Source organism: Apodemus sylvaticus, chromosome 12, assembly GCF_947179515.1.
Source record: "Apodemus sylvaticus chromosome 12, mApoSyl1.1, whole genome shotgun sequence".
NCBI lineage: Eukaryota > Metazoa > Chordata > Mammalia > Rodentia > Muridae > Apodemus > Apodemus sylvaticus.
This window is the reverse complement of record NC_067483.1, coordinates 73,693,017-73,802,300: the sequence shown is the minus strand read 5'-3', so window position 1 is coordinate 73,802,300 and position 109,284 is coordinate 73,693,017. Positions and strand designations below refer to the sequence as shown.

The 109,284-nt window shown below is 44.1% G+C and overlaps 1 protein-coding gene and 1 pseudogene across 1 annotated transcript; both read right to left on the bottom strand.

The window, feature by feature from the left end:
* Nucleotides 1-14,510: 14,510 nt before the first annotated feature.
* LOC127697378 (60S ribosomal protein L19-like) lies at nt 14,511-15,303 on the bottom strand (annotated as a pseudogene).
* A 32,846-nt stretch (nt 15,304-48,149) lies between these two features.
* Ildr2 (immunoglobulin like domain containing receptor 2) lies at nt 48,150-107,630 on the bottom strand. Its single transcript, XM_052199933.1, has 11 exons — nt 107,388-107,630; nt 107,111-107,306; nt 86,671-87,003; nt 85,373-85,492; nt 67,726-67,782; nt 64,726-64,872; nt 63,531-63,707; nt 55,811-55,924; nt 51,802-52,018; nt 50,187-50,883; nt 48,150-49,411 (listed from the first exon to the last, which is right to left on the bottom strand). Exons 1-11 carry the CDS (start codon nt 107,628-107,630, stop codon nt 49,376-49,378), a joined length of 2,337 nt encoding a protein of 778 aa, XP_052055893.1. The 3' UTR covers nt 48,150-49,375.
* Nucleotides 107,631-109,284: the final 1,654 nt, after the last annotated feature.

Here is a 109,284-nt window from a genome sequence, read left to right as displayed (position 1 = left end):
ATTTGCATTTCTCAACCATCTCTAACAGCTTGCAATAGCAGCTATTAAAAGGATTAGTGTAAATCTTGCTTTTTCAAATGATCTGCATAACCATAATATCTATTTAATAGTTAAAACTTGGATACATTGTGTTGTAACAAAATTAACCTAAAATTTTGTATAAATATACAGATTCATACCAATAAAAACCTTAAACCGGTATCAATATACAGTAATCCAGATCAATGTAAACAAAAATAATCTCATTTGAGAAAAACAATAGCTCTAAGTTGAATAGAAGATTCAACAATCTACCTTTTATTCTATTATTTCTATATGATAATTCTCTATCCCCCCTTTTCTTTTCAACCCCCTTCCTTTTATCTAAGAAAGAAAGAAGGACAGAGAAAAATAAAGGAAAGCTAGAAATCCCTGGGTCTAAGCTCCCGATTTTGTTTCCTCCCTGTCCAAGACCATAATTATTTGTAATCATCCCCTAAAATGGCAACATATCTATAACTCATAAAGTGAGCAAAACCGCCCATCTTAACTTAAGGGACTGGGACAATAGTCTTCTTATAATTGCTTCCTGCTGATGTTGGACATAGGATTCCTTTTGGGAGACTCAGGAAAATTAGAAAAATGGTCAATCTTAAGAAAGCCAGCTGTAGCATTTGTTTTCCAATCTATATGCTGAGAAAGTTCAGGGCTTAACACAAGTCCTCACTGGATCAGTCTGGTTCTGGATCAAGTGAGCTGGCTCTTTGAAGTTGTTCTGAAAGCAAGTCTTTAAAGGAAACAGCATTGCTGTAATCTGAAGTAGGGTCAGGCAGAAAGCTGGAGCAGCAAGTCTCCGCATCTCAGCATCCCCAGCAGTGAGTCTTGTTAGGGTTGCATTTTGGTTTTGGTTTTTCGAGACACGGTTTCTCTGTGTAGCCCTGGCTGTCCTGGAACTCAGTCTGCAGACCAGGCTGGCCTTGAACTCAGAAATCCACCTGCCTCTGCCTCCCAAGTGCTGGGATTAAAGGCGTGTATCATCACCACCCGGCTAGGGTTGCATTCTTGGCCTTCCATTCTGCCACATACAAACTTTTGCAAGCAATATATAGTTCTATAAGGGCATTTGTACAGATGCAGTGCTTACAGGTCAGTTAAAGATGATTTTCTGCTCCTTGTTTGAACAGCCTTAAGCTAGTTTGGATTGTAACCAGCATTGCAGTAAATCTCCATCTACGCCATATAAAAGGGTGGCAAAGATTTGTTGGCCATGTATAGCTGAAGTTATGGCTGGAGACATTTCTACATCCCAGTCGGTTCCCGATTTGTTCCTTTTAAGGGACCAACCAGCGTGCACATTGACTGTCCTGGACCATTTGATTTTCTTCTTGTCTGTAGTCAGGGTCTTCAAGAGGTCTTGCCCTGTCATGTCTGATTTTTGTCAATTTGGAAAGAACACATAGCTTTTCTTTTTCTGTGGAAATATAGATATAACCTCTCCCCCAGCCTAACAAAATTCCTGTTCTCCATTCTGAGGTCAGGACATCTTTAAAATAAATAGGCTGCTTTAGTTCAGCAGCTTTTGCCATAATCCAGTGTCTCTCAGCAGCTCTAATTCTGTTTGCTAGCATTCAAAAATTTAATGTTAACAAGGTACTATATAATCTGTCTGGGGGTCTTTGTTATCCCTTTTTGCTTGTTAAGCCTCTCTTTTAAAGTACTATTAGATTTTGCTACAATTGCTTGTCCTGTAGGAATATGTGGTATGCCTATGATATGTTGTATACCACAATATGTTAAAAAAAAAACACTTCATTTTATTAGAGACATATGCTAGAACATTGCCAGTCTTAATTTGTACAGGTAACCCCATAATGGCAAATGTGTAATTTCAGAATCCCCATTTTTCAGACATTAAAGCAGTTTCCCACTGAAATCCTGAATATATGTCTACAGTATAGCATATATATTTCAGTTTACCAAACTCTGTAAAAGGAAACACAGCCATTTGCCAAATTTCATTTCCTTGGGTGCCTTAGGGTTACTCCCTGTAGGTAATGTAAAGGTTTGGTTATATGTAGAACAAATAGGTCATGTCTTTACAATTTCCTTGGCTTGTTGGCAAGTGATAGAAAATTCTTTTTTTAAACCAGTTAACATAGTTTTTTTAATTAAATTCTGTAGTCTCTAGCATACTTCCTATCAATAGCTGAACAATTTTATCATTACCTTGTTGTAGAAGATCTGGTAGACCTATTTGGGATGTGATATGTGTTCCATAATGGATGATTTCTATTTCTGATCATTTGTTTAGCTGAATAAACAATGAAGTCAATTTGGAATCATCCTGAATAAGTTCATCAATTTCTATATGCAAAACAACTCTGCCTATTGAGGGCCATTTATTATATTAAGAGAGTCTTAAAAATCTAATAACACCATAAAATTGCCTATAACTCTGATTTTTAGACTGCATTATAAGGACTCTCAACCACTTTACTAATATTTTCTCACTTATATACCACCTTTTCCAATTTATGTGCATCAGTACAAAATGTAGGAGTTCCAGAAATTGGTGTCCCTTTTATTAAATGAGGGAGAATGTGATTAGTTCTTTTTATAACTGAAGTCACTTGCTTGGGGGGTATTTGTTGTTAATTGCCCCCCCTCCAGATTACTGCAAGCTCTTTGCCAGTGTTCATCTTGTGCCCATAATGAGGCAATCACTACATTGGTAAAAGGTACCTCAATCTCAGCTCGATTTATTCCTGCTAATCGACAAAGCTTTGTTTTTCCTTTTAGAATCCGTTCAGAGACTTTTTTCTGTATAAGACTTCAAATTTTTTAACTCATTCTCTTTGTGAGCTAAAAAATGTCTCTTATAAGATATAATCTTCCCTCTGCATAAGAATTCCTGTGGAAGAATGAGTTAAAGGCAAAATAACTAAAGTCAGGCCATCTTTGGGTCAATACGATCTACATGGACAGTGTGTGATTTCTTCTCTATTAGACCCAGTTCCTTTCCAGCTACAGCTAAAAATCTTCTTGGACTATTTAATTCTTTATTACCTTGAAGGTTTGAAATAAATTACTCATCCCTTGAGTGGACCAAAGCCAGTTAATATCACCCAATAATTTTTAAAAATCACTAAGAGTATAATTAACAGATTCTCCTCTTTGTATTTTTTCAGTATCAATTTGTAATCCCCACTAAGGTAATTTTTTTCTTCATTAAACATTTGTTCTAAGGTATCTCTATTTGAATCATCCAGCAAAATATCATCCATAATTATGGATTAAAGAAATTGTCTACAAATTATTTCCAATGGCAGTTGTATAAAATATTGGCATAAGGTAGGGCTATTCAATATTCCTTGTGGCAGGATTTTCCACTGGAACCTTTTGGTTAGTTAGCATCGAGTGGTTTAATATGCTCACTGTGAAAGCATATCTCTCTATCTTGTTCTTGTAAAGGAATTGTGAAAAGGCAACCCTTCAGATCAATCACTATGATAGGCCATTCCTTAAGTAACAAGGAAAGCAAAGGGATTCCAGACAGCAAGGAACCCATTGGCTGAATAATTTTATTGACTGTTCTCAGATCTGTTAGGATCCTCCATTTGCCAGATTTCTTTTTAATGACAAATACAGGAGAGTCACGAGGGCTGATGAACTCTTCTGTGTCGACCCTCTGGGACTGGCTGTTCTAGTGCCTGTACTTTCCCTTTGTCATAGACCTGTTCAATCCAAACAGGTTGGTCAGTTAGCCGCCTTAGTGGTAAGGCTGTTGATGTTTTGTTGGCAGTGGCTCCTGCAATCAAGACTGAAGACTTAGTCTCTGCTGTATTATGTCTATGGCTAGCCTGGACTGTCTGCAACTGTCCCCGATAACATCTTTTTTGTTTTAATAAGAAATATCTCCTACTTTAAGTTGGAGGTATGCTAATCTGTATTTCCCCTTGTTGCAATAGATCTCTTCCCCATATGTCCATGGCTATATCTGCCACATATAGCCTTAACCTTCTTCCTATTTGACATCATGGTCCTATACATTTAATCCATTTAAGACTTCATTGTACCTGAGACAATGTCTCAGTCTCTAGGAGCTGTGTGGATACTATTTGAAGCAGCCAAGATGGATTCTGGGAATCTTGTGTAGGAACGTACATTGCCCCAGTATCCACTAATTCTTCAATCTCAATTCCATTTACTCTAATTTAAACTTTGGTCTCTTTTCATTTATAATAGCCTCCAAAATATCTGTTCCTCAGTATCCTTAGAACCTCTTGTTTTATTGTTAGGAGCTACTCAATTTCTGTTAAGTGGTTTACTTGAGTTTTGAGCAGCTCTCTTTATCCTATCAGACCTTGAATTTTGTAATTATTTTTCAGAAATATCTTTCCTTAGTGGACAGGTTCATAGTTAGTTTTCCAAAATTAAGGAAATGTCTTGTATATTTTTGGACGACCTACATTCATGAGCTGTATGCCTGTTCCTTTTACATTTCACAGGAAAAATTCTCCTAGAATTATTACCACTGTTGAGGGATTTATCCTTAGGAATCATTGGGTTACCTCATACTTAGGGAGTGACTTGATATTTCACAGCCACAGCAACCAGCATCGTGTTTTCCTTTATCTTCTGTAAGTGTTTGCCCAGCCATAAATGGATTGTGATCATTTGCTTCTGTGTCCACAGCAGTTTTAATCCATTCGTAAAGAGGTGCGGATCTTGCTCTTAATGGCCTAACAGCCTTTTCGCATTCATCACTAGCATTTTCAAAAGCTAAAGATGCAATTAGGATTCCTCTAGCAGCTGGATCTGCTATTGCTCTGTTTAGAGCTATGGTTAGACTTTGTAAAAAGCCCCTGAAAGGTTCGTTTGAACCCTGGGTTATCTTTGTAAATGATTCTGCTCTCCCCTGTTGTTCAACCGTGTCCCAAGCACTTAAAGCTACTGTGTGACTTTGTTCCAGGGCGGCATCATCAGGGGCAATCTGGACTCCTTACTCAGCATCGGGGCCTTCACCAGCACTGATCTTGACGGTATCAACACCTCTAGTCCTATTGCGTTACTCCATGATGGACGCCTCACCTTTCCACCATGTCAGCCAGTGTAACTGAGGACCAGGCTCTCTCCGATGGCTGTCGTCAAATCTCTCCAGTCTTCTGGAGTCATGCGATTCAATGTGGCCCAGTTATTAAGTGTCTGACATGTGATGAATGTGCGCTATAGCTCATTAACCCTTTTAAATCCTGTGCCTCTATAGGTTGCCATTTGAATCCTTGATAACCCTATGAGAAACTAGCATTGAAAGCCAGCCTCCGCGCTGTGTTTGGTTGGGGCTGTGTCTCAACATGCATGGATTTCTTCGTCTTCTTCCAATTCCCTTATTAGGGCTGGGGAAATTAACAGAAATGCCCTTTCAATGTCTCGTTGCAAGACACCACCACTGTGTGTTTTGGCCTTCCTTCCTCTGCCCCTATCTTAGTATATACTTTAATTTTACTTATAATCTTTTGTAAGTGTTCTTTTAAGACCTCTCCAATTTTTACTATTTTCCTTTTCTTGTATATTTATTATCTTAATCTCCCCCTCAGTTTTGCTTATACATTTCTCTAAAGTCTCTAATGTTCATTTTCCTCTCTTTATTATTTTACTGTCCTCCTCCATTTTGTTTACAAATGTGTCTAATTTTTCTCTAACATTTACCTTCATATTTCTCCCTTTTCCTTTTCCTGTCTCTCAAACATCTGAACAGTCTTTATATTCTGATTTATAATTTTCCAGCTTTCTCCCCTCTGATGTTTTGACATTGTTTTCATTCTGTTTCATAAAATATTTAATCCTTTTTCTAAGGCTTGTGAATTTTTTAAGGCCCTGTTTTTTGAAAAGACACAGCAAACTAAAGTGCTTATTAGGATACAAGTGAAGCTTAACAATGCAATAATTATAACTGGCAAGGTGTTAGTTTCCTCTAGATCCATCTCTGTTAAACTGTTCAAAATAGTATTACTTCAAGTCCAAAAGGTGTTTATCATCTTTATGTGTCTAATTCTTTTCAAAATAACAACTCACCCTATTAGCTGATACAGTGTTTTCTGTGCCTTTGTTTTTCTCTGGTGTTCAACTCAGGACACCACAGTGGTTTCTGATTCTTCTAGTCGTTGGGAGGAGCTGATTGTGGAGAAAGAAAAGAAAAAAAAGCCTGTGACTTTTGTACTCCTGAGATGGTTTTGTCTTCTGTCTCCTATGCGTGACCTGTGATGGCCTTTTCTCTATTACAAAAATGGTGTAAGCTCCTCCAAGCGTCAGGAGTGGCTGGCTCAGGGTGTGGACCTGAACTGCAACCTCCCCCTTGCCTACCAATTCAAGGCTTCATTCAGCCTCCTCAGTGTGGCCGGCTGGAAGAGTGGGGCTTGGCTGCCGGGCGTCTCACCTATGTGGAGACATGGGAAGGAGAGCGAGCGAGGCACCAAGCTCTAGATGACCAGATCAGATCTCTGTACCAGTGAGAAACTAGCATTGAAAGCCAGCCTCTGCGCTGCATTTTGGGGCTGTGTCCCAACATGCATTTGCACTTTGTGCTGGGAGGGAGCCTCCCGGAAGCTCTCTGTAGTGTAGACTCCGATGCTATGGGACCATGCCACCTTTGGGAGTACCACATCTCCCCGGTTGCTGTACTAGGCGGCCGCGTCTGTTTTTTTGTCCTGCAGTAGCTTCTAAGCTGTGTTTTGCGGGGAGAACTTTGCCTCTCTACCCAGTAACTTGTCTCAGATAGTTTGGTTCTATGCCGCACATAAGGTGTGCCAAAATGTACTTGAACCAATTTAAACTTATCCCTGTCAGGCTTACAAATGAATGAAACTGAGACTGTGGTTATTTTACTTGGCTTTGATAATAACTGAGGGGTGACGCCTGATCTACTTTTCTAACTGCTGGCCTGGCTGCCTCCCCAGCAGTGTACCCCAGATACTTGCTCTTTCTCCTGGCCATGTGCTCATGGTCCATGGCCTCTCATGGTGGCTTCCTCCTCTCTCCAGTATCCTCCTCTCCATCTCTGCAACCCCCAACCAGGTAAACTCAAAACCTGCCTACCTCCAATCCCTCCAGTAATTGGCTGTAGCCATTTCTATTCAGCAAATAGTTTTAAATTAAGGAACAAGGTTTGCACAACAAAAGCTGGTAAACCTGAGAATTCACTTGTAGGTAATTAGACCTTCCGGTACAAAATTTAGCATTACAATACCTAGCAACAGGCCAAGCCTCAACTATTCCACCTCTCTGTCTAGCTTGTTTTCTCTTCAACCTGTCTTTGTAAAAACTTGCCCAGTAAAACTGTCTCTTTCTCTCTGTGCTGCTCTCTCTTAAGTAGCTTTTCTTCTGGTGAGAGTGGGGCAGATCCTATTCTGTCAAATCTTTCTCTGATTCATCACTTTGTCTGCCACTCTCTAGACATCACTTTCAAACTGAGTGCTTCCTTCTACAAACTAACTTCACCTTCACTGTTTGGGATTAAAGGTGGGTGCTAAGTTAGGGCTGAGCCACACCACAACAAGAAACAGATTTTTGTCCCCCACTAAATGACACAACCTTGAAGTTCATAATGTGATCAAATATATTGCAATACCACATCCTAACTATTGAAACATTGTTAAGTTGTTTCTCTTAGGCTAAGTCACATCCTAACTATTGTAAGGAGTATTCTCTCTCTCTCTCTCTCTCTCTCTCTCTCTCTCTCTCTCTCTCTCTCTCTCAGCACTCTATTCCATCAGCTCTTTTGACTTAATGCCCAGATTGTTAGACTATATGCTATTTCTATATTTAAGCTTTTGCAGAATTTCCAACTTCTCATGTGACTACACCATTTTTACAATTACGCCAAAAGACCAAGATTCCAGTTTTTCCACATCCCCACCAACACTTGCCTTGTATTTGCTGTTGATAGACATGTGAGCTAGTCCAGCTCTGGAGTCTAACAACGATTATCCTTTCTCTAAGAAAGGCTGCTTGGTTTCCTCAGGCCTTGTTAGGAGCCATTGACCCCTTTACAGTCCCTGGTGCAGGAGAAACACTAGCTTCCTACTTCTCCACACATTGTCACCAAATGTGTGGGCTGTTTCCATTTCAGACATTAGCATCTCTGCTATGCCCGAGAACTCCGACCAATCAGTAATGTTATTTCCTTGTCAAATTTACTATGATGTTAGCTGTCATTTGAAAGACTTACATAGTATGCTGCAGCACCCGTGGTACACACACATGTCAACTAAACATATGATGTCTATACATAAGGTTACATAGTGTAATTTAGTGGCTCATAGTCAGTATAAATGCCTGGTAAATGTCAAATACATTAGAGGATTCTGTATAATGTTCTTTTCCTTCTAACTGTATCAAACAATAGAGTCTAATATAGTTGAAAGTTATAGACTTGAGTTATATTGGACTCTAGTAAAATTTATGGTTTACAAGTTGAGAGACATACCAACAATAAGAAATAAGGTCAGAGGAGGGGTTGTTCTGGTTTCGTCTGGGGTTTTGTTTGGGTTTGCATCTTGGACCTTATTGGCACTCTGGTGATGTCTTTGAAGTCATTCTAAGAATAATGTTTTTAAATGCCTACACACATATGTTTACACTTAGCACAGTTTGTTGAAACACAGTTCTGTCTGCAGGCCCTTTAGAAGCCATGTGCCTTCCAGAGCTCGCAGACACTTTCCCTGCATTACTTAGGCTTCTTGCCAGCATCCCATGTGGCTTGGCTAGGAGCAGGGAGGGGATGAAGAAAGGACAGACACACGTACAGTAAAGCCTGGGTCACGATGGATTGCCACACTTTTGAAGGATAGAAGTCCAAAATCAAGAGCCTAGTAAATTTGGTTTCTATGAGAGCTCTGTTCCCTGCTTGTAGATTTATCTTCTTCTTGTGCCCTAGCCTTTCCTCCTTGAGTTCTCAAGAGGAGAGAGAGTGTGTGTGTGTGTGTGTGTGCGCGCGCGCGCGCGCTCGCACGGGCAATGATTACTCTTTAAGGACACTGTGCTGGTTGAATTTTTGTCAACTTACAATGAATCTAAACATATCTAAGAAGAGGAGACTCCATTGAAAAATGCCTCCATCAGATTGCCTAGGGGCCTCTCTGTACTTGGTTAATGATTGAGGTCCCAGCCTGGGACAGTTGTGGAAAGTGCTGCTCCTGGGCAGGTGCTTCTAAGGGATATAAGAAAGCAGACTGAGAAAACCACGAGGAGCAAGCCAATCAGCAGCATTCCCCCCTCCCCGGCTTCTGCTTCAGCTCCTGTAGGAGACACAGGTCTTCGTGCTCACAGATAAGCAGGAACACAACCTGTAATGTCAAACACACTGGGTTGTTCCTCCAAGGGAAGGCTGTGAAACCTGTTGTGCATCCAGAAGGCCGGGAGCAGGCATGTGTACTAGCCAGGTGACCTGTGCCTTCCTCTGTGGCTAGAGACTCTTCCAACACCAGACCTTCCCCAGACGCTTTCTATAAATTTGTTTTTCTCAGTGAATCTGGGGATCCTGCCTTCATGGATCTTACAAAGAGTTTCAGTGTAGTCATGTCTGAAATGTATTTAGTTTACTTTGTTCCTCAAAAAGATGTATGCATGTTTTGTTGTGAACACGGGATTGAGTCAATTATCAGCAGAATATGTTTTTACCAAATTTGTGCCATGCTTAAATGTGCCTAAAATAAATTAGGGGGTCAAACTTTCCTGCCACCCAAGTGTAATGAATCAGTTGAGAATGGATAGATGTCTCCAAAGTTGTGAGACAAAATCATAGTTGGCTTTTAAGTACTTAGTGTTTGGGGCAGTATCCTAAAGCTGATTAGACTGTAAGACCCTTCTTTGCAAGTCACTCTCAAACACAGCCTTCTGCCCTGCTTCTCACTATGTGAGCCTGGACGCTAACATCTCCTTGGTCCTACCTGGTAGTAAAAACACCACCATCTGCAATGAAGCTGAGCAGATGGCTTCAAGGGCTCCTGGTAAAGGTGAAGTCGTTCCTGGATGTGACAATGAATGATATTTATGAGGCCTTTTAAAAAACCTGTTTCAAGTGTGTGTTATTAAACTGCACCTGTTGGAAAAGAGCCCTTCCCTGCCTCTACAACCTTTGCAGCGAGCTAAAATTGGAATTTGGAGGAAGTGGGAAACATTATGAGCACTGCTCACCACATGATTGGGAGCTACAAAGTGCTACGCATGCTCTGTGTGGTGATGGTCACTCATTCGGAAGACGTTTGGCACAGCGACAGGGGGTTGGGGGATGTCCCCAGCTTTCAAACAGGCATGGGGGAATGCTCGTGATGTAGGGAGACTCTGCTGGAAGCAGAATGAGCTTCTAAAATCACCTCCCCAGAGAAGGAAAAAAAAGGCCCTTGTTGGCCCAGAAAGATGAATTGCTATCTGGTGTTCCCAAGGAAAACCTGACCTTGGGGAAGGAACATGGTAAGTGAGTTTTACAAGATTTGGTCAAGGCTCATTGGCCAAAATCAGGGAGGCAGTCTGCTGCCTGGAGTCACAGTTGTGGTTACCCTGAGCATTACCATCCACCTGCTCCTGAGTTTACTGGTGGTTTACTGTGTCCTTGGGTGCTAGGACACCCCCCCCCCCCCAGAACAAGAATCAGTCTTACATCTCGTATTGTCTTACTGCCTAATTTATTTTTTTAAATTGGGTTGCTTCTATAAAGATGTCCTTTCGTGGTCTGTTGCTTTCCTCCTGTTGTTCTGCCCATGTTGTTTTGTCAGAGTTCTGGAATGCAGAGAAGGGAAAAGAGCATAGTGTTAAAGGACAAACTCCAGGGATATTTTAGCTGAGGTTTGAGTTCAACTCTTCCTATGCTCACTGTTACAAAAAGAAAAACCTGTCCTGAGGCGGGAGTTAAGGGGTTAACAGGTATTTCCTGAAAGGACAAAGACAAGCTGTTTCCTGGTCCATAGTCCAGCCTATTGATGAACAGGAGACTTCAGGCACACAGCTCCAACCGGGCTAGCTGCTGTCTATCCGGCGGTCACCAGGGGGCGATGCTTCCTCACCTTTGCTCCAGGATGTTCAGCCGCTAGTCAGAATCATAGATGGAGTCAGATGGCTCCAATGGCCACCAGGAGTCTCACCTGAGACTCTAGGAAGCCCTGGCCTTTGGACTAACACACCAGGCAATTCAAAGATGAGGTGGTTTGTTCTGTTTTGTTTTGTTTTGTTTTTCAGGTCTCTTCAAAAGTAACATTTCTGAACTTTAATTCAAAACTGAACTCTACAGGAAGATATCGAACAATTATTCATATTTGGGAAATTCAGCTGAGTGATGAAGACAGGGGAAGTCTTACATATATTGTCCCTCATGATGGTGGGAAATAACAGAAGCCTTTGAGAGGGCTCCTTCTCACCAGGCCCATGAATAATGATAGCATGGACTGAATGCCTAACCAAAGCCAGGGCTATACATTGCCCCCATCACCCCATACTGCAGCACACTTCTGTCCGAGTCATACCTTAGATGAGAAAATTGATGCTCCAAAAAGTTTAGTTGCCCAGGATTGCAGAACAACTGACAGAAATAAGGTGAGGAAACCAGTCTGAATGACATGTTGACATTTTAACCAAGTCAGCAATATTTCATCTCTGCCAAGAAGTACACTGAATACAGTTACTCCACGGGGACAGGATTCCTACACACATCAAAACTGGGAGTGAAGTCCTTTGTATATGATAGAGTCATATTCACATGTAACTAGTACACATCCACCTAATAAACTTTAAATCTGGATTCTTTGTAAGGCATAATATAATAAAAATACTATGTTTTCCTACTATATTGTTTAGGGAACTAAAAAAGAGAGAGAGAAAGAGACTGTCTCTACTTTTTACATGCAGATTTTTGGCATTCCTCCCCTACCCCGTGTGTATGTGTGTGTGTGTGTGTGTGTGTGTGTGTGTGTGTGTGTGGTTGTTAGAAAAAGAAGAGCCCCCATAAACTCATGTGTTTAAATGCTTAGTTCTTAGAGAATGGCACTACTTGGATGGGATTAGGAGATGTGGTCTTGTTGGAGTAGGTGTGTTATGGGGGGATGCTGGGGGCGTGCAGTTTGAGGTTCCAAGGACCCAAGCCAGGCCCAGAGTCGCTCTCTTCCTGCAGATCTGCAGATCATGATGTAGAACTCTCAGCCACCTCTCTAGCACCATGTCGGCCTGCATGCTACCATGCATGGTCCCCACCATGATGACAATGGACTAACCCTCTGAAACTGTCAGCAAGCCCTGGTTAAATGTTTTCCTTTGTAAGATTCGGTGTGGTCATGGTGTCTCTTCACAATAGAGCTCTGACCTAGATTCTCTGTGTGAGTGAGTGTAAATGTGTGTATGTGTATCTGTGTGTGTGTTGGTGTGTGACTGTGTATGAGTGTGTCTGTGTGTGTCTGTGTGTGTGTGTCTGTGTGTGTGTCAGTGTGTGAGTGTGTATGAGTGTGTGAATGTGTGTCTGTGTGTATGCATGTCTGTGTGTGTCTGTGTGTGTCAGTGTATGAGTGTGTGTCTGTGTGTATCTGTGAGTTTGTATGCATGTGTGTCAGTGTGTATGAGTGTATGTCTGTGTGTGTCTCTGTGTGTGTGTGTGTGTGTTCCTTCATGCTTGTGTGGTTGCAGAAAGTATATTTAGAGCTCAGAGGTTAGTCTCGGATGTTTTACCTCAGGACCTGCCCACACTGTTTTTAAAAACAGATTCTCAGTGAGACCCAAAGCTGGCCAATCAGGCTCTGCTGCCTGGCTACTGGGCTCTGGGATCCTTGTCTCTGCTTCGCCAGTGCTGGAATTACACGCGTGTTCCGCCATTTATATGAGTTCTGGAGATCCCACTCAGGCCGTCCTTACTCGGCCAGCCCTTCATATGCCAAACCATCTTCCCAGCACAATTTAAAATTAATTTTTCAGGTCGGCACAAAAAGCAATAGACTTTATTGTGGCGTTTTTCATACATACATGTCATTCTCTTTGGCTTTCCGTTGCTCCTCTCCACCATTGCCTTCTGGGTGTCTGTTCCCTGCCTGACCCCAGCTCACTCTGTGTGGTCCTCCACAATGTGTCTCCTTCTGCCATCTTAACACGTGTATTCATTTACCGTCCCCACCTTAGAGTTCTTCCTCCTGTCTCTGACCCCCTTTCTAGTGTGGCAACTTATGTGCATGGATACAAAGGCAAACACATGTAATTGTAAACTGAGGTTCTGAGTCTAAGATTGAGCATGTGGTGCCTGTCTCTGAGTCTGCCGTATTTCACTATACCTAAGGATTTCTTGTTCCATCCCTCTCCCTGGAAATGTCACGATTTCGTTTTTCTTTATAGTGAGTAAAACTCCATTGTGTGCGTGGACCACATTTTCTTCATTCATCTATCGATGGATATCAAGGCGGATTCAATTTCCTGGCTATTGTGAACAGTGCGGCAGTGAGCACGAAGGTACAAGCATTTCTGTGATATATTGACTCCGCCCTTCTGGCATATACACCAGGGTAGTACAGCCGTGTCACGGGGTGGGTCTGTTTCCAGTTTTCTTGAGCAACCACAATTTCCATGCCGGCTACATAGTGCCCATTCCCATCATCAGTGAAGGGGGTTCCTTCCCCCCTACATCCTCGCCAGCATGTGTAGCCAGCTGTTTTGGTTTGGTTTGGTTCGGTTTGATTTATGATAGCCATTCTGACTGGAGCAAGAGGGAATCACAGCAGTTTTAATTGTATTTCCCTGATCACTAATCCTGATGTTGAACCCTTTTTAAAGTATGTAATTGGCCTTTTGAAAGTACCTAATCTTTTCAGGACTGCTCATCACCCGTCTAATGACTGACTGACTTGGGGGTGGGGGAGCTACTTGGGAATTTTGCAGTTCTTTCTCTAGGGGGACACTAATTCCCTTTGGACATGTAGTTGGCCAAGACCCCATCTGCAAACGTTTAGCCTTGATGAACACTGCTGCAGGCTGTCCTCACTCTCCTGATTGGTTCACGGTGCTGAACCTTTTTAATTTCATAACATGCTGTTTATCAGTGTTTGGGTTTGGAGTTCTCTCCTATGCTGATATGTTGAGCCATTTCACTGTGTTTTCCTGCAGCACAGCGACTCTCTACCAGATTCCTAACGCTACGACTCTTTAATACAGTGCCTCGTGTTGTGAGGACCCTGAACCATAACATTATTTCAGTGCTAATTCGTAGCTGTAATTCTGCGTCTGCAAGGAATTGTAATGTAAACATCTGATAGGCGACCCCTGTGAAGCCCCCAACGGGGTCTCGACCCCCAGGTTGAGAACCATTGCTTAGCAGCTTCAAAATTCCAGAGTTTTGGGTCATTGTTCCATTTTTAATAGATTTTGGGAGGCTGAGATATGGGTCTTTCACTCTTCTATAACCCAAATCCTGTTTTCCCAGCATCATTTATTTTAAGACTTATTTTATTTTAATGACTGATCCGTGTGAGGTCACAGCCAGTCCACGACGTACAGACACGAGGGAAGCTTTATTTCTTGGTCTCTTTCTCCTTGGACAGTCTTGATGATCTCCTCCTTCTTGGCCTGGAGGCGCTCCTCCTGGCGCTTCCGAGCTTCCTTGGTCTTAGACCTGCGAGCCTCAGCCTGGTCAGCCAGCAGCTTCCTGCGGGCCTTGTCTGGGGTCAGCTTGTGAACGTGCTCGATGAGAAGCCCCTGGTATTTTAATACACTCCCTCTGGCCCTCAGGCACAGGCTGTGATACATGTGGCGGTCAATCTTTTTAGATTCTCGGTATCTCCTGAGAAGCCGGAGCAGGATCCTCATCCTTCTCATCCAGGTCACCTTCTCGGGCAGCCGAGCATTGGCGGTGCCCTTCCTCTTCCCTATGCCCACATGCCTGCCCTGCCTGCCCTTCCGTCGGGACAAGGTGTTTTTCCAGCAGCGAACCCTTTGATCAGCTTCCTGATCTGCTGACGGGAGTTGGCATTGGCGATTTCATTGGTCTCACTGGGGTCCAACTAGACGTTCTTCTTCTTCTTCTTCTTCCTTCTTCTTCTTCTTCTTCTTCTTCTTCTTCCTTCTTCCTTTCTTTCTCTGGATTTGGTTTTTTTTCGAGACAGGGTTTCTCTGTGTAGCCCTGGCTGTCCTGGAACTCACTCTGTAGACCAGGCTGCCCTCGAACTCAGAAATCCGCCTGCCTCTGACTCCCAGAGTGCTGGGATTACAGGCGTGCGCCACCATCGCCCGGCCCAACTAGACCTTCTTATTCCCACAGCGGAGGATACTAGAGACAAGCCTCTTCTGTACCCTGAACGTACTCATGGCTGCGGACACAGCAGTAAAAGGTCCAGCATCATTTATTCGATGGGTTATCTTTCCTTAAACATGTTTTTCTTTTTTTTTAAAGGTCAAAAAAACAGACTTGTCAAGGCTGAAGAAATGGCTTGGTGATTAAGAGTGGTCAGAGGATCTGGGTTTGATTCCCAGCACCCACATGGTAGCTCGTAATCATCTGTAACCCCTGATCCAGGGGATCTGATGCCTTCTGGCCTCCAAGGGCACCAAGCATGCGCAGGAGGCATGCGCACGTCTCGGTGAAACACTCATACACAGAAAGGTAAGTTTAAAAAGCGGGTTTTTAGAGCCCCGTGGGCTTACTGCCGAGTGCTCTGTTCCGCTCTGTTGTTTTGCGTGGTTTTGTGCCACTGCCGTGATGGTTTTGTCACTGTGGCTCTGTAATATCATTTGAGAGCAGATATAACCTCTCCAGTATTGTTCTTTCTGCTAAGGACTGCCTTTGCTGCTTTGGGTACTTTAAATATTAGGATTGTTTTCTCTAACTCTGTGAAGAGTGTAAATGGGAAAGGAGCTTTGATAAATTTTAACATGCCTTTACAATAAAAAGCCTCGAAGAAACTAAGAAGAGAGGAAACCTACTTCACCAAAAGAAAGGCTACGTAGAACAAAACTACAGCCAGTGGGGGCACTGAGCTCGGGGAAGGGAGAATATTTCCTTTCAAGTCTAGGAGGAGATAAGGGTGCCCACAGCCTTTAGTCTTCCTCAACCAAAGAAACAAGGTGTCTTCACCGACCAAAGAGACAAGAGAAATGAAAATCTGAGATATAAATAAGAAAGAAGCCAACTTATTCCTATTTTTTTTAAATCTCAAGTTGGTTGATCTGTGGAAGGAGGCCCCACCCCCACCCCACCCCCAGTATGCATGTCCACCTGGGCCCAGGGGCTGTTTGTCACCCAGGAAAACTGTCAATGCAACCCAGGAAATCTGTAGATGGTAACATGCTTTTGCAATGTCAAAATGTTAGACACTCTTGCTAATTCAAAACCTGATCAAATGTTCACATTGAAACCAAGCCCAATATGCAGATGTGTCCATTTCTTCTTGACTTTAAATGCTGCGCAGAAATCTCATAGTTGCTATAGGAAGAAAAGTGGTGGCAGGTGTTTCTAATCCCATCTTCTGAGAGGCAGAAGCAGGCAGATCTCTACATTGGAGGCCAGCCTGGTCTACAGAGCAAGACATGGCTATGGGCAAAAACAGGCTCTCCAATGAACAGCAGGATCAGAACTTCAAGGTGCAAAGACACTCACTGCATATGTCATGTATGTTCTGTGACATGGTGATTCTTTGAGTCAGAAGCTGTTTGTTGTTTCCTAGCTGGGTCAGTCACGAGTCACAATGACTTTGCTAACCTAGTACTTATTTATAATCTGCATTGGTTTTTAAGTAGTTTGTCTCTGATTTTTCCAAAAGAGAACACTAAGGGAAAGGGAGAGATAAGCCACAGTCTGACAAATTAAAAGCCTGGTTTTGGAACATCTACAATATGCCTGTGCAGCAACCATGTTACACTCTCTCACCAGCCATAATTGCAAGCACTGGACCTCCACAGTGATGGTTCAGGCTCCCGTTGCCATGGTGATTGTTCTGCAGTCTAAAACACCCCCACCCATGCTGCTCCTCCGTTGCCAGTTGCCAGTTCTTGAATCTGAGCTTTTATTATGTCATCAGGACCTAGTACTGAACCTGATGAATTATAGGTGGTGAATGTACTGAATAAACACCTCTACTAGAGCAGTCTGCCCTTCCTGCCTCTGGGCTTCACCCTGTGGGTCGGCACACCTTCTTGTCTTTTTTTTTTAAACTGGACTTTTTAAATTACAGAAGGAAATGCACAATCATTTTAGAAAATGCAAGCAATAAAAATGCCCACAAAGTTAAAAGTAACTATTTCTCTCCCCACTAAAATCAGCACTTAATGGATTAATGATTTAAGCATAAAATACTTTAAATCACAAGAATTTATCCTCTGTGGTGAAGTTGTTCTAAGTTAAGAACAAAATCAGAGCCATAAAAATATAATCAATATATTTGTTCATCTAGTCTTTCAAAAGCTGCGTGGGAAAATGTGACAGAGTCAGAAGACTAATGACAACTGGAATGTTGGATCTGTAGAATGTAGTAGAATGGCATAGGTCGAACCTCTTCAGTCCACAAAGAGCCCTTACAAGTCACTGTGAAAAGGATGTTCAATCTAGGAGGAGAATGGTCCAAGGCCTCTGTTGGAGAAAAAGGAACATGATCTCCCTCATGATTCATAAAATAAAACTGTGATCAAAATGATTTCTTCCTTGCTTCTCAGATTGACAAACACAGCTGTAAGAGATCCCCCAATGCTACAAAGCTGACGAGAAAAGCAAATGCTCTCACAGATTGCTGGGACATAGGTATTGGTGTGACCACTCTGGAAAATTTGGCAGTGTGTGTCAAGAGTTTAAAATGCATGTCTCCTTCTACAGAAGTTTACCCTGTAGATCTAGCTGGGTATGATTGGTCAAAATATATTCACAAGAATGTTCATGCTTCACTGCTTTTGAAAAGGTGAAACACTGGGAACACCCAGCATCCTTTAGCAGGGGACAAGTTGTCTAGCAGAAAGTTCAGATTGTGGACTCATGATGTCTCTATGGGGACACCACACGAGTTGTTAATTCTCCAGAGGCAAAGGAATCAGCTCCAGTATAGTGACGAGGAAGAGATAAACAGATGTATGTCTGAGGTGGCTGTGTGCATTGCACGAGCCTCTGAAATGAACAACAGGAAGCAGTTATCAGACACAGAAGCTGGTATAGAGAAGAAAACAGCCTTGATGACCACTTTGGGTCTTTCATTCATTAGTATCTTATACACGCTTCCATCTGAGCATTTCAGAATCAGCCGGCAGAGGTTTCCTTCCCTCTACTGCAATAGCCAGAGATATTCTTTGCATTCATCTTTTTTCTCTGTGTATATAATAGAGATGCAAATTTGTATCTTTGACTATGCATAATTATAATTTTCATTGCTACAAAATGGAACTATCTATAGTTCTGGAAATTGCTTTTCCTGGTTTACACCATTCATATCTCTCCATATAAAGACATCATAAAAAGACATACTAAGAAGATGCTGTAACTTATTCACCTTTCTTCTGTTCTTTCTAAATTTTTACCTCTTCAATAAATTCTGCAATAACTGCATTTTGCATAATTTATTTGTGTATTTATATTTCAACCCATGCCAGTGTTAGGTTAATTCCCAATGTGGAACTCTAGTTAAAAACATGGATAATGCAACCCAAGGAGAGCAAGTCAAACCACATAAATCATCAAAATCTTCAACATCTTACATCTTTTAACCTCGCATCACATAACTTAGGTTACATTGAAAACACGGATTGAGTAGCTTAAGTTTCCACACTGCCAGCCATTCATCCTTGACAAGGGCAGAAAAGAAAGGAAGATGTTGGACTATATAAGATAACCTCACTTCCTTTTGAAACGACATTTAAATTGATGTTATTGGTGCCTGTGATGATTTGAATAGAAACAACCTCTATAGTCTCACATGTTTGAATACTTGGTCTCCAGTTAGTGGAACTATTTGGGAAGGATTAGGAAGTGTGACCTTGTTGGAAGAGGTGTGTTACTGGGAATTAACTTTGACGTTTCAAATCCCCATGCACCCCCCCCATGCTATCTGAGGATCAGGATGTAGCTCCTCCTCTAGCGTCATGCCTTCCTGCTGCCACCGCACTTCCCACCACTATCATCATGGGCTAACCTTCTAAAGCTGAAAGCAAGCCCCCAATTAAACGTTTTCCTCTATAAGTTGCTTTGGCCTTGGTGTTTCTTCACACCAATAGAACGGTTACTAAATCAATGCCTTACTTGTATCTGTAATATCTTCCTGTACAAGCAAACATGTTCACCATAAAAAAAGAGGTTCACCTGACTCTCTTCAAAAATCAAGACAGCTGGTCAGAGGGTGCATGCAGCATGATAGAGGGCCCATGTCCTCAGAGAAGGAGAGGAAAATGGGGTGCAAGGTGTAGGGAGTAGGTCCAGATTCCTCACTTCTCATTTGGGGGACATTTGTTTCTACGGTCTCCAAAAAAACATTCCTGCTGAGATTGAGTTCCAGTTGTATGAAATATCAGTTGACAACCTTGAAGTGAAAGTTTCTGGATATGTCAGTTGATACAGACTCTCATGGTGTTTTGCTGTGACTAACTCACATGTTGTTTTGCTAAGGCAAGACCCATGGGGGGCGGAGGGCATGGGATGATTGGAACTCAATGGACAGTAATGGGGTAGAGATTTCCAGGATGCGGACTGGTAGAATTTCAAATCCTGAGCTTGGGGGAGCTCAGGAATTGGTGGGGCTTCCTGTTGAGGTATTGATAGGGTTCTGTGGGAAGTTCAGAGATTGGTGGGTTTTCCTGTTCAGGAATTGATGGGTTTTTCTTTTCAGGGGTTGGTGGCTGTTGTTCAGGTGTTTCACCTAAAATTAGCATAATCTGGAAAGGGTCCTGTTGAGGATCTGGAGATGACCTTTGTGATCATTACAGAGGCTAGAAATGCTGTTATGTTATGACCATTGAGGAGGTCTGGGGAAAGGGCCTGGTCATTTTCCCCGCATTAAAGGTTTACAAAGTTTACAAAGGAAGTCCTTGATGGGGAAGCCTTCCCTGCTACTTAATAGATGTGAATAGCCAATAGGTTATCACCTTGGATTTAAGGTTGACACCATTAGAGTTTGGGATTTTAGGGTTTGAAGAGGTTTTGCTCTTTTCTTAAGATGGGAATCTCACTACACAACCAGATCTTAGAAGTCCTGATTTCAAGTGATCCTCCTGCCTCAGCCTTTCTAGTAGCTTTGACGACAAGTATACCCTACCATGGTGATCTTATAAGACAGGAAAAGAGATGTTTGAAACAGATATAGACGGGGGAAAATATCTGAAAATAAAGGCAGAGCTTAATGTGTCTACCAGCGAAGGACTGCTGGAGGTTGCCAACAGCCACCAGAAGCTTCGAGATGTGGCACAGAATCTTCCCGAAAACCTCCAAGAAGAGCCAAAAGCCAAAAACAGCTTGATCTTGGGCTTCTGATCTCCCAGGCTGCGGACATAGCAAGTTTCTGTTGTTTTAAGTTACCTAATTTGTGGTAATTATTGGCTATGGCAGCCCCAGTGAGCCAATCTAGTAGGGAAGACCTGGAAGACATAACTCTGGCCCTCTGCTCAACCTCCGCTCAATGCCAACAGCAAAGAAGACTGAAGAAGCAGCCTGAGGAGAAAGGCACACAGTGTTCCGGAGCAGGGCACCAGCACCATGATGAAATAAAAATCACTGTCAGTGATGATTAAACAAGCTGACACCAGGAAGCACAGTAGGCTTCGCTGATGGCCTGCTGTGATGACTTGCTAAAGGTGCAGACCCTGAAATCTAAAGCCAGTTCCTTTGCCATGGACTTTTGCTATGTCACAATGGCAAAGAGCACAAAGATGTTACCACACCAAGTGTGTGCTCATTCTCTTCACAGAATAGCAGGCTGGGGTACGTTTACAGACCTGTTTACTTCCACAGCATCAAAGGGTGAAACACTGTGAGCTGACACTAACCCTCATGGGTTTTCCACTGGCTACTGTGTAGCTGTTTGAATTACAGATGTGAATCATATCCCCGCCCCCCCCCCAAAAAAAACTGTTTTCCTGAGTGCCTACACGTAGCTTCTGGGAACCTGCCCTGAGTTGGTTCTGATTGGTAAATAAAGATGCCGACAGCCTACAGCTGAAGAGGACGATAGAGGTGAGATTTTTAGGATTTCCTGGACTTGGAACTGGGAGTGGAGAGAGAAGGAGGAGAGGACACATGTCATGCCTGAGAAGAGTGCAGGACAGAGAGGCATGGCTACTCTGTGAAGGAGCCAGGAGAGGGCGGCCCAGACTGCCTTAGAGCAGCCAAGATAGAACGTAGAATTTAGTAAGTAGTGACTCAGAATTATTGGCAGGAAGTAGATTCTAACAGCAGTGAAGGTTAAGCAGTGGCCCAGTTATTGTACTGTCTAAGGCATATTAAAATATAATAGCTGTGTGTGTGTGTGTGTGTGTGTGTGTGTGTGTGTGTGTCTGTCTGTCTGTCTGTCTTTCAGTCTTTCATTCGGGTACATAAACCTTTGGGGGGGTAGCATCCCGATGCCAGGATTTATTATTTGGATAATTATTACTACACTACTGTAATATTTTCTCCTTCCAGAAATATTTCAGTCAGTCAAGAATGCCACCCTACTGATGATTTCTCCATTCTGTGCTAGCTCCAGAATAAAGGCTCTGTTTTCAGATCACCTGTCCTGAAGAACTCAGCACACCACAGGGATCGCACCCCATCTTCATGGCTAGACATACGACCTGAAGCATCCGGCACCAGCGAGGGTGCAAACTGATGGCCACACTACGCAAGGCATGCAGAGTCGGGCTGCAGCCGAGCACCCCACCTGGAAGCCAACCGATGCTACAAGTTCAGAGTCACTTCCTCTGCACATGCGCAGTCAGCTCCACCAAATACCAGGCTTGCGACTCGGTCAATCTTCTGGGTGATGGAGTCTAAGGAGGGCTGCTTTCTCTGCCCTAGTGTTTAATAGTTTTTTGTTTAGAGCAGTTTTGGGAGTTCCCTCTTTTGTTTGTATACATGTAACACCCACACTGCCACCCTGTCCCGGCAGAGCAGCACATTCGTTGCAATGAGAACCTACAATCCATAGTCCACCATCTACATTGGTGGACACTCATTCTTCACATTTAATTCTGTGGATCTGGGCAAATGTATAATGATAATATCTACCATTATCTTACAAAATGCTTTCTGTGCCCTGAAAGTCCTTTGTATCTGCCCATTCATCTCTCCTTCTAGACTGACTCCTGGCAATTACTGATACAAACGTCTCCGACGTTTGCCTTTTTCTAGAATGTTGTGTTAAGTCTGGCTCTTACTGTATGTAGCTTCCAGACTGGCTTCTTTTTTTTTTTTTTTTGTACATCATCAATGTGCCCTCCATGTCATGATCACTTAAGCACCAAACAGTCAATCCCATGGTCTAAATGCACTGTGCTTTACCCATTTACCTGCTGACTGCATCCCGGATGCCTCCAGGTTTTGGCAATTATGAATAAAGTTGCTATAAACATCCATGTGCAGATTTTTGTGTGGATATGTTTTCATCTCATTTGGGTAAATACCAAGGAATGTGATTGCTGGATCATATGGTAAAAGTATGTTTAGTTTCGTAAGAAACAGCCAAACCATCTTCCAAAGTGGCTATACTATCACACATTTCTAAAGTGATTTAATCGTATGTACCAAGAAGTACATACTACATGCTTTGAGGAACTCCAGAAAACCTCTCTGCTCGGCCAATTCTTCCCTCTCATCAGGCGAGGCCTCTCCTGTGCCTCCTGTGCATAGGCCTTTGAATTCTTGTCAAAATGAATGCCTCGTTTGGTTGGTAATTATTTTCATGGTCATCAGTTATGTATATCCTGAATAGAAATAAACGGTGTAAGAGTATTTCAAAGCAGACAGAGCAAAGACTACTAGAAGAAGAAACAGTGTATGTAGCTGGCCTAGATACTACTTCTCCCAGGGGTATCAGCTGGAACCATGGGGAGAGCCCCGTGTAGTCTAGAAGGAGAGACAGGCTGTGGAGAGATGACTCAGTGGACGATATGCTTCCTGCGCAAGCATGCAGAGCGAGTTCAGATCCCTAGCAACTGTGAAAAGCCAGGCATGGATGTAGGCACTCACAGCACAGTCCTGGGGGGACAAGCAATCCCAGACCGGTGGATTCTGGAGGCTCCTTGTCCAACAAGTGCAGGGGAAATGATGAATCTCAGGCTCAGTGAGAGACTTCGTCTCAAAAAACAAGATTAAGAAGTGACAGGGGACAACTTAACATCAACTTCTAGCTGCCAAACACACCCACAAAGGGAAGTGTACCCCTCAGGCACACACATGCACATGAAGATAGCACACATACACATGTGTATGCCTGCACATACACAGGTGTGCGCCTGCACACACACACACACACACACACACACACACACATACACACACACACACACACACACACAGCAGGGAGGGAGAGGGAGTTGGAGGTAGAGACAGTCACTGAACTAGAACCCGGGATTTGAAGGTGAAGAGAAATAGACATGTCCTTGAGAAGCGCATCACCCAGGCGTGTGCAAACACGATTCAATATAACACGGTAAGTACTATAATTACAAAACCACTTTTCCTTGATTCTCAAATAGTCTGTCTAGTTGTCACTTATCGTGTCAAGTCGTGTGTGGCAGTCTTTGATGCAGAACAAAACCAGTTTACTATAAAGAGGCATTGATGCTCAGAGGATGCTCAGGGGTGGCTCTGACAGGCTTAGTCTGAAAGGCCTGGGACGTGTTCACACAAGAGGTCAAGCTGGGATTCAGCACCATATGAGACAGAAGAATTCTTTTTTCTTTCCAATTTACTCTCAGAGCTGAGGCCCCCTACAATGAAAGCCAAATTAGTAAGAGAAAAATAAGCCCGGTATAGTGGTCATTAATCTCAGCCCTGGAAAAGTAGAGATGGGCAGATCTTTGCAAGCCTGAGACCAACCTGGTTTACACAGCAAGCTGCAAGCTAGACAAGACTATATAGTGAGACCCTGTCTGAGGGGTGATTCTTAATATGTTTGTATGACCATGGGAACCTTCAAAAAATAAGAAGTCCTGAGGAAACAAATTGTGTGCCTTTTTATGTTCGGATTTGATGAGAAGTAGACAGTTGAGAAATATGATTGGAAAATGAGATGGTATAGTCTGACTGACAAACTGACAGTTTCCAGAAAATCATCACATGACACAGTTGAGTCTCCAAAGAAACCAGAAATTTCCACTTCAGTTTCTGGTTGTGTCATGAGATGCAAGCTAACGTAGTGTTTTGCTGAGGCAAGACCTGTGGGAGAACACATGATGTTTAGAGAGAATATAAACAGGACTCAGTGGACAGTGACTGCTTGCATAGCTAGCTTTGCAATGCTTTGTTGGTCTCACGTCTTCTCTGATCCTCACTTCATCTGGGAGGCAGGGCAGAAAACTTCTGATGTCCTGGAATGGTTCTGGTCATCCCCACTGACTCGTGCCTCTTTGGAAGAGGCCTGGCTGTTTCTTCAGGATCCTGCCACCACTGCTGATTCTTGTTTGGTATCCTCACACTACTGAACTGGATGGCTGGTATCCTGGCAAACAGAGATCGGAATTGCCCCAAGGAACTACTTCTGAACAGGTCCACCTCCCCTTATCTTTTTGCCCCTTCCTTTGAATGGTGGACTAGAACTAGGATCAAATCATTTGCTAACCCTTATTAAAGTAGGTTTTGAAATATCTAAGCCTACTGTGAGGCCACAAAGAGAGGCAGGGAAAGAGGTGAAAGAATAGATCTTTATTTGGTAGGATATGGATTATTCTAATTTATGATCACTCACATTAAAATTCCTAAGTTCTTCCTTTTTAAAAAAATTATAATTAAGTGTGTGTGTGTGTGTGCATGTGTGCACACACACGCATGCGTGATTATAGTCGCCCACAAAGGCAAGGCCAGAAGAGGACATTGGACTCCTGGAGTTAGAGTTATAGATGGCTGCAAGCTGCCCAACTTGGATGTAGAGAACTGAACTGGGGACCTCAACAGAAGCAGTGCCTATTCTTAGCCACAGAGCCTTCTCTCCAGCCCCATAATTCCCAAGTTACTTCTAAGTCTATTTTTTAAAATTGCCTACTTCCCATTTTCTCCTTTCTCTGTTCTGCCTTCATAACAATTAAACCTGATGTTAATTGTATTTTGTAAAGGGAAGGAATCTTTTATAACGCAGGCATAGAACTGCTACAATAATGTTCTTTAGTGAGGAAGACCAATCAGGCGAAATTCTCGCTCTGACTTTTTAAGTTCAATACTCTAACCTCTACAGGAAGAGAAGACAGTTGAGGGAGAAGAGGAAAAGCACACTGGCCAGCAAAGGATGCACTGATGGCTTGCGCTGAGCATTTAGTTTATCTTGGGACTAAAAGAAGGTCCGATTCTGCATATCTGGCAGTGCCCTAAATGTTCAGAAAACATCCACAGTGGAATAAACTGCTCCCTTCCCTTCCTCTTAGACTAAAGCCCTGGCCATGGCCCACATTAACCTGGAGTTATTTGATGTTCTGGGACAATCATGAAAGATGACTGAGACCTTTATCTCCATGCCTGCAACTGTAAACAAGTTTGAAATGTTTTCTTAGTCATACAATGACAAGCAAGAAGGTTGCCCAGCCAGGAAAGCCTGGCGGTGAAGCAAACCTCTGACACTCACCACCGCTGCTGGCTGGTTCCTCTCATCCTCCTCATCCTGCCTCGTCCTTCCTTTGCCCTCAATGGCGCTGGCCCAATTTGCTTTTCATAGTCAAGGCCTGATTTCTCAAAATGTCACCGAGCTGACTTACAAAAGGGAAACAGTTTTAGAAACCTTTGTGATCAGTTTCCAGAACACGGAAACCTACATCTCTCCAGCACAAAGACCAGGAGCAGCAAGAGTTTTTATTTGGCTGTCTTCTGCCCTGGTTCCCTGCAGAGCTGCCCAGATTCATCAGTCACAGACAACACACCTGTGTCACCAAACACAGTCACTGGCTCACACCGGCATACTGGTATCGCATGCTTATAATTTGGGTCACTTCGATGTGAAGAGTCTCTTTATTGGTGACAGTGAAAACTTTGGAAGAATAATAATTTTTCTTCTGACAAACACAAAATTTCTGTGTTCCTTCTCTTCTCCTGTGGCTATGCATGTATCTCTTTCTGAGACTGAGACAGGTTTGTATATCTCTAGAACTGGGAGGATGAAACAGGAAAAGTGGTAATTGCAGACCAGCCTAGGCTACTTGGGAGCCAGCCTAGGCTATGTAGTGAGAACCATCCCCTCAAAAAAACATTTCTGGTCTTGGAATCATTTCCAGTACTCCACAACTCAAAAGAAAAAGAAATCAGCAACATGAACATAGACTTGTGTATAAGAGAAAATGTTTTTGTATATGTGTGACTGTGTGAAATGGTGGGTGTGTATCTGGATGTGTTTGTGTTGTCAGGGTGTGTGGTGTGTGGTCATGTGTAGAAGTGAGTAACCTATGTGAATATGTGTACGTGAACATGTCCAAGTTCATGAACACACGTGTGTCTAAGGGTGAGTCTATAAGTATATGTAAGTGTGTAAATGTTAGTGTGTGTATGAGTGTGTGAGTGTACTTGAGTGTATGGGGTACATGAGCATTCTGTAATTCTGTGCAAATGAGTAAACATATATTAGTATATGAGAGTGAGTGTGTAAGTGTGAGCATGTGAGTGTGAGAGATTGTGTGGTATTTGTGTGATTGTGTTCACATGTGAGTAAAAATGTGTATATGGTTGAATCTGAGTGTGAGATTTTGTATGGGTGTGTGAGCAATTGATTGTAAAAGCACATGCAAGTATGAGTTTGTCTAAGTTTGAGAATGTGTGAGGGTGTCTGTGTGTGAGTGTGTATGAAAGTTTGTTTGAGTCTGAAAGAGTGTGAGTCAGAGATGGTGACTGTATGAGTGTGAGTGTGTATACATGTGTGTTTGAACTTGTGAGTGTGTAAATGTGTGAGCTTGCATGCATTTAAGTGTGTAAATGTGAGAGCTTGTATGTATTTGGGTACGTATATATAAGTGAGTGTGCATGAGTGATTTGGGGTATGTGGATGTATCTGAGTGTGTGGGTGTGTGTAATTGAGATTGTGAGTACAAGTTCAGTGGGTGTGAGTTGCAAATATGTGGGCTTGTGGAAGTGTGTGTTGAGTAAGTTTGTAATGTGAAACCAGAATAATGTGAGTGTGTAAGTGAGCAAGTGTGGTGTTTTACATGTGTGAGTGGGTGCATGGATGTAGGTATGTGATTAAGTGTGTGTGATTGTGGGTCAGTGCCAAGATTATGTGCATGTGCGTGAGTGTCAGTGTGTGACTGAACGTGAATACCTGAGAGACTATAAACTGTGAGAGCAGTTTGTGTCTGGGGAAATGTATAGGTGTGCCAAACAGTGGATGTGCTTGAACGTAAAAGTGTGAGTGTGCTTATGTGTGTAAGTCAGAGCTGAGTTAAAGTGCATGTCTGTCTGGACGTGCAGGAGTGTGCAAGTGTGTGAATGTAGGCAAGTTATGGTGATAGTGTGAACACATGAAAGTGAACATGGGCATATAAGTGTATATTTGTGTGACATTGTGTGTGTGTGTGAATGTGAATGTGTGAGCATATTTATCAGTGCAGATGTGAGCACATAGACAGGTGTCTTTGTGTGAGCCTGGGAAATCAAGTATGAGTCCGAATGTGTACAAGTGTGTAAGAAACTGTAAGCATGTGAGTTTGAATGTTTGAGTGTATGAAACAATGAGTTTATGTGAGTGTGTTAGCAAGTAAGTGTGTGTGTGATTGTGAATCTGATAGTGTATCTGATTGGATGTATGCATATATGTGTTCAAGTGTCTAGAGAACTTTAGTGGGTGGGTGTGTATGGTATGGAATGTGTCAGGGTGTGCCGTGTGTCCGAGTGTGTGTAAGTGTGAGAATGTGGGAATATATATGGGGAAATGTGCATCTGTGTTAGAGTTTATTGTATGTGTCCAAACGTGTCTGTATATGAATGTGCCAATGTGCTTTTTGACAACTTGTGAATGTGTGTGAGAGTGTGTGTCTAAATGTGTAAGAGTGTATGCACACACATTAGGGTGTATGTCTGTGACTGTGTGAATGCGTGACCATGTGTGTTCAGGTTAGCATGTGTGTCCAGGGCATGAGCATACGTGTGCATGAGGAGGCTGAAGGCTGGTATCCTGGGGTGCTCTCTGCTTTAGGTGAGAGGCAGGATCCCCACTGAAGCTCACAGACAAGACTAAAGCAGCCATCTGCTTCTTCTTCTCCTCATTGTTTGTAAGCGTCTATGGCTAGTTTTATGACTAGTTTATGCAATCCCTCTCCTCCTGCGCCTAGTTTTCTGCACTTCAGAAAACTCCACCACAGTCTCACTAGTCACTCGAGGCAGAGACCTCAGAATCACAGGTTTTTTTTCTCTTCCTTTCCCTCTCCAACAATTTAAGAAATCAGCCAGCCTACTTGTTCTACTGCCAAAATGCTCATATCCCCCCCAGCATCTCCTCCTCTACCGCTAGCGCCTCAGCCCGTGATCTCAGGCAGCAGGTCTGCCCTCCTTCTCTCCTGGCTTCCTGCAATCTGTTCTCCATACAGGAGCTTTGTGAAGCACGGGGCCACGGCAGTCATCCCTTTGAATGCTTCCAGCGGCTTCTAGCTTCATAAATGACAAACGTCTCATGGATTTAATTATAGGAAGAGCTATATTGTCGTAACAAAGGCCTCAAAGTACTGGAGTTTAAATAAGATAATTTATTTCTCACCTAACAGCCCAGCCTGGTGTTCTATTTTTATTTCTGTTGCTATGATAAAATACCGTGACAACAAGCGGCCTAAGGGAGGAAAGGGTATATTTGGCTTACAGTTCTAAGTTACAGTCCATCGTTTTTTTGGGGGGGAGGTTCAAGGCAGAGTCAAGCAGCTAGTCGCAGCACATGCGCAGTCAAGAGCAGAGAGTACGCAGGCGCAGAGAGCGCAGGCGTCCTTGTTACTTTGCTCACTTGCTGCTAGCATATTCTAGTCATTTACATGTTTGATTTATTTTTATTTAAGTGTAAGGGTGTTTCCCTGCATGTATGTCTGTGCAACGTGTGCATGTAATACCCACAGGAGAGGATATCAGATTCTCTGCAATTGCCATTATAGACAGTTGTGAGCTGCTGTGTGGGTGTTAGGAATCAAACCCAGGACATCTGCAAGAGCAGCACATGCTCGTAGCCTCTGAGCCATCTCTCCGGCTCAATTTCCCTTGCTTTTAGGCAGCTCAGGACCCATCCCATGCAATAGTGCTGCCCACTGTGGGCGGGGTTCTCCATCTAATCTAGACAATCCTCAAGTGAGGCTCTCCTCTCAGATGGTTCTAAGTTGTGGCGTGTTGACAGTTAGAATAAACCATCACACGTGGCAGAATAATTCTGCATTGTAATTAGGGAGTGAGGTTCCTCCCATCTTGACTGCCATTCCTCTGACTAGCCCACTGTCTTTATCTGAATGCTGTTATTCGAGACAGCAGTAAGACAGGAAGTTAAACACAACTGCCCTTCAATAAACTGAGGCTCTTCTGACACACATCTTTCCTGCTCACATTCCTCTAGTAATAGCTTTTGTCATGTGCTTTCACCCCGCTGCAAGGAACTCTGGGAAATTCAGTATTTAAGTGCCCAAATAAGTCCTTTACCAAGGAAAGAGAAGAATTGATTTGGGGAGACTGGCCAGCCGTCATCACCATGGTACCAACAGGGCCCAGTTACCTTGACCCTGAAATCCCCCTGGCAGCTCTTATGTCCTTCCTCGTTCACTGACTCTGAGGCATAGTGGCTGCCTCCCTTCCACTTCTAATACACCCTAAAGTCATGCTTACTGCAAGCATCTGCCTGCTCTCTCCCTGGAGGGTTGCCCGGGGATCCTTAACAATCTCCATTTCTTTTTCCTTTGGGTAACAGCTTGAAAATGCCCCCTCCTCAAAGAGGTCTTCTCCAGCCCACCTACGAATGCCATCCTATTTCTTGTGAACCAATGTCTTTATTGTCACCTCACTTTATTTACTGGATTTTGTATGAAACCATCTATGGGGGCTGAGGTCTGTGTGGGCAGGATTTATTTGTCTAATTCTTCTTCACGGCTGTAACCTGAGTGCCAAGAACATTCCACAGGCATGGTGACTGCCCAACAAATACTTGTTAAGACAAGTTACACAAAAGGATTCGAACCAGTATATCCCCATCTGCCTTTGAACTATTTTTTCATAGATCAAAATAATCTCTCTTCAGATTGGATTCTGGCTCTACCCACCGCCCGTGGACCAGCAGGCTCTTCATGTCTCTCACTCGTCAGCAGCTCTGCTCTGGGTCAAAAGGCATGCACGGCTCTATGTTTCTTTAATGGATGCTTCATTTACTGTGTCAGCCTTTCACACGAGTGTCTATAACCACTGTATCTGTGTACATGACTGGATTTAGTACCGGGTGGTTAAGGAACAAAGGATCAGGAGATGTAGATGCTAACTCCAGTTCTTCTTCTCAGTTACATATATATATATATATATGTGTGTGTGTGTGTGTGTGTGTGTGTGTGTGTGTGTGTGTGTATGAGCACCATTCTCCCACTCCCACCTGTGGTCTTGATTTTTCTCATCTGTAAAACAGAGGCGGCCAATGTCTCAGCTTGGATCAGATGGCAATACATATGAATAGTCTATGGAACAAACTTAAAATCCTGTTGAAATAGAAGGTAGAGCCAGACAGAGCCAGGAGCAGTTGGGCAGATACAGGGAGCATCCTCGGAAGCCCATCGCTGCACAGTGGAGCATCCTGGTTCCCTCCCCTGTTTGGATGCGGAGTAGAGATGCCTCCTCAAAGAAGCTGTGAATGAAAAAACCCTTTAGTGCTAAATGAGAAGCTAGAAGCCTCCCTAAGAGGGGGGACTGTTTAAATGCTGTTACAATCAGTTTAACCCAAGCGTTTCATCCTGGCAGTCTCTCAGAAATCCCTGAGAGTGTAGCATTCACAGCAAACAAACCCTTAAACATCTCTTCATATGCCTCTCAAAAATCACAGGCATAAATGCTGTTGATGCATCAAAGCACCCTATTTTCATCTCCCAAATTCCCTAATCTAGGCCTCACCCTCTCCTCTCCTGTACTCTGATGTTTGAGTCAGATGTCAGACCGGAGGCCTCGGAATGACCTGTTGACCCACCATGCCGTCTTACACCATGCACAGGGGGAGGTGATGGCTGCTCCTCAGCCTTATCACCCAGGTTTGCTGCCTTTTACCTGAGAAAGAAAATAAGTCTCAGAGACAACAGAGAAGAGCAGTCTCCATGTCTGCCTGAGACTGGATTTTTGTTGTGTGTCTCCTCTGTCTGGGCATGGCATCGTCCACGCCCTTCTGAGTTGTCCAACCCTGATGTCTTGAGTGCATAGATAGCTTCTACTGTCTTGTGGTTCTCTTGAGATTGGGGATTTAGGGCTAGTAGTTACAAATCTAGATGTTGATTAAAGCATTCACACACACACACACACACACATACACACACAGAGAGAGAGAGAGACAGAGAGAGACAGAGAGACAGAGAGACAGAGAGACAGAGACAGAGAGAGAATGAATGAGCAAGCTGCCTTTTTATCTCCAAATCAGTTCCACCAAGACTCTCCACAGCCATAAATTCTCAGTTGGGGTGAGTGACCAAGGCTGGCTGCTGATGTGCTGCCTCGGGCATTGCCCTGCTATTACAGAACCTCTTGCTTACAAGATCCCGGTAAAAAAAAAAAAAAAAAACTAAGACCCACATCCTGCCCTCTTATGTCACCGAGGACACAAACTCTCTTGGCAAGTCCCTTTGAAACCTTTTTGTAAACTCTGCCTAGCATATAGCTAGGCTGAAGAGCCTGAGTGTCTGCCATCCTCTGTGGTGGCTGAGATGACCTAGTGAGAAAAGTTTCTGGGCGATCAGCCTCCCTGAGTGTGGTTCTGCCAGCCTTTTTAGGATTAGGCTTCTGGGATCTTAGGAAACATCTTCATTTGGGCTTGGTTAAGCTAGTGTGTGAGAATTCATTGTGTGCCATATACCATCATAGTATAAAATGATTAGCTTTAATTGTGAAGTTGCCATAATCTAGAATCATCTGTGAAGGGGGTCTTAAGGAGCACTGAGCGTAGTAAGTTGGCCTGTGCACATGCCTTCCAGGATTTTTCTTAACTTGGGTTGAATGATATGGGAAGATTTGCCATGAGGGTAGATAGCACCATTTCACAGTCTAGGCCATGTGCTAACTGTACCAGAGTAAAATATGGGCTGATGAGCAGGTGTGTGTGCACTCAGAACTCTCTGCTCCCAAGTGAAGGTGAGATGTGAGATGTTTTAAGTCCTCACTGCCTTGATGTCTCTGCTGTGACAGAGTGTCACCTGGAGTTGTCTGCTAAAACAAACTCTTTCTCCCTGCGGAAAAAAAGCTTCTTCTTAGCATATTTTTCTCTTTATAACAGCAACAGAAATGAAACTAAAACAAAAATAAGATTACTTTTAGAAGAGTAAATATATAAATGCAAAGAGAGTTTTTAATGTGTGTGTTGAACTTGGTGACAGAATACACACTCATGTGAAAACATGATGCCAAAACTTTTAGCTGAACCTGGTGGGACAGGACACTCAAGCTGAACAGTTCAAAGATGGCACAGAAGGAATCTGAAGTAAAGGACAACACACACACAGACACACACACATATACACATACACACACATACATACATACACACATATATGCATATACACATACATACACACACACATACATATACACACAGACACACAAAGATACACACATATACTCACATATACACACATACACACACATACACACATACATACACACACATAGACACACACAGATACACACATACACTCACATTCACACACATATACACACATACATACACACACACATACACACACACAGACACACACATTCACATACACACACATACACACACATACCCTATGCAATGTATTTATGTGCTATAAAAGCCATCATGGTACAACTACAACACAGCAAAGGCTTGGAAGAGAAGAAAAATGGATGTAGAAACTGTTGCTAAGCAGCAAGCCCAGGTCACAGAGAACCTGTGTGCACCCTGACTGTGCCAGACAAGCTGCAGAGGTCCAGACCGTGACAAATCAGACTTAAGTCTTTGTCAGAAAATGTTCTGTCAATCAAGCCACTGGTTATTTGAGTTTTCTGTTTTCTATGTAGAAAACATTTTCACATGTTGAATGTCATTGGTGAGTGAAGTAAAGATATGACACGGTTGTGTGTGAAGTTAGGGCTTGCCCTCCTGGATTATGTGTGTGGTACTTGAGTTTCTCAGCGGTATCCAGGGCCCACTTACCCTTCAAGTTAGAGACATCACCGCCTACGTGCCCGGGACCTGAGTCTACCATGTAAATTCTGTGCATTGCTGCCCTCCTGCTATAAGCTAGTGCTGAGGAGTTGTCAACCCAGAGATTCTTACAGTACTCATCAAGTCTTCCATTTTAAAGCTTGAGGTATACTTGACAACTTTAAAATGCTATTCTCCTTAAGTTAAAAGAAAGACATAAAGCCTTCTGCTTCATGTTGAACAACCTTGAGAAGCTGGCAACATGCACTAAGTGCTTTGGAGTGAGTGGTGCTTTTACCAGGAGGAGGGACAGTTTGTCAGTTCTCAATGCCATCTCACTGGCGTCTGTGCACAGAGCCCTCCAACGCCTGGAGAAGGGGAACCAACGACGACTCCCTGGCCTGTTCTGAGTGTTTCAAGTTTGCCTCATTATGAAAGCCCACTTTATTCTCAGCTATTGGAGTCTGGAGAGTTACCATGGGGAAACGTGCTATCCGTGCTCTCCTGTGCAGACCGCCTCAAGCACAGAGTTCACTTTTCTTGAGGGGATGCTCTCGTCATAAATGGCCTTTTCCCACAAGAATTTACTGCTGTGGATTTGCTAAAAACTTGTCTGAAATGCTGTTTGAATTTCTATATCAATGCTAGGATGTAAAGAAAATGTTATGTTATAGAAAATGTGGGCCAGGTTAATTTGAGGCTTTGTTTACATGAAGGAAATGAATGAATTTTTTTTTTATTGTTGTTTGAGACAGGGCTTCTCTGTATAGCCTTGGCTGTCCAGGAACTCATTCTGTAGACCAGGCTGGCCTCAAGCTCAAGGATCTACCTAACTCTACCTCCTGAGTGTTGGGATTAAAGGCGTGCACCACCACCACCTCCTGTCGAATCTTTTTTCTTAATTTAAAAGTTACATCTATTTTAGAAGTTATATAAGTGATAACATATATTTCACAAATTAAATAACATGTGAGCTCAGTTATAATTTACAAGCTAAGTCACATATGTGAGTTTAGTAACAATTTAAAGTTAAGTCACATCTGTCAATTCAGTTATAATTTAAGAGTTAAACCATATATATGAGTTCACTTCAATGGGAGGGAACTCACCAATGGACAAATTCAGTCCCAATATAGGAGTTCTCAACTGTCTTAGAAAATGAAGTTTTGGTCTAAAGCTGAGACACATAGGAAGAATTCTGCCTAACTGTTCTGTCTACATGAAAATGGAAGCACAGGGGTGTGAGTTGTCTCTGAGAATTAAAAACAAAAGGATGTGGAGCCAGAAAGGGGGATGAGAGATGCAGGATCATGCAGTTTGACACTGGGAATGTAGCACAACAAACCTCACATTTGTGTGAACTCAAGATGTCTTTCCTATTTGTACTGAAAAAAACAACACAGGTTGGTAACTATCTTAGTCACTTAAGGTTTCTGTAAGAAAAAAAAGTCACAGATCCTACAGCCTAAACTTGATAAATTTATTTCTCACAGTTTTAGAACCTAGGAAGTCCAGAGTGAAGGTGTTAGTTCATGCACTCCTGGTATTTTTTCCTGGATTATAGATGGATGCACTGTTGCTGTGTCCTCCTCATGACAAAGAAACAAATCAAGCTTTCTCCTGTCTCCGCCATCATGACTTAATTACCTCCTGTCCTGCCTAGCTTTAATTATCAACTTGACTGAGCCTGGAGCCATCAGAGGAGATCAACTTGGTTTGTTGGTACATCTATGGGGAATTGTCTTCATTAATTGATGTAGGAGTTCCCAGCTCATGGGGATGACTTGGTCAGGCGTCCCTGGCTTGTATAGGAAAGCTAGCATGATCCTGACAGTAAGCTAAATGGCACTGTTCTTCTGCAGCTTCTGCCTCCATCCTCCTCTTTTGAGTTCCTTTCTTGTTTTCCCTCAGGGATGGACTGTGATTTGGAAGTATAAGCAAATAAATTCATTCCTACCCCCAAACTACTTTCAGTCTGAGAGTTTTATCCCAACAGAAGGGAACTAGAACATAGCTCAACGGTCTATATATCCAAAGACCATAACCATGATATCCAGGATTAGTGTTCTAACATGTGAATAGAAGACCAGGGCTGGGGGTACAAAGAGTCCACAGACCCAGAAAAACAAAGAATTCTCCTGTTCTGTGAGACTTGGGAAGAGGGAAGGCACCTTGCCCAACATCCAGTATTTTTCTCAAAATTATCTTCAATAGTGGTTCTCAACCTTCCTAATGCTGCAACCCTTTAATACAGTTCCTCGTGTCATGGGTCCCCCTCCAAGCAGAAAATTATTTGTGTTGCTACTTCATAACTGCAATTTTGCTACTGTTATGAATCACAATATAAATATTTTTTTTGGAGATATAGGTTTGCCGAAGGGGTCAAGACGCACAGGCTGAAAAACCTTTCATCTAGAGCCTCTGGCAACAAAGTAGAAAATACAGTAGAAGCCGGTGCCTGTAGTGGGAGAGGAGACTGAAGACACTGGAGCAATTAAGGAAGGACACCGAAGGTCTTTTCTAAGTAGTGTGGCGACACAGATGGGTTTCTAAGTCCAAAACAAGCTGAGTGAAACCAAGAAGTTGTGTGGGCATGTGGAAGGCTTTAGAGGGATTTGTCACTGAGCTGCAGTGGAAACAGTCTCTCTGGTGCCCCAGGTGAGGATGCTCTATCTGAGAAGCCTGGCAGCAGAGCGGAGCTGGAGCGCTGCTTTTTCATGCTTTTATTACCACGGGAGAAGAATATGGATCCAGCAATGAATAACTGTTATTATACATGTTTTTGTTGTTTTTTGTTTTCCGCCATTTCTATTAGTATCTTATACCTCCTTTGGGTGATTGTTTATATCCCACTGTATTCGATTTCCATCACTTAGTCAGGGTTTCTATTCCTGTACAAATATCATGATCAAGAAGCAAGTTGGGGAGGAAAGGGTTTATTTAGCTTACCCTTCCACACTGCTGTTCATCACTAAAGGAAGTCAGGACTGGAACTCAAGCAGGTCAGGAAGCAGGAGCTGATACAGAGGCCATGGAGGGCCTTACTGGCTTGCTTTCCCTGGCTTGCTCAGTTTGCTTTTTTATAGAACCCAAGAATACCAGCCCAGAGATGGCATTACCCACAAGTGGCTCTCCCCACTTGATCACTAATTGAGGAAATGCCCCACAGCTGGATCTCATGGAGGCTCTTCCCCAACTGAAGTTCCTTTCTCTGTGATAACTCCAGCCTGTGTCAAGTTGACACACAAAACTAGCCAGTACAATCACGATAATGAAAATATTAGAAATAATGAATTTATAAAAGGGAAGATATTTATTAGGTTTTGGAAGTTCCAGCAGATGGTCAATTGGCCCTCTTGCTTTGATGACTACCACATCATGACCAGAACACACAGCTGTGCAAAGCTGCCTACATCATGAGCCAGGAAGTGGAGGCATGCTAAATATGCACAACTCCCTGGAAGGAAAGACCCCTAATAATCAAAGGATCATTTCCCAGCAGTCATTGTCTCCCAAAGTTCCAGTGGAACTCCCAGTAGTTCCAAAAAGCATTTGATACTAGAGCCTTTGGGTGATGCTCCTGTATGCACGTGGATTTGCCTCTTTCTGATCACAAGGATTATTTAAAATATGAGCATGGGACTCAATATGAGTAAATCACTGACTGGGATTGTTCTTGTAAGTAAAGTCATTCCCCTGTCTGGTTGAATACATTCATAAAAAGTTCTTCTTGGACTGCTAGTGGCCATATTCCTGCCCTGAAGAGAAAGACTATTCTCCCTGGAGGAAGGCATAGATGCTACGTATAGAGATATAGGAGGTAGGTAGATACAATGATGCCCTAGGTAAGGTTCATGCCCAGCTCCTACAGACCTTCCGTTCTTCAAGTCACTGCAGGACCTAATAAGCCACTTACAATCCTTCTGCTTTAAAAATAATTTATGTTAGTCTGAATTGGATTTCTGTCATTTCTAGCCAAAAGATGTCTTATGTTCCTTTCTTTTAATTGAAAGTAGATTTGTTCCCATTTATGGCAGGAGGGAGCTTCTCTGATGACGGCTGAGCAGGGCACTGACTATGAGTATAGCAGACAGTCTTTAGGAGTTGTTTTATGGCTATGTTTCCTTAGCAGAAAAGTAATATCTGTTTTCCCCTAGGTCCCTGACCTTTCTAGTCTCATGTTTTTGGTCACCTGAGCAGTGCCCTTTGTCAAAGGCAAAGATTTTCTGAACAGAGCACCAGTAGCACACACACGATGATCAACAATCAATACATGAGACCCTGTGAAACCGAGAAGCTTCTGCATGGCAAAGGTCACTGTCCTCTGGATAAAGCAGCAGCCTATAGAACGGAAAGGAGTTTTTACTAACTGCACATAGGAGGGAGGGGTAATATCCAAAATACATGAAGGATGAAGAAAAGTGGACATCAAGAAAACAAATAACCCAGTTGAAAATGGGGTGCACATCTAAACAGAGAGTTCTAAGAAGAGGAAACACAGATGTTTGAGAAACACTTAAAGTCCAACATCCTGAGTCATCAGGAAAACACAAATCAAAACTACTTTGAGATTTCACTTTTCACCAGTTAGAATGAGAAAGATCAATAAAGCCAATAACATCGAATGCTGGTAAAGATGGGAATAGATCTACTTCAAGATCCAACTATACTACTCTTAGGCAAATACACAAAATACCCTACCACAGAGGCATTTGCTCAATCGTGTTCATTGCTGCTCTGTCTATAACAGCCAGAAATTGGAAACAGCCTAGATAGCTGTCAATGGAATAATGAAATTAAAAAAAAAAAGTGTGGTACATTTACACAGTAGACTATTACATGGCCATTAAAACAAACTGAAAATAAAATAAACAGGAGGAGGAAGAGGAGGAAGAAGAAGAGGAAGAGGAAGAAGAGGAGGAAGAAGAGAAGGAGGAGGAGAAACAATCATGAAATTCCCAAGTAAATGGATGGAGGTAGAAAAAATTTATTCTGGGTGACGTAACACAGATGTAAAAAGATAAATACAATATTGTCTTATTCTCTATTCTATTGATGTGAGAATACACCATAACCATGGCAACTCTTATTTTAAAAAAGCACCTAACTGAGGATTGCTTACAGTTTCAGAAGTTTAATCCAGTTCCAGTATGGCAGGAAGCATGGTGGCAGACATGGTGCTGGAGAAGGGGCTGAGAGTTCTACATCTAGATCTGCAGGAAGCAGGAAGAGAGAAACACAGGCCTGGCTTAGGTCCTTGAAACCTCAAAGCCCATCTCCTGGTGACACTTCTTCCAACGTGACCACACCTACCCTCCCTAACACCTTCTGAGTAATGCCACTCCCTAACATATGATCCTATGGGGGCCATTTTTATTCAAAGCACCACATGCTCACACACAGGTGTGTGTATACCCCCCCCACACACACACATGGGGTTGGGGAAACTGGAACAGGAGGATCGAATTCAGAGGGGAGACAAGAAGGAGGTAAAAGGAAGGACTGTTTAAGGAGTCACATGCAAACCTAATACAGTAGAAGCTTCTTGAAATATATAAATATATGAAATGAATCTAAATGAAAATCACCAAATAACAGGGGAGATGGAGCCCCAACTGAACACCTTTCATCACCAAGTGAAGCTTCCAGTACTGAGAATGGGTTACGTCTAATGAAGTTGTTGGCCAAAAGGGCCCCATGGAAACCTCAAACAACCCAGGCTACTACCAAGGCTATTGGTTGCTCTCCACAAACTGATGGTAAGGCCTTATTGCCGAAGACAACACCTATGTAATTTACAGGACATGGAGAAAAAGCCAAGCTGGCGTCTATCTAGAGCCTTTATTCCCATAGCCTAGTATTCATGGTACTGGTAGACACTACCAAAGGAGAAACACCAAACCCAGCTACAAACCAGTCTACAAATGATGCTCTGCCTGCAAGATGTGACAGTGCAACAGTGACACCCGGACACATGTACGTATGAACAATGCCCCAAAGACTCAATAGGTTTATATATATATATATATATATATATATATATATATATATATATGTGTGTGTGTGTGTGTGTGTGTGTGTGTGTGTGCATGTGAGTGCACATGTGTGTGTGAGCACATGTTAATGTGAGCGCGTGTGGCGTGTATAACAATAATAGAGAGCATGAATTTGGAAAGGGGACATGGGACCGGTTGGAGGGTGAAGAAAGAGGAGTGATACAGGTACAGTGCTCATCATGTATGAAGGATATATTTGAATTAACATATTACATGTACCATGCAAATCATATTACATGTACCAAGAACTATTCATGTGGGGGCTATAAACTTCTCCATGTGAGTTTTGAGGTTAGGATTTTTCCATACTATGTTTTCAAGGTAAATTCTTCTAGGTAGGAAAGGAAGAGTGAGGAAAACCTAAGCACGTGTGATTAGATATCCTGTGTGGGAGCACATCCTTAGAGGAAACTAATTCTCTCTCTCCCAGGAGCCATTGATGACTGTAGCTCTTTATGTAAGGATGGCACACAAGGCTTTGTAAGGAACACCAAGCACTCCTGCCTCTGTCCAGCATGCTGACTCTTGGAAAGTTAAAAGATTCAGGCTTTCCAGTGAATGCTCGCCACTAGATGGCGTGTCGGGCTAATCCGTGTCCCTTGGATGGACTTGGCTAGCTCCTCTACTCCTGCCATGCTGGGGGAGTCATCTCAGGCTACCCGAAAGGCATTCAGGAAAGGCTTAAAACCAATTCAGCAGAGAATGAATGGTCTTTCACATACACGGTATGATAATGACCATCAGGACGTCTCTACCAGGAGACTCTGAAATCACCCTACTTCTTATTTCTTTGAATTAAAAGTATATAAAACCTCAGATTAGCCTTAGCCGAAGTGAAGGAAAATAGATAGTTTTGGTTCTCCTTATTCTACTCATACTTTGGGTCTAGTCTTTCCTTGCTTCCTGAATGAAATCTAGATCCATAATTTCTGTTGTCCCTCCTCATAATTAATGATCTTTTCACATTTGGCCCCATCAGACATATAAATAGCCATTTTCTTATAGAGATCGAATTCTGAACCATAAGTAAATATGAGTCTCCTTAACCATTCTGTTTTATCTTATTACAAATCGCTAGTGGTACATTGTTATTTTTTTTCTCTATTGCATGTCCAGTTCTTTGCTGTTTCTCTTTAATCTTAGACTTCCTGGTTGTTGAATATATAGATTTTATATATTCAACAACCAGGGTACTTTAAACATTAGAAAAGGTCTTTCTTGACTGACACCAATATATCATGATATTCCATCACATATCTTCAAAATTAAAAAAAAACATAAAACACAAAAAATCATGAACAACAGTGAGCAAATTAGCAATCTCCAAAATTAAAGGTACAGACAATATAGGTATTAAAATATGGTCTGTGAAATTTAATATTATTACATTGATTGCAAAGAAATAAAAGGAAATTGTACATAAGAATAAGCTGGCACGATCAAAATGACTACACACAAAAAGAGAAAAAAAATCTAAGTTGAACACCCAGAAGTGAAAAGTATATCAAAATTGGGACTGGAATCAGCTGATGAGAAAATAGGGAATTGTAAGATAAACATGAAGAAATTACCCAGAATAGAGAGCTGAAGACAGAAAGAGAAAACATGAGAACTATATTAAGAAATACAGAGAGTAGAACAAGATGAAACATTTAATTGGACTTGTCAAAAGAGAGTTTGGAGATGAAATATTTGATGTGTTAATAGCTTAAAGTTTTCCACATTTGATTAAAAGCCAGCCCACAGACCGAGGAAGCACAATCCCAGTTGTAATAAATAAAAAGAAACCCACAGTAGCATGTCCTTTAAAACCCAAGAACACCAGAGACAAAGTCAAAGTTGAAAAGTATCCTAAAACGCAAGGCAGATTGCTGACAAAGGAACAGCGATTGGGTTGACAGACGTCTCAAAGCAACCCAAGAGTCACCGTGGGCATCAGAAAGAAGTGAAATGATGACTTCAGTGCGGGGAAGGGAAAGTAGCTTCTGTCATCAGTGAGATTCTCTTTGGGGGACAATAACAAGGCACTGTGATTGACAGCAACGAAACCAACAGCATATCCCACCAAGGGACCAGCACAAAAGAAAATTTCCTTCAGGAAGAAAAACAGTTCATAAAGAAGATCTATAATGCAGCCAGAAAAAGATTTGTAGGGGGAAATGAGTGGAAGGGGGATTCTAAACATACTTTAGAAATTTAAAAATATTATTTTATAAGGGCTGGAAAAATCAAGACGGAGTTAAAACATTAACCAAATAGCATGAAGTCCAGAAGAGGTGTGAGTTTAACTGCTTTAGAGTCTATTTTTAAATTAAACCTACAGGGAAATATTTTAACAGAATTATTAAAAGAAGAGAACTAAGCCCAAATGCTTCAAGCAAAGACAGGTTTTCTGCAATCTCTTGACAGGCCCTGGCCATCAAAGAGATTAATAGCTCCACGGGGTACTTACCACTGTTTATACTCACAAAGGTTTTTAATTGCCTTCCCATAATTATGGTGCTGAGGAATTTCCAAATCACTTCAGAAACTAAAATGTCCTCCCATGGAACGGCTCTCCTCTCCCTTCTCCAAAGAGTCAGGCAAATGCTCTTTTTTTGAATATAAGCCAGGTACCATCATTGTCCAACTACCCATATCTACCTGTGTCCTGATGTCACCAGGGGTGTCAGCAGAATTCACCCAGCCCGTGGCCTATTAAAGTCTGCTGGAACACACATTAGCTGCCAACATCTGCCTCTACGGTACTTAGACCAGTCTTTGGACAATGTGTATATTATTATTATTATTATTATTAATTGTTGTTGTTGTTATTTAGATAGCAGTACCAAGTACTGAGCTTCAAAATGCCAGCTCCATACATGGTCACTTCGTATGATTTTTTTTTTCATTTTTTTTATTCGATATAATTTATTTACATTTCAAATGTTTTCCCCTTTTCTAGCCCCCCCCACTCCCCGAAAGTCTCGTAAGCCCCCTTCTCTTCCCCTGTCCTCCCATCCACCCCTTCCCACTTCCCCGTTCTGGTTTTGCTGAATACTGTTTCACTGAGTCTTTCCAGAACCAGGGGCCACTCCTCCTTTCTTCTTGTACCTCATTTGATGTGTGGATTATGTTTTGGGTATTCCAGTTTTCTAGGTTAATATCCACTTATTAGTGAATGCATACCATGATTCACCTTTTGAGTCTGGGTTACCTCACTGAGTATGATATTCTCTAGCTCCATCCATTTGCCTAAGAATTTCATGAATTCATTGTTTCTAATGGCTGAATAGTACTCCATTGTGTAGATATACCACATTTTTTGCATCCACTCTTCTGTTGAGGGATACCTGGGTTCTTTCCAGCATCTGGCAATTATAAATAGGGCTGCTATGAACATAGTAGAACATGTATCCTTATTACATGGTAGGGAGTCTTCTGGGTATATGCCCAGGAGTGGTATAGCAGGATCTTCTGGAAGTGAGGTGCCCAGTTTTCGGAGGAACCGCCAGACTGATTTCCAGAGTGGTTGTACCAATTTGCAACCCCACCGTATGATTTTTTTTTAACCTTGGAGAAAGCACTTACTGTAAGATTATAACATAATTAATTGAGTTCTTTATAACAAAAGTAGATGAAATGCTTTATTTGCTTTAAAATGTTACAATCAAATGCACTTTGTACATCTGACATAGGAGAAAAAATCATGGATGACAGTGATATAAACATTTCAGTTTTGATGTCACAGACAAGGCACAAAAACAACTGGGCAGGTGACTCTCATGAAGTAGGCGTCTTTGCACCCCATTGTTTTGATGTCATGGTCTTTATTTTCACAAGGAAATTTCTCATGGAGTAGTGTCTAACATCTTTGTTAGTAAACATGACAAGAGAGAAGCTACGGATGTCTTTCCAACCTTCTAGATAAAAGGAGTCAGAGCTCATGTACCCCTGTCCAGTCAGCCCCACCAAAAACCTCCAACATGACTTTTAGCTCAACTGCCACAACTTTATCCTTCTCATCTTCTTTATCCCCCTCTAGTCTGGATCCCCAGTTCTTCCTATAAAAAAAAAATGTAGTGAAGATGACAGCTCCTGTCCACAACTATGGAATTCTGAGCCTGGATGAATCTGTAGCTCGGTTTAGAGATTCTTCTTTGAGAAGAATGCAGAAAGTGGCAACACATTTGTCAAAGCCTTCCCCCTCCCCCTCACGGTCTGGTGCTGAGGATGAAGACCATCCCACCGAAGGCGCCTCCCTCCCAGGACAGACTTCAAGGCACCTCACGTGGATAGACAAAGTGGCAAATGCCTGCCTATGTAGCTTCTCCTCACGGATGACCTGTGAGTGAATACCGAGTCAGGGCTCTCCCTGCTATCCATCTGGTTGTGAGGAGAATAAGCTGGAGTCTGGGCCTGTGGTTACTGCAGGCATAGGAAAGAACCCTAGACAGCCAGAAGGCCGTCTAAAGGCTAAAAGCTATTTGGCAATAGGTGGTCACTTGGCATATTCAGCCTCAGCTCTGCCTTGTGGAAGATGTGAAAACAGGGGGCTTGCTGTAAAGAACAACCGTGTTCCATCCACGCCAGCCTCAGGCTGTTGCCTAAAGCAACGAGGCTCCTTCTTACCCACCTTTGATGCTATGAGGGCCTTTGAGTGTCACTGGTCATCCCAAGGGACTAGGAGGCAGAGTCCTGGCAGGGAACACCTGGCACCATTTTGCTTCTAAGACCTTAGAATTTCCATGGATGATTCCTATACTCTATACATCACTTCTAAACTCCCGTAAAATTCTGGCCGCAACTAAATCAATTTTAGAATGGGTAATGTATATTTTACTATTTTGCCTCCACCCACTTTTGGGCCTAGCATGAAAGTTATGCTATTAGCAAAGCTCTTAATTTGTACCCTTTAGAAATGGTTTATGTTTGCCATTTTCCCTGGTGGCTTTTTTTTTTTCCTATTCATGAGCTAAGTTTTATTCAGGACGGCAAGGGAATAAGAAAATTGTCTGTAATTCCTGTTGTCTGATCTCAGCCTGTCACAACACATCACTATTCTGGGAGTTGGACTATCTCAAGAAGTCTTCTAGGGGAGGGATTCCAACCCTTTCCGTTTAAATGTTTCCTTTCAGCTGGACTCTGATGAGCCAGTCTCCAGTGTCATAGCTGGTACTTCTCGGTGCCACACCAGTGCCAGCCCCAAGGGAGTTAGAGGGACCTCACAGTGATATTGAAATAAAATAATACACAGCACAAACAATACTCATGGCCAGCAAATAGGGGTGCACCAGAGGTACGATCCAGTGTAACACCACCCGAATGCATCTACCACAAGGCTTTCTGAAAGCATATGTTCAGAGTACAAATCCTTACTCCAGATCCACCCATCCATTCTCTAAGGCACAGCCCAACAGCATTTTTGACAATGGCAGTCAGTAATCCTTTTGTTTTTTTTAATTGTTGTTTTTACTGCTTGGTTCTTAAAGGCAGAGTATCATACAGCCCAGGCTGGTCTTGAACTCACTATGTAGCCAAGACTTTGAACTTCCAACTCTCCTGCCTTTACCTCCCATGTTGGGATCTAGTATGTGCCACTACCCCTAGTTTACAGTGCTGGGGATTGAATCAGGACTTTGTGCATGCTATTCAAGCGCTCTACCAACCGAGTCATATCCCCAGTCCCACGGGCAAGTAATTGTTTTACCAAGTGTTTTTAAAATGCTTTATTTCTTTTTTATGTGTGTATTTTGCCTTTGTGGGTGTGCATGTGCGTGAGCGCACGTGTGTGTGTGTGTGTGTGTGTGTGTGTGTGTGTGTGTGTGTGTGTGTACAATACCTGCAGAAGCCAGAAGAGCATATCAGATCCCCTAGAACTGGAGCTGGGAGTCCCCATGTGCTGGAAAATGAATGTGGGTCCTCTGGAAGAGTAGCCAGCACCCGTAATCACAGAGCCATCTCTCCAGCCCCTCTTTTTTTCAGATTTTTAACAATGTATTTTTATTTTGTGTGTCTGAGTCTTTTTGATGGCCTACATGTGCACCGTGTGAGTTCAGTGCTCTCAGATGCTCTACAAGATCAGTCGGTCTCTGGAGTCGGACTTACAGAGCATGATGAGGGTGCTGGGGACCAAACTCAGGTCCTCTGCTAAAGCAGTACGTGTTTTTGGTTGCTGAGCCATCTCTCTCCAGTCCCTAAGCAAGAAATTTTTATGGCCAGGCAATTTTGTAAAACACAGATCCAGCAGGAAAGGCCTATAGATTGGGCATCTAAAGACCTGACAGGTTTGTGATGCCATAAATGGGGATGATGGCTTCTCCATCTATTTAAAAACAGATGGAGAGTGGATGAACCAAAGCAGTATCTGTTACTCCCCCTCCTCTGAGAGACTACTTCAGATCTAACCAGATGTTGACAGGCAGTGCCAGCCCCCTTCTCACCCTGGGGTGCTCACCCTACACCACGTGCAGAGTGAGGATCATGAGAAGGGAGTCGAGGTTCCCAACCCATGTTTGGTCCTACTGCACCCCAAGCTGTAGCTACAAGGGCCTGGAGGATGAGATCCTCAGCGCCCCGTCCCCCGCCCCGTCCTTGCTTGGGTGGAAGAACTGAACACTGTTCTGAGGCTCCTAATGAGTCTACACAAGGCCTAGAGAAGAACTCTGAGCACCAGGGGACCCCCTCCTGCCACCCGCTTCCACACTCCCTCCTCCAGCTTGTCCCTGACTCAGTCATGAGTCACAGGCAGAGACAGAAGCTCCTGCAGCAGGCCTCTGCCCTCCCCCTCTCCCTGAGGCCACACATTCCCCTCCCCCTCTCCCTGAGGCCACACATTCCCCTCCCCCACTCCCCGAGGCCACACATCCCTCTGTCTTCTGCTTCACCTTTCAGCTCAGCCTTCTACGCCCTGGCTCTGCAGATCACTGAGCACATCCTAAAAATGGGATGGATGGACAAACACACAACACTTAAATATCAAAATATTCCCATTTAAGTTTTTTTTTTTTAAAAAAAAGCAAACTTTAAATCTCTGGGTTTATTATAATTTATCCATAGCACGATTTCTTATCATATGCACAAAATATACTCATCCTTTCTTGGGCATGACTTATCTTCTTTCTTAAATTGTAGGGAATCAGTGGATGGAGATCACCTCTACATATGAGACTTTCTTTCTGCCCTAGAAAAACAGGAAAGGAACTAATACGCATAGGCACTTCCTGTGCAGGACACAGTATTTGGAGAAGGAACAAAGGAATATGTAAAGTAACATCAAGGGCACCGAGGACAGCCAGCTGACCCTTGTCCATTCAGACCATCTCCTATCCACGTACCCAGAAACACCTGCTTTTCCTCTCTACGGAAGGTCTGGAAGCCCACGTGATCCATGCAGCCCTACAAAGAACAATCTGTGCTCCACTTTCCCCCAGTTATTTTGAAAGCCTGTTAGCTTCTGTATATTGAATTTTTTTAAAAAAAAAAAATGTGTCAGCCTATAGACTTGTTGTCTTTAGAACGTTATGTTTCCAATTTCAGTTTTTTTCTTTGACTTATTGCTCCCTCAGCTTTCCCCAAGCTCATACATGCCCCTGGCTCTACAAAGCACTATATTTGGTCTCCGCGGCCTGTGCTATGAGGCTCTTTGGCGGTAAGAAGCCTGACACAGTGCTCAGTATAGCCACAGCTACTGTGGCTATCCGATATTCTTCGGAAGTGCCTGAGCAAGTTGAAATCAAAAGCTGGTGATTAAGAATGATGTTTTTACCATATCGATTTAGAGCCCAAACAGACAGATCAGACCTACTTTTTCTGAGGCCAGGGATACTAGCAAGTCTAAAACTCAGCACCAGAGTTATGGCTTTTGTCTTCCAGCCCTTGGAAGTGCCAGCATTGGGCTGAAGTATCCTCCTGATCCATCTGGGGCAGGCCAAAGCAACCGTGAAGTCCTTTGGCAGGCCAGTTCCCCTCCAAGCTATGATTCTACCCCCCAACTCCCGACCCCCCGACTCCTGACTCCCGACCCCCAACCCTAACCCAGCAGCTTCTTACGTCACACACAGAGAACCTTTTCTGGAAATCTCATGAAGTACAATGGGTGCTAACAGAATGGGCTCTGGAATTCCAGTCAGGTGGCCGTGGAAATGCTGACCAGCCAATCAGAGGCTACACATAGCCCAGTAAGTAGAGAACAGAGCACTGCTGGATTAGGGGATAGCAAGCATCTCCCTGCTCCAGCCTCTTCACCCTCTTCACCCAGTCATGCATCTCGCCACAATAATGCAGACTGAAAAGTCTGCTAACAAAGGAGAAGGTCGAGGGACACCCAAGACTGGGTGGGTAACCGATCAGAGCCAGATATTCTGATGGGAGGTTTATCCTTGATGACAGATGAACACCGAACTTCTCCTCTGGAGTGGGAATCCCCAGTTTGGCCTCGGCTCAGCTAGGAAGTTCTTTTGTTGGTCGTGGCTAGATGTTCTTCCATGTCTGCTTAGAGTTGATAATGACCGTAGTGACCAGGCTCTTCAATCACTGTGTAGGATAGTTTAGGTGCATTTGGCAGGAAGGGTCTGTGGCAGCAAGAGGACAAACCCCTTCACAGGAACATGAGAGCGGAAGAGTTTGTGGCCACTTGGTAGTTTACCTACAAAAGTCCAATTTGGGATTCAGGCAAAAAATTTTTTTTTTGTTTTCTGTTTTTGTTTATTTTTGTTTGTTTGTTTGTTTGTTTTTTGCAATGGTAGAAAGAGGAAGTGCTTCTTGCTGACGATGTGGGTGTCTTTCTTCCCCCCAAAGCATCTCTACTGGTTAGGCAGTGAGGCCAAACAATGTCGACACCATATCCCTGGTGCCCAGCTGCCGCAGAATCAGGATGGTAGAAATAACTCTTAAATGAAGTACAACTCCGAAAAAAGAAAATCTGAGTGTGTTTGTGGGGAAACAACCCACATTCAAAACATAATGAGACTACATATCATTTCCCGTTCTTCATCTTGTATCACCGACTTCTGCTTTTCTCCTCTCTCAAATGTGTGTTTTAAGCATTTGTCAAAGGCACCTGATGACAAGCTATTCACTGTGAAGAGTGGAGCGAAACACCCTCAGAGGCACCAGCCCTGAAAAGACCAGGTGAGAGGGAAACATAGAGAGGGACTGGGGAGGGAGGAGCCTTAGGAGCTCAAGGCTCGGGCATCACTGTGTGCCACAGAAAAGTGAAAAACAGTGTGAGTCCTGCGTATGGAAAAAAGAAAGACCACTTAAGACAGCTTTTCCAAATGCTCTCCTCTCTTTGTCCCAGCCACTTAGAATCGTGAGTCAGAGCAGCAAATTGAAGGCATTTCTGGGATTGCCCAGGAGGTCACTGCCACAAAGCTCACTAAAGGCCTTCTGATTTTAGCATAACAAGACTCATGGACCAGTGACTGGAAGCAATGGGGAAACAAGGTACATTTTACCATTTATCTCTCTTGTGAGCAGAAGGTCTTCTAACAGTAGTAATAAATCCCTCTGTCTCTAAGCACAGAACAGCACTTGTAAAAAAATAACATACTGCAGGCATAGGTAATTTCTAGAGATGAGGGGTCCAAAGCTACCTGCTTCAGAACGGGACAGTCTTGTTTCTGTTAAGGAAATGGGGGTAGGGGGGAGCAAGATAAACTTGGTGGGTTATTACATGGTATGTTCTCACACAGCGTTTTCTTGGTAAGTTGCTCAAGATGGATGGGCACTAAGATTTGAAAGCAGCCTTCTTAAAGGAGGATCCCTTGCCAAAGCAGAGATCAGAGAAGCTTCCAACGTGGCTGCTGGGCAGAGAAGGTCCTAGGCTTGCCCACTCTCAGGTTGGGTCTTGTTTCCATAGTCTGCATCTGATTTCCAGTCATCCAGAGAGGTGTTTTCAAAGAATCAGACTACAAGGGACATCCTGGTTGGAAAGTCGCCCTAGGGAAAAGCAGAAAGAGCTTTAGACTGAGAAAGCAACAAACACAACTGCTGGCTAACAGGAGTGATTTGGTGCCCCCTGTGGACACTGGCTAACAGGAGTGATTTGGTGCCCCCTGTGGACACTGGCTAACAGGAGTGATTTGGTGCCCCCTGTGGACACTGGCTAACAGGAGTGATTTGGTGCCCCCTGTGGACACTGGCTAACAGGAGTGATTTGGTGCCCCCTGTGGACACTGGCTAACAGGAGTGATTTGGTGCTCCCTGTGGACACATGACTGTTCCCCAATGTTTCTGAAGTCCAGCGCTCTTTCAGGGCTGAAGGAAGAGCAGACTTCTCTTGAGTGTGCAGAAAAAAAACAACGAAGTCTACGTACATCCATTTACAAGAGAACTAAGCAGAAACAAAGGCTCCCTCCACACACACAAGGTACTGACTGCTCAGCCATTCAATAGCTATCGCTCTCTGGAATGTCCACATAAGCATGCACAGAATATTTTGCACGCAGTTCACAGAAACCCCAGGTAAAGGCAAGCGGGGATGTGAGCCTTTTGAAAGTCTTTCCTACAATCACCTATACATTAACTACTTTTAAAAAGACGTTTTGTTGTTATTTCTTGAGGATCCCACCCTTACTTCCTCCACCTGACCCTGGAGAGAGTGAAACTGATGACTGGGCCTCCACACCCATATTTTCCGCCAGGGGACCTTGCAACCCCACAACTCCCCCCATTCTCCCCACCCGGCTCCAGAGAGATCGGGGTGCATCCTCACGGTTTTCTTGGCGGGTTCCTTTTTCCTCCTCTTCTCCGAGTTGCTGTGGAAGGACAAGTCACGCCCACGGTAGGATGGGCCCCGGCTCAGCTCCCCGCGGCTCAGCTCCAGCTCGCTGTAGGGTGGCAGCGCGTCCTCGTCCGCTGCGTCCTCCTCCTCTTCACCCTCGCTGGCCCCAGCCTTGTAGGTGGTTGGCGGGGACCAGGCGTAGTAGGATGCGCTGCGCGGGCCGAGCTGTGCGCCCCGCTTGGACGGCGTCTCTAGGCTGCCCCCGCGGCTGCTGCTCTCCGGCCGCGCCTGGCGCTCCAGCACGCTGCTCAGGTACGAGTGATCGTACTTGGGCGCGGTGCCCGGGGTCCGGCTCACCAGGCGCGGCAGAGGCGTATCCTCCGGTGGCCGGCGGCGTGCGGGTGCGGGGCTATAGGTCCAGCCGCGCTCCCCGTCTCCTGGCGGCTCGCGACTGCGCCCGCGCCCGTAGTACTCATCCAGCGAGCCATCCTGGTAGAAGGCACCGTGGGCCCGCGACTCCGAGCGCTCGAAGCGGCTCCCCGCCCGCGCCTCGTGGCTGTTGCCGTTGGCGCGCCGCGATCGCTGGCCGTACGAGTCTGCGAAGGCTGCTAGCTCGTCCATCGACACAGCGGGCACGCCTGTGGCAAAGTTCTTCCGCGACAGCATCTCTGATTTAGAGCGCGGCTGGCTGCGGGCAGATGATCACTGGTTACTGCCTCTGCCTGGAACCCTTGCAGGGCACCCCCGGAGTTCCAGGGCCCCAGCCTCTACCCCTCCACCCAGCGGGACCAATCGACTTTGGCACCTTTCATGCTGCGGATCCAGCCAGACCAATCCTGGCTCTCTCATGAGTTTATGTGGAAGACCAGAATGGAGTTGTGTGTCTGAAAATATCTTGTGGTCTGTGTATAGTGCTGAAACACACAGATCAGCTTATGACCATGATGAGACCCTTGGGTGACAGCCACATGTCTTACTCCACCCACCCTCACAACCACAGCCAACAGCAACGCGCAGCTCTGGTCCCAGGAAACAGGAATAGTTGGCAACATAGAAAGGACTGTTCCTCTCTCTGAGGCAGGGGCCAAGTTGCCTATTAAGTCAGGAGGCCTGAGACCTCTGCAGTGGGTAAAGGAAAGGCGGGGCTCTACTGTCCTCCAAGGACAGTTAATGGCTGCAAGGAATGCCATTCAGGAATCAAGCTGTCACACAGATTATTACATGTTGGTTTGACAACACCCGGGGCAAGTTCCATAGCATCTGGAACTTTCTATTTCCTTGCCTTAAAATAGGGACATTAACAGTAGCTGCTTTTTAGACGTATAAGGATTAATTACAAGATGATAGCATGATTACCGTTCTTATGACAAATGATCAGGACAGTGGAGATGGTGGGTGGGAACCTTTAAAGGTTCTAGGATAAAACCTATGAAGAGAGTGTCTGCATTCGTTCGTTATGGGGCCCAAGACACTCACTTCAAAAGGCTTAACTGATTGCTCCTCACATTTGGTATCACAGGCATGTAACATATGTAAGAGATATTCCACCATCTACAGAAACAGAAGAACAGACACACAGTGGCCCCTTCCCACTCATGGCCGTCACCTGTGCCTGAAGCTCTCACGGTCCTCTTTGTTATACTCCAGGGCTGGCCCCCTGTTGGTCCCACTGTTGCCTCCCATGACACCTGACCAGTAGTCAGGATTGCTCTCCAGGTCCCCAGACAGAGGGAACTGCTTATTCCGCATCTGGTGGTAAGGCTGGCGGAAATTGCCGTTGTCATCATCGTGCAGGGAGCTGAGTTCCGAGATGGTGTTGTTATCTGCAGGGACAAAAGCAGGCACCACGGGTTTCTAAATGGTAGGAAGGGAGTGCTGCTAAGAGCTCAGATCACATATTCCAGACTCTCCTGCCTGGGGGAGCCTTGGTCCTGGCCAGTGTGTGCTGTAGATGCGCACCGGTGGTATTTGTGTTACTCCGCAGGAACTGGCTCCAGCTCAAACCTAACTTGCTTACAGAGAGAAAGACTTCCTACATGCTGTTCTTGGACTAGGAAAACAATTGTCTTTGTTCTACCTAAGGCAGGCTTCCCAGAACTCAGGCTGTCTGCAGCTGGCCTCCTAGTACATCTCCCTTGTTCAAATGTTTTTCTCTCTCCCATATAATTTCTGTGGTGAACTTCAATGATCCAGGCCATGTTGGGTCAAGAGATGGGGGGGGGGAGCCATTACTAATAGCATCTTCCCTACTGCTGGCCCGGTCCCGAGAAGGGGTCCTTAGAGCCAGTATGAACACCCACGCTTTAGAAAAGGCCCATACTGCTCTCCAAAGAGCTTGAAGTCAAGGTGAAGAGGATATGTACCTTGGTTTCAGTACACTTACCTTTTAGACCATGCTCCTGCTGTGTAATACCCTGCCCAAGGAAGACCAGATCTACTTCTAAGGCCTGGGTAGACCTGTTGCCCTCCCTACCAAAGGATTCCAGGTGTTTGTGGCTGTGAGTGGCTTGGCCAGAAGTTTGGAAGGTGGACTCACAGCCTTAGTGTCCACTGAACTATAGCTTGAGCTCTGGCCCCTGCCTAAAAAAAAAAAAAGTAAGAAAGGTGCGGTCACAATTTTCTCACTTCCTAGCTTTGTGCAGAAGCACTTATAAACTAAGACCAGAATTATGATGTAGGCTGGAAAAAAATAACAGAAATTCTGATTATTTAAAAAACTTAGAAATGTATTGAATTTCATTTTACTTAAAAAACAAATCCAGTGAACCTATTTGTAATGTAACTGAATCCACTTGTTTTCTAAATCGTTTTACTGAGACTTCAAAAATATTATTAAAGACAACATTTTCTAGTCCTCACTGCTGCATGAAAGGTAAGGCCAAGATCAGATATGGGAGGCAGAGATGTGTTCTCTCAGGTTCCCTCTGCCTTCCCTCCATCCTCTGTGGTACTGGGAGGACCAGACAAATTTGAGAACACACTGGAATGACAATTTACTCATGGGATCATTTGGTATTAAATTATAAAAATTTAAACATAAAGTTCTTAAAGAGACAGATGATGTCGTGTGTGTGTGTGTGTGTGCATCTGTAAGCCAGAGGTCTTTGTGTTTTCACCTTCTCTCACTGAATTTGGAGCTGGGCTGGACTGGAAAGCTCCAGGCATCGTCTCATCTCTGGCCCTTACAGAGCTGGAGTTACCGGAAGCTGCAACCATGTCCAGCGTTTTACATAGATGCCAGGATCTAGACCAAGGTCCTCCTATGTGCGTAGCAACACTCTTATACACTGAGCCATCTCTCCAGTCTTTATGCTATTGGTAAAATCTACAATGTTCCCTCACAGTCCCCATGAGTTCCAATCCTAGTAGGCATGGGGGGGGGGGGTAGCTTTAGGACACACTTGATGAGAGCATTGCAAAACAATATTGCTGGCTCAGAACTTTCTCTAAATTTCAAGGAATACTTGACCTTTTTCATTTCTCCATATTGTAAGAACTATCACCATTCGGCCACTCACAGTAACAAGCTGCTCAGGGTATGGGTTACACTAACATTTCTGCCAAGTAGAACATGGCATCAATTTAGCCCTTGACAGACATACAACGATGCCAGTCTGGGACAGGGACACATTAACATTTTCTGTAAAGGATCAGCCAGGGAATAAACATTTTAGGCTTTGTAACACAAAGGAGAACCACAGTGGCCAATAAATTCAAAACCCTGGACCTTCCACCCCTAATTCTTACAGAACCTGTGAAATCAAGGTATCTATATTTTATGAGATTTTTTTTTAAAAAATTACCCAAGTCCATGATCTTCCCTGTTCTTTGGAATAGAGCCAACCTCCAGAGTGAACACAGCTGTTGTACTGTCAATCTGCAGGTACTCGGTGGCCTGGGTTCCAGCCTTGGCCCTGGCCACACGCTGGTAGTATCACAGGGGGGAGACCAGTCTAGGCTTAGCTCAAACGTGTTTGTATGTGGGACACGCAGATTGGGAATCCTCCCATCTGAGTTCTTCTAAGTCTATCAATCCACTCCCTGAGCTTCTGCTCCCTCTTCTGAGCACCGCACAGGCTGACACAAAGCATGTCTACCCTAAGGCTCCACCAGGCCGAGACCAGCCAGTTTCTGAATACCTTTCGGATCAAGGCAGTCAGCCAGGATAAGTCACACACACTCAAGTTCATTCTTTGGATCCCCGTCACGAACTTTTCCTCTAAGCTTTGATACTGGTAGATTCCTTGCCCATCAACCCCTTGATCTACGACTCTCTCTGTCTCTGTCCTCTTACAGCGATCCATGACAACACTGTTACAACCAGCTTGTCAAGTGTGGTGACATCTGCATTCCTGACATTCCAATCTGGAGATGGTCTTTTTATAGTCCACGAGGTGGGAGGACGCAGCAGTGGCTGCAACCCAGAAGGGATGAATTTAGAATTGTAAACTGGGTGGAATATGTTGTCCTTAATCTGAATAAAGTTCCTCTAGTCTGGGACTGTTTCCCCAACAGCTCCATCAAGTCTCTTGTTGGTTCCAAGAAGAAGAGGGTTCAAAGAAAGTGCCTAGTGACCTCACTCCAGGCTTGCCAGCACCCTCTTGATAATTAGCCCATCCGAGTCAGACCTGCCCTGTTCTGCCTCCCGTGATAGACAGTAATTTGGAACCCACTCTAAAGAATCAGCAGTGTCAGCTGCAGCCTCCAAGGGCTTTGGATAAGTTAAGGGTTGGGGCCCTGCCACCAACAGACTTAGTAATTAAATGGTTCTTTGACAAAAAGTGCAGTCTCTTTGCTTTCCCCGAATCTCTGCGGTTAGGGCATCTCAGAGGGATACCAACCTCTTTTTACTAGACTTCTTCTTTCACTCTCAGTGAAGCCTCCATGTGGTAAGTCAGTGTCTGGGTTGTTCAATACTAAGGCCCTTCAGGTTGGAAAAAGCTCATACTGAATAGTTATTTCTTGAGTGTGCACGTGTGTCTGAGCACAAGCACATGTGTTCATATATGTAGATGCAAGAGGTTGGCATAATATCTTCTTTGATATTCCTGACCATATTTTATTTTTTTGAGAAAGGCTCTATCCTGGAACCTGTGCCTGCTGACTGAGTAGAATGGGTGCCCATTGAGTTCCAGCGATTGGCTTGTCTCTGCCAGCTCAGATCTGGGGAGAGGGATGTCATCTGCTGGCCCGTGGGTGCTGAGGTCTGAGCGTGGGTCCTCACGCTTGCACTAGTGCAGGGAATCTGAGCTCATACCTGCTCAGTAAAGCAATGACTTTACTGACTGAGCCATCCCACCTCTTAAGTAGTTATTTTTGAGGATTGCTTACAGAGTATTTTAAGAGGGCTGTTCTGATGAAACATTTTAAAGCCAGGATTATAAGGCCACAGCAATGGACGCGGACTGCCGCACCACCATGCAGGACTGTTCCACGCTTCCACTAGAATCCCCTTCTATTCTCTTCCGTGTTCTCAGAGGCAGCCCTTTCTGTGGTAGTGTCACGAGCACACCTGCTGGCTCAGAGCTTCCAATCTGATGACCCTCCCCCCATCTTCTCTTCAGCTACCAAATCCTTAATGAAGCACAGATCACATCAAACTAACAGATGCTCACATCTGCCTCTCATCCTCCTGGCTGGATCGAACTGAGCCAGCTCCTTCTCGACGTAGTACAGGACCTTCATGGAGTCTCTCTCTTTGTCAGCCTGGATCCGGTAACCTTTGCGAACTGTTGAAGAAAGCACAGGAGGGTGAGCTAAAAAAACAGAAAAAGGAAAAAAGGAGATCTCCATTCTTTTTTTTTTTTTTAACCAAGCAGAAACATGGTTCCCAGGTAGAACAATAATAAATGACAGTTTATACACAGGGGGTACACTTGAGATCCTCGACCAGAGGGTGCCATCGGGATGAAGATCCTGGAGGTCAGCAAGCAAAGCTGCTGTGGAGTGCTTTCATTCGTTTGCGACTCTTTCCCTCCCGTTGTCTGACCTCCACAGCTATACTAAGGCATAGCTCTTAGGTTCCAGCAGAGGAACAAGCTCACTCTATCCAGAAGAGAAAGAGACCCCATTCTCAGCTTAGGACACATGTCACTCTCCAGGATGAAGTCCATGCCTTCACCTGGTAGAAGGGCACGTAACTTTAAGACAGATCTCCAAGCATCACAGACCTCCAGGCAGGCTGAAAGCCTCTGGTTGCCTGGGAGATGGCAAAAAAAAAAAAAAAAAAAAAAAAAAAAAAAAAAAAAGCAAAGCCTTAAGCTGGATGGTGCGTGCCTAAGAGCTAATATTAGATTCTAGACTACATGCACAGAGGCACAAAACAAGCCGCACAACAACGCACAGATTTCTAATCACACTTCCAGTTTATCTCCTTAGCATTTTTCCTTTTAGGAAAAGGAATGCCATATTTCAGATGTGACTAAATTAACCCGATCTGACGCTTTGTAGTTAGAGACAGGTGTTATTTTTTTCAGGGCTTAATACAAAAAAAAAAAAAAAAAAAAAAAAAAACAAGGGAATTAATACCATCCCCTGCGCCTGCATCAGTCCCAGTGTCAGAGTCGTAGGCTGTTTATGCCCTACATCACTTAAGTCTAGCCCAACACCAGCCCAAGGGATGACAAGACAACAGTTATAGCGGACAAATGGGGGGGAATGAGGATGAGGAGGGGCCATGAGGGGCAACTAGACAATACTTACTGGATGCTCACAATGTGCCAGGTACTCGGCTGAACATTTACCAGGATGGTTGTTCCTCATGGCCATACAGGTAGGGACTGTTGTCCCTTTCCCTGCACGTAACGTTAAGTTTTAAAGTTTTAAAGGAGGTCTAAGTAGCTGCATTTTGTGGTTGAAAACTCTGGCAAGGGAGGATTTTAGGACATGATAAGGAATGCTGGGCATGGAATCATGTGGTCTCACTGAAGGAAGCTTAACTGGATTAGGGCACCATACTGCTCTAAAGTGTAGAGGGAGGCACAGGGTTTGCTTTCTTTGGTTGGTTGGTTGGTTGGTTGGTTGGTTGGTTGGTTGGTTGGACTAAAAAAGGCAGATGAAGAAGGCAAGATAGTGAAGCCTAAAGTAGCAGCAGACATGGTCTTCAGACCACATCAGGGAGGGTAAGGTTGGAGACATGGACCTATCTTCTAGCCAGCAGTGGTACACATAATGAGAATAAGGAAAATGCAGAATGTGTATGCATCCAATAAAAGAGATGTTTTATGTCTCTGGATGCATCACAAGGCCCTCTGCCCAAAGCTCTTCACATGGAAGATCGAAATAAAATTCTACAGGGCTCTAATCACAACCCAAGCACTGAAGGAGAAAGCCACCCACGCATCCTTTTTGCAGGTGCAGACTTTCCATGTGAGAGAATACTGGGCAGGCCGCGTCCATCTCGACGTGTGAAATGACTTAGAAAAAAATGAATGAGGTCTCAGCACATACTTCTCAGTGGCACCTGCTCCTAGAGCTTAGGTCCATCCATAAATCCTGGGCAGAAGGAATTATTAGCAGAAATGATTTTATTTATCAAGCCACACATTCTTCCATTTCTGCAGAGGCGTTTACAGAGTAGTACAGACAGTTCAATTAAAATGCAATTATCCCACAGAACTGCTATGTCTGTAGCAAGGCAGCTATGTCTGATGGATGAGGTGCAGGGATGAGAAACAGGGGTCTGGGCGTGCCGAGGCTGGTTTAGTGAGGGACCTCCAGAGAATGAACATCCATCAGGATTCAGTTTCCATGTAATTACTTCAAGAAGAGAGACAACTAAAAGCAAATTGGTGGGGCACTTGAGTGCTCTAGAATGAATCGGGATATCTTAAATGCCACCTCATCCAAAGAGAGTCCTTTGGTTCCTATAATTCTGTGTGTGTCTCTCTCTGTTCCAATCTTTTTCCTAACTTAAAAATCATTTGATATGAATTTGTATTATAGGCCTTAAGATATTCTAGTTTGTTCCAAGTTCTTTATATAGATGCCTATAATCTTCTTAAAATTTTTGAAGACATTATAATTCAAGATTTCCCTGTGCCTAAGACTGTGTTTTATATATAACGAGTACTAAAGATTTGCTGAATGTCTCCCAGCCTATGGAGGGGGGTTCATGCTTCTTTGGAAAGTGTATTGTTGGTGTTAATCCATAGGCTATAATCTCCCAGAAGACAATTACTAGATTTCTCAGTTCGCCTATGTAACTCTAGGATCTAGCACAGAACCTGGCACATTTTAGAAGCTCAAAACATGCACGTTCAAATGAATGGATGAAGGCATGGTTAAGTTGGTGAATGAATGAATGAAAATTGTGACTAGCAGTGTTTAGTGGGTTACAAAGTATGGCATAGGAAGCTATGCGGGTGATTTACTGGAGAATTTTAACCAGGAAGGGAAGGGTTTGAATGGTAGTCTGGGGAAGCAAGAAGGTTTTATGTCTGTCATTATTGGTGAGCATTTTCTAAGGAAAGAAGACCAGCATAGTTGTAGGCATTAGGGAGGGGCCTCCTCTACCCGGAGTCCTGGCTCTGCCTAAGAGTTCTTTATATGGGAAGCACTTTTTCAGCAAGCCTTTAGTGACGCCAAAATAAAGGTCATGGATAAGAGAGGGTTGGTACTCTACGTAACTAGGTACTAGCTGTCTCCCAGAAGAGCAGGAGCAGATATGCCGAGCCACAGTAGCTGGCAGTAGAGTAAGATTGCTTTCAGTATCATTAGAAAAAATAATTATACTCCTCATTATGATACAGATTAGACTGTATGCATGAGTTATCAATTTCCGAGAATATACAGTAACTACAGCCCCATGGGAAGAGAATAGTTTTAGCTTTCAATACTGTCGTTTAAAAGAGACCCCACTGTGCCATAATATTTCAACTTTGACTTCTCCATCATAGGAGCCTGGAGACTTCAGAAATTTAAATTCTTCTAATTTGTCAAAAGACAGAGGCAAGTGATTGCTCTTCAGACTTAGCAGCCTCTGTTCGGTTTTAGTTGCTAAAAATCAAGACAATTCTCCCTTTAAAGGGTGTGGATATTTTTATATAAAATTATAAGCAAGTTTGATTGTAGTGCACACTAAATTCTTCTCGCATTCTCATAGAATCTGGCTCTGTGTCTTGTATGCACTCAAGAGCGCATGAGTCACCAGAAAAATCTTTCCCCATCCTTTCTGACAATGTGATTTTCCTTTCTGACCGTGTTACAGTTTCTCTATATACTCCTCCGTATTTCTTACCCATTTCATTTCCTTTAACAAACCTTCAGAAATGATCCTGATAGACTACAATTTTCTAATTTCTTTGAGAGCTGGGGAAATTCATACACTTTTTTTTGAAATGGCTGGCTTTGAACTTGCCATGCAATCCAGGTTGGTCTCAAACTCGTGGCTCCACTTGTCTGCCTCCTGAGTGCTGGGGTTGTGTGTGCTACCAGTGCCAGCTACAGACTGTCCCCTGATTTGTAAAAAGGTAGAGCCATGTGCTATGGCACACGCAGATGATCCCAGTACATGGAATACTGAGGCCGGAGGATTGCCCTGAGCTGGCACCAGCTTGATCTACACAACACTTTTAAAGCCATCCAAGGTCATATACTGTGTGTGTGTGTGTGTGTGTGTGTGTGTGTGTGTGTGTGAGAGAGAGAGAGAGAGAGAGAGAGAGAGAGAGAGAGAGAGAGAGAGAGATGTGGAACTGTATCAGGTTGGTTTTTATCTATAATTTAAAGGCAGGAGAATGCTTTGAAGTGTGATCGTATTTTAATAAGAAATGTCCTGGACTGTTGGCCGAAGTCCAGCATATTTAGAAAATGACTTTTTCCTGGTGGTGTCTCAGCTCAGGGGCATGGATGATTTATTTCTGTTTTCCAGTTCAGCCTGGTCCAAGTCCTTTTGCTTTGTGTCTCGGCCTCTCTCTTACTCCGTTTTCTAATTTTAACTTTACTAGAGAGAGGACATTAGAAAATCACCTGTGACACCAGACTATAATCTCAAAAAAACTTGTCATTTAAGCTGCTATTTTGACCTAATTAAGGTTGGAATTTTTTTCAATCAATTTCCCCATTTATAGGCCAAATCTGACTTAGAAACCCCGTGCAGGCGGTCTCCAAGGTGAACTTCCATGGATGTAGGCTTGTTCTTCCTGTCCTATCTTAACAAGCTCAGTAAGGCTGTTTATGGATGATAGAACAGCTGCCAGATTCCACCCCCAGGGTGACAGCAGCTCAACTGTGGGAGAAGTGAGTCTTAAAATTTGCATATTCTGTGTACATACAGTAGGCATATATATAGAGAGAGGCACATCCCTATTAATTTAAAAATGACATTTCAAAATCCTCCTTGTCTAGTCCATTCTTTTGGGTGAATAGAGTCCAGGTATACTCAGATAAAATGGGTGAGAGCAGGGCAGGAGTAAGGGGCAGGGGAGCTGATTTCAGTAAGCAAGGCAGTGAGGACCAACCAAGACAGTTACTGTAGGGGTGGAGGGAAATAAAACAGCTCAGGGTTAAAGTATAATTGGAAGGCCTTGGTGACAGGCCGGACGAGAGGAGTGAAGAATAAGGAGATCTTGGTTCTGATTTGAGCTGCTAAGCAGATAATGATGTTACCCAGTAGGATGAGTTATATAGACTTAGGTTTGAAGTAGAAAAGCTAAAAGAGGTTGGAGGGAGGAACAGTAGACTGAATTCCTAGAGGCCAAGGTTAAACGCCTGTAAGACATCCAGCTGGAGACATACAGAAACAGTTGGATATAAGGGTCTTAGCAGCAGAAGTCTGCAAAGTTGTGACTGGGAATCGTCAGTGACATGAATGGTGACTGAAGCTATGGGAGTAGGTAGGATTTTCCAGACAGCGGACCACAGACCAAGCAGGAACACCAACGCCAGGAAGACGCACAGAGAAAGAAAGCGGCACTGTCAGAACAGGTAGAGTGACAACAGAATGTCGAGCCAGAAAGGCACAGAGGGACAATCGCATCAGGGGCAGCCAGGGTTTCAGAGAAGAGAAGAGAGGTTTGAGAGAAGAGGGTTGAGAAGCAGCCATCAGACTTAGCAATGAGGCAGCTTGGCAGGAGCAAGGAGGAAGATAGCTGAGCTGGTGAGAGGGGAGGAAACAGAGACGCTGACTATTAAAAGCTCTTCCTCGGAGTTTTGGCTTTGAGGAGTGGAGGATAAATGGAGAAGCCACGTTGAGATGTCTTACAAATGGCTGTACTCCTACGGGAAAGACATGAGCATGTTTTGAATGGTGAAAGGGAAGAGACACCAAGACAGAAGGCCAGAGCTGGGAGGTGTAAACCAGATGAAGTGTGGATCTTCAGCCAAAGGGATGGTTCTAGACCAGCCTGGGAGAAGTCCATCTTTTGTCATAGCAACAGAGAAGGACCTGAGTAGCAGCTGTAAACAGTGGAAAAGGAGTCAGGTGCCTCTTTTCCTCTCCCGCTTGGTAACCACAGGGCTCTTTTCTACATAGCTCATAGCAGATGCCTTTCCTAACTATTGCTGTCATCAAGGGAGCCAGCCAAGCATGTGCTAAAAAGGACAGCATGAAAAGAAGAAATCTGTCCTGTGTGGAGGCCACCAGACCATGTGAGCAGCCAGCCCAGCAGCTACTGTGTCTTAGGAATTCTTGTCATAACACATTTCTTTTCTATTGGTTAGTATGATGGGATAGAGCCAAAACGATGAAAAACTGCAACAAGCAGACATGGAGGAAAGATTAAGGCCAGCCTGGTCTACAGAGCAAGTTTCAGGGTAGCCAGCGCTATACAGTAAGCCCCTATTTTAGAAAGGAAAACATAAAAATGAAAGAAAGAAAAAGAGAAAGTGGAGAGAGGGAAGGCTTGCTGGTTTATTAATAAGACTTAATTTATTGTGATAATCCATTAAATGAAGAGTAAAGTGGGGGAGTCCTGATGATCCAGAGAAAGGAAAGGTAGGGTGTAAAGGGAAGCAGCAACTGAAAGCCTGTGTGATGTCGGTCGGTCTCCTTCGCCCACCCCTCCCTTCGGGGAAATAGACCGTGCTGTCTGTCTCTTGCTTTCCCTGCACATCCTTGATCATTAGCTTTTCCTTCTCAGTTTGTGACTCATCCTCAGTCTCAGACGTCAGAATTCTACTAATAGTTCCAGGGAAGAGAAAAAAACGCATACACAAATACCAATTACTCACTGAGGATACCCACTCCTGCCACCGCCAGGCACTGGGGGTTCATTATGTGGGCTGGGTCCCCTTTCTCACCTCCCACATATACAAATTGCCGCCACTGAAGTCAGCGATGCAGTCTTAACCTTCATAGCCCTGTAACCCTGTTCAAATGCCTCCGGGTAAGCTGTATTACAACATGTCTCTACCGCTCCATCTGGCTTTGCCCCCCCCCCCCCGCCTCTACTTATCCCTAATGAAGCTGACTGTCCCTCTAATCAGCCCTCTTCACCGAATTTCTGTCTCTGATTAGTAGTGCTAGATAACTTGGGGTCATCCTGAAGTCTTCTTCCTTTGCTTTATCTCTTAACATCTCTCTTCTTTCAAAGTATTTCTCAGATTTACTTGGTATTTTGATTCCCACCATAAACCAGTATACCTGAACAATGTATCCAGAGCTTTGTTCTCTGCCCCTGAGCCGCCCACCTCACCGCCTGCTAGCTCAACAATCTGCCTAGGGTGGCTCTCACTTGCTCTTTTGGACAGGCATCAAGGGCCGCTGTAGTCTCCAGCAAACCCTTCTGTCTTCTTCCAGACAGCCTGACAAGCTACACACTGACATGTTCACAATCTGTGCTCTGGGATTCCACTGGACTACTGACCTTCCTGCACTGTGACAGTCAGCTGCCACACAGTTTTCCTAAGCATTTCTCAACCATCCTGGTCGAGTTCAGATTTCATCTCCTCCATGAAGCCACAGTAGTAATAACTCCAGCTCTCTTATCTTTGGCCTATATTCTTCAGCATCATATTGTCTGAATGGAGGTCTATTCCCTCCTTTGAGAAACCACATTCTACACAGTCTACTGTCCCTCACACTCCCCAATACAGTCCCAAACACTAGGTGGGCATGAGATCACTATTAACAGCATAAGCATATTTTAAGTAGCAAATTCCTTCTCTTTATAGTTTTAGTTAATGAGACCATGAAAAGGAAAGAGAGACTTGGAGTGTCCTTGAGCGCCCTGGAAAGCCTGATGTGCACCCCAAAAGATATCTGCCTCAGTTGGAAGGGCCCTATTTCTGGAACAGAGACCAACAACACATCACTGAAGAACTAACTGTCCTTATCCGCAAGGAACGAGGGAGGGCCCTGGTCCAGCGTCGGGTGGGGCAGGGTGGGACCACATTTACCACTGTGGCTTCCTCCAGTGGAATCACTTGTTGCCAAGGGAGGTGGATGCGGCTTGTCCATCAGCATGCCAGAAGAGGGGGCTCCTCCCAAGGGGACAGAGGGGATGGAGTAGGGGCCAGGGACACCGGAGACAGAGGGAGGGAACCCGGCCTTGGCTGCTTTCCCTGCTTCATACACTGTGGAGGGAGATGAAGAGCGAGAGAGATTATGTAGTCCCACCCTCCACAACCACTCCCACCCGAAATCCCTGGGGTTCCATTCTTTCAAGGTTGTCCCTAAACACACGTGTTCATTCTTCCAGGACTGAACTGGTTCACTGGAATCACCAGCACCACTCCCCAGGGATCCCGCCAGCTCCATGCACCAGGCAGCCACTGGAGGAACTACAGAGTTTAGAATCTGGCGACCGGACAACACTGAAACGGATCTAGGAGCCATCATGGCGGCATCTCCACTCAGAACTGCCCTGTCTAGGAGCTACCATGGTTCCTCCGGAGGGGGTTAGCAAAAGGGTCATTCAAGAATGTTTCCAGGAGGCTAAGAAAGCACCGGGTATGCTTACAGTTCCCCGTCTGTGTTTTCAAAAACAGACACAGTCACCCAGGTCCTTCCTGCACTGTTTCATTCCTAAAGGTTCTAAAGATAGTGTGTGCCTCTCTTTCAAAATGTATTTGGTTTGTGGTTGGGATGTCAAACACAGTGCCTTCCCGGGGTTGGCCAGTAAGCTGACCCTGTGCATCCCCAAATGAGGACTGATCCCTGTTGTGGCCAGGTTCATCTTAAGAGTAAATAGAACTAACTCATGGGTGTCTGCTGGATGAGGTCCACAAGTCATAGTTCTTATACTTGACTTATAAAAGGAGGGCGTTCTCTGCACCAAAGGACAACGGCCAATGTAGGTTTTCTCTGTTTGAATGCCCCAAGGAGAGGGTACAGCGTTACCCCAAACATCACCATTCTGATCCCTCCCTTCCTTGAATCTGCAATGTCCATGAGCGTTAGAAATGCATGACACGTGTGGATAAACCGCATGCAGAAGGAGAGAGATGCATGGAGGTGAGGTGGAGAACGAGAGCAGTCTTCCCTGAAGCCGGAGGTAAGGGATGGAGGGGGAACTCAGGGCACATGGCTGTCAAATGGAGAGGTGATGTTTCTTTGGATGGCTCCACATCTCCCCACGGATCCCTTACTCACAGGCCTGAGGGCAGCAGCAGGAATCCGGGCAGCATGGGCAGCGGACATAGCAGCAGCAACTGTGAGGGCAGCATTGGCACCAGCAGATCCCCACCAGCACGAAGAAGAGGAAGATTCCCAGGATCACCAGGCCGACAAACACCCACTCTGGAAGGATGCACAAAGAAATCTACTCGAGGTGGCTCCCCTTCAGGACACGGCATACATGGATGGGTGTCCCCCCTGCAAAAGAGGTGAGTGGGAAGGACCTGGGGAAGAAAAGACATCTAACCAGGACATAGAGGCTCCGGACCCATGAAGTACTCAGAGTGAGAAATGCTAGGGCATAGAGAAAAGAGAACCAGGTGACCTGTATCTCTTGGGGTGCATCAAGTAGTCAGCTCTGTGACTGGAGACTTTGGGGTTCCTAACTGGAACAAAGATAGGACAAAAGCTGAGGGGTGGCCTGTTGTGTGCTGGGTTCCCAACTGGTGGATTCTATAAATGTGTGTCTTTTATAATGAGGCCAAAAAGGTCCTTGCCTTACATCGAGGACCAACGTTATAGTTCCAGCACTCAGAAGGCTGAGATAGATCAAGGCAGTCTGCACTACAAGTGAGACCCCACCTCAAACAAACAAAATCTGAAAATCTTTAGGTTGGGGTAGGCCTATGCACCTCCATGCCCTTTATATGGTCCAGGATCAGAGTGTGTTGGTCTGCTTTCCTGGGATACCTTTCCTGCCATTAGCTCCAGGGCAGAAGTTCAAAACTCTTGCTTAAACCTCAATAACTATCCATGGTTAGCAGGGAGGGGGAAAAACATATCATTTCAAATAGAGATCTAGCCCCCATCCCCAGGGTATGGGTTTGGTTCAACCACTCTCAAGATGAGCATGCCAGCCAGCATAGCTCAGAGCACTGATGAATAGCACTGCTAATGTGTTTGTCAACTTTTATAATTTTCATAGCTCTGTCTGAGGCTGAACATTAATTTCCTTTAATTTGCTCATCCAAAAGACTTAAAAGGAAGCAAATTCTATTCTGGCTCACATAAAAGTGACTATGACTCTCAGATGACTTGTCTCAATATCACGCTATTGGGCTTGGGATGAGCCCACATCTTTCCTGGAGACTTGGACACACAAGTACAAGCCACACTTTCCTTAAAGGCCAAAAGATGAAAGTGGTTGAAAGCTATCCATTCAAAATCTCGTTATGATGAACTTCAGTAGATATTGTTTTTCTTAAAGTTTGGTTATTAATTGTCCCTCCCACTAAACAAATATTCATTTGAGGACTTGAGAATGTGACTTTCACATGTAAAGAGTTTTGTGACAGTTGCTGAGTCATTTGACCTTTGGTTGGGGCATCATTTCCTCAGAGAGCAAACAAACAGCTCATAGTTTTGAATGGCCCCCACTTATCCATCTGCAATACATTCAAGGCCAAGCCAACCTCTCTTCAACTAGGGAATGAGAAAGCTTGAACTGTGTGGACAACATTCTTGCAGAGGATAACAATAGCAAGTGGCTGTAGCCCAAGCCTGGTAAGTAAAACACCTAAGACGGTCATTTTATCTCTGAGGTGTTTAGGTCAACTATAGGGAACTGCAGCAGTTAAGGACAGAGACTAGCAGGTGATACTGAGAAACAAACCAGTGCTGTCTGAGCTTGGCTTGGCAGAGCACGCCTGTAATCTTAGCACGTTCTTAGCTTTCTTCGGAAAGAGGGTTGCTGTGAATTGAAAGATAGCCTGGGCGGCACAGCAAGTACCAGATAAGGCAAGCCTATGCTAACAAGAGCCCTTCTCAATAAATAAATAAATAAATAAATAAATAAATAGGGAAATAAACAAACAAGTCAGTGAAGGGGTTCTTGGGGCCAAAGAAAAGGAAACTGAGGTGAACATGACTGGATATAAAATACAGAAACTCTTCTTTGGACTTGGGAGATACAACTATTTTACTTTGAAACATTGTAGGTAACTTTTATTTTATCTGCGTAAATAAATTTCAAAATGGAGGGAAGTCTTGATAAGAGTGGTTACAATGTTTCTCTGTGTCCTTGAGCATAATAGCAATAAGGAAAAGGATCTGAGTTTGGTTGGCCAACTAAAGGTAAAAGGCTGGATTAATTCATAGAGGAACAATTAGTGGAGCTGGATTTGGAAGACTCTGGACATTTCTTAAAAATTCAATCAATCCAAAACCAACAACCAGAAATATTTCCTATCTCTCTGTTACTATTAGGAGGATCTTAACAATATGGCAGAAATCAAAGCTAATTAGACCCTCTGATATTTCTTTTATGGGTACCATCCTTTCTATAATTCAATTCTATTTCTCCCTGAACCCCCTTCAACTGCAAGCTACAGTTCAGCACCAGATTGGTTTGTCTGGCTGGTACATTCACCTGAAGCTATATGAAGAGACGCAGATCTGTATTTGGGTTAGTGATCTTGACATATGGTCCATGGATGCCTAGGAATTTCCAAGGTCTAAATATACAAGTATAGGTCTGGGAATGCATGCTTTGGCAGGAAGGAAGACATGTCTTTCCTAAGTTAAAAAAGAAAAAAGATTTTTGGTAATGTTACAAAAGGCACTTCAGTGTAACATGATTGTATAATAGTAAATGGGTAAGCATAAGAAATAAGGAATATAAATAAATAATACTTAAGGGCATGTACTATCTGGGTACAAGTGAAATACTGAGATGGGCCCCGAAATAAGCGATGAGGCTGCATGCCTCACAGCAAGGGACTGGGTCTCTATCTCCTCTTATTCTTAATTCTCTTTGTTCTTTTAGGACCTAGAAAAAGAAGGTATACAAAAGGCTCATCCAAGGGGATTAGTTCATCCTGGAAAAAGACAACAAACATTATACAGATCAATGTGCCAAAAACAAAACAAAACAAAACAAAAAACAAACAAACAAAACCAAACCCTCAAACAACTAATTAGTGACTAACGCAGAAGCAGACAGATGGAGTGACAGAAAATAGTTAAATGACCAAGTACCTGGCATAATCTCCACAGCAAAACTGGGCAAGAGATCAGCAAGCAGCCCTGTCCTGCCTAGAAGAAGCAGAAGGAGAAGAAGAAGGGAAGAGGTTACTCCAAAGGAAATTGCAGCCCTGTTCCTGGTGCCCAGCAGAGCCAAGCCCTCGTAGGGCCACTGGTCTGTCTGCCCTGTGTTAGGAGAGACACATCAAGGCTGGCCTTGGTCAAAGGGAATGACTCTACCAAGTAGTTTTGGCAGCCGTCCAAGGGACGGGTGCACCTACCCTAGGTGGAAGCAGAAAGGGGACCTTATTGACTAGGAAGAGGAAATCTCTGCCTCTAAATGAGAAATCCTGCTTCAGCAGACAGACACGCACCATCCCCAAGCACTCACAGATCCTTCTCCACACACTTCAGTGGAAAGTCAAACCCATCTGTATCTAAACATTCAATCTACATTTTCATACAATCCACACACAGCCCCACGTCCATATCAAAACAAAAAGTACATATTTGGTCTTAACTTAGAGTTAACTAGCTACATGGTTCTATTTATGGCTTAAAGATATCTCAATGATTAAAATGTTCAAAGGCAACGAAAAGATAACGCTAGGCTGGCTACACACTCCTCTCCACTCCTTCTGGCTTCAGAAATACTCTGTACATATGTATATGGTATGGTTTTTCCATATGGCACCCACAGCTGGCATGGTATGTACCCAAGCGCCTTCTGTGTGATATTGCATAGAAACTTCAGGATTGGTGTCAGAACAGGTGCTCCTCGGGGACCCTGGCAAGTGAAGAGTTAGCTGTACAGGAAATACGATGCTAGATGATGTGAGGGGGGGGAGGTGAGACTGAGTTATAGGAGATATGCGGCATGTTTTCACCATATTCTTATGTCGAGGGAAAGGCCTGGGGTATCACTACCACCCTGAAACTTTGCTAACAAAATAGAAAGCTGTGCCAGGATGCAAGTAGCAAATGGCCCGTCTTTCTGGTGATGATAAAGGGTCACTGTGATACATCTAAGGCATGCAGCTGAATCCTTCTTTATTTCAGCATGTGGCAAACACTGCCAGGACAGCAGCATCCAATGACAGTACAATGCTAACAACATGGGCAATTTTATCTTTTCTAGAATAACATTAAAACTGTACACACAAACGGAAGCAATGAACTTAGTTTATTTTTTCACTTACGTCAGTATCCACAACATATTGCCATTTCAGGGGCTTAGTAGCCACGGGTAGCTGTTGAACATCATATTTCCACAGGCCCACAGTGTTGTCGTTTATACCAATGATGACTTTCCATAATGAATCTAGTTAATGACTTGGACCACAACATATCTAGAGATATTTAAAACACTGGTACATTTGAGCTCTAAATGGTAAACACAAATACATCTTCTCATTTGGCTAGATGCAACCAGAGGTATATTTTGAAGTACTATGAGTCCAGATTTGAACACACACACACACACACAGCATAACATACTTTCCCATCTATCCATCTATAGTCTGACTTTCATATAAAAACAAAACTCACACACGTGGGTTAGAAGACAACTTTATCACTTCCCAACCTTTTGGCTACGATCAAGTGTAGAAAAACAAAATGTGTGGTTTACATTTTGAGTCTAGAAGTCACAGATAGTCACTGGTTTCTTCTATAAGGAAGCCCACCGAAAAGCCGCTTTGAAAAGGTCAAAGGTGGGGGGAAGGGCACCTTGGACATTAGGAGAGGATCCAGCCTCTGAGGAAAGACAGTAGTGAGTAGGGAAAAAGCAACCGTTGCTTGCTCTGTTTCCTTGACTCTCCACAGGCGCAGGAGAGGACCATGGTAACATGCATCCTAGTCAAGCCTCCTGCAGGAGCAACAGGTCCACATTTGGAAAGCTACATGCATAGCTAAAGGAATATTATCATTGTCTGATGCTTTAGACCAGCTGTGCTATAGCAAGCCTTGGCAAGAAAATCTCTCTTCTTGAACTTCCAGTTTTGCACAGCTGACTTGGGAAGATGCTTCTGAGATTTGCAAGGTCTCTCAGAAGGAAAACCAAATGGGCATTAAGAAAGGCATCTGGCCCTGAGAACATGGCATACAGAATCAGCTTAGTGGGGCTCAAAGGGACTCACAGAGACAGAAAAGCAACAATCATGGGACCCTCTGTGGGTCTGAGCTAGGTCCTCTGCATATACCATAGAGTTGTAGCTGGGTGTTCTTGTGGGACTCCTAACAGTGGGAGTAGAGGGTGTCTCTGACTGTTTTGCCTGCTCTTGGGACTCTTTTTTTCCCCTGAGACAGGGTTTCTCTGTGTAGCCCTAGCTGTCTTGGAACTCACTTTGTAGACCAGGCTGGCCTCAAACTCAGAAATCCGCCTGCCTCTGCCTCCCAAGTGCTGGGATTACAAGTATGTGCCATGACCGCCCGGCTTCTTGGGACTCTTATCCTACTGAGTTGCCTTGGTCAGCCTTGATATGAGAGTTTGCACCTGGTCTTACTATAACATGTTACATGACATACCTGTTAGGCCTGCTTATTTTTTTGAAAGGAAACATAGGTGGTGTTAATCTGGGAGTGAGGGAAGGTGGTTGGGGAGGACTGGGAGAAGTGGAGGAAGGGGAAACTGTGGTCAGGGCATATTGTATGAGAGAAAATAATAGAAAAAACAGAAGATTTCCTTTACAAAACACCAAGAGGTGCCCCTAAGGCTTACACAACTCCCTAGGTAAGAGATGAGATGGGTTTTTGGTAGCAAAATCTGAGCACATGATTATAATAATGATCTCATCCAGAAATTTCTCTAAAAATATGTCTTGGAAACAAGGGAATAAGCAGATGGTCAAGGATTTAAGAAACTGGGATCTTAGACATCTCATACACACTCATGCTCCTTACCATATAACAACCAATGACCATGAGAGGAATGAACAATGTTTGTTAACATAGCAGTTATCAGATGCTTGATGGTAGGTTTTTGCTATGTTTTCTTCCCCAAGTGAAAGGTATATAGATCTTGTATCTAGTTAAATGAGAAACTGTGATTACGCTTATCCTGAAGATCTCAGGTCTACCAGTGTTTGAAACACCCCCAGGTGTGCTGTGGGCCACACAACTAATTGGAATCATAATATAAATTTACTCTTTCTATAAGCTACCAATCTGTAGGTGGTCTCATGACATTAGCCATATTATTTATAGATGATAGACAAGTGTATGTATGTGTATAATTTTTGACTATTACTTATTCTTTCATTAATTTGGGTTTCTGGAGATAGAGTCTTGTTATGTAGCCCAGCCTAGCATGCGACTCAACGATCCTATCTCTGCCTTTTGAGTGCTTAGATTACAGATGTGCTGTCACCACATCTGGCTATGATATCAATCAACTATAAAATATCCATATGGCCAAAGAGGATATGATTTTCATACTTATTCCACTTGTTACACCATAAAAACACTGGAGTAGGTGTCAAGGCAGTGGGGAATGATGTATATGGTGACTACTTCAGGCAAATCCCTCCCTTCCATGGTCTCAGTTTTCTCATAGTAGATGGAAGGACTTGGATGTAATGGTACATATATCTTTTTATTTTTCTGAGAGAGTCCTGATTTATGCCCAGGGTTTTGATGCAATTATTAATAGGTACCAATTTTTGCTTGTAAAATATCCTCATTTGGACACTATATTTAGATCTTCAACCTTATACTCAGCAAATGGGACCTCAAACCCAAAGGTCTGTAGGAGCTAGCTGGTGGTGTAAATGTGCACAGCTGTGTATCTAAGAGACAACTGAGAACATTGGGATGTTTCAAATGGCAATGTCTTTACAAAACCACCACTGTTTGGCTCTACCCAATTGTTGCCCAATGGAAATGCATAAGATGAGTCCCTACTCAAGTTCACCAGACCCCAGATTTGATGGTGAAATACCATAACTTTAAATATGTTAAGCAACTCAATTCATATATTTTTAAATAGTGGAGAAGCAAAACAAAACATGTCTGCGGTTGTACAGAACCCTGAGATCATGAGCTTGCAACCTCCAAAGGGTTTATGCACACAGCAAAAGCGGGATTTCCCCATCGGCTGTTTGGTTTCCCTTGACAGTGTTCTCACATTGCTCCTACATGGAGAATGACAGCTCTAGTTACCAATGACCAAATTAAGATTTCAAAGCCACAGTATGACACAACCCTCTTAGCCTTTCTTACTTCTGGGGACACAAAATGGGCATCATAGGGGAACAGATCAATGAAGAAACCTTTGTTCTGTACCCTGGGCTTTGCCATTGTTTTGAAATTGGAAACTATAAACTAAAGAGAGGATGTATCAGAAACATGGAGAGGAATTCACAAGCTTTGACACTCTAACAGGCAGACACACACCAAGCTTCTCGTTTTCCCTGAAGCAACAACAGTCAATAACTGATGCTTCCCGAGGTAAAGGCTTCCCATAATGCACTTGAGTGCAGTTAGCCCCAGGGAGGCGTGGGGGAGAGACTCTTGCAGTAAAGTGGGTGAAATGAAATGCCTTTAGAATTCAGGATGTAGTAAGAGTTTTGGTATAAGAGACAACACCACTGTATCAACAGCAGGAAAGTGTGGAGCTCTTGGGCTTTTGCACCATGACTCTGATTTTATTGGAGTCAACAGCATTTTAAAAATTGAATTTATGCTGCAATCTTATATTTCTGAAAACCATCTTGCTTCCAGCTCCTTCCATAACAATTCCTAAGAAATGCTACTGTCAGTTAGAAATGCGCTATCATTTCTTCTCGCCTATCGCTTCCAGAGAGGGTCTGATCTTGGAGAATGGAAACAATAGCCCTAAATACAGCCTGGGTTTCAGCAGAGCTTCGCTGTGCTTGTGAATCACTGTTATCCTTCTAGAATTCAGCTTAAGAGAGGTAATTACAAGTCACTTTCATGTCTAAGGGAAAGAGGGGAAGCAGACCCTGTGGAGAGAAAGCGATATTTACTCTTTTTCAAATCATAGCTCAAACTCTCAGTAGAAAATGTGGCTTTCATGTGCACGCTCAGTTTTCTGCAAAGCTTGCAAAACCCATTACTTTAAGGAAATTTCCACATGAATAAGGCAGAAGCATAAAGCGTCCTAAAAGCTCGTGCGTGCATGCATACAAACATCAGTCTCATAGCATGCTGGCATACACCACACAGCCACATGTGGTCCTTGGGTTCAATGCTCAAGAGCAGGAGCATGCACTGTGAATGCACGATTTGCATCTCTTACCTTCTAACTGTCAAATCCAGCTGTTGCCTCAGACTGCCACTTCCAAGTTATCCCCAGTTGAGCTGTTTGTGTATATTCCGGTTCACTTCAGAATATCTCCTGCCCACTCATTCATTCATTCATTCATTCATTCACTCAGCAAAGACTGTGACTATTTTGTCAGGTGTAAACAGAAGCAGGAACAGAGATAGGTCACCGGTGGTGCTCCTTCTAGCCATACCCACCCATGCAGCTCAAACATCTTCCTGCTATGTCTGTTTTAGTCAGCCTCCTTTGACTGTGTGTATGTATAATGTGAACATGTGTATACATGTTCACATGTGCTTTGGCACATATGTGTGTGCATGTTTCTGTGCATATGTGCACAGTTCCTTTATCTTTGCTGTTAAGAGCCTACTAGATTGGGAGGAAGGTTCTATAATGAGCAACATGTCAGAAGCCTAGCTAGAGGTGCAGCCTACCAAACCATGAGGATTTACTCTTTTGAAAGTTCTGATGGGTGGATGAGGGACCTTCTGGTGCTGGGCTGCTGAGATGCTGAGCTTAGGGTGTAGCCCTCACTCTAAGGGAACTTCTAGCCTGCTAACATAGGCACATGTAGAGGAATCACTGATAATGTTCCACTGGAGGTTGTGCAGGGTCAGTAGGGAGCCTGGAGGAGGAAAGGCCCCACTGTAGCAGTCGCACAGGTCTCTGGCAGAACATATTGTTAGAGTCCTGTAGACAAGTAATAAGCACTTGACCCATGCAGTTCAAACACTTGTTTTGCTAAGGAACAATGTGAACTACCTTGAGGGCTCTGAGAAGGTAAAGAAATTAGCACCTTGGAAGAAATGCTGCTAGGAAGTGAGGTATGGAATGTGCAAAGACAAAGCTATGGGACGGAGAAGTAGGGAGTGAAGCAAGGAGTGTGTCTCCAGTTAAAGTCCTGGGACCAGAGAGATCTTGATGTCCAAAAGGCAAAGGAGATGACCACTGGGAAAAAGCACTTGCTGGATAAGAATAAGGACCTAGGATCTCTGTAAGCGTCAGCTGGACAGGCTGCCTATAACCCCAGTTCATAGAAGGCATAGACGGAGGACACCAGAAGAAGCTGGCTAGCTAGATGAGCTAAGTCAGTGAGCTCTAGGCTCGAGTGACAGACCCTGCCTCAAAAATTAAGGTGGAGGCCATGCATGCATCAGTTTTCAACATATGGCAAAACAGTTAGCATCCGGGAATCAGCATTCAGTGCCAAGAACATACTCCAGGCAATAGAACATCTTCCTCACTCACACCAGTAAAAACAGGCCAGGCTAGTGTATTAAAAGAATTCATTACAGAGATGTAATATGAATATAAATGTAACCCTAAGAGATTGCTTTTGCCTATGCCCTTCAGGGTCTGATAGCCCAAGCCTTCAAAGTACAAAGGGAGGTGAAATTCTAGATGCCATATGAACTTGTTTTGGGAGACTAAATCTGGCTCCTTAGCATGCAGCGGGCAGAGACAGAGTGTGGAGAAACTCATGTAAGGGTGAGGTGAGAGCAGTCCTCCCATTCTTGTATTGTGTGGGACATGGTCTCTCTGTCTGTTTGTTTGAGTAAAATAACAAGAGACACTGTCAGGCATGCCAGGGTGCTGTGCGAGTGAATTTTCTCTTCAGGAGGCTAGCAAACGCCTCCCCAGTCCTTCGCGGTGCAAAGCTTCCCCTCTCTGTTTTGTGCACACCTCAGCAACATCTGCTTCCCGGCTTTCCTCAGAGGCTCTGGATCTATCTGCAGGGCTGTACTATATCCACCCCCTGCACGCTCTGCTCCCAATCCTCAAAATTATTGCCTTCCTACCTCTCCGAGGAGAGCAGGTGCCTTCCTCTGGCCCTTGTCCGTATGTGCAAAGATGCTTCTATGACCATGCTTTAAGGGTTGTTTCTATGGCTATTTAAAATACCAAATATATTTGGAAACTTCCCAGGGGCACACACATGCCGGATTTTATTCTATATTCCCATGGCAACCATGCTTCCAATAAATATAGTTTATGACTATCTGTCACAAATGTGGATAGAGCCTCCCTTTCCTTCACACGTATTTATAAACTATGTATTTAAGCATTTCTTCTGTTTATTTTTTCCTTTTGTGTCTTTTATATTTTAGTTCACTTTAAATTACAGACTTAGAGGAGAATAATTTTGACAGTGAATTCTCTCTGTAAAATGATTACTATTGGACAGTCTGCAATTAACTGTTAATAAATGCTTCCAGCTCTTTGGCAGTGGGTTGTAAGTTTGGTCAAAGGCCTTGGCTTCTTTTATTTACACATTTTAAAATCATATCTTGTGGCTCAAAAGGACCACAAAGCTTAGTCCAAACCACAGCCCCCACCCGATGTCTTCAGAAAGCCAGAGAGATTAAGGATCTTAAGGAAAGTTGTGTAACTGCCTAAAAAATCAAGCAAAGGATAGAACCTGGGTCTAACTACTCCCGCTGTCCCCCCCCCCAGCCCCCATGACGTCATGGTGCCTCCTAATCGCCTGGTATTTGCACTAAATAGCTGAAATCAGCTGTGCTTGTGGAGTCCCTCTGCTTACATAATGAAACTATAATTTCTGGATGTAGAAAATGTTGGAGATTGTTGAAAAAAATTGCCACACCTCTCGCAGTTGCAACTAGAAAATGATTACTGGATACATCGTGACACAGTGTGATCTAATTAAAAGGCATATGCTGCTGCTGCAAACTAATAAACAATAATAAAAATGATTGCAAAGGTACTTAGCCTGTGCAAAGGGCCCTAGTGATCCAACCTCCGGTCCCCAAACAGTGAATGGATGGAAAATATCATTAGTAATATAACAGGCTTGACTTGGTCTGAGATGGTGGGATGCAGAAGCGAGCTAGACTGACTCGAAATTCGATGAGGATGACGGGATGCTACTGAAGGAGAAAATTGCGTTTGTGGGGACCAGTGTGGTTTCTTGCACTTTATTGTGCTGGGTGAAACAGATTAGCACAAAGAAATCCACCAGACTTGATCCGATATTCAGGGACCACTATTTTTCTTAACCAAAAAAAGGTCCTGAGGTCTCAGGCAGGCACTGAGCGCACACAGCTCAAAAGGTCATGCAGGCCAGAGTTCCTGCCCTTTCTTGGTAGCCTGCCCTTTTGAGGTATAAAGGGCTTCCATCGTGGACCCTTTCCCGAGCCCTCTCTGGGAAGCCAATTCAACAGAACCCGAGGCGCCGTCCCCCGTGTGAACCAAACCTGCATGCTTTGAATAGCGGCAGCTGGCTTTGGAGAAAATGGAACTGTCTCCTGACCGGCTTTGAGGGACTGCCATTCTTTCCTCCGAGGACTGAGCTGATTTCCCGGTACCACCCACTCCAGCGCTGGCCCAGCATCCCCTCCCCCGCGAGGTCTCAGCGGACCACAAAGAGCGCACTGGTTGACCCAGCTGCTCCAGCGCTACCCGGGGTAACCACGGCAACCGAGGTGGTCAGGAATGCACACTAATTGAAGGGCGCGTTCCTCCCACAGGGATGAGCAACAAGTGAGGCAAAAAATAGTGAGCTGGACTGCTTGTGAGGAGGAGGGAAGAGCAAGCTTGGCCCCAGCGTGGGCTGGGGTGGCTGAGGGACTGGGCGGGCACTCATGAGGCACGTCTGCCAGGCTTCATTTATTTTCTTAAGCGACCAGGGCAGTGCAAAGCTGTGACAAGTCAGAAATCCTTGGGTATTTTTCCCAACCAACTGCCATTCCTTGAAGGCACCCTTCTTTCCCTGGGCTGCAGTGGTTGATTAATGTAGTTGAAGGGAGCTGTACATCCCTAAGTCCTCAGAAAACGGGGTGTTTCCAATAGCAACCAACATGAGGCAACCCAAAGACAACAAGGGTGTTGGGTCAGATAAACCCCCAGTTTATCACCATCAGGATGATTTCAAAGGGGGCTCAGGTGTCAGTGAGAAAATGTTAGTCTATTCTGAATGGACAATTCACAAGTGGCCCATTAAATCTGCTTAATAAACCAAGGGTTTAGCAGGAATACTCAACATAGATTTCCTTAAAGAGGATTCCCTCAGATTAGGGATGACACACTGGTGGGTCATGTGGAGAGTGCCAAAGAGGAGGAGAAGGAACAAATATCCACCAGGGTTTTTTTTTTTTCTTAACAATCAGCCTTTGGGGTAACTTTTAAGACCCCTCTCTTCTACAGATTGGGAAACTAAGCTCGTATTAGTATACCAAGGGCTGTCTTGCTCCAAGCCTCGATACCATGTTCACCCTGGACCATGCCCAGTATCCAAATAGACTTACTTACACTGTTGGCATTTGCGATGTGTAAAGTAAGAGCAGTGTGTATCATGGGCCGGTCTGTGTTGTAGGAGGCTCCAAAGCCTTCTCAGCCTCTCTACTCCTTGGGTCCATAACTCCTGCTAGTGAGTGTGACAAGCCAAACAGGTGTCTGAGCACTGCCAAATGTCTCCTGGAGGTCAAAGCACCCCCTCTTGAGAATCTGTGACTCTGTGACGTAGATCCTTACTGTCCAAGCACAGCTTTAATCTTTCTTTTCTTTTCTTTTCTTTTTTTTTTTTTACTGTTCTTTCATCAACACCAAACCCCAACTTTTATCTTCACAAAAGACACAATATTTTAATAGGGACACAATGAAGTCATTTATGTATTTTGTGTCTTCATTGTGTGGGATCCCAGTACAGCTAAAAACTAAACTCGTTAACTTTTTCTTTTTATCACAATTTAAATATAAATCTGAACTGAAGCAATACTGACCTGCTCTGTGGTGTCTATCAGTGAGAAGATTAGGACTGTGCAACGAGTTCTTGAAGCTAAGAGAAGCTCCGGCAGATCATCAAAGGCTTGGCTCCATATCTTGGAGGGACTCATGCCTCTTCTCCTAGCTACAGTTTCTAAGGGGAGTTAGATGCCTGGGTAACTCCTCTGGCTCTCCTCTCTCTCCTTTCAATACATTTTCTCATTCATTCTTCATAAAACCAAAAACAACAGAGGTGCCTGAGTAAAGTTTAGGGCAGACCAGGCCAGGGATAGGACAAAGAGGTTGGAGAAGAGACGTTAGAGCATTGCCCAGAAAAACCCACTCCTCATTTTTGCCCCTCTGTTCATGGGAGTCTTTGGAATTATCTCAACCCGTCTAGAATTCTGAAGGTGCTGGTGTGTGCTGAAGTAGATTGTTCCCACCCTGCTAGGGATGAAGCATGCTCGACCCTGGTCGAAGCCTGGTCGAGTCTGCAAATGAAATGAAATGTGGGGAGAGAAATACAGAGAACTGGGAAGTTCTGAAGGTTCTCTCTAGACTGAGGGCCAGAGTGTGACTCTTGTAATTCATTTTCCCCCCTCACTCCCTTTGGCCAGGAGTAAACTTTTTTTCTTCCCCAATTCTTTTACTCTTCTTCCTCTGTTTGTAAATCTTCCAGAGGGAAACAGCAGCAGCCACTCTCAGAGATCAAAGTTTTAGCAGGCAACAAAAGACCTCCAAAGGAGGCTGTTGCCATGGGAACTCGGGGAGCTGAGGCCCTTCTAATAGGCTCATCATCCTGGTTAGCAGCACCGGGCTGTGGCTGGCAGAGAGGGAGAGGGGGAGGGGGAGTCTTGGCAACAAGTAGCCTTTCTGAACAGCCTGAACTAAAATCGCTGGGATGTGGGACGGGATTCAAGCTGGAGCTGCAGGGAAGCAGGGGTGGGCACTAGGGCATTTCCTCACAATCTTAGGAAATACTTCCATTAAATAGCCCCGGAGTCACCTCGTGGGAGATATCCCCTCCCCCAAATTCATCGATTACTTATTCGGTTCTTAATGGCTTTTAAAAATACCAGTGAGCAGAGACATTTATTTCTACCTGACACCAGACTGTGAATAGCTTGAATTAAGAAAAAAAAAAAAGATCCAAACCTGCCCATTCTTTTACTTGTCTATGTAATCTGTGCTGTACTTTTGGGTAAGTCACAGGAGGAGATGTAGGAAAAAATAGGAAAATGACAGGAAAACAAAGGTAATTCTGCAGCATTATATTTGTGGGAAAGAATCAATCCCAAATTGGTGCCTACTCGCAAGGACCTGCTGAGAGCACACCTATTTCTGGCCTCGTCAGTTAGCACTACATTTGGCCCATAAAGAAGCAGAAACTGATGATGAATTCCACAAAATGTTAACAGTGTGTGTTTTTGCCTGCCTGGCATTGCTTTCGTCTCCATTTGGAAACAACCGCCTGGTTTCCTTCAGGAAAGGGCTTCTTCTTCCCTTTGCAGCACCAGTGGGGGTTGGCTGGCCCCCTCCAACAACAGGGCTATTAGAGGAACTATGCAGAGAGACCAGATGCCTGTCTATCCTTCTGAGGTGGGCAGAGGCGGGTCCTGTCCAGGTCCTCATTGCTTCATGTGAAGAGACCTTGGCTGAAAGGGGAGCTGAGGAGTGAGCAGCAGGGAGAGGCAAGGGCAGAAGGACAGACCGGCTCTGTGACACAGTGATCTGCCACCAGAACTCATTTATTGAACCTGGGAATGCCCCTGGGGGCGGGGGATTGCCTATTACCTAAGCCAAGAGATGCACCTAAGTTTGATGGAATCTCCATCCCTTGCAATCAAGATAATTGTAGAAATGTGACAGCTCAAAAGACTGGACTTTGCAGGGATAATTTTCCCCTACTTTTCTGTTTGGTTTAAAGTGTGATCAATAAGCAAGATCTTTTCTTTCTGAAACAGAAACAATATCAAAAACAAAACAAAGCAGTGAATGGCAATTTGAGGAGTTGCCTTCTATGGAGAATTAATTTTTAAATCCAGGGGCCTTTGAAATGAAATTTAAAAAAAAAAAACAAAAAACTGAAAGGCCTGTGGAAAGCCATATTGTTTTCCTTGTATCTAGGCAACCTGGGTTGAACTTGTTCTATGTGTTAACACTCATCAGAGAAGGAGCTTCTGTGATCTCTCCCAACCACCTATATATTTCAAATTTGAAAAACAAAACCAAAAACCTGTTATTTACCATTAGCTTGAGCTAAGCACCCTTTGTCTCTCGTCCTCTCATTCTAATCTCAGGCTAGAGGCAGGAGTGTTCTTCCCTTAGCCTATCTCCACAGGGGCCCCTGTCCCCCTTTTAAAATTAAACAACAGGCTATAACAAGAGACATCAGAAAGAAAAGGTCAGGCCCTTACATGGAACATCGAACTAAGTAATAAAAAGAACAGGCTGCTTTTAGATTTTAAAATAATAACTTCCCTGCAGGGGCCTTCCTGAAATGCTGACGTCTTCCTCCTGCCAGCTGGAGCTGCCCCAGGGAACTTTACTCCTACCCAAACAGTGGCATGGCGGCAGCCAATTCTGCCACCAATCCCCGACCAGCGTCTAATCCTAAATGGCTGCTCTCTGGACACCCCACCTTCTGTGACTATCTGTTGGTAGAGCCCTGCCAGCATCCAGCATGTCTAAATATTTCTAAGGTATCTGTTACGGCCATCTCAAAGCACCAAAACACTTTCCAACTTCAGAATGACTTTACCTTTTGAATCATCAAAAAGACAGCAAAGGGTGTTTGGCATAGTTTTTCCTGTTTAATGTTGAAACAGTGGTTGTCCTCCCGTTTCCGTGAATCATGCATCGTTGGATATTTTTGAAACCTCTGAACAAGCTTCCATGGTCACTGAGGCTCAGATGTATGGGGTGGAAAGAGGGGTGACTCATGCTCAGTAGGGAGGAATTCAATCTAGACAAGAGCAACTGTGTCTTTGAAGTGAAGGCCTAGGTCAATGGTTTTAGAGAGATTAAGGAAGAAATGCAGAGAACCAAGGAAGTAAACCTGGGGTGAGTAGAAATCGCGACCTACAGCCCCTAGCAGCAACCACAATTTTTAGTACATAGCTTAATCTATAGCATCTTAGTATACACAGGACTTGTGGTATTATGAGAACAGATAAAGTTAGGAATTAAAAAAAATAGGGTTTAATCACTGATACCTTTTAAAACCTGGGGTACAGTCATAACAGCAAGGCACTGGTTTTCTTTAATTGGAGGATGAAGGGAATAATTGCTACTCTCCTACCCCATACAAGTATTATAGGGAAGCATTGTGAATTACAGTTTATTTTCAGTGTGAGTGGGCACAGTGCTGGCATTGCTTCAGATGACATTTACTTGTTATGTGTATGGTGGGTATTCAGGTATTGATTCTCTTTATATTGGTGGATTATCCCCCAAGAGCCTCTGACTTCCCAGTGCTAAACAGTGAACAACTGACCTAATTGGGCCAATTAGGATTTCTCCCTTAAGGGTAATTTTTGTGTTGGGAAGATACAAGAATGGAAAATAAGATTTATGTTTATTTTTTTCTACCCAAGAAGCCCTAAAGATATTTTCCAACAGCCAAAGTTTCCTGGCTTTATGTAGTTTCCACAACATAAAGCCAGGAGCCTGAAGCATCTCTAACAGCACTGAGAATAACTACTATGTTAACCACTGTTATTTTATTCTATTTTTTCCAAAGTGGCTAAAGAAAAGTGGATCCCCTTTCCCTAGCTGGACTGCCTGGAGAGGCCTCAGTGGGAGAGGGTGCTCTTAGTCCTGATGAGACTTGATGTACCTTTTGTGGTACCCAAGGGGATGAATCTATCACTAAAAATAACTTATATAACTAGAAGAAGACTGTGACCAGTGTTTATGACCAAGCAGATACTTATATTACTTATTTAATTTCATTGGTTTATGTCCCAATGAAACACAGCCCTGGAGCCTGTTGGTGTCCCACAGACATCTTAAATTCAACATGTCCAAAACCCAACTCATCCCTCTGCTTCTCTAACCTGCATTTCCAGCCATGTTCCCTTTCTTAGTTAACGGGATGCCTGGTTATCCACCTAGTTAGAACTCCTTGCATCCTTTATGATTTATCTCCCTCACTTCCTCAAGATTGATTGTTTTGGCCTCAAAACTTTTGTTAAGGTTCTCCATCTCCTATTCTGGTTTAGAATCTCATTATAAGGAAAGGAAAGGAAAGGAAAGGAAAGGAAAGGAAAGGAAAGGAAAGGAAAGGAAAGGAAAGGAAAGGAAAGGAAAGGAAAGGAAAGGAAAGGAAAGGAAAGGAAAGGAGAGCAGAGGAGAGGAGAGGAGAGGAGAGGAGAGGAGAGGAGAGGAAAGGAAAGGAAAGGAAAGGAAAGGAGATGAAACCATATTATTTCACTTAAGACTGCAGATGTGTACTGTGTCAACAAAGACATGCAGTATTCAGTAACATTTAAGAGGCACAAAGTAAGAATGACCTATACATTCTGCCCCTTTGTCATTCTCAGGCATTTTTATGTTAGAACCCTCTTGATGTGACAGATATAAACATGAAAAGGTATTGGCCCTTGGCTATATAGAATCCATCATTTAATGTTATTATGAAACTCCAAGTTTTGAAAGGAATGGAAGAAAAGTACACGTGCAGTATCAATATTACCACTATCACGAGGTAATACCAGAACACACCACCAAGGGGTTCGCTCTATTCTTGGCCCCATTCATTTTATAACAGTATCTAGAGTGATTCATCTATGCTCATGTGGTTCTGCCTATCTATTGGTCAGGATTCTTAAACCCACTCTCTTCTGTCCTCACTTTCTTCTGATTTCCAGACTTACATGTACAATTACTGGCAAGCACTTTGCCATGGACAATTTTGGGTAACACTACTTAAATTACTTAATGTAATGGGTTTCAAACTATGAGAAATGTCCCAATGAAACACAGCCACTGGAGCCCTGTTAGTGTCCCACAGACATCTTAAAATCTACATGTCCAAGGCCCAACTCATCCCTCTGCTTCTCTAACCTGCATTTCCCCCCTGTTCTCTTTCTTAGTTAGTGGGATGCCTGGTTACCCACTTAGTTAGAAATCCTTGTATCCTGTTTGACTCATCTCCCCTGACTCTCTTCTATACATCTCCAAATTGATTGCTTTGGTCTCAGAACTGTGGTTAAGGTGTCTCCTTTTCCTACTCTGGTTCAGAATCACATGCCTTTCATCTGTGCTTCTACAGAAGCCTCTGTACCCAACCCCTGGCTCACACTCCTCCTGCTAAGGAACCACCTCAGGTACAAAGTATGTTTCCAATGCCTCTTGTAGAAACCTTCACTCCAAATATCAAAAACACATCCCTTGGTATTTATGTCCTTCCTTTTACTAAAATGAATCCTCTATCCATTCCTCACAGAAAAGTCGATAATCACTAGTTTATGGTGTTGTAATTAAAAAATTATGAAACCCAGTAATCTTTTCAGGCCACCCCATTTTTGACAGAGAACCCAGAAAGCAGGTTACTTTCCTGGTCTCCCAGAAAAAAAAAAGACTATTCAAACAAAATAGCCTGCAGACTATAACAACCAAACAACTCTAATTTCTTTTTAATGAGATAGTATTTTTTTGGAAAAAAAATATATAAAGGGATGCCAAGATAAAGATTCAGAATTTGGCACTTAGTATTTTAATGTGCTCAAAAAATTTTCACAGATTGTAACCCATTCCTTTAAATAATGGACCTAAGTAGTCTTGCCCAAAATTGTCCATGGCAAATTATCTCATTCTGTTCTTTCCTAATTAGCATAGATCACAGCAGGGCCCTACTTGTCCCTCGGGTGCACGGGCTCAGTGACCCTGCTTCTATGTAGAGCTATGACTGCAGCATCCTTCACTTGTGGTCTCTCCTCAGCTCTCCTCCCATCACTGGTGACCAGTCACGAGCTTCCGGTCATTCACCAGCTGCTGACCCCTTTGAGCCCCCCAAAAGGCCTCCTTGACCCGAAGTTAGCTTCGATTTTGATCCAGAGAAATGTGTACTTTAGTACATCCTCAGATGACAAAGCTTTCCGTCCCTTCATTCTCCATACCACCTCTGCTGAAATGGGACCAAATTATCTAAAGTGGTTTCTTACCTGGCCTCTTTCCCTCCACACACAATTACTTCTCTGCAGATGGCTGCCTCGGTCCAATAGCTGTGCTCACAATTACCTAACTGCAAGCTCAAACAAACTTCTTGTTACTGCAAACTTGGCTATTAGAATTCTAAGAATAGGCAAAAAAAATGTATCTCTTAGATTCTGTCTGATTTAAAAAGCCGCAGCAGAGCTCAAGTCTTACCTCTCTGTGTTCTAAACATTGTCAGTAAGTCTTTTACCCCTTCAATCTCCTTTGAATAACTTATAGCCGCTGCCCCTTTCCTACAAACCTACAAAAAAATGTATCTTTTAGATTTTGTCTGATTTAAAAAGCTGCAGCAGAGCTCAAGTCTTACCTCTCTGTGTTCTAAACATTGTCAGTAAATCTTTTACCCCTTCAATCTCCTTTGAATAACTTATATCCGCTGCCCCTTTTCTACAAACCACAGCAGTTTAGTTTCTATGTTGGCCCTAAGGATTATGCTTAAGTCAACCTTCTAACAAGGAAGACCAAAATTACCTTAGTTCAGTTTGTAGACTCTAAGACTAAGGCATGAGAACTATTGCTTTGCCAAAGTCATGCCAGAACCTAAACATTCTAAACAGAAAATGCCACTTTATTCCTACATATTGAGATTCTCATGGAGAGAAAAATAAAAACTCAGTCTTAACCTTCATTTACATTTCAAACAAGGCACCCTTGGATGTTCCCACAAATCACTGTCAGCTAACTTTCGGAGGCAACAAGAAAAACAAACGCAAAACCATGATGTCTTCTGAATACAGTTTAAAGGGTATATCCTCAATTATTTCTTCTTTACAATTGATAGAGGGTTTTTCTTTGTTTTCTGTGTTGGTTTGATCTAAGTTAGTTTTTTATCTAACCAACATTTATGAAATGCAAAATATGCACTCAGCTTTCAAAGAGATCATTTTCCACCAACATTCCTCCAGCCCACAAGAGGAAAAGTAGCCAAAGCAAGGAGTTTTCAGTTATTAAACAGTTGATATTAATAAGAATTACAAGTATTTGCTTGAGAATAACTCAGACACTTCCGGTTAAACTTAGCACACCTCTAAATAGCTCTTCTCATTGGATGCATTTTATTACTAGACTCTCTGGCTTACAGACAACTTGCTCATTCATGATTATCTTAAGTTGAGAAAAATTAACTGTTCAAGAAAATGCCAGAGGCCTTTGAGATAGCGCTCATCTGTGTGTATGCATCTCAGAAGACCCCTGAGATCTTTTCTCATGTAATTAACTACCATGTAAAAAGACATGAAAAGGGGTAAGGTAAATCAGGTGAAAGTAGGAAAGGCAGGGACACTCAGTAGACCAGAAAGACCACCTCTCCAACAGGCTTGTCTGCACACACAAGATAAAAATCATGTATGCAGTCTGCTAATGCATGCAGGGAGAAAATGAACGGGACGCAAGCAGCCTGAGATGAAACTGCTGCCCCTGCCCCTGGATTTCACTCACCCAACACCAGCAGTTCCACCGAGTCCTCATTTTTGCCTTCCAGGTCGTCTGGGGTGGTGATGATACAGTAGTAGAGTCCGCTGTCTCCCCACATGAGCTTTCCAATCTGAAGATCTGCATCTATTATCACAGAAAGAAGGACCCACTCCTAAACCTCTGTCCTCTGGAAGGAAGGCATTGAACAATGAGGCCTCGGACAGGGGCGCCCTTCTGGGACGTCTATGAAATTCTATTTTTTTGTGCAAATACTCATTTGGAAAATGCTCACTTTGTTTCAAACAAAATAATACAAACTAACATTCTTAAGGCAAGAGAATAATTAGGATACAGCCGCAAATAGATGTAGTTCTAATCCACTTTCAGGAGTAGTTGATGTCTTTGAACCAGGTCTACAGTGGCACCTAAGAACAGGGTACTTTCCCAAATAATTCTGCATCCCTAGAAATAAATTGATTTCTTCAAATAATTTAATAATCAAATAGGTTGTGAGACTTGTGACTCATGTCACAAAAAATGTGTGACTTTTCTTTCTTTCTTTTTCTTTCTTTTTCTTTTTTTCTTTCCTTTCTTTCTTTCTTTCTTTTTTTTTTTTATTTCAAGACAGGATTTCTTTTCTTTGTATAACCCTGACTGTCCTAGAACTCACTCTGTAGACCAAGCTGACCTTAAACTCACAGAGATCAGCCTGCCTCTGCCTCTGCCTCTCCCTCTCTGCCTCTCTCCCTCTGCCTGTCTGCCTCTGCCTCTGCCTCTGCCTCTGCCTCTGCCTCTGCCTCTGCCTCTGCCTCTGCCTCTGCCTCTGCCTCTGCCTCCCAAGTGCTGGGATTAAAGGCATGTGCCACTTTCTTATCTAAAGCTTTAGGGAGCTAGAGAGACGGTGGACTTAATTCACCCTCCTGGCTCTGTAGTTTGCACGCATCCCTTGTCCAGGAAAGGAATTTTTAGCAAAGTCCACTTTTCAGGGTCAGTAAGGAGGCAGGAAGGGCAATATCGAGGCTTAGCATGTCTGCCTCAAGTTCTCCCACTAAAACTCAAACAGTTCAGCCAACCATCTCTGAGATGGGAGGCCAGGCTCTGAAAGGCTACTCCAGTGCTTATCTCTATGTGTCCTATGGACTATACTGTCCACACCTCCTCCCTGTCATTCACAGCAAAATGCCAGGGCTCTTGCTGGCCCCATCTCCCACAAAATCAGATCCTTGAGTGACTGAAGGATTAAGAGGCTGACTTTCCCCTGTGTCTGGGAAAACCCTGAACCTCCCTCCCAGGCCCTGGATTCAGAACAAGGGCATCATTACCATGAACTATGGTGATCTCTCTGCCCCTGTAGAAGTCTCCCAGGGTAACGGTCGAACCCTGTTTCGATGCTACCACTCGGACGGTCCTTCTGCTGTCTAAACAATCCACGTAGGGGTCCCATTCCAGGTTCCTCTTGCTGAGCGCTTGGGCTCGGGGAGAAGACATGCCCAAGGATTCTCCCATGCGATCCTGGCAGTAGGATTTGAACTTCCATTGAACCACTGCAGGCTGGTGGGAGGACGTGGAAAAGTGGCAGCGGAGCACAGTGGGCTGGAAGAGCATGGCCACCTTCTTCTTGTCAGGCACTGAGACCTGAAGGCCTTCAACTATGGCTGCAAAACAGAAGGAACATGTCTGAGCAGTATCCATACCATGGGCCCCACCTCTCACCACATGATGTCATCTTCCATCCTGACATCCTCATTCATTTATTCGGACCCACAGTTCCAGGTTACGGTCTATCATGATGAGGGAGACAGAACAGCAGGAGCTTAAGACAGGTAGTCACACTGAACCCACAGTGCAGAAACAGAGTTATGAATGTGTTTGCAGAGCTCATGTTCTTCCCTTTCCCTTTGTACAGTCCAGGTTCCTAGCCCAGGGAAGGATTCTACCCACGATGAGCAGGTCTGCCCACCTCGACCCCGCAGAATCCCCGCAGGCATGCCCAGCGGCTATAACTCCAGTCATTCCGAATCTCCCCAAGTTCATGACTAACCACCACATTTGGCAAGCTATCCTAATAGTTCATCATCTAGCTTCTTGCGCTCAGCTTCACCCCTTTAACTCCATTTGAACACCAAGCTCGACAAATATCAAACAACTTAGAGTTTCTCCAAGTGACCCTTGTGGCCCATATCTCTGAGTCATTGCACACAATGACCCTTGTTTCTGGAATGCTTTGCTTCCCTGCCCTGGGAAAACTGTTTCCCATCTTTCAAAAATTCTAAGGTGTCCCTTCCTTCTTTGTGTTGGCAACATAACTAGCATTCTCTTATACGCAGTTATTGTGACAATTCTGTGCGTATTTCTTCTCATGCCACACCAGGAAATGATACATTATTGTCTGGATTATGAAGCCCATGGGTACTGAACAAATACTTGATAGAAAAAACAATGAACTCAGGAAGTGTGACTTCAAGACAAATCGGCTTCCCTTCCAGATGGTGACCAAGCAAAGGGGAAGAAATAACAGAGCAAAGGGGACGAAATAACGCAGCAAAGAAGTCTCTTTGTGAAAGAGAGACCTCAGCCCCAAAGCAGTAGACTAGGTTGAACAGCTTTTCAGAGTGATTGGAAGAAGAAAAGAAACTAAAAACCAGATGAGAAGAGACGCCAGCTGAGATCTGGTGATCAGGGAGAACTGGGGGATTTCAATGAGCGAGATACCAAGGGGAGTCTGGGAGACAAAGGCCCGTAAGAACTCATCAGTTGGAGTCTAGAAGTTCTAAGCAGTGAGAACACGATTTCCTACATGAATGGGAGAGTCTAGTTTCTTGCCTAGAGACTTCTGTTAGAAGCAAAAGCAGAATTGTATTGAGAGGCAGAGAAAGGAACATGAAGATACATTGGAGAGCTTCTGAGCTGCATGCAAGAACTGTCAGGTTGGCTTCAGGTAGCTCAGAGCCAAAGGCTTTTGGTTTGTTTGGGTTTATTTTGGTTTGGTTTGGTTTGGTTTGGTTTGGTTTGTGTTTTGTTTTTTTTGAGACAGGGTTTCTCTGTGTATCCCTGGCTGTCCTGGAACTCACTCTCTAGACCAGGCTGGCCTCGAATTCAGAGATCCACCTGCCTCTGGCTCCATCCCAGCCAGCATGGGGCAGGTTTTGCTTTTCAAGTGCCGCATGGACTTGAGACAAGTGAGAAAGGGTACCAAGTGCTCACCCTCAAGCTCAAACACACACCTCAGAGGAACGTGCAACCTTACCGAAGCAGCCTTGCCAAGGGGAGCAGCATCTCCCACTCCATGAAAGGCACAGTCAAAAACATGGGTCCTCATTCTTGTGAGAAAATGATTCCTGCATGCTACGGAACTTGGTAGTGAATACAAGAGAGTGTTTGGGACCAGCCAAGTGCTTGGAGGCTGCCCATGAATAACTATAGGGATGGATGAGCAAATACAGGACTATTAGTATGAGAGCTTCAAGGGCTTTGCAGAGGAAAGTAGTAGGTGACTCATAGATTGCATAGTATATACAATCTTAAAATAGTGCTGGCACCAAACAGGAAGGGCTTGGAATATCATCTGGCAACATACTAGTGGCAAGGCCTTAAAGTCTGTGTAGCAATCCATTTTTCTCACCTACCTAGTAAGTATCAATGTTCTTCCCCGCCAGGAACATGACATGAACACACCATCTCACCAGGCTCCTTCAGAGAGCTGATTCAATAGAGGATCACTGAGACACAGATCTCACGTGACACCCCCCCACCACCACCATTTTAACCTTTGTCCTCACATCCTGTTCTGAAGCTACTACATCTCAACCACCATCTCCTACCACCAGGTTTAATAATAATCATATTCTGTAAATAGACCCTATCAAAGGGCAAATAATTCTATCGGGAAACTCAGCTGTAATCTCCCACCCCAAATGTTGATGTTGCTAATTCCATTCCCCTGACTCACACACTTGCCATAGAAAATGTACATAACTTTACAGTTATTCCTTAAATGATACAGCACCAATTTTCTGCCCTGTAATTCTTCAAATCTTTATTAATATCCCACTTTCTCCAGGTGATATAAGTGGAACAGAGAGGTGAAATGCTTTCAATTAATAACAGCTGTGTTTGGGTAATGAAACATGGGCATTATTCCCAGGACATACCATGCACCTGACCGTGCCAGTTCTCTGCCCTGTGCCCTGCTGAGGCTCTCTGGGGTAAATAAAATCATCAAGGGGAACGAGTGCTACATAAAAGTGTTCTTGAGGTTTCAAACGTTATTTACTCGTTTATTTTAAAGAGAGAGTCAAGTTTGGGTTTTTGCTCATCAGATAATTGCTGAGAATAACCTTGTCACCAGCTCTGTTCTCTGTTAATGAGATTAGCCATTTGAAGAAGGCATGCTGTCGAACTCTCTTAATCAATTATTAATAGAGGTTAGTCAGTTCTCAGCTTCTCCCATGATAGACACACAACCTCATGCTCCGGAGAATAAGAAACACATTTTCTGAGACATTTGCTTTTTTGCAGCATGATGGTTAGTTAAAGGCCTGAATTTGGAAACCAGTCCTAAATTAGAATCCAGCTACATGGCCTTAGGCAAGTTACTCAACTCCTGAACTTCAGATTTCTCATGAGTAAATCCATAATAAGAGTAATGGTCCTGGGGGTTGTTTAAAGGTTAGGTGGCATTTTATCCTAAACACGTGTGGCAACAGCTGATATATTAAGCGCTGAAGATATGCAACCGCTGCTGTGGCTGTCAAGAAGTATCTTTGCTTCTGTGGAGCTGTGGTCCCCAAGCCAGGCAAGGGCAGACAGTCAGGATGAGATGCTGGCTTCGAAAGGGGAAGAACAGAGAGAAAATGCACGAGCACACTGGAGTGTGTCAGGAGTTGCACAGTGATGGTGTCTCACTGTGCTTACCGAATCACTAGCGCATGTCCTTGAAGTCAGAACGGAGAGTGGTGGGTGTGTGCGTATGCATGCACACTGTGTGTATGCATGCGCACTGTAGGGGCAAAGATGCAGGTGCAGATACAATGGGACCCTGGGCTGAGGACAGGGCTGGGTTGGTTGAGAGGACTTGGCTGGGAGTTCCGAGTGTTCATTTACCAGACTTTTGAGGCCCATGATTGCTAAGATTTAAAACGCAAGTGATAGTCCCTGCCTCCACTTTGTTGATTCCCAACAGTAAGTAGCATTCAATTTCTGAGACTGCTCTGACCCCACTCATCAGAAACCCATCTTCACAAGTTGAGAGTCTAGAACTGCTCATCTGGTCCTAACCCTAATGTCTAGGATGAGAGACTGGATTTCTTGTGCCCACTTCACCACATCTCTTGTTCGTATGCTGTTTGCCTCATACAGAAACTGTTCCCAATTTGGTATGCTAATTTGCAACCTAGTCACCCTGCCCAGAACTTCAACCCATTTTTCCCAGACCCCTGCGGCAGCCCCTTCTCCAAAGTGTGGGGCATGTTTCCTGTATTTCGTCACACGTAGTTGAGTCACATCTGAATCCATGATGCTGCTATACATCCACATGCCTCCCCCAGGATTGAAACCCTGTAGAACTATAAGTTGGAATAAAATTTCTTTTCCTCCATTTAAGTTGATTCTGTTAGGAACTGTGGTCACAGTGAGGGAAAAGTAATGAGTACAACGACAACACCCCGGTCAGGGCTTCAGCTGTGAGGATTTTGCTCATTGCCTTTGAGCCCCTAACTTGAATTTTCTCTGACCCCCCCCCCACTATAACCCCATTTCTAGTTCATCCTCCCAGATAATAGTTATATGATGTTGTGTGCTCTCCTATGACATTTTAGTGAATTCCTTTTTAAAAAAATCCTATAAAATAGGGGTTATTAGCATGTTCATTTTACATATGAAAACTGATGCTCTAAGAATATGCGTAATCTGCCTGATATATGAGCACAGCAGGTGACAATCATACTGAGCTCATACAGGCTGACTGGGTCCAAAGTTCTTAACCATCACTTTATATAGCTAGTGTCACCACCTGGGTGTGAGAATTGTGCCCTGAGCACAGCCTCCCCCCCCCACACACACACACTTCTAGCCCAACCTATACTCAACATTTTTTCTAGAGCATTCTTTTTTATACCTGTTATCATCCAATCAGTTTAGTTTCTTGATTTAAAGACTATTCATTCCTCATTCTTTCCAGGATAAATTTCCCAAATCCCAATGCCTTGGTATCCCAATGCGTTGGTGTGATATAAGATCTTATTCTTAGTCTGAAGAGATGGCTCAACAGTTAAGAGCACTTGCTGCTCACCCAAAGGATTTGAATTCGGTTCCCAATACCCACGATGGGCAGCTCACAACCACCTGTTTAACTCCGGCTTCAGAGGAACCAATGCACCTTTCCTCTAGGTGCACCCACACACATGGCAGATATACACACATAAAAAATGAGATTCAAAGGCGAATCTTATTTATGATTGGCTCCATATACACTCCAGCTATATATTTTCATCCACTGTCTATAGGGATATACAGCTGAAAGGAGCCAGAGAGGGTCACTGAAGAGAGGTGTGGCAAATACACGAACAAGTGCTGGCACACAGTGGGAAGACAGGCATGCTGAGACGGGCACCGGTCCCCAGTGGGAAGTCTGATGTTCTGACCTTGGGCACTGGCTAGCACACAGTAGGAAAGCTGATGTTCTAAGCTCAGGCACTGAGGGCAACTTACTGAATACGTGTTTGGAAGTTTTCTTAATCATTTAAGAGGTGTAGAAAGAATCTAGTCCACCCTCCAAACCAAGGTAGGTAGGTATTCCAGAAAACTGAACAGAGGCAGAGGCAAAGAGAAAGGCAAATAAATAAATGAAAAGGAACTGGGCGGTGATGGTGCTTGCCTGTAATCCCAGCACTTGGGAGGCAGAGGCAGGCAGATCTCTGAGTTCAAGGCCAGCCTGGTCTACAGAGTGAGTTCCAGGACAGCCAGGGCTACACAGAGACACCCTGTCTCAAAAAAAAAAAAAAATAAATAAATAAATAAATAAATAAATAAATAAATGGAAAGGGGACAGGGCAGTGTATGTGGTACAAAATACACCTGTAAAGGACAGATCTCCTTTTGTTTTGTTTTGTTCTGTTTTATTTTGTTTTGTTTTGTTTTTGAGACAGGGTGTCTCTGTGTAGCCCTGGCTGTCCTGGAACTCACTCTGTAGACCAGGCTGGCCTCGAACTCAGAAATATGCCTGCCTCTGCCTCCCAAGTGCTGGGATTAAAGGCGTGCACCACCACTGCCAGGCTCGGCAGATCTCCTTTTAAGAGTTAATCACCGGCTGCAGTAAGCACTATATAGCTGTCAAAGACCACAAGTAGTTTTCTAGGAACACAGAGGGCAGCGTCATCATCTTAGACTGACTATTCTCACACGTATTCTGTCTCCCTGGACTCTAGAAAACATTGACTTTGGATATTTTAATTCTGTCAAAACCTATCCAAAACACTTCATTAAGCACTAGCAACACCAAGAAAAGGCAAATTCTAAACTTGCTTATTTGTTTTACCCTAAGGTGCCTGAGGTTAGTTGCCAGGATTTCCTTGAGCCTGGATCCCCAATATCTGTCAAAGCCATAGAATGTAGCTGAGGTCTAAGAAAATGTGGAGTGAATCAACAAATGAGCAAGGTACACAGGCGCCTGTGAGTCTGGGTAGCCTTCTCAGCATGTGGGCCTCAGTGCAGAGCATGCATTCTGGCCCAACCTAGGGAGCTGCCTGAAAGAAGTGCAGAAGTGCACAGAGCAGAGACAGCTCGGACTAGAGGCCGCCCTCTTGGCTTACTCTCAGACTAGGGAAAGTCCTCCCAGCACAGAGAGGGCCTGCGGATTAGGGTCCCAATTTGCCCACCCCAATTCTCATGTGAGGAAGGGATTCTACATATCACAAACTGTGTTCTCGTAACAGGCAGTCTCCCGAGCAAGACTGTGCTGATGGAAGCACCCTCATTTCTTTTCAAAGCAAGTTTCTCTCCCCATTTGTTGACAGCCCTTCCTCCAGCATCTCTGAGAGGCAGTCCTACAAGCACGCCCCCATTTTAGAGACTCAAAGTTGCTGCTAAGGTCACAGACAAGTATCCTTGGAGACAGGCATCTAGAAGCTTTGCATAAAGCTTACCCATCCCTTACGCCTACAAGTCTCCAAAGCAGATCTGACAAATTTCTTATTCCCTAAAGACTATTAAGGTGTGTCTTTATTCAATAGGGCAATTCAAACCTTCCTTCTCCTGCCTTCAAGTTAAAACGTAAGAAATTTATCACTTGTTTTCACATTTTAAACATGTTGTCTCAACCTTCCAAGACATCTTTAGAGACAACCAATGAGTAGGCTTTCTAAATGTAGACAAAGGAATAGAAGGTATGCAATATCTCCAGTGTGGTTAGCCTATAGTGCAGCCAAGTAAAGAATGACTGTGCATCCCTGAGAATTCAGGACTGGAGCAAAGCATTGGCCCAGTGTCTATCTACAGGTAAAAAGTTTAAAGACCAAAAAATGCAGTTTTACAGTTTTCTTCTAGAAGTAGAAACCATCTTCCTGATCAACTAAGGTTAAAAAAATAAAATAAAATACAAAGTCTTTACTAATAATAGTAGATATTACCTACTAATAGTAGTAGGCAGGTTAATGTCTATTTTCTGAGCTTTGTTCTCTATATTTCCCATTGATTCCAAAGTTTACCAAACTCTTTGAAAAGGGATTTCTTCCATGCTTAAACTGGCTAGAACCATGGTATTGTAGTAATTTATGGGAAAGTGGGTTCCTATACCCCCCCCTTTGTACCTAGGGACCTGCAGGGCATTTCCACACCCACTTTAGCCTGTATACTTTGCAAATAAAAAAACACAGAAACCAGGTATCTTTATTAACAAGCTTTAAGCCTAAACTGGACAGATTCTGGGCTATTCTATCCTACATCCCAGCCATAGATCCTGCACTATTTGCCAACCAAGACTTGCTTTGTTCCAATTGTGTCCTCAGGACAGCCTTCTTCTCCTTTGTCCCTTCTCTCTTGTGGTCCCTACCTGAGATGCCCCTACTTGATCTGAAGCCCCATCTTCCTCTCCCCCTGCCTAGTCATGGGCTCTACCTTTTATTTACCAATCAGAGATAGCAGGAAGCATTCCTTACAGCACAGGGGTCAATACAGTACCCATGTCTGTGGGGATGTGGGAGGTCAACCTTGTGAAGGAAAAATGTGCGATGGAGAGCAAGGCCCACAGGCTCCTGCAACTCCTCAAAGAGTCCTGATCTGCTGCACGTGGCATCAGATCTAAGATGGTTCCCCTCCTATCCCCCCCCCCACTGCTTGTGAGTAATCTTATCAGCAGGACTTTCACTGGGGCATGGTAACAGTGTGGCAAAATATGATTGGCCAAGGATTTAAGGGTTTGGATTGGCTCAAACACTGCATATAAGCTTATGCGCTGCTCAGTAAACTGAGATCTGTGCCCTGGTGCTGGTCTCAGGAATCTGATTCCCAGGATTCATCAAGTGACTCCATCACTTCTCACCACCACTACCTTCCCATCTTTGGTCCTGTTCCCACACATGTCTAGACTGCAATATGATCTTGGAGTATAGAACTCAACATCTGAATACACTACCCACAAAATCATCCCCAACAACAGGGTCTCTTCTTTGCTGCCCTAGTACCTGAATCCTTCATCTACATTAGACCTGGAGTAACCAGATCGACCATTTGAAGACTATTTTCTTAATACTAACATTCTAGTAGGTTCTCCTTCTAGGAATCTCAAAGTACAGCACCATGTTCCCTTTCAGATACGATTGTGGTCAATGACACTCACATAGGCTTTGCTCGTGGCCTAGTTATCATTTGAGGCTAATAGCTCTGATGCCTGTGCACACAGAGTTTGCCACTCCTTAAGCATAATTCCTATGTCTCCAGCTGGGCCATGCTTTCCCATTTTGCCACTACCATGTAGATAAAACCCAGACATATCTATCTGATTTGTTTCATCATCCATAGATCTGAACTGAACTATGGGTAATGTCTAGCTAGTTTGTTCCGAGTCCAGTGAAACCAAAGTTGTGCTGAAAGTGGTCAGTCTTTATCCTGCAATGTAGAGGGACCTTAGAAACCATCCTGGTTCTTTCAGGTGGGTCAGACTTCAGCTATTTAGACAAGCCAGGGAATACATAAAAAAGTTCCTACTGACCGTTATCAACCTGTCTGTATTTGTCTAAATATCCCCTGAGCTCCAGGCCCAAATACATAGCTTTAGTCTCTATTTTGGTGTTACATAAGCATATTCAAGCTCATCCTGATAAGGACAGAGACACAATCACTTCCTTCTTTTTAGTAATATGACATCCTGGGTTTTCATTTGGCTAGACAAACCATCAGGAACTACATATTTTCTGGACTCTCTTGCAGCTAGCTATGGTCATGTGACTAAATTTTAGGAAATAAGAAACAAGGGTACAGATTCTAGGTCACCTCTCTGCCTCAAACTGTTTGCTTTCAATTTTATTTTCCTTGTTCCCCCTGCTGAGAAGAGCCTACAGCTAGGAACCACATGTTAAAAATGGTAGCTGTAGCCCCACAGAGTCACTGTAATGAGAAAGAAAAATAAAGTACTTTATATTAGTCATTATGTGTGATGGGTAAGACCATCCAGTTATAAGACCTAAGATTGCTGAGGAGGTAAAACTTTGGGCATGTCTGGGATGAATTACTGAGATGACATTAAACGAGGTAGAAAGAACCAACCTCCATGTAGATCAAATCATTCCATGTGCTGGAGTCCCAGATTACATGAAAAGGAGAAAGTGCTGAGCCAAGCATTCATCTCCATCTGCTTCAGACTGCAGATACAATGTGATCACCCTACCATAGTGAACTATAGCCTTGAACTGGGACCCAGATCAAGCTCTTACTTAAGTTGCTTTTATTGACTACTACAGAAAGTAACTAATACAGTATGGCTTAGGGTTTCTTAATTATAGCAGCCTAGGCTATATGTAATTAGGAGAAAGAAATGTAGGGATTAGACCTCTGCCCCCCACCCCCACCCCCGCCAGCCAGTTACTAAAGGCTCTCTGCCATCTTAGCTCTCAGACGCCAGAGAGATCTGACAGCCCCAGGTATGCAGACATAGTCCGAGGCTAACATCGCTTAAGTCTAAGCCTGACAGGCATTGGCCTGCACCCAGTCCCTGGGCAGTACGGTGGGCCTTCTGTGTGCCAACCCGACCAGAACGTTGTTTACCCTGCAGACTGTCCGGCACTGACAGGGGGTGTGTGACGCCATCTTGGCTACGGGATGCCAGAGAGCTTTAACAGACAAAGCCAGTTAACAGACATAGCCTAAGGCTAACATCGAGGGGTTCTAAGCCTGACAGGTGTTGGCCTGCACCCAGGCCCTGGGCTGCTCAGTGGGCCATCTGTGTGCCAACCAGGCCAGGAGGTTGTTTACCCTGCAGACTGTCCCAGCACTTGCAGGGGGCACGCTGCACCATCTTGGCAACCTGACAGACCCAGTTAGCAGACATAGACCGAGGCAAACATTGCTCGGGCCTTAGCCTGCCAGGCTTTTGCCTAGACTCAGGGCCTGAGCAGCTAGGCTAGCCGTGTGTGCACCTACCCGGCTGGGGGATCGGCTGCCCAACAGAGTGTTCAGCACTCGGAAAAGGTCCCTGCAGCATCCACCATCATCACTCCCTGAAGGAGCAAACTGGCATCACCTGGTTCACAGAGACAACCTGGGGCAAGGCACACTAGGACTCGAAGGGCACCCAAGAGGAGTGCAGCACATCAGCAATCTGTGCCAGGGGAAACCCAGTCATCCAGTGTTGCGGAAATAGCCTTACAGTCTCAGAGGAGGCTCAAACACCAGCCAGTGACAACAAAACCAACTAACAACAGAGATAACAAGAAGGCAAAAGGCAAATGTAGGAACGCTACTAACAAGAAATCTAGGCAATATGGCAGCATCCAAACCAAACTCTCCAACAAGAGCAAGTCCTGGATACCCCAACACACCAGAAAAACAAGATTTGGATTTAAAATCACTGGTCATGATGCTGCTAGAGGAACACAAAAAGGACATAAATGAATCTCTTAAAGAAATACAGGAGAACATGAATAAGTTAGAAACCCGTATAATGGAAACACAAAACTCACTTAAAGAAATTCAGGAGAATAAGGCTCAAGAGATAGAAGCCAATAAAGAAGAAACAAAAAAAATCTTAAAGAAATGCAGGAGAAAGTGAGTCAAATGGCAGAAGTCATAAAAGAGGAAACACAAAAATCTCTTAAAGAATTAAAGGAAAACACAAACAAACAAATGAAGGAACTGAGCGAAACCATCCTGGATCTAAAAACAGAAGTAGGAACAACTAAGAAATCACAAAGGGAGACAACTTTAGAGATAGAAAACCTTGGGAAGAAATCAGGGGCCATAGATGCAAATATCAACAACAGAATACAAGAGATGGAAGAAAGAATCTCAGATGCCGAAGATACCATAGAAACCATTGACTCAACAGTCAAAGAAAATGCAAAATGCAAAAAGTTTGTAACCCAGAACATCCAGGAAATCCAGGACACAATGAGAAGACCAAACCTAAGGATTATAGGCATAGATGAGAGTGAAGATTTACAACTGAAAGGGCCAGCAAATATCTTCAATAAAATTATGGAAGAAAACTTCCCTAACCTAAAGAGAGAGATGCCCATGAATATACAAGAAGCCTACAGAACTCCAAACAGATTGGACCAGAGCAGAAATACCTCCTGTCACATAATAATCAAAACCCCAAATGTACTAAACAAAGAGAATATTGAAGGCAGTAAGAGAAAAAGACCAAGTAACATATAAAGGAAGACCTATCAGAATTACACCAGACTTCTCACCAGAGACCATGAAAGCTAGAAGATCCTGGGTGGATCTCATGCAGACTCTAAGAAAACACAAATGTCAGCCAAGACTACTATACCCAGCAAAACTCTTAATCACCATAGATGAAGAAACCAATATATTCCATGACAAAACCAAATTTACACAATATCTTTCCACAAACCCAGCTCTACAAAGAATAACTCCAATAAAAGGAGGGAAAGTACATCCTGGAAAAAAGCCAGATAGTAACCTTCTTTTATCAAACCCAAAAGAAGATAACCACTCAAATATAAAAATAACATCAAAAATGACAGGAAGTAATAATCACTATTCCTTAATATCTCTTAACGTCAATGGATTCAACTCCCCAATAAAAAGACATAGACTAACAGACTGAATAAGGAAACAGGACCCTACATTTTGCTGCATACAGGAAACACACCTCAGTATCAAAGACAAAAACTACCTTAGAGTAAAAGGCTGGAAGACAATTTTACAAGCCAATGGTCTCAGGAAACGAGCCAGAGTAGCCATTCTAATATCAGATAAAATTGACTTTCAACCTAAAGTCATCAAAAGAGACACGGAAGGACACTTCTTGCTGGTCAAAGGAAAAATCCACCAAGAAGAACTCTCAATTCTGAACATCTATACGCCAAATGCAAGGGCACCCTCATTCGTAAAAGAAACTTTACTAAAGCTCAAAGCACACTTTGCACCTAACACAATCATTGTGGGTGACTTCAACACTCCACTCTCCTCAATGGACCGATCAGGAAAACAGAAACTAAACAAGGACACAGTAAAACTAATTGAAGCTTTGGACCAATTGGATTTAACTGATAAATTTATAGAACATTTCACCCTAAAGCAAAAGAATATACCTTTTTCTCAGCACCTCATGGTACCTTCTCCAAAATCAACCATATAATTGGTCACAAGACAGACCTCAACAAATATAAGATCGAACTAATCCCATGCTAATTAGATCACTATGGAGTAAGAGTGGTCTTCAATAGCAACAAAAACAACAGAAAACCCACATACACATGGAGGCTGAGCAATACTCAATGACACCTTGGCCAAAGAAGAAATAAAGAAAGAAATCAGAGACTTTTTAGAATTTAATGAAAATGAAGTCACAACATACCCAAATCTTTGGGACACAATAAAAGCAGTGCTAAGAGGAAAACTCATAGCCCTGAATGCCTCCATAAAGAAACAGGAGAGAGCATACACTAGCAGCTTAATGACACACCTGAAAGCTCTGGAACAAAAAGAAGCTAATTCACCCAGGAGAAGAAGACAGGAAATCATCAAACTTAGGGCTGAAATCAAGCAAGTGGAAACAAAGAGAACAATACAAAGAATCAACAAATCCAGGAGCTGGTTCTTTGAGAAAATCAACAAGATATATAAACCCTTAGCCAGACTGACAAAAGGGCACAGAGACAGTATCCAAATTAACAAAATTAGAAATGAAAAGGGGGATATAACAACAGAAACTGAGGAAATTCAAAAAATCATCAGATCCTACTACAAAAGCCTATACTCAACACAACTGGAGAATCTGGAGGAAATGAACAATTTCCTAGACAGATACCAAATACCAAAATTAAATCAAGACCAAATAGATCATCTAAACAGTCCCATAACCCCTAAAGAAATAGAAGGGGTCAAAGAAAGTCTTCCAACCAAAAAAGAGCACAGGATCAGATGGTTTCAGTGCAGAATTCTATCAGACCTTCAAAGAAGACCTAACACCAATACTCTTCAAACTATTCCACAAAATAGAAACAGAAGGAACACTATCCAACTCCTTCTACGAAGCCACAATTACGCTGATACCAAAACCACACAAAGATCCAACAAAGGAAGAGAACTTCAGACCAATTTCCCTTATAAACATTGATGCAAAAATAGTAAATAAAATTCTTGCCAACCAAATCCAAGAACACATCAAAAAGATCATCCACCATGATCAAGTGGACTTTATCCCAGGGATGCAGGGATGGTTCAATATACGGAAATCCACCAATGCAATCCACTACATAAACAAACTCAAAGAGATGTAGGGATTTCCATGCCCCTCCTTTATATGTTTCCCCTTTCATATCCATGGATTCCTAGAAATCCCAAGCTAAAAATCTAGATGCATCTTTAACATTCCTTCCCTCTTAACCTCTACATCCAGCCAGTCCTACTTCTACCATCATTTAAGTCTGTCCACTCTGTCAGTCTGTTCCTCCCTCTCTGATTGATTGATTGATTGATTGATTGATTGATTGATTATGCATACAGTCTGCATATATGCCTGAAGACCAGAAGAGGGCATCAGATCTCATTATAAATAGTTGTGAGCAGCTATGTAGTTGCTGGGAATTGAACTCAGGACCTCTGGAAGAACATCCAGTGCTATTAACCTCTAAGCCATCTCTCTAACACCCATGTCTGTCTCTTATCTCACTGTACCATATAGGTTCAGGTTGAATCATATTTTCTCTTACAAGAGTCCTTACTGACACCTAATCGATTCACCACCATGAGCACAAATGTTCTTTCTGAAATGCACATTTGATCATAGCATGCCCCTGGTTCTGATTCTTTTTTCTCAAGACTCCCTTTAGCCTTCTGGAGGACAAAGGGGCTTCTCTTTTCTTTGCTCTTGCAGCACTAAATGCTTCAAACACTGATAAATATTTGTAGTTTACAAAAACATATCATGCCCTCCCTTGGTTCTCAGCATTTACACAGTTCGTTTCCTCTGCACATTTCTTTATTCCCCAAAGCTCCCTTCCCTTCTAACTCCTACTTATTCTTCAGTACTTCCTCAAGCACCACTGTCTCTAAAAGCTGCTTCCAGCTCTCACACAGCAGAATCACATCTCCTTGCCTGAGAATTTCCTCTTCAGCCATCTGTGGCCTTTGTTATCAACAGTTCCATTCCATGGGTTTCTAAAGATTCTGCTACATAGTAAAGACAAGATTACAGTTGTTAGATGACCTAGTCCAGCGGATGGATTTCACTGTTCGTTCCTTTTCCAATCTTGCACTGGTCTCTTCAGGCATGGGTACTGTTCCAACTCCACAGACTAAACACTGGGCCACGGGATTTCCTTTGCCCAGTGTAATATGAGTAGATAAGTCACAAGACATGTCCAAGCAGAAGTTTAGAGGCACTTGTGTGATTTGGCTCTACACACTGCCTCTATACTCCCACCCAATCCTCCCAAGCATTTGCCCACCACTGTGAGAGCGGCACAACCAGTTAGTGTCTGTGCCTTCATACTGGTAAAGGACAGTTGGTAGTGAGTCAAGTCCACCAAGCCAACACTCAGCTACCCACAGCTAACTGCAGCTTCCATGTGATATAATTAAGAAATAAATCTCAACTACTGTGAGCTATTGAGGTTTATTTCTTGATGCTGCATCAAAATGGGAATTAATATGCCTAGTTAGGTTTGCGAGAAGTCCTGGGCTATTACTGCGTGCCGAACGTGGTTCTGAGAGGGTTTTTCACATGGTTTAATTTTAATTATTTAACTAGCACTGTGAGATGAGTGAATTTTGCATGTCTTAAGTCAAAAAGAAATAAGATAAAATGCTAAACTAGCATTCAAATCCAAGTCAGTTAGTGGTAACACTACCCCTAAACACATGCACAAGCACACACATGTGTGTGCATACACACACACACACACACACACACACACGTATACTGCAGTCTCTGACCTGCTTCTCCTCTGTATCAGCCCCTTGGAAAGGCTGGGTACAGAAGGAGTAACAGTGTGAGCGTTCTGCTCCTAAGGCAGAGCACTGTATCCTGTAAGCTCCAGACACGGAAGAAGAACAGAGGAAGTAGCATGTTCTTCTGAGCGCTTTCTTGTTTCTTGGCCCACAAAGAACTCCAGTCATCCAAGATGCTTTCTTTTCATTTTCAGAGAGCCAAAAGCTTATCTCCACAGCCATGGTTTTAAGCACACACACAGCACAGGCACATCTTGCACGGCTCCTGGGTGCACAGCACTAACACCTAGTCCCAAATGCTCAGCAGTGTCTGTTCTGTCCCGAGGACACAGCCCCTGCCTTTCTGGAGTATTCCCTATACACTCTCCTACACACACACACCTCAGGATTTAATTTAGGGAAAACCAACAGCCAATCTCTCTCATTTTCCCCTGCACTGTTTCCCTAGATTCCATAAACTCTAACCCTCCATGCCACAGAAGTCATCATATATATCCACTAAAGTCAAGAGTTACAGTTTGAGCCACCTTAACCAAAATAGAGTGCTTCCCTTGGATCCTGACACTTGAAACAGCCAAGTTATGCTAAAGTGGAGACACACCATATCTCATGAATTTTTTTAATCAATAAAACCCCATGGACAGATAAGTCCTTTATTTCTTTTGAGCCTTGGGCTTCTTGAGTGTAAGTAGGTAACAATGACCTTACTTTAGAAGGATCAAATGGGACAATGTATATGAAAGCCACCCAACACAGAGTCACAGTACAACGTTACAATATAAAAATACCAAGAACAACCACCAAAAGCCATTACCTTTCTGTATGCTTCTGACTAAAGAATAGGAAGGATGAGTGCCAAAGGAGGGAAAAGATAAGAGGGTCCAGGAAATTGGAGGAATTTGCCAAGGCCATGCTGGACTGGATTCAGGCCACCTAGTCTGAAGTATTTGCCTTGCTCTACCTAACCTGACCACCCAACCCTGCAAAAAGCTTAATGCTAATCATTTGTTCTTCTGAAAATCTCAACAACAAATCATCCTTACTAGCTGGTGAGGTTTTTTTTTCATTCTAAACATTAATTAGAATGGAAAACACTGAAGAAAACGGAGATTTACTCAGTTTCCTTCACCAGGTGAATTAGCAGGTCATCAAAATTAAATGGAAAAAAAACATTCAGATTCAGAATCACACAGGCAAAAGCAACCCTAGAAACCAACCATCTAACAGACTATAAGACCAAGATCCAAACCTGCCCAGGGCTACCCAGCTCTTCATGGAAGGACTAGTTCTTGAAGCCAACCTTCAACTCCTAAGTTAGGGACCTTTCCATCCACCAAGTTCCCATACTAAGACTGCTAACATTAGACCAAGCACTGAAACTACTTGGACTGAAACTACTAACACATAATAGCACAGAGCTTACAGTACTCAAACCTTTGTAAATCAGCCACTCCACAGACTCGTGTGTCCAAACTGTAGGCAGTGATAAGGGTACTAAAACAGCCACCTTCTTCGAATCCAGTGAGAAGCACCCAGGCTGGGGATGGCGAGCATGGGGACAGCTAGGATAAAATCTTGAAAGAAGTTTTAGTATAAGCAATGTCCCTTCTGTGGAAGAAGGCCAACAGAAGGGAGGGAGTACAGGCACTATACAGGGAATGAGTGGGATAATGGAAGTTAAGGTACCAGCAATCTCTAAAAGAGAGCCTTCCTTCCCCAGGATTAGCAACACCCTAAGTCTTCATGCCACCATCCTTACATGGTCATCCAATAGCAAAGTGGCCCAGAAAACAGCCATGCCCCAACACCTCTACACTGGGCTAGGAGGTTTTCTGAGGCACCTCCCAATGCTTCTCTTACTTAAATCAAGAGGGAAGATTTCTCTTACTGCTTCTGCACAAGGCTGAAACTACTGTCCACAGTCCCACAGCCCTCCTGACTGAGCTCCTTGAAGGCAGAGGCTGTATCTTACTCTTATTAACCCCAGCACAGTGCATAGGACAAGGCAGTGACTCCCTGACTGCATGAAGACATTCTCAATTCAGCCATCACTTCTTCAGGAACAACTTCATTTCAGAGTCAGTTTGGGTTAGAGCTCCATGTTTTGGATAGAGTATATCTATTCCAGGCGCTATAGCACCTACACAGCTCTTACAGAACCATCAACCATTACAGCAAATTCCCCGAGTGCTCTTTTGAATCACCAACTAGACTGACCTGTCTCTGAGGGTAAGGACTGTGTCTGTTGGCACTTTGGTCTCAGAACTTTTCATTAGGTTTAGAAACCGATGGAGTTGGGGACAAGCCTTTAGAATGGGTTGATAAGCAAGTGGTCAGGTCCCCACAAAAAAGCTGGTGGGGCAAATAGTCTCCATCACAGAGACACTCCACCGTCTCTAAGAAAACCTATAGCTAGCCCATGGAGTGGATTCTCTCTCGGAGTAGAGCCACCATGTTTCTCACAGCCTATGCTGCCAAGGGAGACTGAATCTGAACTTCCTCCATACTCAGGAACAAAGACTGAATGAGCCCTCCTTTAAGTCTCATTGCTAGAGGACACCTGTTGCTAAACTAGCAGCTGGTAAGCATTTTGTTTTGTTCAAAACAACAACACAAAACCAATCTCTTGCAGAAAGTAGCACTACATTGACAATGAGAAATCATGAGGCTAAATATGTAACAGGAAGAAGAACTGGATTTCAGCAGCAAAAGACAAGAAAGGAGCCGTTACAGCCTGAGGAGGAGAACCCAAGTGTTGATTAGAAATTGCTCAGCCTGCCTTAAAGCAAAACAGGGGAGTTGAATGGTGGAGAGAGGGAGCATGGGGGAGGAGGGGAGAGAGGGAAGGAGGGAGAGAAGGAATGTGGCTTGTTCTTGCCTCTGTCTCATTTTTAATCTGCTCTTTTTTCTCCCTCCCTTTTTTACCTTGTCTCAGGAGAGAATTCATTGATTGGGCTGGACCAAAATGTCTTACCTTTCCTCCTATGGTTCCTGTGTGAGGAATGAGTTTAAATCCCTCTCAATCTTGACTGTGCCTCTCTCCTCGAGGCCCCCCTCCCCCGCAGCCATTGTTAGCGCCCTCATACTTTGCAGGGGCTGACAGGAGTCTTGTCCATCAGCACCTCTGACAGCAGGGAGGGGGTGAGGGGATGGATGGCAGGGGGTAGTGGATGGCATCACAGGAGGCAGGCTGCCTTCACCTCACCCCTGCCATCTGACAGCTGAGACACCCTGATCAGTAACCTGTTGCCTGTTTCCAGGCAGAGCAGCTCTCCAGGTGCCGAAGGCAGCAGGCACAGACAATGCAGCGCCTCCCTCCACACAAAAATAAAGCAACAGAGCCTCCCACCAGAAACCCAGGGAAGCAGGTGGAGCTGGTGCACAGAAATCTGGCTGGGGTCTGGGAGGACTGAGGTGACACCCCAGCTTCAAATATGCATACTGTTTTTCTGCACCAAGGGGGGGGCTGAACTAGATTTCCTGTGGTCCCTCCACTAATAGGTTTCCATTTCATAAGAAACTGTTAGCCATCTAGAGAGTCCATATGCTCTTCTCCCACTCTCTGTGAGTCCCCAGAGTACTCCTCTTGGGCAGACCTAGTATGAAGTGGGGGAGGGGCATGTCGATGCCTGCCTGACTTCAGAGAAGCCATGACACAGTCCAAGTCCCCTTGAAGATGGCGAGTGAGCAGTAGAGGCAACTCTGAGTTAGGACCTGTGAGGGCGGCAGAGGGAAGCACTGGGAGGCCAGAGGAGGAAGAAGCCCACAGATCAGCCAAAGCCTGGAATTAGATGATTCATATTTGAATAATGTGGGAGGGATGAACTCAGAGCAGCCAAGATAAGAGGCTAACTCTGCTGAGGGTGCCACCCCCCCCACCCCATACCTCATCCCAGCTGGGGGCAAGAGCAGTGTTAGGGCCTATCATTTGCCATAGGGAAAGAACTCAGGCAATTGATAATTTCATTCTGGGGGTGAAAGAAGAGGGGGCCTTTGCCTTTCTTCCTTCGTACATGTCTTTTCTCCAGTTTCAGACTTGCTTTGGCTGTTTTAAGCTGGATCCCATCTTCCTAGTGTCTTGATCCCACCACACCTCATCTCGTCCCACCCTACCGCTCCCTCCTGGAGCTGGTGGATACCCCAGAGGAAACAAACTTTTTTCTTCTTGCAGCCATCGGCTCTCTTCTGCCCGTGACTGACCCGATCCTATCAGCATGACCTTTTGACACCAGATTCTGTTTTCTCCACTGTCTCTTTGCTTGCCTCTGACCCACCCCCAGCCATCCAAAGCCTCCTCACCCTGCCCCATTTTTCCTTCAGCGGGGCTACTCTGTGGATCTGAGGTGGCCACCCCATGCCACTTGTTCCTTAACCTGGAATTGCTGAATTGTACAGTGTTACAAACAAGGACTTCTCCTAGCGCCAGAAGATGGGAAGAAAGTTCACAAAAAGGAGAAGAGGTGTGCCACAGGCACCAGCCAAAGTTACCTCTGAACCTCTATACAAATTAGCCTTGTTGGGGGGAGGGGCGTCGATCTATTATGGGGTTGTCTTTTATCTTCTCCAAAAGGCTCCAGGAAGACTGATCAGGCAGGCCTTAAATTCCAGGGCCAATCAAGCCTGTTCTTCCTCTCCCCAAACCCCTTCCCCTGCAGCCAGAATGCCCCGGGTCTCCCTCCTCCTCTAGGGAAGTAGCCGGGTAGAGACACCCACCCTCTCCTTCCCCCCCACCGCCCCCGCCTCCAGAAAACCAGTGCTGTTAATGAATCAACCCTTTCTGAGCTTCCCCCAGGCTTTCCCCAGGACTCAGAGCCTAACAAACTCAGAGAAAGAAGGAGGAAGAACCATTGTCTGGAGGGGAAATATACATCCTAAGAACAGCCTCCTAGCGCTAGTGAGTCAAACACCTGCATCTCCATCCAGGTCCTTTGCAATCCGGCATTCTCCCCTGCCTCCTCCCCCCCCCCCCCATCATCCAAAACACACACACACACACACACACACACACACACACAGGCTAAGCAGCTTTAACACCGTCAAAAAGGAGGAAAACGAGGGTGGAGTGGAACACTACCACTGTGGGAATACATCTAAAGTTCTGGGTCGCTGTAGCAAACTGACTCTTACCTGTTAACCAGAAGACCGCGGTCCACCCCAACACGACCCTATCCATCTTCCCCAACTTCCCATCCAGATCCAGAGTGGGAAAAGCGGGCAGCAGCTGGCACGCTACGATCCCGATGACCTCCCGGCAGCAGGCGGCGGCGGCGGCGGCGGAGCAGAGGCTCCGCGCGTCCCTGGCGCCGCAGCCCGGCCCCGGGCGCTAGACGCCGCCGCCTGCGAGAGGCGCGGTGCCGCCGGCTCCAGAGTCCGATTGGGCTGCGGGGGCCGTTCCCGCACGCACAGCCTGCGCGGCGCGGGGCGAGCGCCTCCCCGCAGCAGAGCTCGCCGCGCGGGGGAGCTCGACCGCCGCGCCGCCGCCCGCGCCGCCGCCGCCCGCCAAAGTTTCTCGGTCACGTGCTGTCTCTCGGGGCTGGGAGGTCAGTCCCTTGCAGCGAAGTCCATCCTCGAGGGCGGACCATGTGGCGGGAGCTGTGATCCACGCTCTGCTCAGGCCACCACGCAGGATGAGACTCGATGTCTCCATATGCTCGGGGCAGCCTTGCACCTGTGCTGGGTGTCAGGGACAGTAAGGCTACACGGACTTGGCATAACTTCTCCTGGGGCTTAGTCCTATGTGGTTTTGGTTTGTTTGTTTGTTTTGTTTTGTTGCTAGCTGCCTGGTGCTTGTGGTTCAAAGAACCAAGAGGCCTCAGCCAAATTGTAATCCATAGGGGCGAGACCCACTAGCAACATTTTTTCTGTTAAAAATGCTTAAGGGTGTGTGTGTGTGTGTGTGTGTGTGTGTGAGAGAGAGAGAGAGAGAGAGAGAGAGAGAGAGAGAGAGAGAGAGAGAGAGAGAGAGAGAGAGAGAGAGTGTGAAATGACCTACACCTATACATCCGCCATTTGCAGCATACATTTCCATGGGTTATGGACACTTTTAAAATGGAGTTGTTTTCTGTCTATTGGAAAGGACTCACAATACATTGAGAAAACACTGAGAAACGAATGCTTGGGTTAGCAAATATTTACTAAGGCTCGCGTAGGCTCTAAGAGCTAAGGCTACAGGATGAGACTGGTATAGACTTCATGCCCTTGAGGAGCCTCATCTTGGGTCCAGGAGAGGAAGAAGGCCAGACTATTAGAGGCACAATGCATATTTATTGTAAAAATTGTGCAAATGTCGTCTTGGGAGAGATAGGAAAGGGGCCCGGTGGACTCAGGAAAGAGCAAGACAGTCCCAGGGTGGGGCTGATGGCCACAATAAAGGAGACATCTGTGTTAGCACTTGAAAGATGGGACAAGATTTGGTCTGATGAGGGTTGGTGGCAGTAAAGAAGCAGACACCCATATACTGGCTACAGGAAGAGAGAAAGAATGCACAAGGACTAAAACCTGCCTGTGAAGGCGGAAGCGGAAACCCCTCACCCTGAGAATGGGTGAACTCGGAAGCGGAAACCCCTCACCCTGAGAATGGATGCATGTGAAAACGGGGGTGATGTACACGGGGACATGTGGAATAAGGAGGACCGATGGTGGTCTTTCGCCACTACTTGCCTTCCTTTTGCATATCTGGACAGTTCCAAATACAGAAGTCAGAAAGTCCAGTCACCTCCTGACCACCAAAGCTGGAGGAGAGGCCCCTGGCCCCGGTGTGGCCAGGATGACCTCTTAACTCATAGGTTTCTGAATCTGGATCAAGCAGTACAAGAGGCAGGGGACACTGGAGAATCGGTTTTGCCAGGAGGCAGTAGCAGCATCCGGGGCCAGGGCCAGGTGTGGTGGATGAGGCCGGGTGGCCGGACACACGCTAGGGGTGTGATCTGAGCTGCAGTCGTGGTGTGGCCGCTCCAGGTTCCCACTCGTCTCCTGCTTCTGGAGCTTCAGCGTTTTTAATAAGCCTTAGAGCCACTCATTGCATTTCATAGATGGTCTTTTACTTAATTTGAATGATTTGTGTGCTATTAAGAGCCCTGAGTAATAAGCTCTATGAAAGAAATTTGAGAACCATATCTTTTAGCACCCAGAAAATTAGAAATTAAGATGGTACTCAACATCCATAGGTTTCTTATTAGGGTCTAAATAAGTTTGTGGGTGTTTTACACGATTCCTTGTTTAATCTTGGACATAAAGATTGTCACTAATACCTTTAAGATCAAGAAGCCAGTCAATAGCAGAGCTAGATTTAACCTCAGGTC

What these genes read in the sequence shown, in the direction of transcription:
- Ildr2 (XM_052199933.1), bottom strand. Translation starts at nt 107,630, where the DNA reads ATGGAGACATCGAGTCTCATCCTGCGTGGTGGCCTGAGCAGAGCGTGG. An exon ending in CGCCCCGCGCCGCGCAGGCT is followed by an intron (nt 107,307 to 107,387) that starts GTGCGTGCGGGA and finishes GGCGGCGTCTAG; the next exon opens with CGCCCGGGGCCGGGCTGCGG. An exon ending in CTGCTGCTGCCCTCAGGCCT is followed by an intron (nt 63,708 to 64,725) that starts GTGAGTAAGGGA and finishes CTCCCTCCACAG; the next exon opens with TGTATGAAGCAGGGAAAGCA.